General features: G+C 36.7%; 9 protein-coding genes, 1 long non-coding RNA gene and 2 pseudogenes across 21 annotated transcripts; 7 read left to right on the top strand and 5 right to left on the bottom strand.

Moving 5' to 3' along the window:
- The first annotated feature begins 7,647 nt into the window (after positions 1–7,647).
- Positions 7,648–11,064, top strand: LOC144996880 (protein SRG1-like). Its single transcript, XM_078956641.1, has 4 exons — positions 7,648–7,958; positions 8,071–8,318; positions 9,855–10,179; positions 10,626–11,064. The coding sequence occupies exons 1-4, from the start codon at positions 7,683–7,685 to the stop codon at positions 10,866–10,868; spliced, it is 1,092 nt and encodes a 363-aa protein (XP_078812767.1). The 5' UTR covers positions 7,648–7,682; the 3' UTR covers positions 10,869–11,064.
- LOC145049008 (protein SRG1-like) lies at positions 11,062–12,879 on the bottom strand. The gene is made up of 4 exons (XM_078997691.1): positions 12,548–12,879; positions 12,129–12,376; positions 11,568–11,892; positions 11,062–11,444 (listed from the first exon to the last, which is right to left on the bottom strand). The coding sequence occupies exons 1-4, from the start codon at positions 12,824–12,826 to the stop codon at positions 11,178–11,180; spliced, it is 1,119 nt and encodes a 372-aa protein (XP_078853817.1). The 5' UTR covers positions 12,827–12,879; the 3' UTR covers positions 11,062–11,177.
- A 784-nt stretch (positions 12,880–13,663) lies between these two features.
- LOC145049007 (putative pentatricopeptide repeat-containing protein At1g10330) lies at positions 13,664–15,201 on the bottom strand. Its single transcript, XM_078997690.1, has one exon. The coding sequence runs from the start codon at positions 15,145–15,147 to the stop codon at positions 13,744–13,746; it is 1,404 nt and encodes a 467-aa protein (XP_078853816.1). The 5' UTR covers positions 15,148–15,201; the 3' UTR covers positions 13,664–13,743.
- Positions 15,202–42,701: 27,500 nt separating this feature from the next.
- On the top strand, positions 42,702–44,547 carry LOC145045192 (zinc finger BED domain-containing protein RICESLEEPER 2-like; the record flags this gene model as incomplete). Its single annotated transcript, XM_078993537.1, has 4 exons — positions 42,702–44,102; positions 44,300–44,370; positions 44,427–44,437; positions 44,492–44,547. Coding segments are annotated over 4 exons (1,539 nt in total), but the record flags the coding sequence as incomplete, so codon positions are not given.
- Positions 44,548–46,504: 1,957 nt separating this feature from the next.
- On the top strand, positions 46,505–51,146 carry LOC145048970 (organic cation/carnitine transporter 7-like; annotated as a pseudogene). The gene is made up of 7 exons (XR_013683120.1): positions 46,505–46,694; positions 47,732–47,894; positions 48,186–48,454; positions 48,556–48,791; positions 49,277–49,817; positions 50,402–50,604; positions 50,683–51,146. The product of XR_013683120.1 is annotated as an organic cation/carnitine transporter 7-like (transcript).
- Positions 51,147–53,161: 2,015 nt separating this feature from the next.
- LOC144997185 (pentatricopeptide repeat-containing protein At4g18975, chloroplastic-like) lies at positions 53,162–61,435 on the top strand. 6 transcript variants are annotated; one of them, XM_078957030.1, is made up of 9 exons: positions 53,162–53,419; positions 58,078–58,616; positions 59,393–59,502; positions 59,586–59,645; positions 59,876–59,949; positions 60,234–60,330; positions 60,421–60,564; positions 60,699–60,911; positions 61,005–61,435. In XM_078957030.1, the coding sequence occupies exons 3-9, from the start codon at positions 59,434–59,436 to the stop codon at positions 61,194–61,196; spliced, it is 849 nt and encodes a 282-aa protein (XP_078813156.1). In that variant the 5' UTR covers positions 53,162–53,419; positions 58,078–58,616; positions 59,393–59,433; the 3' UTR covers positions 61,197–61,435. The 6 variants fall into 6 exon arrangements, with proteins under 6 accessions (XP_078813156.1, XP_078813157.1, XP_078813155.1 ...); XM_078957031.1 differs by lacking the exon at positions 58,078–58,616 and having other exon boundaries at positions 59,405–59,502; XM_078957029.1 differs by lacking the exon at positions 58,078–58,616.
- A 238-nt stretch (positions 61,436–61,673) lies between these two features.
- Positions 61,674–68,234, bottom strand: LOC145045191 (alpha,alpha-trehalose-phosphate synthase [UDP-forming] 1-like). Its single transcript, XM_078993536.1, has 17 exons — positions 68,209–68,234; positions 67,981–68,056; positions 67,184–67,572; positions 66,711–66,825; positions 66,416–66,517; positions 66,084–66,234; positions 65,640–65,728; positions 65,249–65,297; positions 64,731–64,831; positions 64,347–64,534; positions 64,122–64,239; positions 63,866–64,039; positions 63,495–63,614; positions 63,218–63,305; positions 62,992–63,122; positions 62,432–62,530; positions 61,674–62,291 (listed from the first exon to the last, which is right to left on the bottom strand). The coding sequence occupies exons 1-17, from the start codon at positions 68,232–68,234 to the stop codon at positions 61,977–61,979; spliced, it is 2,331 nt and encodes a 776-aa protein (XP_078849662.1). The 3' UTR covers positions 61,674–61,976.
- A 21-nt stretch (positions 68,235–68,255) lies between these two features.
- Positions 68,256–70,074, top strand: LOC145045190 (zinc finger BED domain-containing protein RICESLEEPER 2-like). Its single transcript, XM_078993535.1, has 4 exons — positions 68,256–69,629; positions 69,827–69,897; positions 69,954–69,964; positions 70,019–70,074. The coding sequence occupies exons 1-4, from the start codon at positions 68,256–68,258 to the stop codon at positions 70,072–70,074; spliced, it is 1,512 nt and encodes a 503-aa protein (XP_078849661.1).
- Positions 70,075–72,032: 1,958 nt separating this feature from the next.
- Positions 72,033–76,673, top strand: LOC144997184 (organic cation/carnitine transporter 7-like; annotated as a pseudogene). The gene is made up of 7 exons (XR_013659719.1): positions 72,033–72,221; positions 73,259–73,421; positions 73,713–73,981; positions 74,083–74,318; positions 74,804–75,344; positions 75,929–76,131; positions 76,210–76,673. The product of XR_013659719.1 is annotated as an organic cation/carnitine transporter 7-like (transcript).
- A 2,022-nt stretch (positions 76,674–78,695) lies between these two features.
- On the top strand, positions 78,696–86,946 carry LOC145047776 (pentatricopeptide repeat-containing protein At4g18975, chloroplastic-like). Of its 5 annotated transcripts, XM_078996111.1 has the most exons (9): positions 78,696–78,953; positions 83,612–84,150; positions 84,927–85,036; positions 85,120–85,179; positions 85,410–85,483; positions 85,768–85,864; positions 85,955–86,098; positions 86,210–86,422; positions 86,516–86,946. In XM_078996111.1, the coding sequence occupies exons 3-9, from the start codon at positions 84,968–84,970 to the stop codon at positions 86,705–86,707; spliced, it is 849 nt and encodes a 282-aa protein (XP_078852237.1). In that variant the 5' UTR covers positions 78,696–78,953; positions 83,612–84,150; positions 84,927–84,967; the 3' UTR covers positions 86,708–86,946. The 5 variants fall into 5 exon arrangements, with proteins under 5 accessions (XP_078852237.1, XP_078852238.1, XP_078852235.1 ...); XM_078996112.1 differs by lacking the exon at positions 83,612–84,150 and having other exon boundaries at positions 84,939–85,036; XM_078996109.1 differs by lacking the exon at positions 83,612–84,150.
- A 238-nt stretch (positions 86,947–87,184) lies between these two features.
- LOC145047775 (alpha,alpha-trehalose-phosphate synthase [UDP-forming] 1-like) lies at positions 87,185–95,314 on the bottom strand. Its single transcript, XM_078996107.1, has 18 exons — positions 95,055–95,314; positions 93,810–94,173; positions 93,526–93,623; positions 92,729–93,117; positions 92,256–92,370; positions 91,955–92,056; positions 91,623–91,773; positions 91,179–91,267; positions 90,788–90,836; positions 90,270–90,370; positions 89,886–90,073; positions 89,661–89,778; positions 89,405–89,578; positions 89,034–89,153; positions 88,757–88,844; positions 88,531–88,661; positions 87,959–88,057; positions 87,185–87,802 (listed from the first exon to the last, which is right to left on the bottom strand). The coding sequence occupies exons 1-18, from the start codon at positions 95,103–95,105 to the stop codon at positions 87,488–87,490; spliced, it is 2,742 nt and encodes a 913-aa protein (XP_078852233.1). The 5' UTR covers positions 95,106–95,314; the 3' UTR covers positions 87,185–87,487.
- Positions 95,315–107,903: 12,589 nt separating this feature from the next.
- LOC145047217 (uncharacterized) lies at positions 107,904–119,561 on the bottom strand. Its single transcript, XR_013682160.1, has 3 exons — positions 118,488–119,561; positions 118,073–118,173; positions 107,904–107,992 (listed from the first exon to the last, which is right to left on the bottom strand). It is a non-coding gene; the product is annotated as an uncharacterized LOC145047217 (long non-coding RNA).
- Positions 119,562–144,179: the final 24,618 nt, after the last annotated feature.

The following is a 144,179-nucleotide window of genomic DNA, read 5'->3' as shown; positions in this document are numbered from 1 at the left end:
CTATGGCCGCAAGTGTAGGTCACCTTTATGCTGGGCCGAGGTGGGGGACACATAACTAGCAAAAGGACAAGCAACTGACAACACGCTCACTGGACCAGAAATCATAAGGGAAACTACAGAGAAGATTGTTCAAATCCGAGAACGTCTAAAAGCATCAAGGGATAGAAAAAAAGAGTTATGCAGATAAGAGACGAAAACCCTTGGAATTCCAGGTTGGAGACCGTGTCCTACTAAAAGTCTCGCCTTGGAAAGGATTAATACGCTTCGGAAAATGTGGGAAACTGAACCCTAGATACATCGGACCATTCGAGATCCTTACCAGGATCGGCCCAGTGGCATACAAACTTAGACTACCTCAGGAACTCCACAACGTACACCCTAGCTTTCACGTATCAAACCTAAAGAAGTGCTTATCCGATGAGACCCTTGTCGTCCCTCTAGACGAAATTGCAATAAATGAAAACCTCCAATTTGTAGAGGAACCAGTAGAGATCATGGATCGGAAAATCAAAAGGACTAAATAAAGCCGCATACCTATCGTAAAGGTCCGCTGGAACGCCAAGCGAGGACCTGAATACACCTGGGAACGAGAGGATCAGATGAAACAAAAGTACCTGCATCTTTTTCCTAAACTGTAAACTCTATCTTAGATTAAATTTCGGGACGAAATTCCCTTAACAGGGGGATGATGTGACAACCCTATACTTTCCAAAAGCATTGTAACGCTCGAAAGTCAAATACAACGAAATTAACCTCAAAAATAAAGGCATTTATTTATCTAAGTTGTGTTGCATCAAATATTAGATATCAGGCCAAGATTTCCAAAAACATAGAGAACACTCAAAACCGGGTTATATTGGAGAAATTATAACCACTCGTATATTTATGACACGCCGTTAAAACATTAATTGACGTAAAAAGTAAAATCTCAATGAAATACATTTTAGCCTCAAGTATCTAAACAAAAGTCGTAGATCTCGTTGAAAGGTGAGCGTGCATAAAAAGATCGCCCAAATTGGACTTCGTATGAAGAAGTTACGAATTTCCTAAGTTTCGTAACAGTAGTAGAGGGCTAAAAACTCAAATTGAAGATTGAGTGTTATTTAGCTATCGCCACCTAAACGGAAGTTGAAGATCTCCACAGTAGTAATAAAACGATAAAAAGACAAACGAAAACCGACGCCGAATAAAGAACCTATAAATTTTTAACGGACTTTAGGAGGCCCGGCCTATTTAAAATTATATCATTAAAAATAAAGTCAAAACTAGCCGACGGAGTCTAAATGAAAGTTGTAGAGCATAATCTCACCTACACGTGGATATAAAGAACACGAAAAACGGAGCTCGTGCGCGAAAGTTACGGAATTTAGAAGAGGACAGGCCAGATTACGCCCCGCGTTCTCTGGGAGTACGCCTCGCATACTAGACCTAGAGTTGATTCCCATCGTCCCGCCCAATCTACGCTTAGCTAGCCAGGAGTCGTAAGCCATGACGCATTCTTACGCCCAGCGTAACGAGGTACGCGCTGCGTACGTGAGTACGCCCCGCGTACTCACTCTCCCAGCACTATAAATAGATGGCATCAGCTGCGAGTTTAGGCACACTTTCTCAAATCTCCAGTTACTCTCACACACTTCCAAGCACAAGAAGCTGTCTCGACAACCTCGGTTTCCGCACTCGAGCCCCCGACGAAAAATTTACGCTGCAGAGATCCCCGAAGAGCTTGACGACGCAACCATCCGCGGTCAAAGTTCTGCTCAACCCTAGCCTCTCTCTCCAAACTTAACGAGTGAGTTCATACCCCTACTTTTCAATTCTTTTCACGTTTTAGGGGGGGGAATACAAGTACATTACAAATCAAAGTATCGTTTTATAAACATAGTTATAATATCTTTCTTATAGAGCTTTGATACAAATATATTTATGTTTAAAGTTCTATTATATCATCAAGTTGTGCTTACAAAAATGAAACATACTTTTGAGAAACTATAATGAATATAGTTATCAAGTTATTCGTACATTATACATATACATCTTGACAAACAAAATACTTTCAAAAAAAGTAAAGTCTTTATTACCGTAAATCTGTTTATACCAAGTAATGTGAGACATTCAAACTTCACGTATGTTCGAGTATGCATTTTAAGTCCTGTATTATATACCATAATCTCTTGGAGGGAGAGCGTGATACTTGTGTATAGATCTATACGGGATTGACAACCCCGCACCTAAACTACTAGCTATAGTTAGACCGGCAGGTCTGGGGTGACAAATGTCATAACACTACAACACCGGAAGAATGTTGTTACAGGCCATCAATGTCAATAGTATGGTTATAAAACTCACATAAAAGTATAAAAACAAGTTTGATTTACGAGAATCATTATGCATTCGGTTTTCTACATGATTTGGGCACAAAGTTATCATTATTATACTAGTATGGAACATACTAATTCTGAAAACTATTCAAACCATTTATAGAAAATATTGGATTTTCTGAAAACCTCGTTCATCGATTTACTACTAAAAAAGACACACTTTTCAATGCAAAAACAATTCATGAACTCACCGACTTAATTGTTGACACTTTTTCAAAACCACTTGTATTTCTCAGGGAATCAGTAATACAGGTAACTACCAGCTTTTGGGAGAAGGAACACTAAGGATGTTTTTATTATTGAACATTTATCATCATATTGTAATATTCTTTTGATAACATGTATAACGCAACAATATACGTTTTCATTATATATATATGATGGTTGTGTTACTTTCTTTACAATATTTAATTGTTGTGATACTACGTGAAGTCATCCACCCCCGAATGTTTCCGCCATTCTGGTTTGGGGGTGTGACATACGGCATGGCTGTGATGGGTTTGTGGCTTACGTGATGGATACGAGAGTTGATTCAGAGAGACCGAGGTCAGTCAATGAGGTACCGATAGTGCGCGAGTTCCCGGATGTTTTCCCCGAGGAGTTACCGGGTGTGCCTCCCGAGAGGCAGGTAGACTTCCGCATTGATTTGATTCCGGGGGCAGCACCTATCGCCAAGGCGCCCTATCGCCTTACGCCTCCAGAGATGCAGGAGTTATCCTCGCAACTTCAGGAGCTGCTGGGGAAGGGGTTTATACGGCCGAGCAGTTCGCCGTGGGGATCTCCGATCCTTTTTGTCAAGAAAAAGGATGTTTCACACCGGATGTGTATTGACTACCGGGAGTTGAACAAGCTGACGGTCAAGAACCGTTACCCTTACCGAGGATCGACGATTTGTTCGACCAGTTACAGGGAGCATCTTGGTTCTCCAAGATTGATTTGAGGTCTGGATATCATCAGGTGAGAGTGCGAGATGAGGATATTCAGAAGACGACATTCAGGACTCGTTATGGGCATTACGAGTTCGTGGTGATGCCTTTCGGGCTCACCAATGCACCAACCGCATTCATGGATCTCATGAACAGAGTGTGTAGGCCGATGTTGGATCGTTCGGTGATTGTGTTCATTGATGACATATTGGTGTACTCAAAATCCAGGGGGCAGCATGAGGAGCATTTGAGGGAGATCCTTGGATTTCTGAGATCGGAGAGGCTTTATGCCAAATTCTCCAAGTGTAATTTCTGGTTACGAGAGGTTCAGTTCCCAGGACACCTCGTTAACCAGAATGGAATATTGCTCGATCCGGCCGAGATTGAGGCAGTGATAAGTTGGGAGGTGCCGAGATCCCCCACCGAGATCAGGAGTTTCATAGGGTTGGCCAGCTACTATAGGAGATTCATCAGGGATTTCTCCAAGATTGTTGTGCCTCTCACCAGGTTGACCCGGAAGGGTGTTGCTTTTGTATGGGGTCTGGAGCAACAGACCGTGTTTGAGACTCTTCGCCAGAGATTATGCGAAGCTCCAGTGTTAGCCCTTCCGGAGGGGATGGAGGATTTTGTGGTGTATTGTGACGCATCGATATCGGGATTGGGTGCGGTGCTGATGCAGAGAGGGCATGTGATCGCATACGCATCGAGGCAGTTGAAGCCTCATGAGATGAGGTATCCCACCCACGATCTAGAGTTGGGGGCTGTAGTGTTCGCCCTCAAGATCTAGCATCACTATTTATATGGGGCTCAGTGTACTATATACACGGACCACAAGAGTTTGAAGTACTTGATGGATCAGTCTAACCTGAATATGCGATAGAGAAGATGGTTGGATGTGGTAAAGGATTACGATTGCGAGATCCTGTACCACCTGGGCAAGGCTAACATTGTAGTTGATGCCCTGAGTCGTAGGGCAGAGAGCGCCCCGATACAAGACGTTTGTTTGAGATTGATAGTGATGACTCTGGTGTTAGACACCATCCGAGGGGCCCAGGCTGAGGCCGTGAGACCGGAGAACCGTAAGAGGGAGCGGGTTATCGGACAGGTATCGGATTTCGTCACCGATAGTCGGGGGCTTATGACCTTCCAGGGTCGAATTTGGGTGCCATTTGTGGGCGGGGCACGTACCATTCTGAGGGAGGAGGCACACCAATCGAGGTTTTCGATCCATCCCGGGGCCACTAAGATGTATTTAGACGTGAAGAGAGAGTATTGGTGGCCCTGTATGAAGAGGGATGTCGCATGGTTCGTAGAGAGGTGTTTCACCTGTTGCAGGGTTAAGGCCGAGCACCAGCGTCCGCATGGTAAATTGCAGCCTTTGGAGATTCCCGAGTGGAAGTGGGAACAAATTACCATGGACTTTATCACCAACTTGCCAAGGACTACAAGAGGTGTCGCTGCAATTTGGGTGATTATGGACAGGTTGACGAAGAGCGCTCACTTTCTTACTATCAATGAGAGCTCTTCTGTTGAGAGGCTGGCAGAGTTATACATGAGGGAGGTGGTATCGTGACATGGAGTACCGATCTCGATCGTCTCAGATCGAGATGTAAGTTTCACTTCCAAGTTCTGGAAGAAATTTCATGAGGAGTTGGGAATGAGGCTGCATTTTAGTACCGCATACCACCCACAAACTGACGGACAGAGCGAGCGGACGATTCAGACGCTCGAGGACATGCTTCGGGCATATGTATTGGACTTCGGAGGGAGATTGGACACGTATTTACCCTTGGCTGAGTTTTCCTATAACAATAGCCATCATTCGAGCATTGGTATGCCACCTTTTGAGCTGTTGTATGGGAGGAAGTGTCGGACTCCCATCTGCTGGGGAGAAGTAGGGCAGCTAGTGATGGGCAGTATAGAGATAGTGCTCCAAACGACAGAGCAGATACAGCAGGTCAGGCAGAGACTGCTGACAGCTCAGAGTCGTCAGAAGAGCTACGCAGATAGGCATCGCTCGGAGCTCGAGATTCAAGTTGGTGAGTTTTTGTTGAGGATCCAAGAAGATTGGTGGAATTCATGATGGTGTTTCTATTCAAATTTGCCTTTGAAATGAAGTTTGAATTATATTAATTGATAAGAATAAGATGTAGAATCAAAAATCACAAACAAATATGAAAAACGTTTTTCAAGTGTGAAAATTAGATCTAAGAACAATTTTAGATCTAGAAATGAAAACGAAGGAAATTCTGCGAAAATTTTGAAAGATCAATAATACGAATCAAGACATGATGAATAGTATGAACACAACATGTAAATAATTCCATTTCAACTCAATATTGATCAGGAATGAGGTTAGAGTACAAGCAGTATGAACAACAGGAAAAGCGTATGTGTGCGAGAGTGCCTTTTTAAACCTCTAACCTCAGCACTATTTATAGGCAACATGCATGGTGCTCTCAACTGAGCACAAAATATACATGTCGACTTCGGCATTTAGGCATAGACATGAATGTTGCATGAAATAAAAAGATATATCAAAATATTTGAAATTTCGATGTAGACTACAAAACAAACTTTCGATACTCAAATCTTCGATATGAGATGCACTTCAAAGATATTGTCGACGTTTGTGCTTCTTCACAACATACTATACCCAACACCCTAACTAAAATTAGCAATTGATTCTCAGAAGGGTGTGTGTGTGTGTCTAGGTATGGACTTTAAATCACTTCTCATGCACCTTCAGTATACGAATTACGTACTAGTTCTTAACAATATTGTTTCCGTTTTCAAAGTATCTTGCTAATACATAATAAATCCAGTTGGATCTAGTTAAAGTGTCTTGCTAATAAATAATAACTTCGGTTGGATCTATTCTAGTTTAAATGCATCAACATCATCTTAACATTAAACCCATCCATTTACTTCATCTCCTTTTCATCTGTACTAGGACTAGGTCATTTTTTTATGATGTGACCCTAAAGAGGACGACACAAATTTAATTTTACCTGCATGATGCGACGCCAAAGAAGAAGGCATGCCCAAACTTACAAAAACATACAATTAATTTTAATTTTGATATTATTGTTATCTGTTTGTTTTGCCAATCATATACAAGTATATAACTCCCTTGGCTGGAACTTAATTGCCATGGCCGGCTTTTATGGAGTTACTTTATCAAGTCACTTAAATATAATATGGTTGATTCACTTGTCTCATCTACTTGTTCATTCGTCCGGTTTTAAATTGTATATTATTTCAGCTAGTCATGCACACAACCCGTAGGTAGAGTGCATTGTTATCATATTAATTTAAATTTTATTTTCTAGTTTGGATTGGATCATTATGGCTACTACAGTTAGTAAATATGCTAGGGGTATTGGTTCCAAATCATCAAAAACAAATCACGTACAAGGCTCAAGTGGCTGAACTTACCTTAATAGGTAGTTGGTCTTTGCAAATTCATAAAACAAATAAGTTCAACAATTATTGTTATATTTTTTTCATTAAAACCATTAAACTTTACCATTTTTTTCTGATTTGACCACTATAGACATTTTTTTTTTTAAAAAAAACATTATTTTTTGTGTGTCAAGCTTCTTCCTTTATTTACATTATATTTGACTATTGTTAGGTTGATTTTGTGTTAGGATACCGACACCAATAAGAGGGTGTTTGGATAGAAAAAAAAAAAAAAAAAAACTTATATCTTATTGCTTATTCAAACCACTATAAGTTTAAGTGTTTAAATAAAAAATTTTAAAAAGCAGTTTATTGTGGTGGGGATAGCTAAATAAGCTAATTTTAAAAAGCTTTCCTCCCCTTGCATGTTTATAGCTTATGGCTTATTTCTAATCCAAACATTTTTGCAAAAGCTGTTTTTTCACACCACAATAAGCTAATAAGCTATAAGTTAATTTACCCAAACACCCTCTAAGTAAGTATTGGAAGCATGTTCAAGCCAAGAAATCACACCATCTAGAAATACCCAATTCAGAGACGTACAAAAATAGTTTCTCGGTCCTTAATTCACTTTTTTCTGGGAGATTTTAAGTGTTCATTATTCTGTGGTTATTTCATTGCAACTTTAAGTTTCATAAAGGATGAATAGAAAATATCTAAGTTTCCTATACCGATGGTATTCATCTTCTTTTTCTGTATATATTACAAATTTTACAAATATTAAGAAAATATTTTGAGAACGACACCATAAAAAAGTTCAAATTTTCAGAGTTGTTTAAAATATAACGAATTGACAAGCAACACAGCAATTAACACTGTCATGTTATAAGTACTATTATACACGCATACACTATCTTACATTCCTTTAATTCATTACTGAGACATATATAGTATTCTTCAAGACTGAATATCCATGGAAAACCACAAAGATGTAGGGATCAATTTTGGGAGATCACTGATAGTACCATGTGTCCAAGAACTTGCTAAGAAATCCATCACAAAGATTCCACCGCGTTATGTACGCCAAGATCATCAGAAACCCTTATTCAAATCATCCGATGACACCTCCACTCTATCTATACCTGTGATTGATCTTCACACCTTATTTTCAACAGATTCTGAATCTTCCACTTGTTCCTCTGAGCTCAATAAGCTTCATTCAGCTTCTAAAGAATGGGGTTTCTTCCAGGTCAGCATTCACTAATTAATTATTTAGTCGTTCTTATAATTACAAGTTGTTTCAATTCCATGGTTAATTACGTTTCGAAATCATGATGTTAATATGCTAAATGAATTAACAGGTTATAAACCATGGAATAAGTGAGTCTTTATTAGAGGATTTTAAGAGTGAAGTTTTGAAGTTGTTCAAGCTTCCAATGGAGGAGAAAGAAAAGCTTTGGCAGAAAGAAGACTGCCAAGAGGGTTTCGGTCAACTGTTTGTTGCATCCGAGGATCAGAAGCTTGATTGGTGTGACAAGTTTTACGTAAATACCCTTCCATATAATATCAGAAATTCCAAACTATTTCAGAAGTTACCTCCCATCCTCAGGTTCTTTTTTTCCTACTCCAAATGAAACTAGTTTAATTAAATTTTTAATTTTGCATGCATGTCTGTTAATTACTGGATATATATATATATATATATATATATATATATATATATATATATATATATATATATATATATATATATATATATATATATATATATATATATATATATATATGCGTTTTAAAAGTGATTATGTTAGCAATAATAAAATGGGGTGTAGTAGATAATGTTGGACGTGTTTGTTATTTGAAGTTGTAATGAAATAGGCTGTTGAGTTTTTGTCTAATTCTAATTATTATGGGGTGTTTGTGGTTACTTTTTAAATTCAAAAGTTCTTTTTGTAAAAGTTTTTTTTTAGGAAACAAAAGCTAAAAGTTTGTTTTAAAAAGTGTTTGGGTAGTATTTTTTAATTTTTGAACGTGATTTAGCTTTAAAAGTCCAAAAGTTACAAAAAGTTACACTTTTTCTTGACTTTTAAAAATCCACTTTTTTCTTCTTTATAAAAAGTTATTTTGAAAAGAATTTTTACATCTTCCAAACATTTTTATAATTTTTTAGAAAAGTTAAAAGATAAAGGTCATTTAAAAAATATTCCCAAACACCTCTGTCAAAATCCCTATTTTGATAGGAGATACCCTTCCTTGATTTGTTTTTTGAAAAAATTATAAAAAATTGAATTTACCACTTTACGGCTTTTATCCTTTACCGGTTTACCGTTTATCCTTTTTTGTTGTGACTAATGTTCAGAAGTTATAGGTTTTGAATGGAAAACTGAATATTGGAGGTATTTTTCATGTTTTGAATTTATAAATTAAAATTAGTTAAATTTGGTTGCATTGCTATAAATTAACATTGAAATTTGATTAAATATTTATTATACTTGTTTATTCTCTTTTTATTTTTACTTTTTAAAGTTATCTAAGGTTTAGAATCTATGACAATATATATATATATATATATATATATATATATATATATATATATATATATATATATATATATATATATATATATATATATATATATATATATATTTCACCCGTTATCCAGCATACTTATCGTATTTCTTTGTTATCTGTACTAGATTACGTATCGCTTTGTTATCTCTACCACTTTTTAATATATAGGAATATTATATACATAAAAAATGTAGATGATAAGATAGTGGGTTTAATTACTATCGATAACAAATAATAAATATTAGTAGTATAAAAATGCATAAAACGATATAAAAAAAACTTTAGCGGACATCGTGCAAGTTGTACGTATGATGCACGTCAGGTAAAAAAAAAAAAACAATTACCTAATTTGTCTTCAAGTTACTCATATAATTCATTATTTCGTATTCTTTGACTTGATTGACTTAATAAGTGCATGCCTTAATCCGATAAGTTAAGTTATATATGGGTGTTTCCTATTTGAGTTAATCCAGAAAGAATGAGCTTTCTTTCATATCATATGTTAACAAATGATTCAATTTTTATTCGTTTCCTATCCATTTTCTCAAATATTTTTGAAACATTATTTATCCAGTGAGAAGGTGGACACGTACTCTAGGGAAATAAAAAAGCTAGCAGTAGGCATCTTGGGTGAAATGGGTAAGGCTCTAGGGATGAGCAAGGAGGAAATGAGGGAGTTATTTGATGATGGGGCCCAGTTCCTACAGATGAATTATTATCCCCAATGTCCTGAACCAGAATTGGCTATGGGATTCTCCCCTCATTCTGATGCAACTGGATTAACAATCCTCTATCAACTAACCAAAACCACTGGCCTCCAAGTTCGAAAAAATGGAAAATGGGTATCCGTTAAACCTTTGCCAAATGCTTTGGTAGTCAACATTGGGGACATAATGGAGGTAACAACATAATTCATGATTTCAGCAAGATGACAAAAGGATAATCGATTTGATATTTTCAATCCGTTTTCATACAAAAAATAGAATGTGTTTATGATATCATTTTACTTATTTACAGTCTATCTAGTTTCCATTGCATTGCAAATTTGCAATGAGTTGTGTTGTTTGATTTAGATTCTAGAATATATTTGCAGTTATATATTGCAAACTTCAACAAATATCTTCTTCATTCTCTTTCGGATTTGAATTCATCAACAACCCCATGTATTTCCGTTTTAATTGCTTATATAACTAGAAACTGAAAAAGAAAAAGAAAAAGAAAAAACCAAATCCAAAAGACCCCAACAACTTCTCTTTTTAGGATTTTTTTTTGTTCGATTTCGGTTCTAGGAAAAAAAATGAACCTAATCGAATTGTGCTCAACCTAACTTTGTACGTGTTTACAGGTTGTAAGTAATGGTGTATACAAGAGCATAGAGCATTGTGCAACAGTGCAGTCAAACGAGGAGAGGTTATCAGTGGCAACATTCTACAGCTCCAATATGGGTGTAGAAGTAGGCCCCGCAAGAAGCCTTGTTGCACAACATAATGTAGCAAACTTTCGACGTGTCACTTTTGAGGAATATTACAAGGATTTTTTTGCTCGAAAGCTTGATGGTAAATCAAACTTGGAGTTTATGAAACTTTAAGAGTACTTGAATGAAAAAGGTTATATAGTTTGAACTATATCGATGGTTTCTTTTGTTTCGTGAAATTCGAAATCGTTCTAAAGTATTGTTAGAAAAGTTGGTAGTTTTAGTTTAGCCTCATTCTCAACTTTTGTATGTCGGGTATGTTAACCGAGTTTTTTTGTATAAATAAACATCTTTTGTATGTGTTCACTATCAGCAAAGTTAAAATCTTCATTCATGATAACCATATCCTTTTGCTTCATTTAATGGAGCTTCATACTTCAAAAAGAAATAAAACCAGAAAACACAACAAAACCTACAATTCAACTATGTAACATTTTTCTTCAATTCTTCAACTTTCATATAATCCAAGAATGACTTTCCATCTAGCTTTCGAGCAAAAAATCCCTTGAAATATTCCTCAAGAGGGACTCGGCGGAAGTTTGCTATATTATGTTGTGCAACAAGACTTCTTGCGGGCCCCAATTCAGTACCCATACTCGAGCTATAAAATGTGGCAACCGATAATCTCTCGATGTTTGAATGCACTATTGCTCGATGCTCGATGCTCTTATACACGCCATTAGTTATGATCTACAAACAAAATATCAAATTTGAGGTTTTTTGGGTTTTGGTTACACGTTTGTTTGTTTGTTTTTTTTTTCCCAAGTTTCAGATACACAAGCAATAAAAACAATAATGGAATTATGTTGTTACCTCCATTATGTCTCCAATGTTGACTACCAAAGCATTTGGAAGAGGTTTAACAGATACCCATTTTCCATCTTTTCGAACTTGAAGTCCCTCTGTTTCGGTTAATTGATAGTGAATTGTTAAAGCATCGGCATCGGAATGAGGAGTGAATCCCAAAGCCGATTCCGGTTCCGGACATGGAGGATAGTAATTCATTCTCATCGACTGAACCCCATCATCAAACAATTCACTCATTTCCTCTCCATCAATCCCTAGAGCTTTAGCCATTTGACCTAAGATAGCCATTGCTAGCTTTTTTATTTCCATAGAGTAAGCTTCCAACTTATCTCTACAAATTTCTTCAAAGTTGTTAAAACAATTAGGATCGTGTTTCTTTTTTTCTTCACATTATATATTGTCTGGATCGATGATTATGATTAAAAGATATATAAGAAAACGACAATATAGCAATTTTGTAAAAAGTGAGGACTTAATGGAGAAAACCTTTCATTTATTTAAGTTACAACAATCAATAACAGAACATTCAAAGTTATAGACTTTTCATTTGTAGAAGGAAGAAAGAACCTTAGAACCGGAGGTAACTTTTGAAATAGTTGAAATTGTCTAAGATTGTGTGGAAGGGTAGTTATGTAAAACATGTCACACCAATCAAGCTTCTGCTCCTCTGATACAACGAAAAGCTGACCAAAACCTTCATGATTGTCTTCTTCCTGCCAGAGCTTCTGTTTTTCCTCCATTGGAAGCTTGAAGAAGTTCAAGACTTCCCTTTTAAAATCCTCTAATAAGGGCTCACTTACTCCATGGTTTATAACCTGTTTTTATCGACTATATGAGCTGAATACGATATAATGGAAACAAAACTTTGATTCTTAGCATATGTTAGTACTTGATTTGGATTTCATCGTGATTTGCAATCCAACAACATATACAATTTCTAATTTACAAGGATTAAATCGAATCAAATAGACTTTAAGAACACTGACCTGGAAGAAACCCCATTCTTTAGCAGCTGTATGAAGCTTACTGAGCTCAGAAGAATACGTCGAAGATCCGGAATCGGTTGCAAATAAGGTGTGAAGATCAATGACAGGTACAGAGAGATTGGAGGTGTCGTCGGATGAAGTGATTAAGGGTTTCTGATTATGATCTTGGCGCACATACCGAGGTGGGATCTTGGTGATGGATTTCTTAGCAAGTTCTTGAACACTTGGTACTATCAGTGATCTCCCGAAATTGATCGATTCATCGTTGTGGTTTTCCATTGGTCAAAAGAGAAGAGTGCACATGCTTACTACTTCTTTAATAAATAATGGGGGGAAACTAGACGATTATAAGGGGGTTTTTGAAACGTTTTTTAATTTTTCCAAAAAATTAAAAAAATAGTTAAAAGATGATTGGGCAATGCTCTAAATCTTTTAAAATAACTTTTTTTTTTTGTGTGCAAGAAGAAATGTTAGTGTTTCAAAAGTTATAAAATTCTGACTTTTAGGGTTTTTTAATATGAAAAGATGACTTTTAATACAAACACATTTTCAAATGACTATATTTTGAAAAAAGTCACTAACCAAAAAATCATTTTACAAAAAGAATTTTTAACATCAAAAATAATCCCAAACACCCCTAAGATGGACTTTATTCCTATTTCCATTGGTCACAAACTACTACTTCTTGAGTTCTTGTCGCCTTGTTCAATGCGTATCAACTATTTATTTCAAAAACTAATATTAAATTCTTGCTCAATTTATGTAACAAAACACTCTAGTTTCCGTAGTATTTAACTACACTAAATGACATGGCATTTTGTTAAGGATGTACATAGGATTTTTTTTAAAGCCATATAGGATAAGATAATGATAGCATCTATATACTATGTTGTAATTTTGTAAGGAGCGGTAGCAAGTAGCAACTAAATATTACTGTTATTTTATTTTGGAATAAAATAAAAAGAAAAAAGAAGCAGTCAATTACAACCCATTTCTCTTCTCTTTCATGCCTTCAAGTAGACTTTTCGTATGCCTATGGTAAATGAAAATCCATGTACCAAGCTTCAAATTTACACTACATTTTCCCATGACTCATAATATATTCGAAGTCAACTCTTTTAAAGAAACTATTTTGTTAATACTAAAAATCTAATACATGCAACCCTAACATTCGTTAATGTGCACAAACTAATTCTTTACATTGAGTTAACCACACTATAACCCGGAGGCTTATGAACACCTACTCCAACCATAACATTCCTCAAAAAGGCAGCATGACCCCAATTCTCAACATCAGCATAAAGACTCGATAAAACTATATATTGACCACATTGTTGAGGGTCTACCTCAAGAAGCCTTTTAGCCACCTCATTTCCTAAATCAATATCCCCATGAAGTTTACAAGCTCCCAAAAGAGCACCTAAAACAGAGGCATCAGCCTCAAATGGCATCCTACTTATGAAATCTTTTGCTTCTGCTAAAAACCCTGATCTACCCAATAAATCAACCACACATCCATAATGTTCCATTTTTGGAACAACACCAAATTGAGGCAACATTGAGTAGAATAATTCTAAACCTAAATTTATAAGGTTGCAATTTGAAGAAGCAGCAAGAATCCCAACAAAAGTAACTTCATTTGGATGATACCCTTCAATCTTCATCTTATCAAACATTTCTAAAACCTTTTTGTCTTTTCCATGTGAAGATAGAGCACAAATCATTGCATTCCATGTGCATGTTTCCTTTTTCAACATACTTTCAAACACTTTTGTGGCGTAATCTAAATGACCCGTTTTCCCATATAAATATATCAGTGATGTCCCGATAAAGGGAGTTATTTGATTCTCGTTCTTGATAATATACCCATGTATCTGCTTCCCAAATGTAACAGAATGAGCACAAGCAGAAAGTACACTAACGAATGTAGCTTCATTAGCTTTCACAGAACAATCTCTTAAACACCTTTGAAAAAACCGAATTGCAGTGTCGTAACACCCTCTCTTGCTGTACCCGTTGATGATGGTAGTCCATGAATAAACATCCCTCACAGGCATTGATTCGAAGAAGGAAACAGCAGAACCCATATTCCCATTCTTGCAAAACCCATCAAGCATAGCGTTACAGGAAACAAGGCATGGTTCAGGCATTTCATCGAACACCTTTTGTGCATAGGAAAGACAGTTGCTTTTAGCATACAAATGAATGAATGATGTTTGTACAAAGGGATCTGATAATACTCCGCGCTTGAGGGCTTGAGTGTAAAGGGGTTTAGCGATGAGGGAAGGGGTTGTATAAGCAGCAACGGTGGCTTTGGTTAGTGAAGGGAAAGTATGGGGGTTTGGTGGGATGTTATGGGAAAGCATGTGGGTGAAAAGGAGTAAGGTAGTGTGAGGGAGATGGATATTGAGGTAAGCTCTGATGAGAGTGTTGTAGAGTAAGGTGGGTATCCATTTGAAGGTAGATGAGTTGGGGTTAGGGTTAGGGTTAGGGAGGAGATTACCGCTGATGATGAGGAGGGAATGGATTTGCTTGATTTGGATGGAGTTTTTGATGAAACGTTGAAGGAGTTGCAGTAGAGATTCCGGCGAGAGAAACATCCCGGAGCCAATTCATTGGATGGTCAGCTGAAGTAACGAGACAGTATAAGATACGTATTTAATTATTAATTAAAAATTTTAAAATGCAAGCATAGATTCTGAATTTTAATAAGGAAAATAGAAACGACAAAATTTCACCTATTTTTATATTTTTTTTAAAAAGAATATCCAAAAAAAAATTACATATATAGCTATCAAAATTGTAGATGGGCTTTTTGTCATTTTGCAGTGACGAAATCGTAGATAGCAATGATTTCTTCCTGACATGTTAACTTTACATTCTATTAATTCAATAAGCATCATGTTAACTTTACATGCTATTAATTCAAAATTATGTACTCAAAGCTGCATAGTTTCATTCTACAGTTCATCCCTCAACTAATACTAACCATAGAAAATATGTGAGTCGATCTTAAACGTAATATGCATCATAGCTTAAAAAAGTTTGGTTTTTAAATGCATAAAACTAACTAGAACAAGGTATTATCATGACGAATCTAATAAAGAATTTGTCTATAACTACAAGCAAAAGAACAACTAATTTCAATATTTCATCAATGGAAAGCCAAAATCTACAACTACTTTCAAATATTTCATCAAGACATGAAGACAACTTATAAATCTCTACTTCTCAAAGCAAAAGAACAACTACTTTTAGATTTTTAGTAACTTACTTGTTTCATTCTTGGAGTTGGAGTTGGAGCTTCTTGTCCAAAAAAAGACCCAATGGGACCTTAAATTTAAATATTTAAACAACTTAAGCAAAAAGATTTCAACAAAACTCAACATGTAAGCAAGACAATTAGACAAGTGAAATTGTCGTCAATGAGATTGGAACTTTAGGCAACAGATAGACAACAAAACTCAATTACTAATTTCAGAAACCTACCAGTGAACTTTGGAAACTCAAACCTACAACCAATTTCAATATTTCATCAATAATTCAACATCAATATATGAAGATAACTAATTTCAAGTTTCAACAAGTAATAACTACATGCTAACCTTAATCAAATAAACCTAATTGCTAATTTCAAGTTTTCAAGAAAATGACACATAATTGAAATAACTCTAAGAACTTTGCTTAAATGCTTAATGCTTACTTGTTGCATTCTTGCAAGTTCAGAGGGAAGTCGCTGAAGCTGTGGAACTGCCGGCGTGGCAGTGAAGGCTGCCGGAAAAGTCGATGGGTGTGGGTGGAGCAGGGTCGTGAGGGTGAGGCGCTATGTGCCGCTGGACGGTGGCATGTGCCTGTTTGTTTTTCATTCCCTCGTCAGCTTGTCGGTATCATCCCAAGACTCAAATTGATTAAGAGGGTGTTTAACCTCTTGGCTTTTTGTTGTTCTTTTTTTTTATCTTTTTACACTTAGCTCTTTTTGTTTGGGTTGTCAAATCTTTCAAATTTAGACTCCTTTGTTGTATTTTTTTTTTATCTCTTTACATTTAGCTCTTTTTGTTTGGGTTGTCAATCTTTCAAATTTAGACTGTTTTTTTGGACATAGAAACTTAAGTGTAGCCCAAGTATTTTTCAATGGTTGTATTTATACGAAAAAAAAAAATTAACACTATTTAAGAAAATTTGAGGAGTAGGTTGGGCCTATACACAAGTCTCTAATTGCAGTTTTGTAGTTGAACAACTTGATGTTTTTCCATCATCGGTGTTAACGATAATCACTTTACCATTTATATTTTATATTAGGCATGTAAACCGGTCTAGAATCAGACCGAACTGAATACTTGGTTTCGGTTTTGATTCGGTTCTACTAAGAAATGTGTCATCTAAGAAGGTGTTCGAAATCGGAACCGGACCGGAACTGAAAACCAAATAAGCCGTAAACTGAAAACCGAAAACCGGACCAAATACCATTATTTGGGTCCAATTGGTTCCGACTCTGTTTCGGTTTTTCAGTTAAAAAGTTCATCCCTACTCTAGACTATTTACAGTACGAGCTCTAAGACATAACATTATGGGCGCTTAATCAATAGCTCAAATATTTACTAGCATAAATGCTCTATCGAGAGAGGGAAAATGTAACATCCCAAAAATACGATCCAAAAATTCCGTTTAAAATAAAAATTCCGTTTAAAATCATTAATAAAAACCATAATTATCAACCATTTCATTCATAAACCAAAATCGTTATATCAAATCAGAGTTTCATCTCAAAACATGTTCTTTTTATCAGAGAAAACTTCTTGATTGAGGATTGGGTGAGTTGGGAGTTCATAAAACGTTCCAACATTTGGTTCACGTTTTCCTTGGCACCAGATAACGGGTTTAGGGAACCAGGTTAGAGGTCCAGCTAGGACTCAAGTTCGATTGTGTGTTAGGTCGAGTGTGTGTTCGACCCAATATGGAAGGTGTTGCCAGACTACGGGGGTAGCTGTAGCATTCACTAACAGTCAGATGGTATAGAAAGTGTTGTAAGACTACGGGGGTAGCCATAGCATTCACTAACAGTCAAATGGTATGGAAAGTGTTGTAAGACTACGGGGGTAGCCGTAGCATTCACTAACAGTCAGATGGTATGGAAAGTGTTGTAAGACTACAGGGGTAGCCATAGCATTCACTAACAGCCAGATGGTGTTAGGATGTTGTAAGTCTACGGGTGTAGCCGTAGCATTCATGAGGTCGGCAGATAGTGACAGAGTGTTGTAAGTCTGCGGGTGTAGCCGTAGCATTCACTAGGTTGGTAGATAGCATGAGTACGTTGTTAGGACGCGGAAGGAACAGTAGTACCCACCAGTTCGGGTGTAGTAGTGAGGATATGGAAATCCACGGATTAGAATTCAAATTTACCCAAATGGATTAGATCTGATTGAGTCAGCGATACGACCGTTGGAACGCCTCTACGGATATAAGATCAGGGAAAGCAATGGACTGTATGAGGTCGTTTCTGATATAAGGCTACCATTGGTCAGGTAGAAATCACTTTTAGTCTTGGATTTGATGATGACAGGATTCGACGCAAGGACCCAATCAGTTAGATCATAAAGTTGTTAGAGTCACAGTGGCATGATAACTAGTGGAAACTAGTTCCAGAGAAGGATTTCGTGCAGAAGTCATGTGAGTCAACTAAGTAGGGAGTCCTTTAGCTCGCAGCCAGGCTGGAACCCGGTATTTCAGATGATTGGTGAACAAATTAAGACCAAGGAGGTCTCGGTAGATTTTGGCAAGCAGCCATGTGCATACTACTTCAGGCAGTTTAATGTTTGGACAGTTTCAGCGATTGCCAGTATTATTATTTGTGTTTAGGTTGCAAGTTTGGATGGAATAACAAATTACTTGGGTTATGCTAAATGAACTGCAGGGATAATTAGGTATGTGATCTTGTGTTATAGTGGGAACCTCGAGCTATTAAAAGTTGAGTAGTCAGTTGAGGGATAAACGGACTGGATTCAACGATAATGATTCAATATGAGTGGTCTGTCAAGGATTCAGACCATCTCGAGACAGCAGATTTCAGACGAAGTATATGTGCTCTCGTTATGAGGAATTCGTTCACCTGCGAATTTAGGGCTTTACGAAGATTGGTCATGGCTGCTCTGGGAAGGCTAGGGTGTGCCAAGATGGTGATCATGTTACTTGAGTGGTTTGGCACGTAAGGAATGGTAAGGAATGATTTTGAGGATGAAATCTAATTTAAGTGGGGGAGAGTTGTAACACCTCGTTTATTAAATAAAATAAAGGAGCAAATTGATAAATTAATAGTAGCCTTAAAATCCATAATAATATAGCAAGGTATTGGTCCCGAGGGTTAATTGTTACAATTTTAGAAGTTTGGGGTTAAAAGTGTAAGTTCTGGATTTAATTTGAAAGGGTTTCAGAAGTTAGGGTGCGTTTGGTAATTAATGGACTTAAATTGCAAATATTTGAAGGCTTAGGGGGGCTGATTGGTAATTTCGGGACTTATTATGAAAGGAAATTATGGAATCAGGGGCTAAAGGGTAATTTTTGGGCTTAAGTTGAAAAGAATTTGATGGGAGGGACTGAAATGGAATTATTGCAAAAGACCTCATGTGACGGGGTATAAAACCCGTCGCCCCTACAAACCCTAACCCTAGCAAGGGTTCCTCAACCGACATGTGAGAGTTGTCAGCCGCCACCACTCTTCTTCATTTGTTTTCCAGTCAGACGTGCTGCCAAGCGACCACTCCGCCAGCGAAGCACCACCACCGTGACTGCAGGACATCGTAATCGTGAACCGCCACTTGCTATCATGCCAATGAAACACCGTCGTGACTTCCCGACGTCGTGGGTAGAGGAAGCAAACCCCACCTCCGGTAAGCATCTCAGTTGCCATGTGTGAGCATCACGGTCACAGTTGCCATTTAGTTGCGTTTTTCTGACCGGTCGAGCCACCGAGTGTAGCTATATCCTTTCTCCGGCGTGACCGGTCGAGTTGCTATTGTTGGATTCGTCGCTGCTATCACCGCCAAGTGACTATTCCGCTGTGAAGCCACTGTCACCGCTGCTGCCGCCATCTTGCGCAACCATCGCCTACTGCCATAAGAATTCTGATGGGTGTGTTTCTTTTTCGTGTTCATCTCAAGAGTTGTTTGTTTTTGTGTTGTTGATCAAGTTGAGTAGTCAGTTGGTAGCCAACCATGGTGGTTGTCGCCATGTACCACCACCGGCCACCACAAGGGTGGTTGTGTGTGTGATTATTTCGAGTGTGTGTTTCTGTTTATTTTAGGTTATTTCATTGTAAAATTGTAATTAAAAAAAAAATAATAAGAAAACTCAAACCACCGCCGTAAGGTGGTGGCTACCACCACCAACCGTCGTGTTGGATGGCGGTGTGCTTTTGTTTGCGTGTAGTGACTTTTTGGATGTTGGGACAAAAATGGACTAGAAACCCTAACCACCACTGTGAGGTGGTGGTCGCCGCCGTAAACCACCGTTGACCACCACTACTCGAGGTAGTAGTGGGTGGTGCCCGACTAGCAAAACCCTAATGGGCCTAGTGAAACCCTAATAGGCCTAATGAACCCTAATGGATCTAAGGACTTTACTTTTGGGCCTATTGGGTTATGGTTGGGTTGGAAACCCAAATTTTGGATATATGGACCTTGGACTTATCGGGACCCACATTTGGGTCATTGGAATGGAATTGTGAATTACATCAATCACACCACATGACTTATCTAGTAGAGTGATGGACTTTATGTATTAAGTCCTTAATGGGTTAAGTGGAAACACTTAACCTTAATTGTCATTTTATGTGAAACCCTAATTTCACTTGGGCTTTGTGTTGGGTCATTCTATTGGGCTTTGGTGATTGGGCTATTAGTAGGCCATCCAAAATCAAGCATATGGACTAGAATAATTTAATGGGTTGTAGGGTAAGGCCCATGTAAGGGGTTTGGGCCTAATTTGGAAATTTGGGCCATAGATGGGCCATAATTGGGTCTTTATGATTATGAGATATTGGGCCATTAAAAATGTCAAATGTTTGGACTGGACTAAATGGTTAGGCCTTAGAATAAGACCATGTAAATTTTTGGGCCTAATTTGGAAAATTAGGCCAAATGTTGGGCTTTGACTCATAGTTGACTTTCGAGCCTTGGATTGGGCCTTAGGCTTGAATCAAGCTAAGATAGGGGTAAAGCAGTGTTTTACCCCAAGCATGAACTTATGGATATGTGTTGGGGCCCAATTATTAATTGGGTGTTATTTTGATGTTGACAGATTCAGAAATTTGTTAGCCAGCAGTCACAACTTTATCCGCAGGACTTCAGCAGTGTGAGGTGAGTCTCCTCACTGTTTGTATGGTTCTGAGGCACAAATGCCTTCCCATTTAGTTTATGTATGATAGGAAGACCTGGGGCTTAACCCTAGGCATTATGCATGAAAGACCAGGAGGCGGCTCTTGACATATAGTATGTTAGTATGTATGGTAGGACGACCAGAAGGTGGCTCCTGGCGCACTGTGTCACACCCCAAAACCAGAACGGCGGAAAAGTTCGGGGGTGGAGGACATCATGTACAGTATCACAACACAACATAATAGTAAACAAGCAAACAACATCATTCATTGCATTAATAATATAATTTAATACAAGTGTGTTTTGTATAGTTTCTATGACACCAAAAATGTAAATCAAAATCTAAGACGAGTCTTGAATGCACTCCATCTTCTCAAAAGCTGGCATCGGTACCTGTCTACTGATGACCTGAGAATACAAGTTATTTTGAAAGAGTTTATCAGCTTTAAAGCTGGTGAGTTCATAAGTATTTTAGTGTCATTATTTTCATCAAAATGTTTGTAACACTGTTTGAAGTATGAGTTTGTAAACGTTTGTAGTAAAAGTATGTGAATGCTTGTAAATGTTTGTAACTGTTTGTAACTCCTATAAAATCCTATATTTTCTACTAAAAGTAGCCTTCTACCAAGGCACGATTGTTTTGTATGTTTGTTTCTTGTAAAAGTGTATAATTTTCCCAAGTGTAACTATCATTATCAAAATATAGTTTATACATTATTGTTTATGTGAAATGATCATAAAGTGAATGCAAAGGGGAAATTAATATAGTATTGCAGTGTTGCATTATAGTAACCACTGTTGTACTAACTACCTTAAACCGGATTTATATCAAGGTATTATGTGATTAATTGTACCATACTATCGACTATAAATACGACGATGAAAGACGTCGGAAGTAATGACATTTGGCCCAATTATTAATTGGGTGTTATTTTGATGTTGACGGATTCAGAAATCTGTTAGCCAGCAGCCACAACTTTATCCGCAGGACTTCAACAGTGTGAGGTGAGTCTCCTCACTGTTTGTATGGTTCTAAGGCACCAATGCCTTCCTATTTAGTTTATGTATGATAAGAAGACCTAGGGCTTAGCCCTAGGCATTATGCATGAAAGACCAGGAGGCGGCTCTTGACATACAGTATGTTAGTATGTATGGTAGGAAGACCAGGAGGTGGCTCCTGGTGCACTGTGTCACACCCCAAAACCAAAACGGCGGAAACGTTCGGGGGTGGAGGACGTCATGTACAGTATCACAACACAACATAATAATAAACAAGCAAACAACATCATCCATTGCATTAATAATATAATTTAATACAAGTGTGTTCTGTATAGTTTCTATGACACCAAAAATGTAAATCAAAATATAAGACGAGTCTTGAATGCGATACATCTTCTCAAAAGCTGGCATCGGTACTTGTCTACCTGAGAATACAAGTTATTTTGAAAGAGTTTATCAGCTTTAAAGCTGGTGAGTTCATAAGTATTTTAGTGTCATTGTTTTCATCAAAATGTTTGTGACACTATTTGAAGTATGAGTTTGTAAATGTTTGTAGTAAAAGTATGTGAATGCTTGTAAATATTTGTAAATGTTTGTAACTGTTTGTAACTCCTAGAAAATCCTATATGTTCTACTAAAAGTAGCCTTCTACCAAGGCACGACTGTTTTGTATGTTTGTTTCTTGTAAAAGTGTATAATTTTCCCAAGTGTAACTATCATTATCAAAATATAGTTTATATAGTATTGTTTATGTGAAATGATCATAAAGTGAATGTAAAGGGGAAATTAATATAGTATTGCAGTGTTGCATTATAGTAACTACTGTTGTACTAACTACCTTAAACCAGATTTATATCAAGGTATTATGTGATTAATTGTACCATACTATCGACTATAAACACGACGATGAAAGACGTCGAAAGTAATGACATTTGGCACCCATAGACCTGCAGGTCCCACTGTAGCTAGCAGCAAGGTGTAGGATAGTCAACCTAGTATAGATCTATACGCAAACTCAGGCTCTCCCTCATTGAAGACATGCCCCGAAACAGTGGTTCACATTTATGTTATAGTATACTTGTATATGTAATGTATGTACTAGTGCAGTGAATGTATTGTTTCTCATCATAGTATAGCTGTATAGTTTCTCATAATAGTATCGTTGTATAGTTTCTCATAATAGTATCGTCGTATATTTTCTCATCATAGTATCGTCGTATAGTTTCTCATCATAGTATAGTTGTATAGTTTCTCATCATAGTATAGTTGTATAGTTTCTCATCATAGTATAATTGTATAGTTTCTCATAATAGTAAGTATTGACTCATGAATGAACTGACTCTTTGTATGCTTCATTGAACTAGAAGTAATGAGTAGTATATCCCTACCTATACCTATTATAGTTAATAGTAGACTAGTTTGTATGACTGAATGTATTGAATTAAGATGAAAGTCTTTATATCTACACATATATACATAATATATAACTAAGGATCAAACGACACTCGGACAAATAACCGGGTACTCTAAGTCCACAACCAAACAAGGAACAAGAAGTAAAGGGAGTTATCAGTCCTAAGTCCTTCAAACCTTATTTATATAACTATATATGCATTAGACATGGTTTTAACAATATATAAGTTTCAAAAATTGTAAAAGAAAGGTTTGGTATACAAAAGTGAATTTGATAAAGAGTTTAACATGTAAAAGAGTTTGATAAGTAGTTTGAAGTCACTTTTTTGGTAAAACAGTTTGAAAGTATAGTAAATCAATATGTTTGATAGTTATTAATCACATGTGATTGATATAATAACTATGATATTCAAGTTGTATTCCCCCCCCCCCCCATAAAAGCATTTAAAATGTTCATTAAGGGGTATGAAATCACCTGTAGTGAGTGGTTTGGATGAAAGTGTTGGATAAGGTGCTAGGTGTCAAGTGAAGACTTGAACACACACACACACAATGATCCTATTTAACATATAAAGACATATATATGTATCTAATTAGTGATTATAACACTAATTAAGCAAGTAAAGACACGCTAGAACATGGAAAACACTTTGATTCAAGTGTTATAAGATCATAGGGTTACATCTAGGGTTGTAGGGGTGTGCATTGGAGTTTACGGTACAGGAGTAAACTCTCAATGAGTTTACGGCCTAAGGTTTGCGGCCCTTATGAGTTTACGGCCGTAAACCCATGGTGTCTTGTACCAAATCGATGTTTAAGGTCCTTAGCTCAAAGGGAAGGTATTCTAGGCCTAGTTCCAAGCCTTAGGAAGGAATGTATGGCAACTATGCACCCTTTATTAGAGTTTACGGCCAAGGAAGATTGCATTGGTTGTATACTCCCTTGGTTGGTTGATTTTTGATGTTTTCAAGCCCCTAATCCATAATACTAACTTATAAACATGTAAAGGGGTTAAGGACTTACAGTTTGAAGGCTAATAAATGGAGTTTTCGGCCCAAAACACACAATTGTTCTTGGTATTCTTGAGGATCTTGAAGATCTAAGCATAAAAGATGGAATTGTGGATGGATTCAAAGGTGAATCAAGTAGAAGTGATGTAATTAACACAAAGATGGAAGATTTTGGTTACATTAGTGAAGTTTGGAAGGAAAACTTGAAGATCCTTGGGAGAGAATCTCGAGTTCTCTAGCTTAGAAGTGAAGAATGGGTGAAAATGACCAAGTGTCATATATATACTAGGGGTTTACGGCCACCATGTGTTTACGGGCGTAAACCCACATGGTTTGGCGTAAACTCCTTATGATGATGGATAGGGCTAGTTTGATGGGTTACCACTCCAATGGACACTTCCTTTTACTTATTCTTTTGAAGACATAAGCTCAGAATGCTCAAACGGACACCAAAAGTGCTAAAAGTTAGTAGAAGTAAGTTTGACTAGATTGAAACGTAAGGTTTGTATAAGATAGAAATTTCGGGTTGTCACACACTGTATGCTATTATATATGAAAGACCAGGAGGTGGCTCCTGGCACACTATATGCTGATCAGCTAAGTAGAGTAGTATGTATGCTAGTTGTCTTTGTGATGCTTGCATGGAAGACCAAGAGGTGGCTCTTGGCATTTGTCTGTGAGATCAAGGGGGTGGCCCCCGGCTTGGCAAGAAAGACCACGTGGCGGCCCGTGGCATAATGGCAAGACTATGTTTGGCACATAGCATCTTTACTGATTATGATATATGTATGGCTCTTGGTTATGTATTATAGTATGCGAGTTATGTGCTTGTATGCTAGATAGTATCCGGTCATAAGGACCAAAGGGTAGGTCGGGCAACCTAGAATTACCTGGCAATATGTTTGTTATATGGTATGTGGTATGATGGGGGAACTCACTAAGCTTCGTGCTTACGGTTTTCAGTTTTGGTTTTAGGTACTTTGTTTTCAAAGGAAAGTGTTGGCTCGATCGCAGCGCATCACACTATGTTTTCCACACAGGAAATCTTTGGGATTACACTCTGATATTATTTTATGATAACATGTTTGACTATTAACACTTTGGTTTTGACATAAGATGTTATGATGGATATTTTTATACTTATGGCTTTATAATAACTTATTTAAAAATGGAATTTTTGGCATTGAATTTTGGGATGTTACATCTTGTTTCTTGAGAGAAAAGTGAAGAAGTTTGAAGATGGTGGGGGTTGGAGGAGCTCCCGGCCGAAGTTAAAGAGGGGGAGGGTGAAGTGATGCTTGCATCATTACATGTTGGGTAAAAGCACTGTTATATGTTGTGTAATCTTTCTTATTGGGAAAAGATGCATCTTTCACGTTGTAACGCCCGCGTTTCCAGGCTAGGCATCAGTGTTGATGTAATAGTCTAGGTTAACCCTTGTAACTCTTTTTGAAGTATTAATGATGAAATATTTGAGTATTATGTGATTTATGTGTTTATTTTCTTAATTATTATAATTTAATGATTAAGAATAAAATAAGCGTCAAAATTAAAGTGTGAGATAAGCTCGATATCTTTGCATGAAGACGTAGTGGTCGTAACGAGCTTTCCGAATATATAAAGAATGCTAAAATCCGAGTTATAACGAAGAAGTTATGACCTGTCGAAGTTTCGCGACAGAACCAGTACGGTACAACGCGACGTAAATAGTGAATTTACGATAGAGCGATATTTAGCCTTAGTAATTTAAAATAAAGTCGTAGAATATGTTAAACTGAGAGCGTGCATAAAAAGAACGCCCAAATCTGACTTCGTATGAGGAAGTTATGATTTTTCGAAGTTTCGACTTAGCGGTATGCAGCCCGAATACTCGATTTGAGATCTAGCAGTTTTTAGCCGACACAATCTAAACGAGAATCTAAGATTTCGTCGATAGTAGTCCAACGGTAAAAGGTCAGACGAAAACAGACGTCGGATGAAGAAGTTGTGAATTTATAACGGAGTTTTCTTGTCCCGGCCTACTAAAAATAAATAATAAAAATAAATTAAAATTCGCCGACGGAGTCTAAACAAAAGTTGTAGAGCGTAGTCTCACCTACGCGTGGATATAAATAACGTCGAAAACTGAGTTCGTATGAGGAAGATATGAATTTTTGAAGTTTATTAAATAATTAAAATATTAAATTTAATTATAAATTTCGATATTATCCAGAGGGGGGGGGGGAGTCAGCGACCTTATCCAGATTACTCCCAGCGTAACTAAAGATTACGCCCAACGTAATCCTTCTTCCAGCACCCTATAAATAGATGTTGAGGGCTACCGAGTTTTGGTGCTCCATTCTTCCCATTCTCTCGCGTTTTTACCTCGTTTTACGTGCAAGAAATACCTCGAAGCCCCGGTATCATTCCCGAGACCCGAAGCAAGTCCCGAAGTTCCGAAGATCCCGAGAAGTGAAATTCACAAGCTGAAGCTCTGCCCGCGAGAAGCCCGGTTTTTGTGAAGATCTTCCGGTTTCACCGAAGAATACTACTTCTACAAGCCGTAGCGCTGTCCGATCATCTTCTGATCAAGTGAGTGTGTAGTTACCTTCTTCTAACGCATAATTACGAAGTATTTTATACGAAATACGTGCTATATGTATATTTTATTGGTTATATGTATGAATGTATATTCACTTTCTTCTATCTCATAGATATGATTTATTTTCTATGATATACGTGTTGGAATAGTGTCTAAGGCTGTAACTATATCCGGTTGTGCATGGTCCTTTTGGGTTGCCTTCACCATAGCAACTTGATAGGATGATTTATTAAGAGAGAGTAAATATTATTAATATATTATAAGAATAATATAATGAATAATATATTTGTTATTTGATTAATATAAGTCATAGAATTAATTAGAATTAATTTGGTGGCTTAAAGAGATTAATTAAATAAAGGGGTATAAACTGTCAATTGTTTGATAGTTAAGCTTTAGACTGTAAATCCATTTGGATATACTATGGACGAATTCTAAGAGGTTTAGGATAGCTAAAATCGTCCATATGCTTATCTAGGAATGGATTTGGATAGCCTTAAGAGAAGATTATCTGATAGGGACTTATCTGTAATCCTTAAGGAGTCTACAAGTATAAATAGACCCCATGGCTGATGGAATTCGACACTTGACCTAAAGAAAGGAACCTCTGGTCGAAATTCCTCCCCTCTCCTCTCTCCCAAATCATCCTTCTTGCTTTGGTGTTTGTAAGCCATTAGAGGAGTGACATTTGTGACTCTAGAAGCTCCAAGACCTCAAGATCAACAAGGAACTCAAAGGTATGGTTCTAGATCTATTTCAATGTTGTTATTTAACCTAATTAGTAATTAGAAGTCTTGGATTCAAAGCATGTTTATTAGAAAGCCTAGATCCGAGCATTAGGGTTTTGCATGCGCACATAGGAAAGTTCTTATGGCTAAAACCCATCAGTGGTATCAGAGCCTAGCTTGGTTTTCTATAAATTATTGCTTGATTAACTGAAACAAACCTGCAAAATTCGATTTTTGGTTTCTGAGTCATGGACTCGGCGAGTAGGCCTGACTCGGCGAGTCCCTTTGTGCACTCGGCGAGTCCAGGCGTCAGGAATGGCCAGATTCGGGATTTCTTTGTGTTTATCTTATCTTAACTTACCATAAACTAATTAGATCAATATTAATTCGTTTTTCTGATAAATATAACTATTATCTTGATCTAGTTAAAGGTAATTATCAACTAATTAAATATTTAATTTCCTTATATGATAATTAATTAATTATTTTGATTATTTTGGTAATTATCTTAAAAAGAAATCTTGAATAAATCAAATATAGATAATTAGGATATTAATTGTTAATTGGAATTATTTGTTATTTGATCCTCCATGTTTTAAATGTTTAAAACCTACCCTCTTGTTTTGAAATTTACTTTTGTGATTAAAAGTTTTAATTTAGACAACTTAAATTTCAAACCCTAGATTTTAAAAGTTTTAAAATACAACCCTATACTAATATGATATTACTAGAATAATATATATATATATATATATATATATATATATATATATATATATGTATAACTAAATGCTAGTCTTACCGTTAGTAGGCCTCATTCACGAAGCCAATCTATAAGGTAGGTATAAGGTTGCGGCCTATAAAATGGCGCTTAATGGGTGTACACTCACACCCACCGCTTGCTTGATTGGTGGAGAGTCGTTAGCCGAACGGGTAGGATAGGGCAACCTCATCCTCTCATTAAAAGTATAATAAGAAATATAAAGTAACTACACATTTTTTTTAAAATTTCCAATCCTAGTTACTTTAGGAAAAGTGAATTGATGCAATCCCACGAAATTACACTTTGCACCTTGCTAAGATGTTGGTGGAGCGTGTGTGGTTTACCGACACACTAATTGGTTCTAAGCGAAGGTGGCAAAGGGTGATTCATTGTTTATCATAGTTCGATGGAGCGTGTGTGGTTTACCGGCACATCGAATAGATGATCGTTACAATGAAGGCACCATGTGAATTTGCATGGTAATTCACACCCGCTTTGTGATCCTCGGCATCCCAGTCACAAACAAGAGGGGCATATCGAGATTTAAACATGCCATTGAATAGTTTCAATGAATCTCATCCAAACCTAGGAATTCTCAAAAACACTTAGGACTAATAGTTTAGGTTTTTGTGATGGAGAATTAGTGAATCGTCATTCACTTACCTTCAATTTATTTGCATGTTAGATTACGGCATCCCTTTTCTAGTATGTAAATGTTATTGTTGGATCCTAGCCCTAATTGGGTGATAATTAGGGATTCTTATTCTAATCTATCTTTGTCCTTTTCTATTTGTAGATGTCGAACGCAAACAACGCTGCTGCTAGTTCCTTCACATTGATGAGCCTTTGCCAAAAGGTCACCTTCGATGGAACGAACTTTAGCGAATGGATAAGATACATTCGCACCATTGCTCGCTATGAGGACAAAGAGTATGTCCTTGATGAGAAGCTCGAGAAAATCAACACCGAAATCGCTACTCCAGCTGAAATCACCGCCTTTGAAACTCATGAGCGAGATGCAACGAAGGTACATTGCATCATGATCGCCACCATGAACTCCGAATTCCAAAAGTCCTACGAGGACATGTACCCGTACGGGATGCATCAAGACTTATTGGAGAGGTACCATCAAAACGCGAGACAAGAGAGGTACGAGATTTTCACTAACATGATTTTCGCGAAGATGGGTCATGGAGAATCTCTTACCGTGCACTTGCAAAAGATGCAAAGGTATGTCGACCGCCTTCGCAAGTTAAATGTTGACTTCGGTGAGGATTTGGCGATCGACATGGTGCTTCACTCTTTGCCTCCGATGTACAACCAATTTAGGATGGCCTACCACATGAACAAAGAAGAGGTCACCCTAAGCAAGCTCCAAGGTCTCTTGAGAGTTGCTGAGAGCAACTTCAAAGACAAGTCTGTTGCACCTACTCCCAATCCGCCCGCTGCTCCTGTCTTGGCAATTGGACAAGGGAAGGGAAAGAAGAGGAAAGCTTCATCGAAGAACTATCGCAAGGTGAAATCCCGAGATGGTGCCTCTTCTAGTGGGACCAAAGTTGATCCCGCCAAGCCCTGCTCTAACCCGAAGGAGGCAGAGTGCCACCACTGCCACAAGATAGGACATTGGAAGAGAAGCTGCCCGGATTACCTGCAAGCCATCAAAGAAGGAAAGATCAAGCCATCTTTCGCAGGTATATACACAATCAAATCTAACGATTCTAATCATGCTATTTCTTGGGTCCTTGATACCGGTTGTGGTTATCACATTTGTTCTAATGTGCAGGGACTAAGAAGAAGTAGGGATGTGGAGCAAGGAAGGATCAATCTAATCATGGGGAACAGAAGATCGTCGCCTGTGACCAAGATTGGAATGTATTCCTTAGTGCTTAGGAATAGTTTAGTTTTAGATTTGAACAATTGTTGCTATTCGCCAGAAATGGCGAGAAACATCATTTCATTTCATGGTTTATATAGACAAGGATTTAGATTTTCTTTTAATAATGAGAATGGTTCTATTTTGGCTTATCTAAATGGTGTCTTTTACTTTGAAGCTATACCATGTAATGGAATATATGAAACCGTTATGATTGTTGATAACTTAGGAAATGATGTTTTGAATATTGATTCTTCCACTAGTATGGATAAAGCATCCTTGTGGCATTGTCGTCTTGGACATGTCAACAAGAAACGCATAGCCCAACTCCAAAAGGATGGAGTGTTGGAGTCATTCGACCTTAGGGAAGATGACACATGCGAGTCTTGTTTGCTTGGAAAGATGACTAAGTCGCCCTTCACGAGTACTTGTGAAAGGGGCGAAGGTCTATTGGACCTAATACATACCGACGTATGTGGACCGTTTAGATCAAACACGAAGGATGGGAACCGCTTCTATGTGACTTTTACCGATGACTATAGTAGATATGGGTATATCTACTTAATCAAGCAAAAGTCAGACACCTTTGAAAAGTTCAAAGAGTTTAAGAATGAAGTGGAGAATCAATTGGGCAGGAAAATCAAGATGCTTCGATCCGATCGAGGAGGAGAGTACCTAAGTCTTGAATTCCACGATTATCTCAAGGAGTGTGGAATAGTTTCACAATTGACGCCTCCTAGGACACCGCAGTTGAATGGTGTGGCAGAAAGGCGTAATCGAACCTTATTGGATATGGTTCGCTCTATGATGAGTCGTGCTTCACTACCAATCTCTTTTTGGGGGTATGCCTTAGAGACTGCCGCCCATATCCTTAACCGAGTCCCTACTAAGAAGGTTGCCAAAACACCTCATGAGATGTGGACAGGGAAAGCTCCCTCGTTGACACATATCAAGGTTTGGGGTTGCGAGGCTTTCGTAAGACGAGATACTCACGACAAGCTTGAACCTCGAAGTGAGCGATGTATTTTCATCGGCTAACCGCAGACATCCTTTGGATATCTCTTCTATAGACCGAAGGACAATGTTGTCTTCGTTGCGAGGAGAGGAGTTTTCCGAGAGCGAGAACTCATAAGCCAAGGAGACAGTGGGAGGCAAATCGAACTTGAAGAGATTCAAGATTCGATAGATGAAGGAACCTCTACCGCTGGCATTCAACCCGAGGAGGAAACTCCGGTCGAACCGATTGACGAATCCTTACCTCTTAGACGTTCCGATAGAGTTAGAGTTCATCCCCAGTTTTATGGCTTTCATATTACTACCGAAGGGGACACGTATATTAGTGATGGTACACTAGTAAACCTTGATAAACCTAATAGCTATGAGGAAGCCATGGCAGGCCCGGAGTCTGTAAAATGGAAAGAGGCAATGGATAGCGAGATCCAATCCATGTATGATAACCAAGTTTGGAATTTGGTTGATTACGTGCCTGGACGTAAGACCGTTGGGTGCAAATGGATCTTCAAGAAGAAGACCGACGTGGATGGGAACGTACACACATATAAAGCGCGATTGGTTGCGAAGGGCTTTACTCAAACTCCCGGAGTTGACTATGATGAGACCTTCTCGCCAGTTGCGAAGATTAAATCTATTAGAGTGATGCTAGCAATTGCCGCATTTCATGATTGTGAGGTTTGGCAAATGGATGTCAAGACTGCTTTTCTTAATGGAAAGTTGGCTGAGGATGTTTACATGGCTCAGCCAAAGGGGTTTATGGATCCGAAGCATCCGGATAGAGTATGTAAGCTTGAGAAGTCCATTTATGGACTTAAGTAAGCGTCTCGCAGATGGAATCTTTGCTTCGATGAGAAAGTCAAAGAGTTTGGATTTGTACGAAGCGAAGACGAATCTTGTGTATATGTCAAAGCCAGTGGGAGTATAGTAAGCTTCCTCGTTCTATATGTCGATGACATATTACTCATAGGAAACGACATCCCGACTCTGCAGGAGGTAAAGTCCTGGCTCGGGAAGTGCTTCGCTATGAAGGACCTCGGAGAGGCTTCTTACATATTGGGAATAAGGATAGTAAGAGAAAGAAGTAAGAGACTAATTGGACTTAGTCAAAATACTTACTTAGAGAAAGTACTAAAACGCTTTAGTATGGAAAATTCAAAGAAGGGAGAACTACCGATACAAAGTAATGCCAAATTGAGTAAGACTTAAAGTCCGAGTACCGAAGCTGAAATAGCAGAAATGAGCCGAGTACCATACGCTTCCGCAGTTGGCTCAATCATGTACGCTATGACTTGTACTCGCCCTGATGTAGCCTTTGCCTTGAGCATGGTTAGCAGATATCAAGGGAATCCTGGCAAAGCACATTGGATTGCGGTGAAGAATATCCTTAAGTACCTTCGGAGGACGAAGGAATGGTTCTTAGTCCTCGGAGGGAGTGATGACTTGAAGGTGCGAGGGTATAGTGACGCCAGTTTTCAGACCAACAGGGACAACTACCGTTCGCAGTCGGGATGGGTCTTTACCCTAAATGGAGGAGCAGTGACATGGAAGAGTTCCAAGCAGGAAACCGTAGCTGATTCAACGTGCGAATCAGAGTACATTGCAGCGAGCGAAGCGTCGAAGGAGGCAATATGGCTAAAGAACTTCATCGGTGATCTTGGAGTCGTACCTGCCATAAAGGAGCCCATGGAGATTTTCTGTGATAACGAAGGAGCGGTTGCCTTGACCAAGGAACCGAGGGATCATGGTAGATCAAGACATATCGACAGAAAATATCACTTCATCAGACATCGTGTAGAAGAAGGACAACTCGTAGTGAAGAGGATATCATCAGAAGATAACCCAGCAGATCCGCTTACGAAGGGACTGAGTAGGGTTAAGCACTTGCAGCATGCTAGGAGTATTGGGCTGAAGGATGATATTAGCGTAGATTAGATAGTATTAGAAACGTGTAATAGATAAATGTAATTGACATTTGATGATTAAATAAAGGAGTTTTATTTATGAGTAATGTTACTATCTTATGTTAATTGTTTACCTATTGTTTCACTTTGCATGTTTTGACTTCCAGAATAATTGAAGTTATTAGGAATAATCGAATTATTCAAATGGTCCACAATCGTTCATATGTTGGAAGTAGATATGAAAGAAGATTGTCATGAATTGGTGTGTAGAATGTCTAAATGGTGTTAGACATAGCAAAAGATTGCTGCAACGTTCATGAGTGCTTATGAACTAGTTTTGAGCATTGGAATAAACCCGCGCTTGCTGGAATCACCTTATGGAATACGATATAAAAGGTGATCGCAAGACGATAATATCATATAGTCTTAAAACCTAGATATATGGTTTATTATTTGTCAATTGATTGTACATTGATAATACGAAAAACGCATCAGTAACTTGGTGTTATAAAACGTATTGTTGTGTATAGGTGGTTAATGAATAAGTAAATGCATATAAGTCGAAGTTTATCTATAACTTTTATCTAAGAAGGTAAAAGCGATATCTCGGCCGCTCGATGATTTGATTTGACTTATGTGCCGGGCCCGGTCAGAACTGAATTGATGTGTTCGATTAAGTTCTATGTCAAATAAATCAGAGATCGAGAAACCTAAATGCTTGACTAACCATTCCATAGGATTGTCAGCATGATATCTAACAGAGGACTGTACGTTCCCTTATCTAAAGGACAAGATTGATTAGATCAGAGTTCACAGCGTCTTTGAGAGCTACGATTGCAAACCGAATTGTACTTGTATAGTTACTAGGCTTATCCAAGTGGGAGACTGTTGGAATAATGTCTAAGGCTGTAACTATATCCGGTTGTGCATGGTCCTTTTGGGTTGCCTTCACCATAGCAACTTGATAGGATGATTTATTAAGAGAGAGTAAATATTATTAATATATTATAAGAATAATATAATGAATAATATATTTGTTATTTGATTAATATAAGTCATAGAATTAATTAGAATTAATTTGGTGGCTTAAAGAGATTAATTAAATAAAGGGGTATAAACTGTCAATTGTTTGATAGTTAAGCTTTAGACTGTAAATCCATTTGGATATACTATGGACGAATTCTAAGAGGTTTAGGATAGCTAAAATCGTCCATATGCTTATCTAGGAATGGATTTGGATAGCCTTAAGAGAAGATTATCTGATAGGGACTTATCTGTAATCCTTAAGGAGTCTACAAGTATAAATAGACCCCATGGCTGATGGAATTCGACACTTGACCTAAAGAAAGGAACCTCCGGTCGAAATTCCTCCCATCTCCTCTCTCCCAAATCATCCTTCTTGCTTTGGTGTTTGTAAGCCATTAGAGGAGTGACATTTGTGACTCTAGAAGCTCCAAGACCTCAAGATCAACAAGGAACTCAAAGGTATGGTTCTAGATCTATTTCAATGTTGTTATTTAACATAATTAGTAATTAGAAGTCTTGGATTCAAAGCATGTTTATTAGAAAGCCTAGATCCGAGCATTAGGGTTTTGCATGCGCACATAGGAAAGTTCTTATGGCTAAAACCCATCAATACGTGTTATTTGTATGTGTCTCATCTATTGTTTGGAATATGTATTGAATGAGAATGTTATACAGGTTTTAAACTATGTATAAAAATATATATTTTTATCTACTAATATGTTGGGTAGAACATGGGTAGATAGTTGATGTGTGATAAACAGATGAGAGACCTCGATGTTGTTGTTGTTGATCTAGTTATTTAGCGGAGTATGGATAACAACCACAGAATCTTTCTAGACAGTCCTGTGGAACACTAGCAGACTCATAACTTGTAGGTGTTGTAAACGATGTGTTCACCGGTGTACTCTATCCCCCTCATGGTTGCCTTTAGGACATCTATTGTTGAGGAAACCCCTTAGCAGTAATGTCTGTCCCGATGAAAATCCTAGATTAGGTCCCTTGAGATATATGTTGTTTTAGGGACGTAAAGTGAGGATAACGGGAATGGGTAATCGGGTTATTGTTGGTTGGTAAAAGTAAATATAATTATTTGTTGCGGGTTGAAAACCCTATATGCTCACCAGGCTCCCAAGCCCGACCCACTCAGTTTATTTGTATTACAGGTAGTGGCGCGAGGGCATAAGATAGATGAATCATCAAAGTTATTTTGTTTATTAGACCAGTTGTTATATGTAACTGTTGTATGGTCTATCTTTTGTTGTTTATGCTTTTGTTTCTGTATCGGAACATGATATCCCGAGTTTTGATTATATAATGAAAATACATTTCTTTATGAAATGCTTTGGTAATATTATTTTATCATATTTTGTTTTGGGAACAAATTCTGCAACTCTTTTAAATCAAAAGGACTTACTCTGAAATTATTTTAAAAGCATAAATGAAACCGGTCTTTTCTGGCCGTGATTTTGGGGATGTCACACACGTCACAAGTCAACTCCTTTCTTTTTCTACCCAACCAAAAACATCATTAGCCCACTGAAATCACATGGTGATTTTGGTCCAGTAGCACTGAAATCATAGAGTTTTCGGTCCTAACCGAGAACTCTAAAAGCGAGATCATGGAGTTTTCGGTTCTAAACCGAAAACTCTAGAAGCAAAGTATAACTCAAAATTTATGTCCTAATCAGTTGACTTGTTTGACTTTTATTGACTTGTTGACTTTGATTGACCTAGAACTGTCTGTTGTCACATAGGCCCTGCGAGGCGGTCTAGTTAGGCTGAAGGCTCATATTTGATGTAACGCCCGCAGATCCGGGCTAGCCAATTTAGAGACAATAAACATCAAAAATGAGTTTTTGATGGAAGATTATTTAGAAGTATTAATCTTAATGAAGTTGTAGTATATGTTACAAGGGTTCAATACATATAAAGAACGCCGAAATCCGAGTTATAACGAAGAAGTTATGACTCGTCGAAGTTTTTCGACAAAACCAGCACGGCACCGAGAGATGTAAATAGTGAATTTACGATAGATGAATTTTTAGCCTTAGTAATCTAAACAAAAGTCGTAGAATATGTTAAACTGCGAGCGTCCATAAAAAGAACGCCCAAATCTGACTTCGTATGAGGAAGTTATGATTTTTCTAAGATTTAGCATAACAGTGCACAACCCGGAAATTCGAATTTTAGATCGGTCGATTTTCAACCAAAATAATCTAAACGAGAAATGAAGATATCGTTAATAGTGTTGGATTAGTGTCTAAGTCCATAACTATTTTGGTATGTACTTGACCCGATGGTGCATGGTCCTTTTGGGTTGCCTTCACCAAAGCAACTTGATTGGAGAAATAAATAGAGAGAGAGGTTATTATGATTTATTAATATGTTATAAGAATAATATATTAAAGGAAAAATCATATATGTTTAATTAATATTGGTCAATAATTAATTAAGAATTAATTTTGTGATCAAGTGTAATTAATTAAACTAGAGGGGTTGAATTGTAATTATGTGATAGTTACAAAATAAGGTAAGGATTATCTTATATATAGGGTGAACGAATTTGAGGTGATAATGCCTTAGAATTCGACTAGGATAAGGGTTTCTAAGAGTTATCTTATGGTTGCTTGGTGGACAAGCAACTAGATAAGGATAAGGACTAAAACCCTAATCTTTACACCTATATAAACCCCCCAAGGGTCATGAATTCGTGTATGCCTTGCCTAGAAGTCCTAAGGACGAATTCCTACCTCTCTCCTCTCTCTTTATACCTTCTCCACTTGCTTATGGTGTTTGTAAGCCATTAGAGGAGTGACACTTGTGACTCTCAGCCTTCCAAAGTCAATTCAAGGAGGAATTGGGATTGTTATTACTACATAACAATCAAGGTAACATTATAAACCTATTCTTATGTTAATACTGATTTCCATATGCTAAAATTAGGGTTTATATTCTTGGATTCAAAGCATGTACAATAGAGAAACCTAGATCCAAGCATTAGGGTTTGTATGAGCACATAGGATGTCTTATGACCAAAACCCATCAAATAGGACTTAAACGATTAAAGACAGTAAAAAACGGAGCTCGTATGCGAAAGATATGGACGAAGCTTGGTCCCTACTCTTCGAGCGCGATAAATTCGATACAGTTTTGTAAATCTGAGATAGAATGAGAATTGGCTGACGGCATATAAATGAAAGTTGTAGTACTCGTAAATACCAACGCGTGGATATAAAGAATGTCAAAAATGGAGTTCGTATGAACGAGTTACAAATTATAATAGCATATTTACGTATTAAAATAAAGTATAAATCATATATACGTACACAGAAAGGTATCGAAGATGCGGTTATTATAAGACTAGTGTTGAGTACTTTCAACATTAGTTTTGTACAAATATCGTTAAATCTATTTAAAATAGTATTATGAGTGTTTAGTCGTTTATATAACTATAAGGTCATTAAGTAATTATGGAGGGTAGTTTTTATAAATTCAATTACTATAAATAAGAGGCTTAGGCTCTCATATTTATTGCACCATTCTCTTGATTCAAGAGTCTTTCTCTTCTTATCCCCCGACCATTTTTGTCCCTCGTGATTCGACTTCTCTTTTTGTAGTTTTAGTATAGTAAGGTGAGCGTTGAAGCACTGCACGAATCTTTCTTAGAAAGATTCAGCGACGAAGTTCTGCCCCTGCAGAGCCCGACTCCTAGCTAAAACCCCCTTGTAAGTAAGTTATGATTACCCTATTTTAATATAGCTTATATTTAAAATTAGTATTGTTATTATGACCTTATAATAAATATTTGAGCTATTATTATATAAGTGTCGTTATAATATCTTTTTAACTACTCGCGGTACAGAGAATCTGGTTTAAAGGACTGCATAGGGTTGTTGGATTTCAGAAGTGTTATATGCCAAAATGGTCCTGCCCTCCGGTGTTTTATGTCTGACCCCTTTCTGCATATAGTAGTTGAAAAGTATTGTTTAAATGCTTATATAATAATAAGACTAATAATTAGTCACGGTAAATATTAGACTAAAATCTAGTGGTAATAATACTAGGTTTCGTCGAAGGAAATTATTTTAAAGTAAACGAAGCGTTGTCCGAGTACCGAGTCACCACCTTATCAAGTGAGTGCATAGTTACTTTCATCTTACATATAGATATGAAGTATTTTATATAAATTACGTGCTATGTGTGCATATTATCTAAATACTTGTTGTCTATGTTGGATGAATGATTTTATACATGTTTTAAATGATTCAAACTGTATATTTATTTTATATCTACAATTATGTTGGGATAAAAAATGAGTAAATGAAATAGTTGGTGTATGATGAAATAAAATTATGAGAGATAGGTGATGATAGGAAGGTGATGATAATTAGGTGAGGATAGATAGGTGATGATGAATCGGTGATGTAGGATGAAAGATACTAAAACATTGTTCGACAATTTGGAGATGTAGTCATCTACCAGAGTATAGATGGTGACCACGAACTATTATAGACAACCCCGTGGAAACACCAGCAGGCTCATAACCTGTAGGTGATGAATTACGAGTTCAGGCGATGCTGTAACTACGTATTCATGCGATGATACTCTGACCCCTTACTATGAATTACGAGTTCAGGCGATGTTGTAACTATGTATTCATGCGATGATACCCTAACCCTTGTTGGGCACGTATTGAGGGAGTAATCCCTGAATCAATACTTTCTATGCGATGTAGGCGATGATCCTTAGGGAAAGTCCTTAGGAACAAAACATATAAGGAAATGCGATATAAGGAGATGAGAGGTAAATATGATGTAGGAGACAACCCTTAGGATAAATCCTTAGGGAAGGTACTTAGGAATAAAGAAGATAATGGGGATGGGTAATTGGGTTAATTGTTTGATGATTAAACATAATAATTATATTACTGTGGGTTGATAACCCTATATACTCACCAGGTTTCCCAACCTGACCCGCTCAGTTTACTTCTATCACATGTGACGATGTGAAGTTACATTACACTGAGAGATTAAGAAGATATAGATCACTGGTGTAAATGAATGTAAGTTCTGTTTATGCTTATGTTTCTGTATTGGCGATGACATCCCAAATGTTTTAAAAGGAATAAAAATACATTTCTTTGGAAATGCTCTGATAATGAAATTATCATGTTTTTATAGGAACAAATTTCGCAACGTTTTTTATTGAAAGAGATAATCTGATTTTTATAAAGCATAAACAAAATCGGTCTTTTCTGGCCGTGAAAATGGGGATGTCACATTTGCATGCTATTTTTGTTATGTTGTGTGATGATACTTTGGGGGAACTCACTAAGCTTTGGCTTATAGTTTCGGTTTATTGTTTTAGGTACTTCAGAGGATTGTGGGAAAGCGAAGTTTTAATCATGCATATATTCATGTTTTCATGACATTGGATTTTGGGATACTCTGATTTTGATTAATACTTTTGAAACAATGGGTTTTTTTTTGTAGAAACTTTATGGTTAATGGGTTGTTTTTGAAAAGTTAAAACTTATTGTTGTTTTTGGGATGTTACAATATTTTAACATCGTGAGATTGAAATCCATATGTACTCGCCAGATTTCCCAACCTGACCCACTCGTTTTCTTTGTATCACTAGTATCGATATGAAGGTACTTAATGTTTGGATATGATAAGAGATTAATGGAAATATATGCCATTAGCTATTGTAAGACCTGTAATATTTTTGTTATGTTTGTGTTTCTGTATTGACGATGATCTCCCAAAATTATTAATGAAACGCATTTCTTCGGAAATGCTTGGTAATAATATTATCACATTATTAGGAACAAATTCTGCATTATAATTCTTTAAAAATGATACTCTGAAATGAAATAAACATAATGAAATCGGCCTTTTCTAGCCGTGAAAATGAGGATGTCACATACTCCAACCATAGATTTCTTAATAATTTTATGTTTCCTTTAATGACATTCCAACCTCTCGACATCATTTATATCTTTTAATGAATTGTATTAACCATAAAATCCCTTAAACCCATTATTTAAATCGCTACCTTTTAATTATTGATTAATCCCTTTAAATATTAAATAACTTCATTTTAGTTAATTTATTTCATTTTACTATTATAAAACTAAAATCATTGGTGAAATAATTATTCGAATAATGGAAGTGACGGAAGCAAATTCGGGTCGTTACAAGTAGAGAATGTTGTGAGGTGTAAAAAGAGAGTGAGTGAGGTCTCCGTTTATAGCGTCCGATCTTAGTGTGCGTTGTGCGCACGTGCACGCTAGCTCAACCCAACTTTGGACACATCTCACCTTCTCGTTTGTCCATGTTTTCTCGAATCTTGACGGATCTGGTTGTCAGAGTGCACGTCGCGCATGACACACGTTATGCCCACACGAAAACAGTCATTGGACTTGATTACCCCTAGCTTAGAGTCATCAGACTGGATTGCCTCGGCCTAATCAGTTATCAGACTGGAATACCCGGGTCTGTTGGCTTACGTACATATCAGTAAAGCCTCAACCCAAACCACACTATTTCGACATATGCAAAAGATAAATCATATAACAACAACAAATAATCATGCAGATCTAACATATCACTACAACATATCAACATCTTATATATTAGGGTATATAACCTAGTGGGTCGACATCGATGCCTTTTGCCCATAAGTACAAATATTAGGGGTGTAAACGAGACAAGACAGCTCACGAGAAACTCGGGTCCAACTCGGAAAATATTCGAAATCGACTCGGCTTTAGTCGAGTCAAGCTCGAGCTCGAGCTACTCGAGTACATTATCGAGCCGAGCTCGAGTATTAAATTACCCGACTCAAAAAGCTCGTGAGCTTAATTGAGTATTTATAAAATTACATTTTTACCCTTTATTCATCTAGTAAATTATTAAACAATTTTAATATTTTTAACTATTAGTCTTATACTCTATTAGGCGGTAAAGGAAATAAGACACTAAAGATTTCAAAACGTTTTTACACTTTCTAGCCCTAATTCCTAACAAATTACACGCCTCCCTCCATACTCCATTGACGAATCTTATACCTCAAATCCTCAATTCATTGTCGTTCCAGACTTCCAGTATGACAATACCTGCTATCTTCGAGACTTCGACCACCACTAGTCCTCTACCGTTGAGGCGTCGACAACCGCTAGTCCACTACCGACCAGTCGACCACCTACATTCTACAGTCGATGTCGGTATCAGTACCTGCCGCCGCCAATGAAAAAATCTCTGGCTAGTCGACGTTCACAAGCCTGAGAAAGGTATCACTATCATCAATATTCAAAATTTCCAAATAAATTTTAGTGAATGTTATCTTTGATTTTCTGTAGTGTAATTTATACTGTAAAAAGTTATAAGAAATAATTTCGATTTGTATTTTGCACTTCAGTAGTTGATTGGTATGAGTTCACATGGTTGGGACTTGGGAGTTTCGTTACTCAATATTCATGTTGTGCTTAACGAAGTGTTTTTTTCTTAACTTATCTTCATTTTTCACTCATGTCTCTCACTCATGTTTGTCACTCTATGATGTATGGACTAAGAAATCAGTCAATCACAACAAAATTCTTTTCTATTACAGATTATTGTTAGCATTTAGGTATGAGATTAGATTATGCTAAAAAAAATTTGTAATATAGATTTCTTACATAATTATTTTCCCTGCCTACTATTATGATATTGTCTGTTTCCTTTTGGTTTTCATTAAAAGTTGTTGATCTATTTTGTTGAATTATATTTCTTCCATTGATAGTTTCATAATGTCATATAGATTTTTTGCTGATGGAATCATGTAGACCTGAAGTTTCATCAGCTCCAACATTAGAGCAAAATTCTGCTGCAAACCAACAACATGAGAACACTGGTTCTGTAAATGACAGAAATAGCCCTCCTAATAATACTGAAGAAGAAAATGCAGATGAAGAAAGTTCCCATTTTGAAAGGAAGAAAAGTCAAAAGACTTCTCCAGTATGGGGTGATTTTAAAGAAGTTATGATGTCTGATGGGACTAAAAAAGCACAGTGTATACATTGTAAAAGTAAACTCTCCATATTAGCAAGCGCTAGTACTAGTCATTTGGGACGACACTTGAAGAAATGTATCCCAAAAAAACTTTATGACCAACAACAACAAAAGATCACTTTGCAAGTAGTTGATTCGGGAAGTAATTCACAACATGTCACCCCCGCCTTTACCGATGGAAAGTTTGATATGATGAAAATGAGAGAGTCAATTGCACATTGGATACTTATGAACGAACATCCTTTCACAATTGTTGAGGAAGAGGGGTTTAACATGATGCAAAAGCGCGGAATGCTTGAGTGGGAAACCGTCCCACGTGTTTCCATTAAGGCAGATTGTAAAAAAGTTTTTGAGATAGAAAAGAAGAAGCTGAAGGATTTATTGAAATCTATTTCAAGGATTAGTGTGACCACAGATATATGAAAGTCTACCAATCAGAAGATCGAATATATGGTTCTTACAGGCCATTTTGTCGATTCTAATTGGCATTTACAAAAGCGTGTTCTTAGCTTTATTCACTTACCTCCTCCTCATCGTGGGCTTGAGATTGCCGACAATCTTTATAAGTGTTTGAAGGATTGGTGCATTGAGAATAAGGTGTTTACTATTTCGGTTGACAATGCCTCAAATAATGACTCGACTGTTAGGATCTTAAGTGAAACTTTTTCAAGGGTTAAGAAGTTGCCTTGTGGAGGAAAGATGTTTCATGTACGTTGTTGTGCACACATCTTGAATCTTATGGTTAAAGATGGACTTTCTAGAATTGGCCATATCATTGAGGATATACACGACTCTGTCACATTTATCAATCAAAATGAGTCAAGACTCAACTTGTTTTCTGAGATTGTGCAACAATTACAATTGCCACATAGAAAACTTATTCTTGAATGCAAGACAAGGTGGAACTCAACATATGAAATGTTGTCCGCTGCAATCAAATTTAAAGAGGTATTTCCAATGTACAAAGAAAGAGAGCCACGCTACATTAGTTGTCCCACAAATGAAGATTGGATAAATGTGGAAAAGGTATGTGAGATTTTAGAAGTTTTTTACTCTGCAACTAATATTATCTCTGGTAGTGAGTATCCAACTTCAAACCTATTTCTTAATGAAGTTTATAGAATCAAAGTTTTGTTGGACAAGAAGCTTCAAGATCCTAACGAATATTATTTTGTTCATGACATGGTTCGGTGCATGAAACAAAATTTTGATAAGTATTGGGGAGAGTGCAACTTGATGATGTTGATTGGTGCTATTTTAGACCCTAGGTGCAAAATGAGGGTTATTGAGTTTTGTTTTCCTAGGATGTATCCCGAACAGGAAGCTTGTGAAAATATAGACAAAGTTAAAAAAGCTTTATATGAATTGTATGGAGAATATGTGGATGAATATTGTTCTAGTGGCGGTGAAGGAAATTGTGAAACTGTTGTTGGTTTAAGTGGAAACAATGTGAACATTCAACCCTCATCTTCCGGATGGTCCGAGTTTGCTCAGTTTGTAAGAACAGTTGAAAATATACAACCACAAAAATCAGATTTAGATAATTATCTTGAAGAGGGTTGTTACATTTGTGATGCTGGCCCAACACCGTTTGATGCTTTACAATGGTGGCGATCAAATTCGTTAAAATATCGTATATTATCACGCATGGCTCGAGATATACTTTCTATTCCCATCACCACTGTTGCATCGGAAGCTACTTTTAGTGCGGGTAGTAGAGTTATTGACACATATAGAGCATCATTGGCTCCCGAAACGGTTGAAGTCTTACTTTGTGGAGGAGATTGGTGTCGAAGCCTCCATGGTTTGAAAAGAAAGAACAAGGTATGATTCATTTGTTTCTCATTACTTTTTATTTATATTTTATAATTTAATATATTTATTGTTCTCGTGTTTATGCGTTTCAGAAAGAGAAACAACAAATGGAGATCAATCTTCCTATTCCATGACAGATACATGAGAAGTAAGCATATTTAAAATGTTTAAAACTGTAAATTTTAGCTAATTTTTGTTGTTTTCAGGTTAAGTTGTTTTTTTGCTGTTGTTGCTGTTTTTTTGCCATTGTTGCTGCTTTTTTGGTGCTGCTGTTGCTGTTTTTTTTGCCACTGTTGCTGTTTTTTGGTGCTGATTTTTGATGTTGCTGTTTAGGTTAGTTTGCTGTTTTTTTTGGTTATTTATGTTGTATTTTTTGGTTATTGTTGTTATTTTGATAGGTACAAGAGATTGTGTTGGTGCTGAATTGGTAAAATGCAAATACATAGATGCTTGATGATATATTGACATTAGATGTTTCTTTTTGGTATTTTGGATATTTTTAAAATGCAAAGACATAGATGTTTCTTTTTGGTATTTTGGATATATGTAAAATGCAAAGACATAGATGGTTTATTGTGCATTTTTGCTATTTTGGACAATGTAAAAGCATATGGAATGTTTTTAATTTTTGATGATTTTCACCTTTTTTTATTTTTTATTTTTTATTTTTTAATTTTAGTCAAGTTGAACCGAGCTCGCGAGCCGAGCTCGATAGTATCGAGTATTTCACGAGTCGAGTTTGAGCTTCAGATTTAAGCTCGAGGCGAGTTCGAGTCGAGTATCTTAAGTGAGTCGAGATTCGAGCTTGGCAATACTCGGTTCGACTCGACTCGTTTACACCCCTAAGTACAATGAGGAAAACTCACCCCACAATCTGAAAAATAGTTGAACAGATCACCGCTCCAAATACTGCCTCTATAGATCACCTATACAAATAACAGGGACCCAATCTCTACTATTTTTGAATTTCCCAAAATTCCCTTAAGTCAAACTTGGTCAAGTCTATGGTTAAAGGTCAAAGTAAAAAAATCAAAGAGTCAACACACGCGGAGTACGCCCTGCATACTCTATTACCACACATGGCGTTGCGAATCCCTTTCTAGATTACGAGGCCCTGGTTATTACACACTGTGTATCACTAGGTACGCCTTGCATACTCAACCAACACCCACTTTCCTCATTAAGTGCTTATTCCTTTAAGTCCTTACATCCAAATCTCAAATCTAACCCTAAATAACCTCTTAAATCATAAAGTTTCCAACTTTATAACTTTGCATGACTAGAAAGTGTCCAAATCTAAAAACCTTAACATATCATAAGATTCTAAGCCTCAATACTCATGAATGGATGAAAGGAAAGGATCAATATCACATTTTTTATGACTCCATGCACTTCAAAAACATTTGAAAAGGCTACTCATTAGGTATGGAGTAGCTCATACTCAACTATGCCAAGAATATGGGATCAAAATGCACACAACTTAACTAACAAGATCTAGTGAAACACTCATCAAGTTTAGAATTATATACCTTTTGGAGGTTGCTTGAGAGGTGAAATTCCCAAATCTACAATGCTTGAAGCTTTCCAAGTGCACTCCAATGATCTTCTTCCTTCAAGGTTGGACATAAAACACTCAAATAACTCAAAAACTCTCATGAAAATTAGGGTCTGCAAGGGGTCGTTTGGGGGGATGGAGGCTGAAGGTGTTAGGGTTTATGGGAGTTAAGGTTGCTTAAATATGGTTCAAATCCTCAATATTAGGGTTTGCATATCTGCCGAGTACGCCTTGCGTCTCCATTGAGTACGCCATGCATACTCTTAAACATCCGCGTCCTTTTTAAAGCTTACGCCTAACGTACGCCCCGAGTATGCAGGGCGTAAGGACCATTTTTTTGCAATAATTGGTAATTTGAAACAAGAAAGGAAATTACCTGATTGGTTGGGTGTTACAAAAGAAGTCGAATTATGTGAAAATAGTCTTGTGGGTATCGATTGGATTGTTAACATTTTGATAGGTAAAAGATTTTTTTGGTATTCAGGAGTCGATCTCCATCTACGTGATCAGGGTTTGACTTAGATAGCTAGGGCAAACGGGATAGATAGCTTTTTGGGGAGTTCAATCTCATGTATTGGTTTTAATATTGAAGGACAATTTGGTGAATTTGTTTTATATATATTAATATGATTATAAAATATAAAAATCCATCAAAAAACTTAAAAAATATATTTAAAAAATAATAGGTAAATACGATATTTTAAAAGAAAAAAAAAACATATAATATTTAGATTTTAGGTTTGACAAATACATATTTTAAATTTTAATTAGAAAGATATACGAAAGTATAAAAAAAAAAAAAATTCTATAATAACGATGTTTGCTGACTGTTTATTGCATTCAACGTGTAAACTTCACACGGTCTTGTTGCCATTCACCAATGAGAAACATAAATAAAAGTTAGGTTTTCCATTTCTGTCATATAGATGGTCGCATAATTTTCTCAAACTCATGGAGGCTTGTCAAAGTCAAAACACATCCGAGATTCATCTACATTTTCTCCTGCTTCTTCGTTGATTTCTTCCGTTATCCTCCTGCTCTTTAAGGTTCGATTCTTTTGCAACCCTTTTATCAACGTATCATATCTCTATCTTGATTATCCATACTGTACGTCATTCTAGATTTAATTTTCCTGGGACTTATTGCAACAACTCTTAACCCGTTTCAAATTTGGGTTTTATTTTCCAGTTTTTTTGGATCATTGGTTGGAAGCCAATTCATTTACATACGGTTTCCGATATGCCTTTTTATAATTTCACCTGAATCTGTATTGATGGATCTTTCCTGTTTAAAGTATGATGGTTGACCTTATTCCAAATTGCTACTTACATTCCCTATGAAAGCGATCATCGATTTCAGAAAATTATTTCACCATTCTTGAAATGTATGCTTAAAAATAAAATAAAAACTAACCCTGTGCATTTAGGTCAGCGCCCTCGAATTTTATTTTGTAACTTATGAACAAATAATGCTCTGATATGAAAACTACATTATGGGGAGTTTGGTTTGCCAGATTCCTTGGGATTTGGCTGGAATTGGTTGCAAATGCTTAAGGAATTGAATTCCATTAGTTAAGGAATTCAACTTTCCCTCCATAAAGTCATGAAATTTATTCCATTCCTCCCTCATTTGTGTAAATGGCTGAAATAACTTTCCTAACACCAAAAATTGATAACTAGTTGTCTCCTCTTTAAAGCATGTGGAGCATATAACACAAACAATAATCTACAAAAAAGTCAATGAAGGGTGGTTATGTCATTTCTCATTATTTACATTCTAAACCTGTTGACATATTCATAAACAAATATAAAAAATACAAGGGATATTTTTTGTTTTAATGTGGTAATAATAGACATGAACAAACCTACATGGAAGCATGCATTTGCATTCCATGAAGAACATTATTGTAGTGTAAGAAAACAAAATAAAATAAAAAGTTGTTATGGTAGTGGTTAAAAACTTGGGAAAAATAACAATATAAAAGTAGTTAATTTTTATTACTTTCCGATCATTTTGTGAAGTTACAAGTTGGATACTAAAATGTTGAATTTGGCATTGTTGCATGCTTTGATGGGTCAACCAGAAGGTAAAAAGCTTGTGATTCTCTAAATGCGCCTAATTGGGCCTCGGCTAGCCAATGTTCCCATATCTTTGGATAAAAAGTACTTCCGGTTTCCATTATGAGAAAGAATATAAGTTTCTCCTCACTAACCCAAAAAAGGAGTCAAAGTCCAAGCGCTAAAATGGTATATTATGTAGTTATTAGGGATCAATGCAAGAAATAGCAATGTACTTTCATTCATTTGTTTATTACAACATTCTACTTTCATTTCTTTCTATTTCTGTGATGTACTTTGAAAAATGTATCCAGTTATAGCAATGTTATGTTGTTATCTAAATACAAAGCAATTTTCAATGCTATAACTGGATAGATATTTTCAAGTGTGTATATATATATATATATATATATATATATATATATATATATATATATATATATATTGTAGCTAAGTTATGGAATTAAATTGTTTGCAAAGATGGGAGACGAGAGCCGAAGCTACACGGTGGATGATGCACTTGCAAGCGTAGGATTTGGGAAGTTCCAAATGCTTGTGCTTGCGTATGCAGGGATGGGTTGGATTTCAGAAGCCATGGAAATGATGCTTCTTTCGTTTGTGGGACCCGCACTTCAGTCTGCATGGAATCTTTCCTCTCATGAACAAAGCATGATTACTAGTGTTGTCTTTGCTGGCATGTTGGTTGGAGCATATTCATGGGGTGTTGTTGCAGATAAACATGGAAGGAGGTATAGTTTTCCATTTTTTTTAAATGTTTCAAAAAAAAAATGATTTGTAGTTGTAGTTTTATTGTTTTATTGTTTTTTTTTTTTTTTTTTAAATATTATAGGAAAGGATTTCTTTACTGCAATGGTTACTTCTGTGGCTGGTATGCTTAGTGCTTTAGCTCCTAACTACGCATGTCTCATCATTCTTCGCTGTCTTGTTGGAATTGGTCTTGGAGGTGGGCCCGTCCTCTCTTCTTGGTTTCTAGAGTTCATCCCTGCTCCAAGCAGAGGCACTTGGATGGTTTTCTTTTCAGCTTTTTGGACTATTGGAACTGTTTTCGAGGCTTCTGTTGCATGGGTATATATATGCTTCCTTTCCTTTCATTATAACTATACCTTTTGACAATGAGGATGACAAAGGGCATTTTTGTCTTTTGCACAGACAAGAGATCCAGAGCCAGTCTTTTTTGGGTGGGACAAAATTTAAATTTTTGTTCACTTGACATCAATCCTAGTCATAGTCCAATGAATGTCAAATGCAGTACAAAATTGTCCTGTTCTGCTTTGTCTTGTCATACAAAATGGGCCATTTTTGGGCCCGTTTTGTTTTTTTATGTAGAACAGGACAGAAACAGTTGTACTGTGTTTGACTTGCAGTTGCATTGGGACTAGGACTGATGTCAAGGGGACAAAAATTAATTTTTTTTTCCCACCCAAAAAAGGTGGGACGGGGACTCGCTCTTGATCTCTCGTTTGTGTAAAAGACAAAAATGCCCCTCCCATCTCTTGATATATTTTCTATATTTACTTTCGTAATATATTTTTAAATTTTCTTTTTTGTAGTTTGTGATGCCAACATTGGGATGGAGATGATTACTTGCATTCTCATCTCTGCCTTCATCTCTCCTCCTTGTATTCTACCATGTAGTCCCGGAATCACCGCGATATTTATGCTTAAAAGGAAGAACAAGTGAAGCCCTTCGAATCTTGGAAAAAGTTGCCAAGATAAACGGGAAATCACTTCCCTCCGGAATCCTTGTTTCCGACAATGAAATCGAGTTGAATGTCAAGTCAATGGAATCAGAAGGTGCACGCTTGCTCCCTCAGAGTAATAATAATAAGCACACGGATGATGAAAAACCGGAAGTTATCAATCATAGTAAAAGTAATGTGTCAACATTGGCAATGTTGTTTTCACCGGAATTGATAAAGCCGACTTTGCTTTTATGGGTGGTTTTCTTTGGGAATGCTTTTTCTTATTATGGGCTTGTGCTTCTTACAACCGAGTTGCATAATGGTGCGAATAATTGTGGACCAAATGGATCACGATCTCAAGGCTCGGAGGAGGTTAGCTACAAAGATGTCTTCATCACTAGTTTTGCAGGTATGCTTTGTATATGCATGTGTGGGTCCCGTTTTTGGATAAATAATGTTTGGTAGCATTTTAGAAAGGGATGACATAAAAGCCCTTAAGTTTGGCAGAAATATGCGCATTTACCCTTTAATGGATTTTAGGTTCACTAATACCGGATACTTGCAACTTTTTTTTTTCTTTCCGATTTTACCCTTTTTGCTAATTTACCTGGTAAAACCGAACATTCTTGCCAAACGTAAGTGCTTTAATGAACCTAAAATCCACAAAAGGGAAATTTCGTACATTTCTACCAAACTTAATGACTTTTATGTCATTATCCCTTTGAGAAAATAGAACGAAAAAATAAATGAGGGCAAATATGTAAAAAGTTAGGACTTAATGAGAATGCCTCTTTTTCTCGACTTAATGGAGAAAGACTATGAAAGAAGACTTTCCTCTTAATTGCCTTGATTTTCTCAAATATTTTCTAAACAACGCCTTTGTTTTTCTTTAATATATAAAAAAAAAGACATATTTTCATAGTTTAATACATTACATTGTTCATCTGTGGAAGATAATCTGGCTGAGTAGATTTACCTTTAATTTGGTTCAAGAGTTCCCGGGACTTATTATATCAGCTTTTACAATCGATAAATTGGGTCGAAAGCGCTCCATGTCAACAATGTTCTTCCTTTGTTGCATTTTCTTGCTCCCATTGACTTTCCAACAACCTCAAGCTCTCACAACGGTTCTTCTCTTTATGGCTCGAATATGCATCACAACAACCTTCACTGTGGTTTACATTTTTGCCCCTGAGGCAAGTCCTTCAACTTTGCTTTTATTTATCATACAATTCTGCTTTTATTTCTTACTATTATTATATTATTATATATAGATATATCCGACATCAGTGAGAACAACGGGTGTTAGGGTGGGCAGCTCGGTGGGGCGAATTGGCGGCATGATATGTCCGCTGGTGGCGGTGGGTTTGATACATGGCTGCCATCAAACCGCCGCCATCCTCCTCTTTGAATTTGTTATTTTTTCTTCGGGTGTTTGTGTCATGCTTTTCCCCTTTGAGACAAGCGGAAGAGAACTCACTGATTCTACAGTTCCTGAAACTGCAACCACTTTAGAAGTGGGTTGACTCCTCATGATTGTTTGTAGTTTTTACTTTTTAGGAAAACACACACACACATACATACTAGCAACTTGTAATCGATTATATGATAATTGTAATATGTTTTGAAATGGAGTAGATTTGTAATTTATATTCATATCTTGGCACTATGTATAAACAATTCAATTTGTTACATTTTTATTCAAAAATGTTAATAAGTCCTCTATTTTTACTACAAAGTTCGGATATTTCATTAAAGTAAGAATTTTTCCATTTAATCGCATATAAAAGATGTGCCAAAGATTTTCATGCGCAATATACATCCTATCTAAATCACTAAAATCATCCATGTGGAATTCAGCTAAAATCTGTGTATTTTTTGATGGGTTAAAGTCACATTACAAATTGTGCATAGATTTGAACTTTCACATTTTCATATCTACAACCATATTAAAACACTCTAATGTCACACCTAAAATCGTAATTGGGATCTGTTCAAAACTTGCAAAAGAAAAAAACAACAATGATGCAGCAACATGTTCATCTTTTATTTAAACTTTATTGTTTATTACAATATATGTTGGGGATACTACCTTTGGACATCATCCCATAGCCCAATAAATAAGTCTGAAGGGTGAACGAATTAATAACACGACTCAGGCCCAATAGTCGTGTCCACTTCATGACAAATTCTTATTATTGTGGGCTTGGACTCGAACAATGGAATTTAGTCAAATTACCCCTCCAAAATAGTTTTATTCTATTTTTTTATTATAACGGAGGGAATTAAATTTGCAAATTTTAAGTAAACAATAATTAATCTAAAAGGATAAGTACCGAAGAGTGTTGTAAAAACCGGTTTGAACTGACCGGTCGAACCGATTAGACCGGGAACTAGGGATGAGCATAGGCGGGTACCCGCCTCATTTGGCGAGAACCGGAACCGGAACCGGAACCGGCGGTTCCTAAAAAGTTAGAATCAGAACCGGAACCGCTCTAGACAGTTCTTAAATGTTTGGAACCAGTCCCGGAACCGGCGGTTCCTAGAAAGTTAGAACCGGAACCGGAACCGCTCTAGACAGTTCTTAAATGTTTGGAACCAGTCCCGGAACCGGCGGTTCCGGTTCCGGGAGCGGGTAACCTGGTTACATTAATTTTGTTAACTTTTGTCGATAAAACCGCAATTTAGTTCTATTCAAATCAAGTCAATTCGGACCAAAGACGGACAAAACCGGACCAATATATATTCTAAACTGGTTTGAGTAACACACACACACACACACACACTATATATATATATATATATATATATATATATATATATATATTAACCGGTTCCGGCGGGTACCCAGCGGGTAGCAGTTCCAAAAAAACGAGAACCGGAACCGGAACCGTTTAAGGCAGTTCCGGTTCCAAAAGCGGGTACCCGGTTCCGATGCTCATCCCTACCGGGAACCAGGGAAGGGAACGATTCAACTATCACTGGTTTTATACCAATTTTTGAACAGGATTGAACCGACCGGTTTTTTCAAAATACATGGAAATAAATCATTTTCAATAATAAACTTTGGTGGGTTTTTTTCACATTTATTTAGATTTTTCTCAATAAAAACATATGGTAAATGATATGATGTTTTTTTATGCACTTGTATTAATCTAAAACTATATTTTGCTTCGGTATTATATTTTATTTTCTTTTTGACGTATGCGAATTGATGTAAAACTTATAGTTATGTGTTGTTTTAATATATTTAGATTGATCTACAACTTATTTTTATGCATATTTTTAATGTTTGAACTTGTAGACGTCAAATTCATGTTTTAATGTATGTATATATGTATGTGTAGAAAAATGATAAAAATTATAGAAACCGGTTGACCCGGCGGTCGAATCGGTCGCCATACCGGTTCAACTAAAAAACCGGTTTTTAAAACATTGGTACTGAACATGTTTTTTTAGTATTATAATTTAGGGAAAATGATGCAACGATCCTATTATGTATTTTACATTTGCCCATTTAATTTTTAAACTTATTTGCGTGTTTTTGGAAAGAATAAGCTTAGGGACTGTTTGTTTACCACTTAATACGTCTTAAAAAGAAGCATGTCTTAATCTAACCAATTAAGGGGGTGTTTGATACCCGTCTGACTGGGTAGACATATGGGCTGACTCGGTCAGATATTTACTGTTTGATGATATGCTTTGTCGGTTAGCCGTCTGGCCCAAATGTCTCTGACTGGGAATAAGGACGCTTCTACCCCTCTGTTATCTTTCTTCCCTCGTTATCCGATACCCATTCTTTCAAACGTAACCTAAAAAAAAAAAGCGCAGACACAAAAATCGCCGCCTCCTCCATCGACAGCTAACCGCCATCTCACTCGTCGCTGCCATCTAGCCGCCATCTAGCTGCCGTCTCGCCACCATCTCGCCGGCTAAAGAGAACTCGCCATCTCCGAGCAATTTCTCTCGCTTTCCCTGTCATTCAAGATCACTGTAATTCATCAAAAACGGGTAAGCTAATCTTCTCCTGTTATGTTAATACTATTTGAAATCAGAATCGCTTATGCTATCATGTTATGCAATCTGATGTATAATGTATAAAATCAGAATCCGATTTGCTCTAATAAATCTGAAATTTTAATTACCTGTATCAAATTGAAGCTTTCCCTTTCTTCTTAATAATTTTTGAAATCGGTTATGCTTGAGAGCTAGACTTTTATTTCTTGTTTGCCATTGTTGTTCACAAAGTTGTAGCTTTCCCTGTATCAAATTCCATAGAAACAACAGGAAGAATAATAATTGGTTTTGAAATAAAAAATTGATTTGATTTGAGTTGTTGCCCTTTTCTTGTGTGTCATATTTGTTTTGAGTTGTTTCCCTGTATCAAATTGCATAGAAGCAAGTCACAACAGGAAGCTTTCCCTTTTTCCTAATATTTTTTGAGGTTAATGTTTTAGGATTTGATTTGTTTTGAGTTGTTGCCCTTTTTGTGAAATCAGAAATCAAAAATTAGTTTTGAAATAAAAAATTGTTCTTTTCCTAATTTAAGCCCTGTTTTGCACAGCAACAGAAACTATAATTATTGGAGAATAATAATTTTCTTATGCAAAGCCCTTCAAATCTTCTTTCTCCATACATGATTTCACCTAACACCCAAAATCTCTTCAATAGGCTATTTGACTAGTTAAGATTCACACTTTCAAACTCAAATTCAAAACAAATATGCTGTATCATTTTGTGTGATGACATTAATTTGGATTATGTGAGTTTAAGCAATTAAAACACTAATGATGAGTTACAAATTATGAGATACATAAAGTAAATATTTTATGTAAGAGATCATCTTTGTGAATTGTGACAAAGTAGTTTTTTTTTTTTTTATATGGATACACGACTACCTTCCTATCCCATTATAATGGAATTTCCTAGGTATGTTGTTGTTTTTTATCAAGTAAATAGTTTTTCTTCCAAAACAGTAATTCTTAAAAATGTATATTTATATTTGTATAGACTAGTATGGATTAGTCGATGATAATTGATAATCCTGGGAAAGAGTATAAATGTGGAAATTTAGAGGGTCATTTTCCATTTAATATTTATATGGTTAGTTGGGACAGTTGGAAGTTTGGATGTACTTGTTTTTATAATTATTCAACAATTTATACCTTTTTCTTGGTTATGTACAAAAAGAGAAATGAATGGAATGAAAATACTTAACAATTACAAAAATACCCATACAACACAAAATTCATAGAATTCAATATATTCAACATTATCTAGTCAAAACTTATAGTTTTTATCATAATAATGAGATACTAATTGAACTAAAAAACATATCAAAGTCTTTTGACTTTTATTTTGTTATGTGGCAATTACAGGTAGAGAATTTGATTAAAGATTGTAGTTGGGGAAAGTTAATGTGGCTAAACTATATAATACTATATATAAAAGCTACAGAGGGAGCTGAAGGTATTGGGTTTTTACGGATTTGTGTGTGATTAGCAGGTATACATGTTATGTGCTCCATTCCATATTATCAATAGATTGGAAGGCGAAAAGCTATCATCATTAACCTCTACATAATCACTAATTATAATCTGTGTGTAATTTATGAAGATGCCACAAAATTGAAAACTACACAGACACAGCCACGATTACATGATATTATAGCATAGCACACAAAGAAGAATACACTAAATGGAACACATTAAGATAAAAAAAAACTAAAGGTAGAGAGATGATAACCTTTAAATGACGTTCCTTGATGAGTGTAACTTGAAAGAAAACCTTCAAACGGGATTACGGGTACTAAGAATGCTCAAAATGAAGCCCTATGCTGCAGAGAGAATGATATGCTGCCGTACATGGATGATTTTATGCGAGTTTTGAGATGGAGATTGCTAATTTCTTTCCGATTTGGAGGGAAATCAATTCATAAGTGGCTGATTTTTCAGCGTTCATGTCTTCACGATAGATACAAGGGCAGAATCGGAAGATGTCTAATAGAGCCTCAATAGAATGAAAAATAAAAATCAGGGGTGCCCGCGACTGAAAACACGGCGTTTGGATTTTTTTTTTTTTTTTTTTTGAGTAAATAATTGGGAAAATGACGCGAGATATTTATTCAGTCATTTAATTTAATTTATTTTCTTTTTATTTTATTTATTTTTGTGGGAACAAACTATTTAGTCACTGGACCTGCTTTAACCGGTTAATAAAGCCATGCAATTAAATAAAATGTCACATAATAATTTTTTTTTTTAAATGTGGGCCACGTTGATTAGGATATGTTTGAAAAACATCATTGATTTCTTTCAGGCATTTCATCAAATAGTTTCTCTGAACAATTGTTCAAATTGATATATGTTATATCTGATCAAAGGATTATTTTTCCATCCATCTGTAAACCTGGAAAAAGTCATATAAGGAGTTGTGATTTGGTAGAGGGGGTGTTTGAAGCTTTGAAAGGGACAAACAATACTCGTTTTGATGCATCAAGAATCGTTGTGAATCTTCCAAATTTAAGACGAGTTGATTTGGAGTGGCTACCTTTTCTCAGGTATATATCGAAGAGTAAGATAGACATTATTTGAGTTTCCGAAGCTAACAACAGTCTCTATATATGGCCAGATGAAAGTGGTAATTGCTAAGGATGCAAAGGTTGTTGTTGAAAAAGTATCTAATGGAAAAAAGAGTTAGGTTATGTTGTCCTTAATATTTAGAAAACATTCATATCTCAAGGGGTTTTGCTTTGCGAAGGATGATTTTTCATTCCATTATTGGTTGAGAAATTAAATTGCTTCCTACTTTTTATACCTACAAATGTTCCTATCCAATAAAATTATAACAAATGTCATCATTTCATATTTTTTTAACTAACTCATTAAGGGTATATTAGGAATATATTAAATAAAATTAAATTGAATGGTAATTTGTCATAATTTTAATGGGTAGAAATAAATATAGGTATAAAAGGTAGGAGGTAATTTAATTTCTCTTATTGGAAACTTCGACTATGGAGCAGTGCCCGAAGTGTGAGGGTTTTGTAAAAAATATGAAGATGTATGATTAGATTGAGAATTGAGACAGAAGGAGGAGAACAAGGAGTAGGAAATTTGAGACTTTTAAAAATCAACATTGGTTAAGGGAAAATGGTTAACCGGATGACCCTTTCTTTCGGGAAATTTGAGAAAGAAAGGGTCATCCGGTTAACCATTTTCCCTTAACCAATGTTGCTATAATATCATGTAATCGTGGCTGTGTCTGTGTAGTTTTCAATTTTGTGGCATCTTCATAAATTACACACAGATTATAATTAGTGATTATGTAGAGGTTAATGATGATAGCTTTTCGCCTTCCAATCTATTGATAATATGGAATGGAGCACATAACATGTATACCTGCTAATCACACACAAATCCGTAAAAACCCAATACCTTCAGCTCCCTCTGTAGCTTTTATATATAGTATTATATAGTTTAGCCACATTAACTTTCCCCAACTACAATCTTTAATCAAATTCTCTACCTGTAATTGCCACATAACAAAATAAAAGTCAAAAGACTTTGATATGTTTTTTAGTTCAATTAGTATCTCATTATTATGATAAAAACTATAAGTTTTGACTAGATAATGTTGAATATATTGAATTCTATGAATTTTGTGTTGTATGGGTATTTTTGTAATTGTTAAGTATTTTCATTCCATTCATTTCTCTTTTTGTACATAACCAAGAAAAAGGTATATTGTAACCTAACTTCAAACTCCCCAAATTTTTTGTTACTTTCAACTCTTGAGAAATCGTTACGTTTTTACAAAACTTGGATTAGTCAAATCAGCAGCCTTAAGTTAAAGATTTTTATATTTGAGTTTATTTGTGTACATATAAGTTAAATTCAGACTATGTCAGATGTATGAATTTTGGTTGTTTGGCAGGATCTGAATTTTTAAGAGCTGAATTTTTAAGTAGTCTGAATTTCTAAGAGGGTCTGAATTTTTAAGATCTGAATTTTCAAATGTTGTTTGGTTGGAACCTCTGAATTATAGTGCTGAATTATAAAAATGACTATTTTACCCTTCTATTTTATTTTTCGCTTAATTTAATAATTTTTTTTATAAAATAACCAAATACCAAATCAACTTTTTTTATAAACACTATATAAAATCCAAATTAAACATAACTGAAAATTAATATTAATCCAAATCAAACATAACACTGTCAACAATAAATTTCAACATATTTCAGCAAATGAAAAAAAATTCAACATATTTCAGCAAATGAAAAAAAATCAGCAACTTATATTAGCAATTAGGAACACATTTTCTATAAAAAAAAATCTATCTGAAGAATCAGTTGAACTTGTATAAAAATTTTATGAAGAACCAATCTTCTCATGTATATTCTTCATTACTAACCATGAGCTACACCACAAATCAATGGAAACATGACGAAGGAAGAACCAATCAAGTATGAATCAAAATAATTATACCTAATTACATCTACTGTTTATTAATTTCCTATACGAAAAACAAAATTAATACCTATGAAAAGAAAAAAAAAAAAAAAAACTGTAGAAAAACATAAAACTGGGAGTGAATTTCAAAACTCGATTTTTAGACATAAATTTCTACCTAGATTCTTAAAAATCTCGATTTCAAACAATTTTCAGGTTTCAATTTCGATTTTAATAACTCGATTATGAGAAAATCGATTTCAAATTGGAGAATGAAAAACACACCCACAGAGAAAGACTGGAGGAAGGCGGTGACCGGTGGTGGTTGTTGGAGAAATCGATTTCATAAACTCAATTTAAGAAAATCGATTTCAGAAAATTTGGGAGTGATAGAATTTCAGGGATTGGAGAAGAATGAAAGCTAAACCTGATGCCTTGCTGTCAGACCGGGGGTCTAGGACGGTGGCGTCGGAGGTCTCGTGTCGGCGGTGTACAACGAGTTCGACTGAGAGGGTTGGCATGGAGACGTCAAAGAAGGTAGAGGAAATAAGAGGGATGAAGAATGAACAGAGGCGGAATTCTTGGGTAGGGTTGGGCATAAAGGGAAACGTGTCTTTTTTTTTTTCTTTCAGATGTGGTTTCAGATGTGGCCTAGAGTCTGATCGAGATGCAAAAATAAGAGATAAACAAACACACTTAGGCCCCGTTTGATAGTTGCTGACTGAGAAAGTTCTGACTGGGAAAGGTCTGTTTGGGTAAGAAATCCTGACTGAGTAAGAAATCTTGTTGTTTGATTGTACATCTGACTGAATGTGCTGAGTGATGAAAAATGACCATTTTACCCTGCTGTTATATATAGTGATGGATTAAATTGTTGAATAATTATAAAAACAAATACATCCAAACTTCCAACTGTCCCAACTAACCATATAAATATAAAAGTCAAAAGACTTTGATATGTTTTTTAGTTCAATTAGTATCTCATTATTATGATAAAAACTATAAGTTTTGACTAGATAATGTTGAATATATTGAATTCTATGAATTTTGTGTTGTATGGGTATTTTTGTAATTGTTAAGTATTTTCATTCCATTCATTTCTCTTTTTGTACATAACCAAGAAAAAGGTATATTATAACCTAACTTCAAACTCCCCAAATTTTTTGTTACTTTCAACTCTTGAGAAATCGTTACGTTTTTACAAAACTTGGATTAGTCAAATCAGCAGCCTTAAGTTAAAGATTTTTATATTTGAGTTTATTTGTGTACATATAAGTTAAATTCAGACTATGTCAGATGTATGAATTTTGCAAATTACAAAAAAAAAAAAACACTTGCTAATTAAGTAGTGGGTACCGTTTTCTTTTACGATTCATTAAGGTTAATCTAGCTGCTAATTATTTTTATATGCTAAAAATCAGTATGAATTTGATTTTGGTAAAAGTGCAATATGATTATGTACTATTATTTGATGATATATGTTTATAAGGTGGTGTTGATTTTTAGAAAGTTTAACAATTCATTGCAAAAGCTTCATATTCAGATCCACCAACAGAAGTTTATAGATCAAAGATGTTGAAAGCACAAAGCATGCTGACAACTCAAATGTCATTTCCAATTTCATTAGCTAAACAAAATCAGGTCAAAAGAATAGTCTTTTCTAAGCTTCCTTCTACTTTAAATCTTATATTCATTTTGTATTTGTTTCTTATTCTTGTTGTTAGATAGGTGTGTTTGGAATCCAAGATTCCTCCTTTATTAAAACCCCTTCCATTAGACAAAAGGTAAACATACATTCCTACCATTCAACCCTTTATTTGTTTTCAATTTTCTTGTTTTTTTCTCTTTGATGCCAAACTGAGTCCTTTATAAATACAAATCAATTTTCTTGTTTTTTCAATTGTTTGTTATAACATTCTGCTTGTTTTCTCATTTTAATCACTATTAAAATACATTCGAATGTTAGTTGCCTTTGTTTCCTCTCTTAAATTCATGATTTTGAGACTTTACACAGGAAATTTGGCATGTTGTCAAGTGTTCCAAGAATCAAAGTTCTCGACAGCTCATCAAGTTAAATGATGTGGACAGGTAAGCAAGCTACTTCTTTGTTTTCTTTATTTTGATTTATGATTATTTACTAAACCACCCTTTTCGAAATCTTAATGAACTATTTTCCCCCTTTTAACTATTCACCAAGTTTTTCTGTCATCAAGATCTATACAACAATTTTGAAATTATCTTTTATTCCTGCCATTTGTCATCATGCATTTTTCTTTGTATATTAAATAATCTATTGAGACATGTTGTGACTTAGTTTGTTGTTTTAAGGATTTTGATTGTTGAGGTTAAAGTTTTATTAACAAATATTGCAGAAAAGTTGCCAAAAAGCCAAGTAAGACAGAACACCACTTATGGAATAAGAGAGATTCTGCTGCATCTGGCCAAAAGGCATTGAATCTTGTTCGGATTGTAAGTGCTTATTATTATTATTATTATTATTATTATTATTTTTTTTTTATATTGTTATTAAAGTTATTAAATTTGTGAATTTACTTACAGGTTTGTGGTTTGCCAAATGAGAAAGAAGCTGTTTATGGAGAACTTGATAAATGGACAGCTTGGGAGTCAGAATTCCCAGTGATTGCAGTTGCCAAAGCTCTTAATATCCTTAAACAACGCAAACAATGGAAACGAGTCATTCAAGTATGTTCTCAACATATATATATATATATATATATATATATATATATATATATATATATATATATATATATATATATATATATATATATATATATATATATTTAAAAAGCTTCCAAACACATGGCATTGTACAGGTGGCGAAATGGATGTTTGGGAAAGGTCAAGGAATGACAATGGGAACATTTGACACCCTCCTACACGCATTTGATATGGAGCAAAGGGTAGATGAAGCAGAGTCATTTTGGAACATGTTTTTGCATACACATGAAAGATCAATCTCAAAAAGGTTGTTTTCAAGAATCATATCCATTTATGCTCATCATAACATGCCCCAAAATATTATAGAGGTAAACAATTCCTGTTGCTTTCCAACATACATACAACTTAAATTATTGTGTAAGTTGTAGTAAAAGTTTAATCTCTTGTAAATAATGAATCAGGTGTTTGCAGACATGGAGGAACTTGGAGTGAAACCAGATGAGGACACCACAAGGAAAGTTGCGCGTGCTTTTCAAATAGTGGGTGAAAAGGAAAAACAACAATTAGTCCTTAAAAAATACTTAAGTCAATGGAAATACATTCATTTTAAAGGTGAACGAGTTAGGGTTAGAAGATACACATCAGATGAATAGAATCTATAACAACTCATTGTGTAGCACCAATACAGACATAACAGGTTGTACTGTGTTTGTCTGACATGTGACATGGGACTCTGACTAATGTCAGTTGGACAAAAGTTACATTTTTTTGTCCTACTCAGAAAAGGTGGGACATGGTCTTGTTGTTAGATCTTTCATATGTGGAAAAGACAAAAATGCCCTCATTATAACTCATCCCACTTGTATATAATTGGAAATAACCCTTGGATCCATTGTATTGTATGTTATCCATGTTTACAATAATAGTTTGTACCTTGTAACAAAAATGTCTTCTCTGATTTTTTTTTAAGAAAAAAAAATCGTTTTTAAACTTTTACCAAATTAATGTAGTACACAATCAACAAAATACCATTCTCAATTTCTCATACATTAATACATAATATAATGTTTCTTATTTCCCCACACGATCTATAAACCATATAAACAAATTCCAATATTATTGCACTCAAAATAATATGTAAACAGCTCAGTGAATTTTTCATACAAGGAGGTGACTGCTTTCCACATCTTAAAAGCTACACAAAAATTTGCTATCAACAAGTGTAGAAAAAATTGGCAAGCCGACAACTTTCAAAACAAAAATGTGCAATCCACTGACTCAAGGGGCCCCACAGAAGTGCATTTTAGAACATTTTTCTAGCTTTTGAGATTTGTAACATGAGTTACTATTGCAAGAAATACCTTTTATCCATGCTAGCAATGTATTTACCACTGTTAACATTTTGTGTGTGTGTGTATTCACTATTATTACGACTATAAAACATCTGCCATTTGTTTTAACAGCGAGACAACATCGGCTGATGAACTTAAGAGATACCTAGCACTGGATCGCTTTCTTTTGACTGAACAAGAGAAGTAATTATTACTATTGAGATCAAGAATTGATGGTGTGGCATCTTTTTTGTCCCCATTGCTAATATGTTTGCTGTTGGAAGGTGGAAACGGATGAGATTTTTTATGTCCTGTAGACCCGTTTCGATCCGAAGATGATCCGTTGACCGGGGTCGATAAACTTGACCTCACCGGAGTAGGTGGCTCTGGCTCAAAAAATGTGTAAAGATCTTCATCCTAATACAATAAGGATTTAAATAGATTATAGAGATAGTGAGTTGTATGTATATGATAGTATTTTGGTTAGATGGAAAGGTATATATATATATATATATATATATATATATATATATATATATATATATATATATATATACCTTGGGGAGGAAATGTCCCACACATAGAACATAGTCGATTGGTTCCCTTGTGTCTTTATAATGTATCACTTGTCCTAAAATACGTTTAATTCCTACACCCTAAAAAGGATTGGAGAAAAACGGATCACATGATAAAGTTGCAAATTTTTGTCTCACGCAAAAAAGCAGGAAGGAATCCCTCTTGATCTGTTGTATGTGAAAAAGACATGTATACCCTTCTCATCCTCACCATCAAACATAGCCCTAAAAAGCTTGTTCAGTCTGTCATTTCCTATCAAGTGTAACAAAATGCATTTTGTTACATGGGACGAGACTAGAAAAGTTTTCTAGGGCTATTTTCAATGATGAGGATGAGGAGAGCATTTATGTCTTTTTGCAGAGTCGAGAGATCCCGAGCAAGTCCTTTTGACATCGGTCCCAGTCCAATGCACATCAAATACAGTATGGCATGTCACATGGGATGGGACATGCCCATGGGATATATATATATATATATATATATATATATATATATATATATATATATATATATATATATATAAAGAAGTAGAAGGGGAAACCTTGGTGACTCCAGTGGTGCGAACCTCAACGGACCTGCCACCCTGAACAACTTCTACGGATGCATTTGATATGGGTCCTGTACAAAGGTGCTGCAACATGTCTTTAGCTTGAAGCCTTCCAAACTCGATATCTGTAGCCCATAATTAAAGTGAAAATCGAATTAATCTAAAAACATAATATATATATATAAAAGGAAATATAAATTGATGACGATAATAACCTAACCTGCATACTTATAATTCCAAACCAATGATGTCTCACAAAGCTCAAACTGAGATCGAGGAGTTCTCTCGGTGAAATACTCAAACACGTGCTGAAATCAACATATCATAAAGTCTCCCAAGGATATGATTTCAATCGATTATTATTGTAATTGTATAATCATATTCAACACACACTAAATATTTATAAACAGTTTAAATTTTAGACAAAAGTGTTTAGGGTTTGTGGCACATGCTCATGATGATATCGAAAAGGGGAAATGTTGGCTGAATGGACTGACCTTGACACTATCAACCCAATCCATGTGTACTTGAGGCATGTTTCTTGTCCATTTTTTATTGGGTGTTCTTAAAAATACTCCATGTTCAGCAGCTAACCATATGTTTAATTCTCCAAAGTTCTGCATATTCATCAAATAAAACACCAACATTTTATTTGCTAATGATATGAGATGCCTATTTCTTACATTTAATTATACCTGGCAATTCGTGTATTCGTGTCATGAAAACGTGTCAGCCACAAATTTGACACGATATGATTACACAATGAGAAATAAGCTTTATCTCAATTTTTAAGATGTATTCGTGTCGTGTCGTGTCTCTCACAGATTCGTGTCTTCGTGTCTGAAATTGCCAGGTCTACATTTAATACCTTATCAAGGACAGAATGATGGCTTCCACTTAAGATGACTACTGTAGTCTTTGGATCATCACAAAGTCTCTTTAAAGCTTCTTTTGCTTCAGGGTGTAGTCTGGGTTCCATTTCTTTGAATTGATCGAATTGTCTACCCGTATCCATAGGTTCAGTCAGTGTTGAATTAAACCCCTATGAAGTTGAAAGTATACAAACTAATTTTAGAACAACATTTTGTTTTTATTTTTGTATTTAATTTAAAGGGAGAGAATACCAAAATGAGTAAACGGTTGTTCGAATCCAAATATCGGTCAACTGCTTCATTTGTTTCAAGTAGAGGTGGAATTTGTCTAATCCTCAATTGAGCTTCCACAATTGTATCATTCAATTCACTACACATCAAGACAATAAATAAACCACATGCTTACATTTACATTTATTTAATTGATAAAAAAATAAAGTGAATTGATAATATTTGGTAAACAAATAAGATGCATACCTAACAAATGTTTCAGCCCATTCTTGGGATGTATGACTAGTGACATGGACAAAGTTATGGTGGTGTCTTTTTTCCCTTTCCTCAGCAGGCATATTTAGAGCATAACCAATTGAAGAAGCTACTTCTGTAATGTTCCATGGATTTACCAAAATTGCCCCTGCACCTAGAGATTGTGCTGCTCCTGCAAACTATGTGTATGAAACATACAAATTACTACTTCATCCATTCCATGAAAATTGTAATGTTTAATAACTATGCACTTACTTTTTTTTTTGGAAAAATAGAGAAAAGAAAACTAACAATGTACTTTTACCAATTTTTTTTTTCAATTTACCCACTTGACTATCTTTTTGTAGTGATTGAATAATAATTAGGAATAAATACCTCACTTAAGATTAGAACACCTTTCTTTGAAGCTTGACAAGCTACAAATTCATAACTTACAAGATTCATTCCATCCCTTAATGATGTAATAAGAGCCACATCTATGTAAAAAAAAATTGTATATCACTTTATCCACCAATTCGAGAAAATATGATTGTGTTAGGTAGCAAAAAAGACTTGTTAATTGAGATTTTTAAAGGGAGAAAGAAGCATAGTTTAGCATCTATGAGTAAAGTACAAGTGCATAACATAGGGTTAAAATGCAAGAAAGAGCAAACTACTTTCAATTATTTATGTGCTATAGTATCCTACTTCCATTTCAAAAAAATTGAAAGTATAAAGCTATAATTGGGTATCTTTTCAAAGTAGAATATGTTAATAAGAAAAAAAAAAAGGAAATACAATGTTGTAATAGAAAGAAATGAAAGTGAGATGTTATAATAGACAAATAAATAAAAGTACGTTATTTCTTGCATTCAAACAGCATAACACATGATTTGGTAGGGGTTAAAGCATACCCGTAATGGCGTATAATGCACATAATCCATGAAAGTCAAGAGAGCGATCCTGTATAAAGAAAAGGAATCACAGATTTCAAGGCTAAAAAATCATGGGATATTATTCTATTGATGCATCTACAAGAAGAGAAGAATCTTTCACACAATCATCATCTTGTATTTTGTAGTTTAATTAACCTTTTTCTCCCATTTGCATGAGTGTACTCTTATTAGTATTGGTCCCAAAGGTATAACAGTATTTGTAGGGGGGAGGGGGGGATCGAATACAAATTATTCAAGTTTTAAGATATTTCTTGATAATATAATAATCAACCATTATACATTGAATCAATATCTTGTGTTTTAACTCAAGATTCAACAAGATGTTTTTCAATTAAAAGAAAAGACAAACCAAATGATGAATAGGGACAGTTGTAAGGCTCCCAAATCTTCCATTAATTCTTCCAACAATTTCATGAACTTGACATGTGAGCTTTTGATCTGTTAATCCACAAAGAACAAAAATAGAAATGACACGAGTTTCATGCTTCGATAATTGATCCATTAATCATAAAGGAAAAAAGAAATAGCAACATACTTTTATTTATTTGTGTATCATAGCATCCTACTTTCATTTCTTTCTAGTAGAATAATATAATTTCAATCTTTTTATTATTAAGGCATTGTACTTTAAAAATCCTAGCCAATTTTAGCATTTTAACTGGGTAGCTATTTCAAATTACAATGTTGTAATAGGATAAAATAAAAGTAAGATCCTATAAATAATAAATAAACAAATAAACAAAAGTATGTTGTTATTTCTTGCATTTAACCCTTAAAATGATTGAAAGCATACACTCGGGAACATCTGTTCTTGTTGGCACTGCAATCTGAAGCAACACCACTTTGTCATGCCAATCCGGATTTTCTTCCAAGAATTTTTCAAATGCCAAAATCTTTTGTGGAATTCCCTTAATCATGTCAAGGCGATCGACTCCTAACATTACCTTCATATAAAAAAAAAAACCAATGAGAAATGCCAAGATATGCATGTGCATACCCTGAAAAGAAACTTTTAGTTTTTTTGTACTGTAACAAATTATTGAAAATTTGAAAATTCCATATTGTATTGCATCCCTTGAAAAAGATTTGTTTTGGTAGTGCATACACAGGTAGATTATGATTTACCTTTCGACCAGCAAATCTCTCCTCCAATTCTTTTATATGTTCTTTGATTTGAGGAAGTTGAATTGCTCGTATAAACCTACCAGGATCTATCCCAATAGGAAACTGTGCTTTCAAAACCCAATATATGAATCTGAATCAGTAGCTGCTTCAAGATTCTAAGTTTTGTGCTCATAAAACATAACAAAATATACATAACTGAATATATATATATATATATATATATATATATATATATATATATATATATATATATATATATATATATATATAAACGAAAGATGATCAAGTAATTTACCGCAGCAACACGAGTAAGTTTCCCTTGATCCTCCACTCCATCAGGAGTACCCTCAAGGCCAAGAATTCGAGTACATGCACTCACAAAGTGCCTTGCATAATCATAAGTGTGGAAGCTGACATATATATAGCACATGTTAGCATCAATACTATCTCCGTTAGGCATAGGACTGACAATTTGTCCATACACTGTCTGTCCCGTCCAAAACAAACGTGTGTCCCATCCAAGATAGACTCCAGGACGGGACAGACAGACAGTCTGCCCATCTGTCTAGGACAGGACACGGGACAGGGCAGACTTTTTGCCCAAGCCAGATAGTCTGCCCAAAAGGCAGACTGTCTGTTCTGAGTCGTCTTCCCGCCAGACTGTCTAGGACATAGTGTAACAAACATAGCCTTAGGGATGAAAGTAGTGATTGAGGCTGAAAGGGGCTAATATTTTTACGGAACAAATTTTAGAATGTAAGCCTTTACCCAACAAGATCGGCTACAAGAACGGCTCGTAGCAGCTCAGATCGGGAAGGGAGTGTTCTCTGAATCTCGGAGGAAGGAAACGGTGTGTGTAGAAACCAACCAACTTTCATCTTATTATTACGTTCTTTCAAATATTTAGGTAGAAACATCAAATGGTAATCATGACACCAAATGACATCCCCTTCTATATAATGCTCACTCACCACATCAACAAACAACTGATTAGCTTTCTTGTAAGCATCAAATTGAGATTGAAAACTACGAGTAGTAGCAAGATGATCCTCTTGTGGGAGACCAAGGTAATGGAAGAGAGGCCATAAGATATTATTACAATATCCGTTGTAATACAGATTAACAAGATCTTCGTCAAGAAAAACCGGGACACACCTCTGCATACCAACAATTGCTAGAGTAACAACCTTGTTTTTTTTTCTTCAAAATATTAACACATCTTCTTTAAACATGAATAAATGGAAGAATAGCAACGTGCTTTAATTTATTTGCGTGTTATAGCATCATACTTCCATTTCTTTCTATTACAACATTCTAATTTAGTTTTTCTCTTATAAAAACGCATTGTATTTTTTATATCATTGTACTTTTGGTTTTTTTTTCTTCTTATTAAGGCATTGGATTTTTAAAAATCTACTCACAAAAGTAGGATGCTATAAACGTTGCGATTTTCTTCATTTAACCGTTTATATATACACAATCTATAATAGAAAGAAATGAGAGTAGGATGCTATGAAGGTTGTTTTTTTTTTAACCCTTTATAAATAAATATACATACAGTCAACCTTGTCAGCTAAAGCTTTGGTGAGTGATTTCTTCCCGATTTCATCAGTTACATTTACTCCAGCCCATCCGATCCATCTTGTTTCAAATTCAGTTATACCTTTATCAAAGTTTTCCCCCTTTAGAATCTTTTCAAATATAAACATAAGGAAAACACTTTATCTAGATAGCACTTAATTTGGTTATTTTAATGGTGTTTAGAAAAGAAATAATAATATGTTACTATTTACTGCAATTTTCCCTGATAATCAACCATTAGTAAAAAGCGTGTTCTAATATGGTTCTTACAGGCCATTTTGTCGATTCTAATTGGCATTTACAAAAGCGTGTTCTTAGCTTTATTCACTTACCTCCTCCTCATCGTGGGCTTGAGATTGCCGACAATCTTTATAAGTGTTTGAAGGATTGGTGCATTGAGAATAAGGTGTTTACTATTTCGGTTGACAATGCCTCAAATAATGACTCGACTGTTAGGATCTTAAGTGAAACTTTTTCAAGGGTTAAGAAGTTGCCTTGTGGAGGAAAGATGTTTCATGTACGTTGTTGTGCACACATCTTGAATCTTATGGTTAAAGATGGACTTTCTAGAATTGGCCATATCATTGAGGATATACACGACTCTGTCACATTTATCAATCAAAATGAGTCAAGACTCAACTTGTTTTCTGAGATTGTGCAACAATTACAATTGCCACATAGAAAACTTATTCTTGAATGCAAGACAAGGTGGAACTCAACATATGAAATGTTGTCCGCTGCAATCAAATTTAAAGAGGTATTTCCAATGTACAAAGAAAGAGAGCCACGCTACATTAGTTGTCCCACAAATGAAGATTGGATAAATGTGGAAAAGGTATGTGAGATTTTAGAAGTTTTTTACTCTGCAACTAATATTATCTCTGGTAGTGAGTATCCAACTTCAAACCTATTTCTTAATGAAGTTTATAGAATCAAAGTTTTGTTGGACAAGAAGCTTCAAGATCCTAACGAATATTATTTTGTTCATGACATGGTTCGGTGCATGAAACAAAATTTTGATAAGTATTGGGGAGAGTGCAACTTGATGATGTTGATTGGTGCTATTTTAGACCCTAGGTGCAAAATGAGGGTTATTGAGTTTTGTTTTCCTAGGATGTATCCCGAACAGGAAGCTTGTGAAAATATAGACAAAGTTAAAAAAGCTTTATATGAATTGTATGGAGAATATGTGGATGAATATTGTTCTAGTGGCGGTGAAGGAAATTGTGAAACTGTTGTTGGTTTAAGTGGAAACAATGTGAACATTCAACCCTCATCTTCCGGATGGTCCGAGTTTGCTCAGTTTGTAAGAACAGTTGAAAATATACAACCACAAAAATCAGATTTAGATAATTATCTTGAAGAGGGTTGTTACATTTGTGATGCTGGCCCAACACCGTTTGATGCTTTACAATGGTGGCGATCAAATTCGTTAAAATATCGTATATTATCACGCATGGCTCGAGATATACTTTCTATTCCCATCACCACTGTTGCATCGGAAGCTACTTTTAGTGCGGGTAGTAGAGTTATTGACACATATAGAGCATCATTGGCTCCCGAAACGGTTGAAGTCTTACTTTGTGGAGGAGATTGGTGTCGAAGCCTCCATGGTTTGAAAAGAAAGAACAAGGTATGATTCATTTGTTTCTCATTACTTTTTATTTATATTTTATAATTTAATATATTTATTGTTCTCGTGTTTATGCGTTTCAGAAAGAGAAACAACAAATGGAGATCAATCTTCCTATTCCATGACAGATACATGAGAAGTAAGCATATTTAAAATGTTTAAAACTGTAAATTTTAGCTAATTTTTGTTGTTTTCAGGTTAAGTTGTTTTTTTGCTGTTGTTGCTGTTTTTTTGCCATTGTTGCTGCTTTTTTGGTGCTGCTGTTGCTGTTTTTTTTGCCACTGTTGCTGTTTTTTGGTGCTGATTTTTGATGTTGCTGTTTAGGTTAGTTTGCTGTTTTTTTTGGTTATTTATGTTGTATTTTTTGGTTATTGTTGTTATTTTGATAGGTACAAGAGATTGTGTTGGTGCTGAATTGGTAAAATGCAAATACATAGATGCTTGATGATATATTGACATTAGATGTTTCTTTTTGGTATTTTGGATATTTTTAAAATGCAAAGACATAGATGTTTCTTTTTGGTATTTTGGATATATGTAAAATGCAAAGACATAGATGGTTTATTGTGCATTTTTGCTATTTTGGACAATGTAAAAGCATATGGAATGTTTTTAATTTTTGATGATTTTCACCTTTTTTTATTTTTTATTTTTTATTTTTTAATTTTAGTCAAGTTGAACCGAGCTCGCGAGCCGAGCTCGATAGTATCGAGTATTTCACGAGTCGAGTTTGAGCTTCAGATTTAAGCTCGAGGCGAGTTCGAGTCGAGTATCTTAAGTGAGTCGAGATTCGAGCTTGGCAATACTCGGTTCGACTCGACTCGTTTACACCCCTAAGTACAATGAGGAAAACTCACCCCACAATCTGAAAAATAGTTGAACAGATCACCGCTCCAAATACTGCCTCTATAGATCACCTATACAAATAACAGGGACCCAATCTCTACTATTTTTGAATTTCCCAAAATTCCCTTAAGTCAAACTTGGTCAAGTCTATGGTTAAAGGTCAAAGTAAAAAAATCAAAGAGTCAACACACGCGGAGTACGCCCTGCATACTCTATTACCACACATGGCGTTGCGAATCCCTTTCTAGATTACGAGGCCCTGGTTATTACACACTGTGTATCACTAGGTACGCCTTGCATACTCAACCAACACCCACTTTCCTCATTAAGTGCTTATTCCTTTAAGTCCTTACATCCAAATCTCAAATCTAACCCTAAATAACCTCTTAAATCATAAAGTTTCCAACTTTATAACTTTGCATGACTAGAAAGTGTCCAAATCTAAAAACCTTAACATATCATAAGATTCTAAGCCTCAATACTCATGAATGGATGAAAGGAAAGGATCAATATCACATTTTTTATGACTCCATGCACTTCAAAAACATTTGAAAAGGCTACTCATTAGGTATGGAGTAGCTCATACTCAACTATGCCAAGAATATGGGATCAAAATGCACACAACTTAACTAACAAGATCTAGTGAAACACTCATCAAGTTTAGAATTATATACCTTTTGGAGGTTGCTTGAGAGGTGAAATTCCCAAATCTACAATGCTTGAAGCTTTCCAAGTGCACTCCAATGATCTTCTTCCTTCAAGGTTGGACATAAAACACTCAAATAACTCAAAAACTCTCATGAAAATTAGGGTCTGCAAGGGGTCGTTTGGGGGGATGGAGGCTGAAGGTGTTAGGGTTTATGGGAGTTAAGGTTGCTTAAATATGGTTCAAATCCTCAATATTAGGGTTTGCATATCTGCCGAGTACGCCTTGCGTCTCCATTGAGTACGCCATGCATACTCTTAAACATCCGCGTCCTTTTTAAAGCTTACGCCTAACGTACGCCCCGAGTATGCAGGGCGTAAGGACCATTTTTTTGCAATAATTGGTAATTTGAAACAAGAAAGGAAATTACCTGATTGGTTGGGTGTTACAAAAGAAGTCGAATTATGTGAAAATAGTCTTGTGGGTATCGATTGGATTGTTAACATTTTGATAGGTAAAAGATTTTTTTGGTATTCAGGAGTCGATCTCCATCTACGTGATCAGGGTTTGACTTAGATAGCTAGGGCAAACGGGATAGATAGCTTTTTGGGGAGTTCAATCTCATGTATTGGTTTTAATATTGAAGGACAATTTGGTGAATTTGTTTTATATATATTAATATGATTATAAAATATAAAAATCCATCAAAAAACTTAAAAAATATATTTAAAAAATAATAGGTAAATACGATATTTTAAAAGAAAAAAAAAACATATAATATTTAGATTTTAGGTTTGACAAATACATATTTTAAATTTTAATTAGAAAGATATACGAAAGTATAAAAAAAAAAAAAATTCTATAATAACGATGTTTGCTGACTGTTTATTGCATTCAACGTGTAAACTTCACACGGTCTTGTTGCCATTCACCAATGAGAAACATAAATAAAAGTTAGGTTTTCCATTTCTGTCATATAGATGGTCGCATAATTTTCTCAAACTCATGGAGGCTTGTCAAAGTCAAAACACATCCGAGATTCATCTACATTTTCTCCTGCTTCTTCGTTGATTTCTTCCGTTATCCTCCTGCTCTTTAAGGTTCGATTCTTTTGCAACCCTTTTATCAACGTATCATATCTCTATCTTGATTATCCATACTGTACGTCATTCTAGATTTAATTTTCCTGGGACTTATTGCAACAACTCTTAACCCGTTTCAAATTTGGGTTTTATTTTCCAGTTTTTTTGGATCATTGGTTGGAAGCCAATTCATTTACATACGGTTTCCGATATGCCTTTTTATAATTTCACCTGAATCTGTATTGATGGATCTTTCCTGTTTAAAGTATGATGGTTGACCTTATTCCAAATTGCTACTTACATTCCCTATGAAAGCGATCATCGATTTCAGAAAATTATTTCACCATTCTTGAAATGTATGCTTAAAAATAAAATAAAAACTAACCCTGTGCATTTAGGTCAGCGCCCTCGAATTTTATTTTGTAACTTATGAACAAATAATGCTCTGATATGAAAACTACATTATGGGGAGTTTGGTTTGCCAGATTCCTTGGGATTTGGCTGGAATTGGTTGCAAATGCTTAAGGAATTGAATTCCATTAGTTAAGGAATTCAACTTTCCCTCCATAAAGTCATGAAATTTATTCCATTCCTCCCTCATTTGTGTAAATGGCTGAAATAACTTTCCTAACACCAAAAATTGATAACTAGTTGTCTCCTCTTTAAAGCATGTGGAGCATATAACACAAACAATAATCTACAAAAAAGTCAATGAAGGGTGGTTATGTCATTTCTCATTATTTACATTCTAAACCTGTTGACATATTCATAAACAAATATAAAAAATACAAGGGATATTTTTTGTTTTAATGTGGTAATAATAGACATGAACAAACCTACATGGAAGCATGCATTTGCATTCCATGAAGAACATTATTGTAGTGTAAGAAAACAAAATAAAATAAAAAGTTGTTATGGTAGTGGTTAAAAACTTGGGAAAAATAACAATATAAAAGTAGTTAATTTTTATTACTTTCCGATCATTTTGTGAAGTTACAAGTTGGATACTAAAATGTTGAATTTGGCATTGTTGCATGCTTTGATGGGTCAACCAGAAGGTAAAAAGCTTGTGATTCTCTAAATGCGCCTAATTGGGCCTCGGCTAGCCAATGTTCCCATATCTTTGGATAAAAAGTACTTCCGGTTTCCATTATGAGAAAGAATATAAGTTTCTCCTCACTAACCCAAAAAAGGAGTCAAAGTCCAAGCGCTAAAATGGTATATTATGTAGTTATTAGGGATCAATGCAAGAAATAGCAATGTACTTTCATTCATTTGTTTATTACAACATTCTACTTTCATTTCTTTCTATTTCTGTGATGTACTTTGAAAAATGTATCCAGTTATAGCAATGTTATGTTGTTATCTAAATACAAAGCAATTTTCAATGCTATAACTGGATAGATATTTTCAAGTGTGTATATATATATATATATATATATATATATATATATATATATATATATATATATATTGTAGCTAAGTTATGGAATTAAATTGTTTGCAAAGATGGGAGACGAGAGCCGAAGCTACACGGTGGATGATGCACTTGCAAGCGTAGGATTTGGGAAGTTCCAAATGCTTGTGCTTGCGTATGCAGGGATGGGTTGGATTTCAGAAGCCATGGAAATGATGCTTCTTTCGTTTGTGGGACCCGCACTTCAGTCTGCATGGAATCTTTCCTCTCATGAACAAAGCATGATTACTAGTGTTGTCTTTGCTGGCATGTTGGTTGGAGCATATTCATGGGGTGTTGTTGCAGATAAACATGGAAGGAGGTATAGTTTTCCATTTTTTTTAAATGTTTCAAAAAAAAAATGATTTGTAGTTGTAGTTTTATTGTTTTATTGTTTTTTTTTTTTTTTTTTAAATATTATAGGAAAGGATTTCTTTACTGCAATGGTTACTTCTGTGGCTGGTATGCTTAGTGCTTTAGCTCCTAACTACGCATGTCTCATCATTCTTCGCTGTCTTGTTGGAATTGGTCTTGGAGGTGGGCCCGTCCTCTCTTCTTGGTTTCTAGAGTTCATCCCTGCTCCAAGCAGAGGCACTTGGATGGTTTTCTTTTCAGCTTTTTGGACTATTGGAACTGTTTTCGAGGCTTCTGTTGCATGGGTATATATATGCTTCCTTTCCTTTCATTATAACTATACCTTTTGACAATGAGGATGACAAAGGGCATTTTTGTCTTTTGCACAGACAAGAGATCCAGAGCCAGTCTTTTTTGGGTGGGACAAAATTTAAATTTTTGTTCACTTGACATCAATCCTAGTCATAGTCCAATGAATGTCAAATGCAGTACAAAATTGTCCTGTTCTGCTTTGTCTTGTCATACAAAATGGGCCATTTTTGGGCCCGTTTTGTTTTTTTATGTAGAACAGGACAGAAACAGTTGTACTGTGTTTGACTTGCAGTTGCATTGGGACTAGGACTGATGTCAAGGGGACAAAAATTAATTTTTTTTTCCCACCCAAAAAAGGTGGGACGGGGACTCGCTCTTGATCTCTCGTTTGTGTAAAAGACAAAAATGCCCCTCCCATCTCTTGATATATTTTCTATATTTACTTTCGTAATATATTTTTAAATTTTCTTTTTTGTAGTTTGTGATGCCAACATTGGGATGGAGATGATTACTTGCATTCTCATCTCTGCCTTCATCTCTCCTCCTTGTATTCTACCATGTAGTCCCGGAATCACCGCGATATTTATGCTTAAAAGGAAGAACAAGTGAAGCCCTTCGAATCTTGGAAAAAGTTGCCAAGATAAACGGGAAATCACTTCCCTCCGGAATCCTTGTTTCCGACAATGAAATCGAGTTGAATGTCAAGTCAATGGAATCAGAAGGTGCACGCTTGCTCCCTCAGAGTAATAATAATAAGCACACGGATGATGAAAAACCGGAAGTTATCAATCATAGTAAAAGTAATGTGTCAACATTGGCAATGTTGTTTTCACCGGAATTGATAAAGCCGACTTTGCTTTTATGGGTGGTTTTCTTTGGGAATGCTTTTTCTTATTATGGGCTTGTGCTTCTTACAACCGAGTTGCATAATGGTGCGAATAATTGTGGACCAAATGGATCACGATCTCAAGGCTCGGAGGAGGTTAGCTACAAAGATGTCTTCATCACTAGTTTTGCAGGTATGCTTTGTATATGCATGTGTGGGTCCCGTTTTTGGATAAATAATGTTTGGTAGCATTTTAGAAAGGGATGACATAAAAGCCCTTAAGTTTGGCAGAAATATGCGCATTTACCCTTTAATGGATTTTAGGTTCACTAATACCGGATACTTGCAACTTTTTTTTTTCTTTCCGATTTTACCCTTTTTGCTAATTTACCTGGTAAAACCGAACATTCTTGCCAAACGTAAGTGCTTTAATGAACCTAAAATCCACAAAAGGGAAATTTCGTACATTTCTACCAAACTTAATGACTTTTATGTCATTATCCCTTTGAGAAAATAGAACGAAAAAATAAATGAGGGCAAATATGTAAAAAGTTAGGACTTAATGAGAATGCCTCTTTTTCTCGACTTAATGGAGAAAGACTATGAAAGAAGACTTTCCTCTTAATTGCCTTGATTTTCTCAAATATTTTCTAAACAACGCCTTTGTTTTTCTTTAATATATAAAAAAAAAGACATATTTTCATAGTTTAATACATTACATTGTTCATCTGTGGAAGATAATCTGGCTGAGTAGATTTACCTTTAATTTGGTTCAAGAGTTCCCGGGACTTATTATATCAGCTTTTACAATCGATAAATTGGGTCGAAAGCGCTCCATGTCAACAATGTTCTTCCTTTGTTGCATTTTCTTGCTCCCATTGACTTTCCAACAACCTCAAGCTCTCACAACGGTTCTTCTCTTTATGGCTCGAATATGCATCACAACAACCTTCACTGTGGTTTACATTTTTGCCCCTGAGGCAAGTCCTTCAACTTTGCTTTTATTTATCATACAATTCTGCTTTTATTTCTTACTATTATTATATTATTATATATAGATATATCCGACATCAGTGAGAACAACGGGTGTTAGGGTGGGCAGCTCGGTGGGGCGAATTGGCGGCATGATATGTCCGCTGGTGGCGGTGGGTTTGATACATGGCTGCCATCAAACCGCCGCCATCCTCCTCTTTGAATTTGTTATTTTTTCTTCGGGTGTTTGTGTCATGCTTTTCCCCTTTGAGACAAGCGGAAGAGAACTCACTGATTCTACAGTTCCTGAAACTGCAACCACTTTAGAAGTGGGTTGACTCCTCATGATTGTTTGTAGTTTTTACTTTTTAGGAAAACACACACACACATACATACTAGCAACTTGTAATCGATTATATGATAATTGTAATATGTTTTGAAATGGAGTAGATTTGTAATTTATATTCATATCTTGGCACTATGTATAAACAATTCAATTTGTTACATTTTTATTCAAAAATGTTAATAAGTCCTCTATTTTTACTACAAAGTTCGGATATTTCATTAAAGTAAGAATTTTTCCATTTAATCGCATATAAAAGATGTGCCAAAGATTTTCATGCGCAATATACATCCTATCTAAATCACTAAAATCATCCATGTGGAATTCAGCTAAAATCTGTGTATTTTTTGATGGGTTAAAGTCACATTACAAATTGTGCATAGATTTGAACTTTCACATTTTCATATCTACAACCATATTAAAACACTCTAATGTCACACCTAAAATCGTAATTGGGATCTGTTCAAAACTTGCAAAAGAAAAAAACAACAATGATGCAGCAACATGTTCATCTTTTATTTAAACTTTATTGTTTATTACAATATATGTTGGGGATACTACCTTTGGACATCATCCCATAGCCCAATAAATAAGTCTGAAGGGTGAACGAATTAATAACACGACTCAGGCCCAATAGTCGTGTCCACTTCATGACAAATTCTTATTATTGTGGGCTTGGACTCGAACAATGGAATTTAGTCAAATTACCCCTCCAAAATAGTTTTATTCTATTTTTTTATTATAACGGAGGGAATTAAATTTGCAAATTTTAAGTAAACAATAATTAATCTAAAAGGATAAGTACCGAAGAGTGTTGTAAAAACCGGTTTGAACTGACCGGTCGAACCGATTAGACCGGGAACTAGGGATGAGCATAGGCGGGTACCCGCCTCATTTGGCGAGAACCGGAACCGGAACCGGAACCGGCGGTTCCTAAAAAGTTAGAATCAGAACCGGAACCGCTCTAGACAGTTCTTAAATGTTTGGAACCAGTCCCGGAACCGGCGGTTCCTAGAAAGTTAGAACCGGAACCGGAACCGCTCTAGACAGTTCTTAAATGTTTGGAACCAGTCCCGGAACCGGCGGTTCCGGTTCCGGGAGCGGGTAACCTGGTTACATTAATTTTGTTAACTTTTGTCGATAAAACCGCAATTTAGTTCTATTCAAATCAAGTCAATTCGGACCAAAGACGGACAAAACCGGACCAATATATATTCTAAACTGGTTTGAGTCACACACACACACACACACACACACATATATATATATATATATATATATATATATATATATATATATATATTAACCGGTTCCGGCGGGTACCCAGCGGGTAGCAGTTCCAAAAAAACGAGAACCGGAACCGGAACCGTTTAAGGCAGTTCCGGTTCCAAAAGCGGGTACCCGGTTCCGATGCTCATCCCTACCGGGAACCAGGGAAGGGAACGATTCAACTATCACTGGTTTTATACCAATTTTTGAACAGGATTGAACCGACCGGTTTTTTCAAAATACATGGAAATAAATCATTTTCAATAATAAACTTTGGTGGGTTTTTTTCACATTTATTTAGATTTTTCTCAATAAAAACATATGGTAAATGATATGATGTTTTTTTATGCACTTGTATTAATCTAAAACTATATTTTGCTTCGGTATTATATTTTATTTTCTTTTTGACGTATGCGAATTGATGTAAAACTTATAGTTATGTGTTGTTTTAATATATTTAGATTGATCTACAACTTATTTTTATGCATATTTTTAATGTTTGAACTTGTAGACGTCAAATTCATGTTTTAATGTATGTATATATGTATGTGTAGAAAAATGATAAAAATTATAGAAACCGGTTGACCCGGCGGTCGAATCGGTCGCCATACCGGTTCAACTAAAAAACCGGTTTTTAAAACATTGGTACTGAACATGTTTTTTTAGTATTATAATTTAGGGAAAATGATGCAACGATCCTATTATGTATTTTACATTTGCCCATTTAATTTTTAAACTTATTTGCGTGTTTTTGGAAAGAATAAGCTTAGGGACTGTTTGTTTACCACTTAATACGTCTTAAAAAGAAGCATGTCTTAATCTAACCAATTAAGGGGGTGTTTGATACCCGTCTGACTGGGTAGACATATGGGCTGACTCGGTCAGATATTTACTGTTTGATGATATGCTTTGTCGGTTAGCCGTCTGGCCCAAATGTCTCTGACTGGGAATAAGGACGCTTCTACCCCTCTGTTATCTTTCTTCCCTCGTTATCCGATACCCATTCTTTCAAACGTAACCTAAAAAAAAAAAGCGCAGACACAAAAATCGCCGCCTCCTCCATCGACAGCTAACCGCCATCTCACTCGTCGCTGCCATCTAGCCGCCATCTAGCTGCCGTCTCGCCACCATCTCGCCGGCTAAAGAGAACTCGCCATCTCCGAGCAATTTCTCTCGCTTTCCCTGTCATTCAAGATCACTGTAATTCATCAAAAACGGGTAAGCTAATCTTCTCCTGTTATGTTAATACTATTTGAAATCAGAATCGCTTATGCTATCATGTTATGCAATCTGATGTATAATGTATAAAATCAGAATCCGATTTGCTCTAATAAATCTGAAATTTTAATTACCTGTATCAAATTGAAGCTTTCCCTTTCTTCTTAATAATTTTTGAAATCGGTTATGCTTGAGAGCTAGACTTTTATTTCTTGTTTGCCATTGTTGTTCACAAAGTTGTAGCTTTCCCTGTATCAAATTCCATAGAAACAACAGGAAGAATAATAATTGGTTTTGAAATAAAAAATTGATTTGATTTGAGTTGTTGCCCTTTTCTTGTGTGTCATATTTGTTTTGAGTTGTTTCCCTGTATCAAATTGCATAGAAGCAAGTCACAACAGGAAGCTTTCCCTTTTTCCTAATATTTTTTGAGGTTAATGTTTTAGGATTTGATTTGTTTTGAGTTGTTGCCCTTTTTGTGAAATCAGAAATCAAAAATTAGTTTTGAAATAAAAAATTGTTCTTTTCCTAATTTAAGCCCTGTTTTGCACAGCAACAGAAACTATAATTATTGGAGAATAATAATTTTCTTATGCAAAGCCCTTCAAATCTTCTTTCTCCATACATGATTTCACCTAACACCCAAAATCTCTTCAATAGGCTATTTGACTAGTTAAGATTCACACTTTCAAACTCAAATTCAAAACAAATATGCTGTATCATTTTGTGTGATGACATTAATTTGGATTATGTGAGTTTAAGCAATTAAAACACTAATGATGAGTTACAAATTATGAGATACATAAAGTAAATATTTTATGTAAGAGATCATCTTTGTGAATTGTGACAAAGTAGTTTTTTTTTTTTTTATATGGATACACGACTACCTTCCTATCCCATTATAATGGAATTTCCTAGGTATGTTGTTGTTTTTTATCAAGTAAATAGTTTTTCTTCCAAAACAGTAATTCTTAAAAATGTATATTTATATTTGTATAGACTAGTATGGATTAGTCGATGATAATTGATAATCCTGGGAAAGAGTATAAATGTGGAAATTTAGAGGGTCATTTTCCATTTAATATTTATATGGTTAGTTGGGACAGTTGGAAGTTTGGATGTACTTGTTTTTATAATTATTCAACAATTTATACCTTTTTCTTGGTTATGTACAAAAAGAGAAATGAATGGAATGAAAATACTTAACAATTACAAAAATACCCATACAACACAAAATTCATAGAATTCAATATATTCAACATTATCTAGTCAAAACTTATAGTTTTTATCATAATAATGAGATACTAATTGAACTAAAAAACATATCAAAGTCTTTTGACTTTTATTTTGTTATGTGGCAATTACAGGTAGAGAATTTGATTAAAGATTGTAGTTGGGGAAAGTTAATGTGGCTAAACTATATAATACTATATATAAAAGCTACAGAGGGAGCTGAAGGTATTGGGTTTTTACGGATTTGTGTGTGATTAGCAGGTATACATGTTATGTGCTCCATTCCATATTATCAATAGATTGGAAGGCGAAAAGCTATCATCATTAACCTCTACATAATCACTAATTATAATCTGTGTGTAATTTATGAAGATGCCACAAAATTGAAAACTACACAGACACAGCCACGATTACATGATATTATAGCATAGCACACAAAGAAGAATACACTAAATGGAACACATTAAGATAAAAAAAAACTAAAGGTAGAGAGATGATAACCTTTAAATGACGTTCCTTGATGAGTGTAACTTGAAAGAAAACCTTCAAACGGGATTACGGGTACTAAGAATGCTCAAAATGAAGCCCTATGCTGCAGAGAGAATGATATGCTGCCGTACATGGATGATTTTATGCGAGTTTTGAGATGGAGATTGCTAATTTCTTTCCGATTTGGAGGGAAATCAATTCATAAGTGGCTGATTTTTCAGCGTTCATGTCTTCACGATAGATACAAGGGCAGAATCGGAAGATGTCTAATAGAGCCTCAATAGAATGAAAAATAAAAATCAGGGGTGCCCGCGACTGAAAACACGGCGTTTGGATTTTTTTTTTTTTTTTTTTTGAGTAAATAATTGGGAAAATGACGCGAGATATTTATTCAGTCATTTAATTTAATTTATTTTCTTTTTATTTTATTTATTTTTGTGGGAACAAACTATTTAGTCACTGGACCTGCTTTAACCGGTTAATAAAGCCATGCAATTAAATAAAATGTCACATAATAATTTTTTTTTTTAAATGTGGGCCACGTTGATTAGGATATGTTTGAAAAACATCATTGATTTCTTTCAGGCATTTCATCAAATAGTTTCTCTGAACAATTGTTCAAATTGATATATGTTATATCTGATCAAAGGATTATTTTTCCATCCATCTGTAAACCTGGAAAAAGTCATATAAGGAGTTGTGATTTGGTAGAGGGGGTGTTTGAAGCTTTGAAAGGGACAAACAATACTCGTTTTGATGCATCAAGAATCGTTGTGAATCTTCCAAATTTAAGACGAGTTGATTTGGAGTGGCTACCTTTTCTCAGGTATATATCGAAGAGTAAGATAGACATTATTTGAGTTTCCGAAGCTAACAACAGTCTCTATATATGGCCAGATGAAAGTGGTAATTGCTAAGGATGCAAAGGTTGTTGTTGAAAAAGTATCTAATGGAAAAAAGAGTTAGGTTATGTTGTCCTTAATATTTAGAAAACATTCATATCTCAAGGGGTTTTGCTTTGCGAAGGATGATTTTTCATTCCATTATTGGTTGAGAAATTAAATTGCTTCCTACTTTTTATACCTACAAATGTTCCTATCCAATAAAATTATAACAAATGTCATCATTTCATATTTTTTTAACTAACTCATTAAGGGTATATTAGGAATATATTAAATAAAATTAAATTGAATGGTAATTTGTCATAATTTTAATGGGTAGAAATAAATATAGGTATAAAAGGTAGGAGGTAATTTAATTTCTCTTATTGGAAACTTCGACTATGGAGCAGTGCCCGAAGTGTGAGGGTTTTGTAAAAAATATGAAGATGTATGATTAGATTGAGAATTGAGACAGAAGGAGGAGAACAAGGAGTAGGAAATTTGAGACTTTTAAAAATCAACATTGGTTAAGGGAAAATGGTTAACCGGATGACCCTTTCTTTCGGGAAATTTGAGAAAGAAAGGGTCATCCGGTTAACCATTTTCCCTTAACCAATGTTGCTATAATATCATGTAATCGTGGCTGTGTCTGTGTAGTTTTCAATTTTGTGGCATCTTCATAAATTACACACAGATTATAATTAGTGATTATGTAGAGGTTAATGATGATAGCTTTTCGCCTTCCAATCTATTGATAATATGGAATGGAGCACATAACATGTATACCTGCTAATCACACACAAATCCGTAAAAACCCAATACCTTCAGCTCCCTCTGTAGCTTTTATATATAGTATTATATAGTTTAGCCACATTAACTTTCCCCAACTACAATCTTTAATCAAATTCTCTACCTGTAATTGCCACATAACAAAATAAAAGTCAAAAGACTTTGATATGTTTTTTAGTTCAATTAGTATCTCATTATTATGATAAAAACTATAAGTTTTGACTAGATAATGTTGAATATATTGAATTCTATGAATTTTGTGTTGTATGGGTATTTTTGTAATTGTTAAGTATTTTCATTCCATTCATTTCTCTTTTTGTACATAACCAAGAAAAAGGTATATTGTAACCTAACTTCAAACTCCCCAAATTTTTTGTTACTTTCAACTCTTGAGAAATCGTTACGTTTTTACAAAACTTGGATTAGTCAAATCAGCAGCCTTAAGTTAAAGATTTTTATATTTGAGTTTATTTGTGTACATATAAGTTAAATTCAGACTATGTCAGATGTATGAATTTTGGTTGTTTGGCAGGATCTGAATTTTTAAGAGCTGAATTTTTAAGTAGTCTGAATTTCTAAGAGGGTCTGAATTTTTAAGATCTGAATTTTCAAATGTTGTTTGGTTGGAACCTCTGAATTATAGTGCTGAATTATAAAAATGACTATTTTACCCTTCTATTTTATTTTTCGCTTAATTTAATAATTTTTTTTATAAAATAACCAAATACCAAATCAACTTTTTTTATAAACACTATATAAAATCCAAATTAAACATAACTGAAAATTAATATTAATCCAAATCAAACATAACACTGTCAACAATAAATTTCAACATATTTCAGCAAATGAAAAAAAATTCAACATATTTCAGCAAATGAAAAAAAATCAGCAACTTATATTAGCAATTAGGAACACATTTTCTATAAAAAAAAATCTATCTGAAGAATCAGTTGAACTTGTATAAAAATTTTATGAAGAACCAATCTTCTCATGTATATTCTTCATTACTAACCATGAGCTACACCACAAATCAATGGAAACATGACGAAGGAAGAACCAATCAAGTATGAATCAAAATAATTATACCTAATTACATCTACTGTTTATTAATTTCCTATACGAAAAACAAAATTAATACCTATGAAAAGAAAAAAAAAAAAAAAAACTGTAGAAAAACATAAAACTGGGAGTGAATTTCAAAACTCGATTTTTAGACATAAATTTCTACCTAGATTCTTAAAAATCTCGATTTCAAACAATTTTCAGGTTTCAATTTCGATTTTAATAACTCGATTATGAGAAAATCGATTTCAAATTGGAGAATGAAAAACACACCCACAGAGAAAGACTGGAGGAAGGCGGTGACCGGTGGTGGTTGTTGGAGAAATCGATTTCATAAACTCAATTTAAGAAAATCGATTTCAGAAAATTTGGGAGTGATAGAATTTCAGGGATTGGAGAAGAATGAAAGCTAAACCTGATGCCTTGCTGTCAGACCGGGGGTCTAGGACGGTGGCGTCGGAGGTCTCGTGTCGGCGGTGTACAACGAGTTCGACTGAGAGGGTTGGCATGGAGACGTCAAAGAAGGTAGAGGAAATAAGAGGGATGAAGAATGAACAGAGGCGGAATTCTTGGGTAGGGTTGGGCATAAAGGGAAACGTGTCTTTTTTTTTTTCTTTCAGATGTGGTTTCAGATGTGGCCTAGAGTCTGATCGAGATGCAAAAATAAGAGATAAACAAACACACTTAGGCCCCGTTTGATAGTTGCTGACTGAGAAAGTTCTGACTGGGAAAGGTCTGTTTGGGTAAGAAATCCTGACTGAGTAAGAAATCTTGTTGTTTGATTGTACATCTGACTGAATGTGCTGAGTGATGAAAAATGACCATTTTACCCTGCTGTTATATATAGTGATGGATTAAATTGTTGAATAATTATAAAAACAAATACATCCAAACTTCCAACTGTCCCAACTAACCATATAAATATAAAAGTCAAAAGACTTTGATATGTTTTTTAGTTCAATTAGTATCTCATTATTATGATAAAAACTATAAGTTTTGACTAGATAATGTTGAATATATTGAATTCTATGAATTTTGTGTTGTATGGGTATTTTTGTAATTGTTAAGTATTTTCATTCCATTCATTTCTCTTTTTGTACATAACCAAGAAAAAGGTATATTATAACCTAACTTCAAACTCCCCAAATTTTTTGTTACTTTCAACTCTTGAGAAATCGTTACGTTTTTACAAAACTTGGATTAGTCAAATCAGCAGCCTTAAGTTAAAGATTTTTATATTTGAGTTTATTTGTGTACATATAAGTTAAATTCAGACTATGTCAGATGTATGAATTTTGCAAATTACAAAAAAAAAAAAACACTTGCTAATTAAGTAGTGGGTACCGTTTTCTTTTACGATTCATTAAGGTTAATCTAGCTGCTAATTATTTTTATATGCTAAAAATCAGTATGAATTTGATTTTGGTAAAAGTGCAATATGATTATGTACTATTATTTGATGATATATGTTTATAAGGTGGTGTTGATTTTTAGAAAGTTTAACAATTCATTGCAAAAGCTTCATATTCAGATCCACCAACAGAAGTTTATAGATCAAAGATGTTGAAAGCACAAAGCATGCTGACAACTCAAATGTCATTTCCAATTTCATTAGCTAAACAAAATCAGGTCAAAAGAATAGTCTTTTCTAAGCTTCCTTCTACTTTAAATCTTATATTCATTTTGTATTTGTTTCTTATTCTTGTTGTTAGATAGGTGTGTTTGGAATCCAAGATTCCTCCTTTATTAAAACCCCTTCCATTAGACAAAAGGTAAACATACATTCCTACCATTCAACCCTTTATTTGTTTTCAATTTTCTTGTTTTTTTCTCTTTGATGCCAAACTGAGTCCTTTATAAATACAAATCAATTTTCTTGTTTTTTCAATTGTTTGTTATAACATTCTGCTTGTTTTCTCATTTTAATCACTATTAAAATACATTCGAATGTTAGTTGCCTTTGTTTCCTCTCTTAAATTCATGATTTTGAGACTTTACACAGGAAATTTGGCATGTTGTCAAGTGTTCCAAGAATCAAAGTTCTCGACAGCTCATCAAGTTAAATGATGTGGACAGGTAAGCAAGCTACTTCTTTGTTTTCTTTATTTTGATTTATGATTATTTACTAAACCACCCTTTTCGAAATCTTAATGAACTATTTTCCCCCTTTTAACTATTCACCAAGTTTTTCTGTCATCAAGATCTATACAACAATTTTGAAATTATCTTTTATTCCTGCCATTTGTCATCATGCATTTTTCTTTGTATATTAAATAATCTATTGAGACATGTTGTGACTTAGTTTGTTGTTTTAAGGATTTTGATTGTTGAGGTTAAAGTTTTATTAACAAATATTGCAGAAAAGTTGCCAAAAAGCCAAGTAAGACAGAACACCACTTATGGAATAAGAGAGATTCTGCTGCATCTGGCCAAAAGGCATTGAATCTTGTTCGGATTGTAAGTGCTTATTATTATTATTATTATTATTATTATTATTTTTTTTTTATATTGTTATTAAAGTTATTAAATTTGTGAATTTACTTACAGGTTTGTGGTTTGCCAAATGAGAAAGAAGCTGTTTATGGAGAACTTGATAAATGGACAGCTTGGGAGTCAGAATTCCCAGTGATTGCAGTTGCCAAAGCTCTTAATATCCTTAAACAACGCAAACAATGGAAACGAGTCATTCAAGTATGTTCTCAACATATATATATATATATATATATATATATATATATATATATATATATATATATATATATATATATTTTAAAAAGCTTCCAAACACATGGCATTGTACAGGTGGCGAAATGGATGTTTGGGAAAGGTCAAGGAATGACAATGGGAACATTTGACACCCTCCTACACGCATTTGATATGGAGCAAAGGGTAGATGAAGCAGAGTCATTTTGGAACATGTTTTTGCATACACATGAAAGATCAATCTCAAAAAGGTTGTTTTCAAGAATCATATCCATTTATGCTCATCATAACATGCCCCAAAATATTATAGAGGTAAACAATTCCTGTTGCTTTCCAACATACATACAACTTAAATTATTGTGTAAGTTGTAGTAAAAGTTTAATCTCTTGTAAATAATGAATCAGGTGTTTGCAGACATGGAGGAACTTGGAGTGAAACCAGATGAGGACACCACAAGGAAAGTTGCGCGTGCTTTTCAAATAGTGGGTGAAAAGGAAAAACAACAATTAGTCCTTAAAAAATACTTAAGTCAATGGAAATACATTCATTTTAAAGGTGAACGAGTTAGGGTTAGAAGATACACATCAGATGAATAGAATCTATAACAACTCATTGTGTAGCACCAATACAGACATAACAGGTTGTACTGTGTTTGTCTGACATGTGACATGGGACTCTGACTAATGTCAGTTGGACAAAAGTTACATTTTTTTGTCCTACTCAGAAAAGGTGGGACATGGTCTTGTTGTTAGATCTTTCATATGTGGAAAAGACAAAAATGCCCTCATTATAACTCATCCCACTTGTATATAATTGGAAATAACCCTTGGATCCATTGTATTGTATGTTATCCATGTTTACAATAATAGTTTGTACCTTGTAACAAAAATGTCTTCTCTGATTTTTTTTTAAGAAAAAAAAATCGTTTTTAAACTTTTACCAAATTAATGTAGTACACAATCAACAAAATACCATTCTCAATTTCTCATACATTAATACATAATATAATGTTTCTTATTTCCCCACACGATCTATAAACCATATAAACAAATTCCAATATTATTGCACTCAAAATAATATGTAAACAGCTCAGTGAATTTTTCATACAAGGAGGTGACTGCTTTCCACATCTTAAAAGCTACACAAAAATTTGCTATCAACAAGTGTAGAAAAAATTGGCAAGCCGACAACTTTCAAAACAAAAATGTGCAATCCACTGACTCAAGGGGCCCCACAGAAGTGCATTTTAGAACATTTTTCTAGCTTTTGAGATTTGTAACATGAGTTACTATTGCAAGAAATACCTTTTATCCATGCTAGCAATGTATTTACCACTGTTAACATTTTGTGTGTGTGTGTATTCACTATTATTACGACTATAAAACATCTGCCATTTGTTTTAACAGCGAGACAACATCGGCTGATGAACTTAAGAGATACCTAGCACTGGATCGCTTTCTTTTGACTGAACAAGAGAAGTAATTATTACTATTGAGATCAAGAATTGATGGTGTGGCATCTTTTTTGTCCCCATTGCTAATATGTTTGCTGTTGGAAGGTGGAAACGGATGAGATTTTTTATGTCCTGTAGACCCGTTTCGATCCGAAGATGATCCGTTGACCGGGGTCGATAAACTTGACCTCACCGGAGTAGGTGGCTCTGGCTCAAAAAATGTGTAAAGATCTTCATCCTAATACAATAAGGATTTAAATAGATTATAGAGATAGTGAGTTGTATGTATATGATAGTATTTTGGTTAGATGGAAAGGTATATATATATATATATATATATATATATATATATATATATATATATATATATATATATATATATATATATATATACCTTGGGGAGGAAATGTCCCACACATAGAACATAGTCGATTGGTTCCCTTGTGTCTTTATAATGTATCACTTGTCCTAAAATACGTTTAATTCCTACACCCTAAAAAGGATTGGAGAAAAACGGATCACATGATAAAGTTGCAAATTTTTGTCTCACGCAAAAAAGCAGGAAGGAATCCCTCTTGATCTGTTGTATGTGAAAAAGACATGTATACCCTTCTCATCCTCACCATCAAACATAGCCCTAAAAAGCTTGTTCAGTCTGTCATTTCCTATCAAGTGTAACAAAATGCATTTTGTTACATGGGACGAGACTAGAAAAGTTTTCTAGGGCTATTTTCAATGATGAGGATGAGGAGAGCATTTATGTCTTTTTGCAGAGTCGAGAGATCCCGAGCAAGTCCTTTTGACATCGGTCCCAGTCCAATGCACATCAAATACAGTATGGCATGTCACATGGGATGGGACATGCCCATGGGATATATATATATATATATATATATATATATATATATATATATATATATATATATATATATATATATATATATATAAAGAAGTAGAAGGGGAAACCTTGGTGACTCCAGTGGTGCGAACCTCAACGGACCTGCCACCCTGAACAACTTCTACGGATGCATTTGATATGGGTCCTGTACAAAGGTGCTGCAACATGTCTTTAGCTTGAAGCCTTCCAAACTCGATATCTGTAGCCCATAATTAAAGTGAAAATCGAATTAATCTAAAAACATAATATATATATATAAAAGGAAATATAAATTGATGACGATAATAACCTAACCTGCATACTTATAATTCCAAACCAATGATGTCTCACAAAGCTCAAACTGAGATCGAGGAGTTCTCTCGGTGAAATACTCAAACACGTGCTGAAATCAACATATCATAAAGTCTCCCAAGGATATGATTTCAATCGATTATTATTGTAATTGTATAATCATATTCAACACACACTAAATATTTATAAACAGTTTAAATTTTAGACAAAAGTGTTTAGGGTTTGTGGCACATGCTCATGATGATATCGAAAAGGGGAAATGTTGGCTGAATGGACTGACCTTGACACTATCAACCCAATCCATGTGTACTTGAGGCATGTTTCTTGTCCATTTTTTATTGGGTGTTCTTAAAAATACTCCATGTTCAGCAGCTAACCATATGTTTAATTCTCCAAAGTTCTGCATATTCATCAAATAAAACACCAACATTTTATTTGCTAATGATATGAGATGCCTATTTCTTACATTTAATTATACCTGGCAATTCGTGTATTCGTGTCATGAAAACGTGTCAGCCACAAATTTGACACGATATGATTACACAATGAGAAATAAGCTTTATCTCAATTTTTAAGATGTATTCGTGTCGTGTCGTGTCTCTCACAGATTCGTGTCTTCGTGTCTGAAATTGCCAGGTCTACATTTAATACCTTATCAAGGACAGAATGATGGCTTCCACTTAAGATGACTACTGTAGTCTTTGGATCATCACAAAGTCTCTTTAAAGCTTCTTTTGCTTCAGGGTGTAGTCTGGGTTCCATTTCTTTGAATTGATCGAATTGTCTACCCGTATCCATAGGTTCAGTCAGTGTTGAATTAAACCCCTATGAAGTTGAAAGTATACAAACTAATTTTAGAACAACATTTTGTTTTTATTTTTGTATTTAATTTAAAGGGAGAGAATACCAAAATGAGTAAACGGTTGTTCGAATCCAAATATCGGTCAACTGCTTCATTTGTTTCAAGTAGAGGTGGAATTTGTCTAATCCTCAATTGAGCTTCCACAATTGTATCATTCAATTCACTACACATCAAGACAATAAATAAACCACATGCTTACATTTACATTTATTTAATTGATAAAAAAATAAAGTGAATTGATAATATTTGGTAAACAAATAAGATGCATACCTAACAAATGTTTCAGCCCATTCTTGGGATGTATGACTAGTGACATGGACAAAGTTATGGTGGTGTCTTTTTTCCCTTTCCTCAGCAGGCATATTTAGAGCATAACCAATTGAAGAAGCTACTTCTGTAATGTTCCATGGATTTACCAAAATTGCCCCTGCACCTAGAGATTGTGCTGCTCCTGCAAACTATGTGTATGAAACATACAAATTACTACTTCATCCATTCCATGAAAATTGTAATGTTTAATAACTATGCACTTACTTTTTTTTTTGGAAAAATAGAGAAAAGAAAACTAACAATGTACTTTTACCAATTTTTTTTTTCAATTTACCCACTTGACTATCTTTTTGTAGTGATTGAATAATAATTAGGAATAAATACCTCACTTAAGATTAGAACACCTTTCTTTGAAGCTTGACAAGCTACAAATTCATAACTTACAAGATTCATTCCATCCCTTAATGATGTAATAAGAGCCACATCTATGTAAAAAAAAATTGTATATCACTTTATCCACCAATTCGAGAAAATATGATTGTGTTAGGTAGCAAAAAAGACTTGTTAATTGAGATTTTTAAAGGGAGAAAGAAGCATAGTTTAGCATCTATGAGTAAAGTACAAGTGCATAACATAGGGTTAAAATGCAAGAAAGAGCAAACTACTTTCAATTATTTATGTGCTATAGTATCCTACTTCCATTTCAAAAAAATTGAAAGTATAAAGCTATAATTGGGTATCTTTTCAAAGTAGAATATGTTAATAAGAAAAAAAAAAAGGAAATACAATGTTGTAATAGAAAGAAATGAAAGTGAGATGTTATAATAGACAAATAAATAAAAGTACGTTATTTCTTGCATTCAAACAGCATAACACATGATTTGGTAGGGGTTAAAGCATACCCGTAATGGCGTATAATGCACATAATCCATGAAAGTCAAGAGAGCGATCCTGTATAAAGAAAAGGAATCACAGATTTCAAGGCTAAAAAATCATGGGATATTATTCTATTGATGCATCTACAAGAAGAGAAGAATCTTTCACACAATCATCATCTTGTATTTTGTAGTTTAATTAACCTTTTTCTCCCATTTGCATGAGTGTACTCTTATTAGTATTGGTCCCAAAGGTATAACAGTATTTGTAGGGGGGAGGGGGGGATCGAATACAAATTATTCAAGTTTTAAGATATTTCTTGATAATATAATAATCAACCATTATACATTGAATCAATATCTTGTGTTTTAACTCAAGATTCAACAAGATGTTTTTCAATTAAAAGAAAAGACAAACCAAATGATGAATAGGGACAGTTGTAAGGCTCCCAAATCTTCCATTAATTCTTCCAACAATTTCATGAACTTGACATGTGAGCTTTTGATCTGTTAATCCACAAAGAACAAAAATAGAAATGACACGAGTTTCATGCTTCGATAATTGATCCATTAATCATAAAGGAAAAAAGAAATAGCAACATACTTTTATTTATTTGTGTATCATAGCATCCTACTTTCATTTCTTTCTAGTAGAATAATATAATTTCAATCTTTTTATTATTAAGGCATTGTACTTTAAAAATCCTAGCCAATTTTAGCATTTTAACTGGGTAGCTATTTCAAATTACAATGTTGTAATAGGATAAAATAAAAGTAAGATCCTATAAATAATAAATAAACAAATAAACAAAAGTATGTTGTTATTTCTTGCATTTAACCCTTAAAATGATTGAAAGCATACACTCGGGAACATCTGTTCTTGTTGGCACTGCAATCTGAAGCAACACCACTTTGTCATGCCAATCCGGATTTTCTTCCAAGAATTTTTCAAATGCCAAAATCTTTTGTGGAATTCCCTTAATCATGTCAAGGCGATCGACTCCTAACATTACCTTCATATAAAAAAAAAAACCAATGAGAAATGCCAAGATATGCATGTGCATACCCTGAAAAGAAACTTTTAGTTTTTTTGTACTGTAACAAATTATTGAAAATTTGAAAATTCCATATTGTATTGCATCCCTTGAAAAAGATTTGTTTTGGTAGTGCATACACAGGTAGATTATGATTTACCTTTCGACCAGCAAATCTCTCCTCCAATTCTTTTATATGTTCTTTGATTTGAGGAAGTTGAATTGCTCGTATAAACCTACCAGGATCTATCCCAATAGGAAACTGTGCTTTCAAAACCCAATATATGAATCTGAATCAGTAGCTGCTTCAAGATTCTAAGTTTTGTGCTCATAAAACATAACAAAATATACATAACTGAATATATATATATATATATATATATATATATATATATATATATATATATATATATATATATATATATATATATATATAAACGAAAGATGATCAAGTAATTTACCGCAGCAACACGAGTAAGTTTCCCTTGATCCTCCACTCCATCAGGAGTACCCTCAAGGCCAAGAATTCGAGTACATGCACTCACAAAGTGCCTTGCATAATCATAAGTGTGGAAGCTGACATATATATAGCACATGTTAGCATCAATACTATCTCCGTTAGGCATAGGACTGACAATTTGTCCATACACTGTCTGTCCCGTCCAAAACAAACGTGTGTCCCATCCAAGATAGACTCCAGGACGGGACAGACAGACAGTCTGCCCATCTGTCTAGGACAGGACACGGGACAGGGCAGACTTTTTGCCCAAGCCAGATAGTCTGCCCAAAAGGCAGACTGTCTGTTCTGAGTCGTCTTCCCGCCAGACTGTCTAGGACATAGTGTAACAAACATAGCCTTAGGGATGAAAGTAGTGATTGAGGCTGAAAGGGGCTAATATTTTTACGGAACAAATTTTAGAATGTAAGCCTTTACCCAACAAGATCGGCTACAAGAACGGCTCGTAGCAGCTCAGATCGGGAAGGGAGTGTTCTCTGAATCTCGGAGGAAGGAAACGGTGTGTGTAGAAACCAACCAACTTTCATCTTATTATTACGTTCTTTCAAATATTTAGGTAGAAACATCAAATGGTAATCATGACACCAAATGACATCCCCTTCTATATAATGCTCACTCACCACATCAACAAACAACTGATTAGCTTTCTTGTAAGCATCAAATTGAGATTGAAAACTACGAGTAGTAGCAAGATGATCCTCTTGTGGGAGACCAAGGTAATGGAAGAGAGGCCATAAGATATTATTACAATATCCGTTGTAATACAGATTAACAAGATCTTCGTCAAGAAAAACCGGGACACACCTCTGCATACCAACAATTGCTAGAGTAACAACCTTGTTTTTTTTTCTTCAAAATATTAACACATCTTCTTTAAACATGAATAAATGGAAGAATAGCAACGTGCTTTAATTTATTTGCGTGTTATAGCATCATACTTCCATTTCTTTCTATTACAACATTCTAATTTAGTTTTTCTCTTATAAAAACGCATTGTATTTTTTATATCATTGTACTTTTGGTTTTTTTTTCTTCTTATTAAGGCATTGGATTTTTAAAAATCTACTCACAAAAGTAGGATGCTATAAACGTTGCGATTTTCTTCATTTAACCGTTTATATATACACAATCTATAATAGAAAGAAATGAGAGTAGGATGCTATGAAGGTTGTTTTTTTTTTAACCCTTTATAAATAAATATACATACAGTCAACCTTGTCAGCTAAAGCTTTGGTGAGTGATTTCTTCCCGATTTCATCAGTTACATTTACTCCAGCCCATCCGATCCATCTTGTTTCAAATTCAGTTATACCTTTATCAAAGTTTTCCCCCTTTAGAATCTTTTCAAATATAAACATAAGGAAAACACTTTATCTAGATAGCACTTAATTTGGTTATTTTAATGGTGTTTAGAAAAGAAATAATAATATGTTACTATTTACTGCAATTTTCCCTGATAATCAACCATTAGTAAAAAAAAAAAAAAAAAAAAACTCACCTAAAAGTGCACCGACTAAACCCCCAACACTCATTTCAAGTTGCCATGATGCATCACCCTTTCTAGTGGCAGAAACAGGTAGACGATTTGCTACTACTAATAAACATTGACTGTTTGTTGGAGGGTGAATTCGTAATTCTTCATCAGGATGGGTCCCTGTTGAAAATATTTTACGATTCCCAATCGTATTATTATTGTTATTATTATTACTACTATTATCATTTCCATGAAAATCATCAGTTTGAGTACTCCTGGAAGATTTTCTTAACTCTCTTTCCTTCAACAGTCTTTCGAGTCTTGTTCTAAGTATAGCTGATGTGTTTTTGTAATCATCTGCATGCATGTCTGATTTTTGTAACTCATCCTGCAATTCATGTTGAAATTTAGTTACTCATTCTAGTCATTGTAAATCATGGTTTAGGAAAAGCAATTGTAACATTCTCCATCATAATGGTGAAATAATTCAACTTTAAGAACCAAATTTTCATCAAACAATGCAAGGAATTTAACACTCCAAAAGGAATAGAATGATTTCTAGTTGAAAAATACAAGCCTCAAACCATGCTTCGATTACTTAGTCTCCTTGACATTAAGTTTGAAATTTTGAGTATTGAAAATTTGCCATAATAAATGGAGACAACTGATAATAACTGTTTGCTTTTATAAAATTGGGACACAACTATTTGTTATGTTCTTTTAAGCTAACAAACTTATTAGTGAAAGGAATCTGAATACCCTCCATACACATGCAAGGTTTTACTTTATAATTAAATAAAATAAATTTGAGCTTTGATCAAATGATTATAATGTTGAGGGTTAACTATAAAAAGCTCCTTTATTTTGAATTTCTCTTTGATTTAAGTAAAGAAAGAGAGTCTCCATTAAGTTCATTAAATCGTGTCTCCATTAAGGTTCAATTCATTAAGACCTGTTTGAGAAAGTAAAATTGAGGATAAAAAACAAACACAAGCATGTTTTTGGGGGAAATTAGTAACAAAAGAGAACAAGAGAATAACTAGAGTAAAGAAAATCCTACTCACACTGAATCATTTTGTGAAATGTCGTATAAGATTCATGAAAAGAATGCAGTTTTTTCATTGTTGAAACAATTGATTTCAAATTGAGCTTAAGATTTTATAAAACTCAAATCAACAAAAATCCATCGAAAAATGAAGTAGGTTTACGCAGAAATTGACGAAACACAAGCACGAATTAGAGAAAAACAAGTAAGGGTTCACGTCTTACCAAATCGTGTTGCAGAATGCCGATCTCTTCACACGATCTAATGTTCTTCATCTTTTTATCAAGAAAATCAAAACCTAAAACGTTTCTTGTTATTTATACAGAGAATTTGTATCCATCTAGATAGAGAGTGATGAGGAAACATGAAGATGGCGTTGGGCGAAAGGTGGGTGTTCTGTGGTTGGAAGATTCGATGCTGAAGTGTGTATTGGCGGTGATATGATGTAAATGTTTCGAAGATAATGGGAGAAACAAGAAAAATGAGAGAGGGAAGATTTTCTGGGCTACAGCTATGGTATGGTATCGGTTGGGGATTTTATACTTCTCACGACGCAGCTTTTAAGCCATGCATAAATGCTGACGCACAGGAAAGGGAATTTCCCTTTAATTTGCATAAAATAGTAAAATATAGAGTAGATTACCATTGATTTGAAAAGGTAACAAAGTTTTAAAAATATTATTGTATTTTTTTAGTATAAAAAATACCAATAAACTAATGAATTTATATAAAAATAACATCTAACATCATGTTTTGTTCTTATCTTAACCATGGTAATCCGGTAGTTTAGTTAATGGTTGACTTGGCATTATATTTGACATGTAGATTGCTTAGTTGTCATAACAATAGAATATTTTCAGTTATATAACCCATTTTTAATGAAATGAACTGTGACAAAAATCTCCTCCTTTGTGAACGACTTCTTCCTTCTTTTATGGCTTCTTCTTCTTCCTTTAAATCCATGATCTCCAAGTCAAGCACCAACATTTCCAAATCAAAGAGGACACTTGAAGATGGGAAGCTTTGTGATTGTGGGTACATTGCTCGAACGTGGTCATCAACCACCAAGGCCAATCCTGACAGAAAGTTAGGGTTTGTCCTTACTCTTTGGTAAGTGTGTTTGAAAGCTTTATCTTACCTTTCTCCTAAATAATTTCTTCATTATCTGATTTTTTTTTCTGAATATGAAGGATCCAAATAAGAAAAGTTCTAAGTTTTGGAAATGGGTTGATTAAGAACCAATAAACCGGACCAAGATGAAGCAGAACCAAACACAAGCTCAATGGAAATGAAGATTTTAAGATTGAAAAAAGATTTCAATTTGTACAAGATGAAGACAAAATATGATTTCAGTTTCTACAAGATGAAGACAAAAAACGATTTCAATTTGTACAAGATGAAGACTGTAACATCCCAAAAATGCGAGCCGAAAATTTTGTTTTTAAAACATGTACTTAGCAAAACATTTAGGAATAATTCATTCAACAATCATTTCATTTCACGAAAAGATGTATGTCAGAAAACATTGTCATAATCATAAAAATGTCAGAGTAAAATTTCCCAGGAAGATATCATAATGCGGAATACGAGCAGGTGTGTGTGCGTGATGTACCGCTACCGCGCCAGCTCCTTCCCCTTCGAAGAAGAGGTACCTGAAACCAAAACTGAAAACTGTAAGCACGAAGCTTAGTGAGTTCCCCCATAATACCTCATACTAGGCAAGCATACAATGTACAACTAGGAGATACGGGCCTTGCCCACACTCATGAAGATACGGGCCTTGCCCACACTCCGCTAGCCGGGAGATACGAGCCTCGCCCACACTCCACTATCTGGGAGATACAGGCCTTGCCCACACTCCACTCTCGGAGAGATACGAGCCTAGCCCACACTCAGCCGCAAACCCATAACATACAAGTATCACATAGACAACAAGTATAGACAACTCTATCATACTGGCATATATCATAATCAACTCGACCAAGAGATACGGGCTCGACCCACACTCTAATACTAACATCTCGTCTATACGGGCCGGCCTTGGTGCCTTAGACCCGTTACTACTGGAAGGAAACTCACCTCAAAGTAACTGCCGATCTGTGTGGGAACTGACTGACTGCTGCTACTGCCGCTCCGGAGATCCTCCGGCTATAATTCCCACAAAACCCTTAGTCAAATACTGCTAACCGACTTCAGGGTAAATTGACCATTTACCCTTAACAAATCTAGAGTCCAGTCACAGTCAACTGCCAGTTAACCAGACTCGCCGAGTTGGCTTGCCAACTCGCCGATTCCTCTCCCTTAGTCTGACCATAAATCCGTCTTTACTTGTCGAGTTAGACGTTGACTCGACGAGTTTTCCTTCTATACCCAAGGCCAATAATCCTTCATCCTACTCGCCGAGTTGTATGAACAACTCGCCGAGTTCATCTTCATCCGATGAACACTTTATGCTGTGACTCGCCGAGTTGTATGAACAACTCGTCAAGTCTGTTCTTGATCTAAGAAGGTTGCCTTGAACTCGCCGAGTTCCTTCCCGAATGAGTTCAGCTTCCAACTCACCGAGTCCACCCAGGACTCACTACTCTACTCAGCATAAACGAAAAGGGGGAAAACTCGGGGACTCGTGACCCGACTCGCCATGTTCGATGAGCAACTCGCCGAGTCTGCCACATGCAAATACTATACACTCGATTTTGTTCGAATCCAGTCCATGCCTTTTACAGATCTGAGTTCTTAGGGTAGGATTTTCACGTAAAGTTTCCAACTTTACGTGTAGAAATGCATGGAATGGGGATTAAAGGCGAAATAGGGGCTAAGAAGGTGGATCTAGGACATTCAAGCAATTTACTCCCATAAAGGTTGTAGATCTGAGCTTCTGGAGCTCAAACATGACTAGATCTAGTGGATAATCAACCTATAACGGATTCTACTTCATGCACAAGCTTGGAAAAAGGTTCAAGAAGAGCTCAAAAGGTGCTCTAATGGGGTTTAAGCATACAAACAGAATGGAGCAGAGATATACCTTAGAGAACTCTGAAATAGCACCAAGATATCTGGTCTCCTTCTCCTCTTCTTGATCCACTCTCCTTCTTCTCCCAAAAACTTCAAGGAATCACTCTAAACACTTCAATCTCACAAGAAACGAGTTAGGGTTTGATGTAGGGCGCTCTGAGGGTGAAAGGGGGCGAGCTTGGGCCGCACAAGCTAGCTTAAATAGGGGGCAAACCCTTGTAATTAGGGTTTCATCAGACAACGGGGACTCGCCGAGTCCGGAATATGGACTCACCGAGTCGCCAACTTAAACATGCTCCGGGTCCCATCTCTACTCGGCGAGTCGGACCTACAACTCGTCGAGTCCAAGGCTAAAAATGAAAAAAAAAACACAAAGATAAATTTTACGTACCAGGAACTTGGTGCTACAAAGACAAAGAGGATAGTGTGAGTTTTAGAAAGCAGTTTGATGAAATGACTAAGAAATTGGTGATTCATAATTTTTTTTTATGGATGCTTTTTGTTATGTTTGTAGTGAAAATCATGACAAGTTAATGGTATTTGTATGCTTTTATAAAAGGCAATGTACTTTGAAAGTAGTTTTAATAAAATCAAATGGGAAATGTACTTAGGTGTTGTTCTTTTAATCACATGGTGGGAGTTAAGGCATTGTAATAATTAGAGTTCATCATAGCAAAGGAAAAATTGTAACGGCCCAAATTTAAAGAAAAGTTTAACTTTTATAATCATAAATACCAACCACAATTGTTTCCAGAAAAAAACCCATTACATGACCATAGTGATTTAAAAGATTAGAGTATCAAAACTAATTATGAAAACACTGGAGAATGCACGCCGAGCCATCAAACCGGACCCTTACCCTTAGAACTAGAAGTACCTGAAACATCCAACAAAACTGTAAGCACAAGCTTAGTGAATTTCCCAAAACACACAAAACATATAATCACATAATGCCATGCACACATACATATAAGTTTGCCATGGACTCCCTCCATGGTCTTCATTTGGAATGTCATGGGCTACCCCCATGGTCTTGTATCCCTGAGCCATGGGCTCCTCCCATGGTCTTGCCAAGTGTCATGGACTCCTCCCATGGTCTTCACATAAGTTCACACATATATCAAATAGCAAACCATTACATACTCCATTACTAATCATATCATATCAATTAATGGGCCGACCTTGGTGCCTTCGACCCATGAGTGTAGTGAGAAGACTCACCTCAAATACTGAACGACAGATGACTAGGTCTTGGCTCCAAATGTTAGTTCTACTCAACCCCTAAAAAAATGATTCCTTAAATACAACTCAAAATGCCCCAAAACCCATTATAGGTCAAACTCGGTCAAAGACAAAGTCAAAAGTCCAGGTCAACAGTTCGAGTTGACCAAACACGCCGTGTTTCTTCATCTATTGCAATATTGGGAAAAACCTTATTAACTTGCCCTTGTTCACTAAGTAACACGCCGAGTTAGCCATAATTTCAACAGCTTAATGTATTAAGATATTTCCATCGAATTTAGGAGCTCCAAATCTCAGGTCTCCTCCAAAATGATGTCTAGAAGGGTAAAGTTTCCAACTTTACCCTTAGGAACCACCAAAATGAGTCAAACCCGAACCCCAGACTCACTAGAGTGAAGCTTGACCCGCTAAGCCCTTAATCTCCAAAGACATAGTCCCAAAAAGCAGATCTGACATCCAAAGGCTAGAAAATCACGTAAAGTTTCCAACTTTACGTCCCTGCACACTAAAAAGAAGCTCTATGGCTCAAGAAGGGCCTAATAAAGGACTTCAAGCATGAATGGGACCTAGAACCTAGTAAAGCTTGCAAATTTAAGCCAAATGACGCCACAAAATGGCCAGATCTAACATAACAACCCCTAGAACACACAACTTCTTGGACACCCAACCATGAGTCTGAAATCAAGATAAAACCCAAAACAAAGAGATCTAAACAATAACAAAGCAAGGTATAAACTTGATACCTCCAAGAGACTGCAACAAGTGGGGAGATTCTAGATCTAAGTCTTCCCTCCAAGCTATACGCCTTCAACTTCAAAGCTTCTTCAAAAGAGTACAAAATGATCAACACTCAAGGCCCTCCACAAGCTCACACACTCACAAAGGACGATGATACACACTATTAGGGTTTCTGGACAGAGGAGGTAGGTAAGGAGGCCAACCAAGGGACTTAAGGCCTTTAAATAGGGTGGAACACCCTGGAAATTAGGGTTTCCTTCCCAACCACCAACACGCCGAGTTGAGACACCTCGACTCGTCGTGTTGGTTCATTAATTTCCGAGGCCAAAGTCATCTTTGTTAGAATAGTGTCCAAGGTCATTAACTATTAGTAATATTTCTAATAATAGCAGGGTCCTTTTGGGTTGCCCCCAAGACCCAAATTGAGTAGAATAAATAAATGAGAAATTGGTTTATTAATTATTATGGTTAATAATGAATTAGAAACTAATTGGAAATATATTATGGGAATTAATTAACAATTTAATTAATTAAAGGGTTGAATGTTCATTAATTGATAGTTGGTTAATCAGGAATGTTCCAGAACCTTTTATGGGATTAGGGTTGGATGAAAATCACTCCATCCTACATGGGAAAGGAGTGAAATTTCATGGTTAAGCCTCCATCCCACATGGGAAGGAGTATCAAACCCTAGGAGGCATCCAAGGCTATAAATAGGGCCTTAGGGATTTCATTCCTCCTTGCACCTTGGCTTGAAGTTTTCGCCAACCCTTCTTCCTCCCCTCTTAAGGGACGATTTCTAACCCCTTTGGGTTTGTGAAATTGACCCTTCTCCTAGTTATTTTCATTCCACTCTTTGGTGTCCTTGGGTGTGATACCATTAAAGGGATTTTGGTTTGGGTCCTTTCATCCAAGCAACCTCATGGAGGTTCAAGATCTCAAGCTTGGAGATCAAGGGCTACATAAAAGGTATGTTTTCTTACTTATGTTTTAGTTTTCTAGGGTTAATATAATTAGCATGAAGCCATAGATCCATAGGATGCATGTACACTTAGGTATATCGTTGTTTCGATTTTTCCGCTGCCTAGTTTTAGAGTGTATTTGATGCATAGAAAACCCAACAGTGGTATCAAAGCCATTGGTTCATGGTTAATTTCACCCTAGATCCATGTTTTATGTAAAAACTTGTTTGGAATTGAATGATGAAAGAATAATTGAAAATTTCATAATGTGTTGAAACCCTAGTCGTAGCTCACGACGTGAACTTAGCAGATTCGGGATTTTCGAATTTTCCTTTAATTTTCAAATATGAAGCTTTGATAAACATGGATAAATACCTAATTTAAATTGTTTTTGAATTTGGAAAATTAATAAATATTATTTAAATGTGTTTATTTAAATTTGAATATTTATTTGGTAATTGATAAATATTATTTAAATATGTTTATTTGAATTTGGATATTTATCTATTATTTAAATAGTGAATTTCATATTTAAGATTATTTGTAATAGAGAATTATAAATTTGAATATTAACCCCTCATGATTTATTAATTGTTACATTGCGTCCTCGCAATTAATTAGAATTAATAATAGACAACTAAATTTAAAGAGTTTTAAATTTACCCCTTGTATTTATATATATTAGAATTGTGTTTATTATATGTATAAGAAAGTTACAACATGCGCCCTCGCGTGTTTAAATGTTGACATTGTCAGTCTTACCTCGACTGTAACACTCGTTTATTTATTAGTTAATAAATAAATTAATGAACGAATGGTAGCCTAAAATAAATAATTATATATGCAGGGTGTTGGGTTCGAGGAGTTAATTGCCACATTTTTAGAAGTCGGGGGTTAAAAACATGAGTTTGAGACTCATTTTATAAATATTTATGAAGACAGGGGCTCTGTGGTAATTACCGAGAATTATTTTTTTAAAAGAAATGAGGCAGAGGGGCTGAATATGTTATAATTAAGACCATGGTTGCAGAAATCGGGATTAATCGTTTGGCGTTCTCCAACCGTCGAGGATTAGGGCATTAATAGGGTTTGGCGGGATTAATCGGTCAACAAAAATCAAAAAAGTCGAAAAAAGTAAAAAATAAAGTCAAAAGATTTTTTAAAAATTCAAAAAACCAACTTTGTTTTTTTACTCCAAAATTTTCAAATTTTCAAAATTTCAAATATTATACAAAAATGTTCATATTTTCGTATTTCCAAATTACAATTTTTCTTATTTTCTAATTTTGAAGTACTTGTTTTTCTTAAGATATATTAATATTTAATTAATTTTAATATTTTATTAATAATCTATGGTCCTCGATTAATCCCCGCCAAGACCGATTAATCCCTTAACACCAGTCGACCGTCGAGCTACTGTCAAACGATTTTTACAACCTTGATTAAGACATTGGGGAACTGTTTGGTAAATTGTGTACCTAATTTGTAAAGGGTTTTAGATGGTGGGGTTCAGATGGTAACTTATGGACTGATTGTGAAAGGATTTTAGATGTTGGGGGCTGCTTTGTAAAATACGACCTTATTTTGAAAGAAAATGTCATGGGGAGGGATCAGTCTTACCATTATGGTAACAAGTTTGGTGTGGAGGCGGGTATATAAGTCACAGCAAACCCTAACCCTAGCTAAGAGGGTGCAACCGCTATCATCGGAGATCTCCAGCCGCCACCTCCACTCTCACGATCTCCGACGCTGCTCCACCACCTCCGTTGAGGTCGCCACCGCCGCAGTCAAAGTTGAAGACCACCAGGAGCGCCATCGTCGTCTCACCGCTGACGAAGAAGGGGGTGTCGGCTTCCAGTTGTGATGCTCGGAGGTTGCATTTGTTGTGGTTGATGTTATCGTTTCCTCCGTGTTCTCCCGTAGCTACACAACGGTTTACGACCGTCGGCACCGTCACCAAGGGCTCGTCACGATTGGGATGCATCCGACTAGCTCTTGCCATTAGGAGGAAAAGGTCGTCACCGGTGAAGACCGTGAAGCGACGAAAGGAACGATGAGGACGTCGGGAGAAGCCGGAAAGAGCTGGAATGTGGCTGTGACATCACGAAAACTTCCTCTTCTCCGGTTCGTTGCTGCAACGCCGCCTTAAACCATCGTTGTGGCTGTTGCCGCCACTCGTGAGTACTCTACCACTGTCGTATGCCGCTAGATCGATGGTTGGAGTGCACCTCGTGAATCAGAAGCATGTATGTGTGTGTAACTTGGCCGGAAAAATGAAGGAAAGGCCCCCACCACCACCGTGAGGTGGTGGCTGCCGCCATGCACCACCGTCGGCCACCTCAAGGTGGTTTGTGTGTGTATGTTTAGCTTAGTTAGTGTATGTGTGTTGGTTTGGTATTTTCGTTGTAATTGTAACTCAAAAGCGAAATAATGGAAAGAAATTGGAAACCACCACCCTAGGGTGGTGGCTGCCGCCACCGGCCGCCGTGTCGGGTGGCGGTGTGCTTTGCCTCGTGGTGTTGATTCGTTTGGGGTGCTTGAAACCCTAATGGGCCCACTGAAGCTTAATGGACTCTAATGGACCCAATAAAACCCTAATGGGCTTAATAATATTTTAGTGGGCTTAATAGGCCCAATAAAGCCCTAATTGATCTAAAAGCCCAACAAATTAATAAATGGGCTAGTATTTAGGTTGGAAACCCTAATTAGGGTTTGGAAAACCCTAATGCCATCAAAACCCTAATTTTGTGGGAATTAATCAAGACACACGAGACTTATTAATAACTTGGAATATTAAATAATAATCATTGGCGAAAATTAATCTAAGCAATATTGGACTTAATGGATTAAGTCCTTAATGAGTTAAGTAGGATACTTAACCCTAATCATTATTTTATGAGAAACCCTAATTCCACTTGGGTTCATTGTTGGGCCTTCTATTGGGCCTTGATGATTGGGTAATTAATGGGCTTTGAGGTAAGGCTTATATGAGGAGTTGGGCCCAATTTGGAAAATTGGGCCATAAATGGGCCATGGTTTGGCCCTTAATGATTATATGACATTGGGCCATTAGAAGGTCAAATGTTGGACTAGACTTTTGGTTGGGCCTTATGGTAAGACCTTATAAAGGTTTGGGCCCAATTTGGAAAATTGGGCCATGTGTTGGGCTTTGATTCTTAGTTGACTTTGGGCCTATAGATTGGGCCTTGGGCTTGAATAAGCCAAGCTTAGGGTAATGTAGTAATTATCCAAGATTGTATTATGGTTATGTGTTGGGACCCAATTATTAATTGGGTGTTATTTTGGTATTGACAGTTCGGGAACCTGTTATCCAGCAGCTGGGGTTGAGTCTGCGGGACTACAGCAGTGTGGGATTGTGTCTACGGAACTTCAGCAGTGTGGGATTGTGGTAGTAGCAGGGAATAGTTTTTCCCTGACTCGGTTGTTAGGACCGAAGGGTAGGTCAGTACCCCAGATATGGCTAAGTATGATTATATCCTGTCATTGTATGATAGTGGTAGGGTGTGAAATAGTCCCCAGTTACCGGTTGAAAGATACCGATGGCGGATACCAGTTGAAAGATACCGATGACAGTTACCGGTTGAAAGATACTGATGACAGTTACCGGTTGAAAGATACCGAAGGGGTATACGGAACCCATGCAACGCTTATCTGTCTGTTTATGACATGTTAGTATGTAATCAACATGTTTATGATGTTAGTAGGTGATCAGTATGTTTATGATATATTATTATGTGATAGTGGTAGGGGTGAAATAGTCCCCGGATACTGGTTGAAAGATACCGATGGTATTATGTGGTATGTGGTATGATGGGGGAACTCACTAAACTTCGTGCTTATGGTTTACAGTTTTGGTTTCAGGTGCTTTGTTTTCAAAGGAAAGGAGTCGGCTTGATCGCGGCGCATCACACTATGATTTCCGCACATAAGATCCTTGGGGTTACATTCTGATATGGTTTTATGTTATTATGTTTTATTATTGACACTCTGGTTTTGACATGAGACATTATTATTGACGGTTTTATTACATATGGTTTTATATTAACTTATTTAAAAACGAAATTTTTGGTCTTGAATTTTGGGATGTTACAAGTTGGTATCAGAGTCTTGGTTTGAGGGATTCAGGCACAGTACTCTCGGGTGTGTCTGAACTCAAACTGAGGGTTTGGCATGAAAATTTTCAAAAGAAAATCATTTTTATAAAAAGAATTTGAAAAGAATTTGGAAGGAGAAAATAACTTTGAAGAGAACAAGGTGTGTGATGCGTGCAATCAGCCGAGCTCAAGTAAGTTTTCCCCAAGATACTCATACATGTTATGTTATGATATGATATGATGATGAGAACTGCATGCTAGATTAGGGCTAAGGATCTAGAAAGATGCCTTATATGCCTACTGTATGTGCTTGTTGAGCTACATGATAGTAATGATTAGTTAGTGATAAGATAGCCTGTTTAGGTTATGCCTGACTGTGTGAGCCTTAGAATCGCATGCTAGTATAGATCCCTGGCAAGAGGATAGACTGATCTGACTGGAATATGTTGGTTAGATTTTCCATTGTCTGAATGCTGCTTTCTTTGTGCTTTGAGGGACTCTTAGTAATGTGAACTATCTACTAAGTGAATATGCTAAGTCGCGAGTGGCTATATTCATGAGGTAGCAAGTTGACATTAGTGGGAAGTCCTTTAGCAGCTAAGGACTGGGTGAGTACGGGAACCTAGGAAAGCCTAGGAAGTGCTTTAGTGGGTTTGGTTGTGTTGTTAGCAAGCATTCAGGGTACCAGTTTGAGGAAGTGACTTGGAGGATTCAGGAGGATTACTGAGGAAAGTATGGATAGGTGTGGAAGGTAGTATTGGTCCCGTACTACTGAAAGCACATGATCCATACTCGAATCGGCGATAGTCTTGGAGAATCTAAGAAGCTTCGGGGAGAAGTATGTGACCCGGTTTGGGGACAGAGGATGTTCCAGTTGTTACAGCTTAGCCATTGGCAAGCGAGCTAGTAAGCGTGACAGGGTGTCAGGCCCTGAAGGATATGATTTCCAAGAGGGTGCAAATGCGAGATCGATTTGGAGCACTTTGAGAAGAGAGGTTCGTGCCAGGTGTGTATGGTAGAAGGTCCCGAGGAGAGATCCATGACCTCCGATCATCGGGTGAAAGGCTAGCAGGTTCGGGGTCAGTGCAACACGTACGAGAAAGTACACAAGGGAGTTTGTCACTCTAGGGGTTTAGGCTGCTACAGGTGTGGCCGGGTTGATCATGTCAGCTGGAGATGATCGGTATTCCTCCAGATGTTGTGGGTATGTCATCTTCTACTGCTAATAAATGGATGATGGGAATACGTATCGCTTTGGGATTGTGAGCGAGTTTGGGTAAGTCAGATCTCGGGTCGGTTTTCTGCTAGTGTTTGGGTTATCAAGGATCATATATGCCATCCAACATGCCGAAAGGTTCTTGATGAACCCACATAGGGACGTACCTTGAAGAGTGGGTTCCGCGTGTACCATTATCATTCCGGATCTTTGTCGAGATCTGTGCAGGAGTATTGTTTGGAAGATCCTCGGTCAAGATTAGAGCGATAATTCTCCAGTGAAGTTAGTGTTCAGTGGTACTGTGAGATTGGAAGTGGGAACGAGGACTCGTCAGCCAGATTGAAGATTAAGGCCTCTAGTGTCAGCACGGGAGATGGATTGAAGTGTTAGATTGGACTAGATTCCAAGAGTACTCTTCAAGATTTCAGAGGATGGGCGATCTTAAGGTTTAATCGGTGATTAAACATTAGCAGTGGTAGGCACAGGTTGTCATCTGTGGGATACTATAAAGCGAGAAGGATTGAGAATCCTTCAATTCTCGCGTGCTATGGAGGCTTAGTCAAATCTAAGTGGGGGACAAACTTTTTATAAAGTCCTCCAAATGCGAGTTCTGGTTGCACGGGGTACAATTGATGGGTTATGAGCAAAACATCATTCCTATGGTGTACATGCAAACCATAATAGCTTTTGTATCTAGTTTGTCTAATGAACATGCAATTGAATATCCAAAGCTATAAACCCTAGATCTAGTATACAATTAATCATATTAACATAAGATTGGGGTTTAGATCTTACCTTGATTGTTGTAGCAATAACAATCTCAAATCCTCCTTTGTAATGGCTTTAGAAAGCTTAGAGTCACAAGTGTCATTCCTCTAATGGCTCACAAACACCAAGAGCAAGAGGATGAAGAATGATAAGAGAGGAGGCACCCAAAAACGTGTGGAAATCCTAAGGAAACTCTTCACCACGTTTTTGGTGCTCTAGGGATCCTTAAATAGTGAGGCTATCAGGGTTATCTAACAAGGATACCCTAATTTGACTGCTTAGGCCCTAAGCAACCCATGGACTCCCTCCTTAGAGGCCTTGGACGATTTCTAATGGGTTTCCCCATAGAATTCGTCCACTCCATCCTCTATGGAGTCCATTAGCCTAATATTTAACTATCACACAATTGATAGTTCTAGTCCCCTTTATTTAATTAATGTCTTTTAGCCACAAAATCAATTCTTATTAATTATTAACTAATATTAATTAAATAATATGATTTCTCCTTTAATTATATTATTCTCATAATATATTAATAAATCATAATTAATCATCTCTCTCCATAATTCATCTTATCAAGTTGCTTTGGTGAAAGCAACCCAAAAGGACCATGCACCATCAGGTCAAGTACATACCAAAAATAGTTATGGACTTAGACACTAATCCAACAGTCTTCCACTTGGATAAGTCTAATAACTATTTTGCGTATGACTTCAGATCCTGATCCGCAATCGTAGCTTTCAAAAGCCGCTGTCAAATCTGATCTTATCAGATACACGTCCTTCAGATAAGGGATCATATATTCCTCCATTCTAGATATCGTATAGATTGAGACATGGATTTAAATCATTCTCTTTGTCTATGTATTTGTTACACCCTCGTCCGCCGGCGGAAGTGCCAAGGTGCGCGACGTAAATCAGTAATCACAGTTATTAAACATACATTAAACAGTACAAATATAATCTTCTATTATTACCGAAATATAAATTACATTGACAATGACTATTGCTAAATCATGACACATGCCTGACAATCCGGCGTTTACAAAGATATAATATAACTAACGGAGAGTCTTCTGAGCGAACATTTCCGACCTGCTAAATAACCTGAGAATACATGCATTAAAATACGTCAACAAAATTGTTTGTGAGTTCTACAGGTTTTGACACAGAGTATTTTTATACCCAACATTGTTTGATAAAATTTAGCTGGTTGACCAGCTTTTATAAATGTTTACTTTTCTATTAAAAGTATAAAATAATTGAGTTATAACAATGTGTTATGACTCATTCATAAATACCATTTGTTCAAATTCAAATGTACAAAAGTTGGAAAATACATATATGTAATTCTGACTTATATTAAAATGCATTTTTATATAAAGATTTTGAATATCATATTATATAAAAATAGGAAATGTTACCCTTTGAGAGAACATAAAATAACCAACTTTACTCTTGAAACCTTATACAAGAATTTGTATCATTTATATGAAAAATTCATAAGTATTGAATTTATGAACTTTGTAAAATCGTATCATGACAATAATTAAGTATTATCTGACTTAATTTGAAAACCGACACTTAGCCGGTGGGGCAAACTCCTCCCACATAAATATTGTGTTTTCTTATAAAAACAAATGGTTTATATAAATTTAACTTATTTTATGTAAGTTAATAAATCTTGTTGTGCCGTGTCATGATATTAATTAAGTGTTATCTGACTTAATTTTTGGTACTGACACTTATCGCTCTGATTCACAAGCTATCCCACTAAATATAGTTTCTTTCAACTGGAATGAGTGAACATAAACCTCGTATAAATCCAATATCGATTCTATACGGTAACGAAACAAAACTGGGATTTTATAATAAAATCATAACCGAACTCATGACACTGTACTTTATTAATGCACCGAAACCATAATAAGGCGCGCGTGCTAAAGTCATTCACCCCGTTGTAACACGTGGTAATCTTTCGATAATGCTAACGTCGGCGCCAAAATTCATCTCGTCAGATGTAGTTGTAGCTAGCAACTCCAGGTGGGCGGTCGTACCGTATAAGATCAATAATATGACACTTACACCCGACGTTAGTCGTTCCCTTGAGGATTAACGATTATATATTGGATAGTTTCTACTAAGTATTGAGATCTTAGCTATCGCGAAACCCGGAACAGTTTATAATGGAAACTCAAACGTATTGGATATGGTATTCAGAATAGGTATGATGAACCTATAGAATAGGTATGATGAACCTATATGGAATATATGAAGTAGGTATGATAAACCTACATGGAATAGGTATGATGAACCTATACGGAGTACATGGAGTAGGTATGATGAACCTACACATAATAGGTATGATGAACCTATACGGAATACATGGGATAGGTATGATGAACCTACATAGAATAGGTATGATGAACATATACAAAATACATGGGGTAGGTATGATGAACCTACATGGAATAGGTATGATGAACTTATACAAAATACATGGGGTAGGTATGATGAACCTACATGGAATAAGTATGATGAACTTATACAGAATACATGGGGTAGGTATGATGAACCTACATGGAATAGGTATGATAACCTATATCATCCATTCTAAATTCACTGGATATGTAACATTATTCACCGTTTAGGAAAACAATAACTGAAATTCTTATAACTTCAAGAATTTATCATACTAGATACGGTTTCGATGTCGTGTTAGCATAATAGCTAATTTTAGAATTTATCGAAGTTTGGATCGACCGTAGATCTACATTCCCCATATTTTATATAAATCATGCGAGAATATTTTTAATACATTTAATTTGGGATGAAGGTAAAGTCTTTAAATACAATACTCGACAAGCATTTATTTCGTAAATAACGACTCTTACGCCCTGAAGTCGACCATGTTATTGTTGGATTAATGTCTAAGTCCATAACTATATTTGGTATGTACTTGACCCGACCCGACATGGTCCATTTGGGTTGCACTTCACCGACACAATTTATATGGATAATCTTTTGAGAATAGTATATTTATGATTAATATTAATATATTATAAGTTCTAATATATTAATATGGAATCATATTATTTAATTAGTATTGATCAAGACTTAATTTAGAATTAATTAAGTGATCAAAATGAACTAATTAAATATGGACTTTTATATATATATGGAATGGGCCAAGTTCATTTAGGTTAGGCTAAGCTTTCATGGATAGTCCATGGAGTGTTTAACCCATGGATCATATGAAATGAAAGGTCATGGGTTTAACCCTAGTTTCCATACTATATAAAGATGTCCTTGGTTGGTGAAATTGCACTAGTGTGGTACACTATGAAGGGCTAGCCGATTTCACTAGATAGAACCAAGTATTCATATTCTCTAAAGTCTTCCAAGGTGTCTTGGTGATTTGTGATTCCACTTGAGGCTTCCACACTATTGGGGCTAAGCTCTTAAAGCTTGAAGACATCAAGCTACATCAAAAGGTATGTTATCTAACTAGAACTTTGTAGTATAAGAACTTCATAATATGCTAGTTAGGATTAAAGCCTTGGAAAGTTCTTATTTGCATGTATAATAGAGAAAACATAGATCCAAGGTTTATAGGGTTGCATGTACACCATATGAGTGTTAGAATGCTCAAAACCCATCAGTGGTATCAGAGCCTAGGCTTGTGTTCAATTATACTTGATGCAAATTGCTGAAAAACTCGATTTTCTGGCTTTCTGGGCACTGGACTCGCCGAGTCCACTGATGAACTCACCGAGTCCATGAGTAAAATCATCGTACTCGCCGAGTAGGTTCATGCACTCGACGAGTAGGAGCCCCAGACAGCATATTTTCGAGGTTTTTGGCTAGAAATGGACTAGGAACATTACCCTAAGTTGTTTTTGAACTTATAAACTTGTTTTTGATGTGGTAATGTTCATACTAATCCAATTTCAAAGATAATTGTCAATAGATTCATGTTTTGATTAGTTTAGTGATTAGGCTAATTACATGAAAAGGTTTGATTTGAATTATCTTGTTCTTATGAGTTGCTTAGATTAATAGAAAGTTTTGTGAAATTATTTTTTTCAATCCAAATTAATTTAAGAGTTGATTCTAAAATGTGTTTTTGTAACTTGTCATCAAGTTATATTAAAAGTCACATTTAAGTTTCATAAAACTCATAAAAGTTGGCAATGGTTACAAAAGATGAAGAGTCTTGTCCTTAAGTTATGGAGGTTCAAGAGTCACTTCATTAAGTAATAAAATATGTAACCTTAATTAATTCCATAAGTTATAAAATAAAGAAAAGTTATTTCTTTTATTAGTTTAAAGTCTTCCATTGTCCTCAAGTTATGGAACTTGAAGAGTTTTTGGATTAAAACTACTTTAAACACATAAGTTATGGAATAGGAAAAGTTTTGAAAGTTACAAAACTTGCCCTCAAGTTTTGGAATTTGAAAAGTTTTCTCTTATGAATACTTTAATTCCAAGTTAGCCCTTAGAATTTTAAAAGTTAAAATTCAACCCTTATACTTTATAATATTATAAGTTAATAATATTTATATATATGTATAAGATTAAAGTCAGTCTTACCGTTAGTAGGCCTCATTCACGAAGTCGGTCTATAAGGGGGGTATAAGGTTACTGCCTATAAAATGGCAGTTTAATGGGTGTCTACTCTCACTCACCGCTTCCTTGACCGGTGGAGGGTCGTTAGCCGAACGGGTTTGACAGGACTATAATTCTCCCTTCATTAAAAGTATTCATGATAAATACTAAGTAACTAAACTCTTAATAATACCCAATCTTAGTTACTTAGGAAAATGTGAATAAGGTGCTAATTCATGAAATTACACTTTGCATTTTGTTTAAGTCGGTTAGTGGAGCGTGTGTGGTTAACCGGCACACTAACTCGTATTTAACAAGGTAGGCAAAGGGTAACTTAATGTTTATCATAGTATCGATGGAGCGTGTGTGGTTAACCAGCACATCGATTGAGGGGTAAACACTTAAGGGTACCAAGTAATTTGCATGGTTACTTCACACCTTGTTTTGTGATCCTCAGCATCCCAGTCACAAAACCTGAAGGGCACACTCGAGATTGAAACATGTCATTGAACAGTTCAATGAATCTCAAAAGATCTAGGAGTTTCAAATCCAATTAAAACCTAATAATACATTTCGTTTATCTTGGTGGAAATTGGTGAATCGTCATTCACCTACCTTCAAATATTTTATAGCTTGGATTACGGCATCCCTCTTCTAAGTTATAAAATAGTTTGTTGGGTCCTAGCCTTAATATTTCATATTGGGTGTCATATTAAGGACTTTAGATCAACTATCTTGAATATCTCCCAAAAGATGTTTGGTTTAGACATTTATGATCTTCCTATATCTCCTGAAACAAGCTTTCCTAAATGAAGATGATGTTCCATGGAACTCATACTTCTTTCACCTCCTCTAATTATTCTCCCTAACCCACAAGTTCTTGAAAAGTTTAAGGTCACTCAAGCCCTATTGGCAAGGCAAGGTCTAGGTGTGATCACATCTTGGAGATGAAGTCACATGCTGACAAGTCGGGAGAGTTGGGTGTCAAAGTCTTGAGAAAGTTAGTGATTCAATCACTTTCTAAGTCACATAGTGAGTTCCTTTGGGACTCCTATGAAATAGACTATGACAAGACCCTTAATGATCTTATCTATTTGCTTGGTGCTGCTAAATCAGAAGTGATTTAGTGTACTAGTAAAGCAAATTTGATTAGGAGATCAACTTCCCAAAACTTTATGGACAAGGACAATAGTGACACAGGAAATCCAGAAATGCATTCTCTTCCCAATGGAAAGGGTTTGTCCATAGTCAACTTGGTTGACCAAATGGTAAAGAGAAAGGCTAAGTCTAAGATAGTCCCATGTACTATTACCTAAGGGTCCATATGTTTCTATTGCCAAAGGAAGGGGCTTTGGTTATGAAGCTGCCAAATTTACCTACGGATGATAAAGTCAATAAATTTGACTTTATTTCAGGTAAAGTCCATTGTCTAACTCTATTAAGTTCCTACTTGGAGATTATTATTACATGATGTGGCTGGGTCACATGTTGATGTTTTAAGAATCAAAGAAAAGTAAAGAAACTTAAAGGAAGTATATGTTGATTCTGATCGCGAAGATGGATTTCAATCGCATGGTTCGGTGATCAGAATTTTGAGCACGTGCTTAAGAGTTATGATAGATTGCTTAGGAATAGATGACAACAAGTTTTCATATACATCTGCATTGTAAGGATTAGTTTTTCTGCAAAGTTGTAAAATAAAAGAAAAATTTTTAATTTTATTTATTTTAAACTATCCTTACAATGGCATTTGGGAAAAAAAGATGTTGTTTATATGATTCCATTGATAGAAATATTGGAAATATGAATTTTATTCTCTCATTTGTGGTAGTGTCTAAATTTACCAAATAAGGAAAGATTCTCATCACCCAAGTTTTCAGTTGGATAGAAACTTGGAATCATGCAAGTTGTATAGTATGATGAATGAGAACTTTCGAGCATTGGAAAATTAAGACTAACTGCTTGTTCACATGGATGTGTGAGTCAAGAGAAGGACTAAGGGATCAAGTACACATTCTTGTGCACTGGTCAAGTCAAGCATAAAAGATCGATAAGACTATTCGTCATAATTTACTAAAGCTTAGTAAATATGGTTATACTTACAGGCTAAAGTATAATTCTTAAACATTGGAAAAGTTTCAATGTAAGGTAGAGCGAATAAGAAGAATCAAATTAGGCAGAAGGATAAAAGTTTCTCAAATCTGAAAAGATGGGAGAGTATTTTAGTATCAGTTTTTGTGATCATCTTAATGATTAAGAAACCATAGCACAATTAGCTCTCTAAGGAAATCTTAGAGCATTCTTATGACTAAGAAGAGGGATCTTGAACTGTTGAAATGGTTAAATAAAGAAGATGAGTCAAACTTCGTTCCAATACAAGTCTTAGAGTCATACTCCAAGATTGTAACTTGAGTGACATGTCTTAAAGAAGGTTTAAAACACTTGTCAAATGTAAGAGTAAAAGTTTTCTACTCTTGTACATTTGAAATTGGTAAGTTGTGATGTTTTGGATAAAACAAAGACCATCTTAGGCCAATTTTGTGAAGTGTTTGTCTTGATTAGAATCCACACTATCTCTTGAATAACTGACAAGAAAGTCTAATATGTCAAGAGGACAGTGGGAGTCTTAAAAGTCTTGAAAGTCTCAAGAACTAATCAAGAATAAAACCTGAAGTTTTTTACTAGCACACGACTCGAGGTTCATAACCTATCGTGTTGACGTATTCTATGCCCATTCCAATTAAAGTTGGCTTTGCATATGAGTTCTTAGAGTTCTCAATTGGTTCCACAATAACTTGGAAGCAATGGCAGGCCCTTGAGCTGCCAGGTGGCAAGAAATTAGATTGAGTTCAGTCCATATGAGTTTGGATTTGTCACTATCCTTGTCCTATGACTATGGTTTTGACAATTCACATGGATAAGAACACATACACCATTAAATCTAAGTGTCATAAGGTTTATCCCCGATTCATGAAAATGATGGTGAGGAAACACTTTCACTAAGTAGATTTTAGCTAGATAGCAATTGTGATATTTGCATTCTCAAAGTCATTAGTGGAGCGTGTGTGGTTTACCGGCACACTAACATGGACTTGTGAGAAGTGGCAAAGGTCTAAACAATCAAGACTATGATTACGGCATCCCTTTTCATAGTTCTAAAATTGTTTAGACACTCCTATGAGCTATCTAGAAGAGGTGTATGATTTTGATAAAGTTTTATCAAAGCAATCTAGTATCAGAAATCTGAACTTTGGTAAGAAAGTCAGCTGATTTCTGAGTACATGTCAAAGCTAGTGGGAGCATAAGTGTTATGCTAATAATCATCATGTTAATGGGAGCATGATAATTATGATAAGTATTGCAAGTTAGTAATGTTAATTATAGAAAACAAAAGGTTTCAATTGGGAAAAGGTTGTTTTGCTATAATTAAGGGAGAGGAAATTATACTTCATCTCAAATCTATAAGCTTAGATCGTGAGGTTTTAATCATTTAGTCAAGGGTATATATGAATTTCATGTTGGAATGGCTCAACATAAGGAAATTCTGTATATGAGTCCATTATTTACGTTCTAAAATTCGATTATGATTACGGCATCCCTTTTTCATAATCTGAATTATGAGAATTTGGCAAATAGAAATGGAAATGTTATAGCAAAATACCGGTTTAGTCTTTATGTGAGACATCATGAGTCGTGTCCCATATGCTTCGGATATAGGATCGATTACATGTGCTATATTCATCCTTTCTAAAATTTTCCAAATGCCTGGGGCATTAAGAAGGGAAAAAGTTTAGAACTAGATATGACTAAAAGGATTAAACAGTTGTCGAGGACAATCTAAGGTTTACCCAAGATTGGTTGCTCAAGGACAGCTGGAAGTATAGTGATAATTCTGGAAGGACCATATTGACATAATCTGTAAGGAGGCAACTCTTGTTCAGAAGTGATAGTCAAAATGGAGTCTGGAAATGTTTCAAAGTTAGAAATTATTTAATCTGTGTAAGATTAGGAAACTTAATGCAAGAAGGATGTTTCCAAGGAGCTGATCTCCTTTGGAATGCTCTATTAGGTTGTTGTTAAGTCTTTCTGACTTTGTGCATAATCATTACAAGAGAATCAATGCATATAAGTTTAGAATGTAACAGATTTCAGTAAATGACATGAATTTGGAATTCTTGCATTTGCAATAAGGAATTGGGACTGTGAAAAGAGAATCATTGAAGTTATGTTCAATTGATCTAGTTCACAAAGTAAAGATCATAGACAAACATAGTATGCATACTTGGTGTATGGCATGACTAGTGTTTAGAAAAACATAGTGTATATGCTTGGAGTATGGGACAACTATTGTTTTAAATTCAAGAATAAAGTTGATAGCTGAAACAGTATACAATGAATAATGTGTAATCATATGGTGATAAATAAAAGGTGTTTTATTTATGTTCATAAGTTCTGAGACCATATTAGATTCAATTATTCTTGTGTTTCATTTTGCATGTTTTGACTTCCCGAATAAACTAGGTTATTCTTCCGGAATGATTAAGTTATTCAAACCATCCACAGTCGGTCATATGTTGGAAGTAGATATGAATTAAGACTGTCATGGGTTGGCTTGTAGAGGTCTAAGGTGTTAGACAAAGGGCTACAACGCTCATGAGTGCTCATAAGTTCTGAGTATTGGATTCAACCCGCGCTCATTGGAATCACTTCATGGATTTTAATCATGAGTGATCATGAGACGATAATATCTTATATTCTTCAAACCTAGAGATATGAGTTGATACTATGAGTTGATTGTACATTGATTGCACGAAAACGCATTCGGTAACTCGGTGTTATAAAATGTGCCTTTATGTATGATTCAACAAGTAGTAGAACAAGCCATATGAGTCGAAGTTTATCCATTCCTTTTACCTTCGGGATAAAAGCGATATCTGTGGGCCCCTCGATGATTTGATGATGACAAATGGAAGTGCTCGGCCGGGCCAGGACTGATTTGATTTGTTCAATTAGTCAGTCGTCATAAATCGGAAATCGGGAAACAACAAATGGACAGAGAGAATGATTATAATCCATGTATCAGTCCATATGATATCTAGAATGGAGGAATATATGATCCCTTATCTAATAGGACAAGTTCGTTGACAAGATCAGAGTTCGACAGCGGCTTAAAGAGCTACGATTGCCAGTTAGGTTTTGAAGTCATACTCAATAATAGTTTTAGACTTATCCAAGTGGGAGACTGTTGGATTAATGCCTAAGTCCATAACTATATTTGGTATGTACTTGACCCGACCCGGCATGGTCCATTTGGGTTGCACTTCACCGACACAATTTATATGGATAATCTTTTGAGAATAGTATATTTATGATTAATATTAATATATTATAAGTTCTAATATATTAATATGGAATCATATTACTTAATTCGTATTGATCAAGACTTAATTTAGAATTAATTAAGTGATCAAAATGAACTAATTAAATATGGACTTTTATATATATGGAATGGGCCAAGTTCATTTAGGTTGGGCTAAGCTTTCATGGATAGTCCATGGAGTGTTTAACCCATGGATCATATGAAATGAGAGGTCATGGGTTTAACCCTAGTTTCCATACTATATAAAGATGTCCTTGGTTGGTGAAATTGCACTAGTGTGGTACACTATGAAGGGCTAGCCGATTTCACTAGATAGAACCAAGTATTCATATTCTCTAAAGTCTTCCAAGGTGTCTTGGTGATTTGTGATTCCACTTGAGGCTTCCACACTATTGGGGCTAAGCTCTTAAAGCTTGAAGACATCAAGCTACATCAAAAGGTATGTCATCTAACTAGAACTTTGTATTATAAGAACTTCATAATATGCTAGTTAGGATTAAAGCCTTGGAAAGTTCTTATTTGCATGTATAATAGAGAAAACATAGATCCAAGGTTTATAGGGTTGCATGTACACCATAGGAGTGTTAGAATGCTCAAAATTCATCAGTTATTTATTGTAATAAAAATAAATAACTTAGTATAATGAAGTTATGTTGTTATAATTAATATAAAAATATATTAATAACTTCTCAATTCATTTTTACATAACCTTATATATATTAAAAGTTAAATCTTATAATTTTAACTAATAATTATATAATTTCATGAATTTAATCTTCCATCAAATTATGGCAATATACTTTCACTTTATACACGGATAATAGTTTTGGTCATTATTATATCGTTACATACTTCCATGAGATACTTTATCTTATACATGTAAAGTCATCATTTTTGTGACTCATAATATCCACTCGTGTAATTATAGCAATCTACTTATAATCTTGTGCTTTTTCTTAATAATTATATTTATATTTCACATAACGTATAATTATATCAACTTATAACAATCTACTTTAACTTAATAGATTTGCTAGTGATTTATCACATCTTTAGATTGCTATTTCATAAGCGTTTGACCAATAACAAAGTAAGATGTTATTTTGTATATAAAACTTGAAAATCATCAAACTTTAATAGACACACATATATTCTCCCCCAAATATTAAAACCGTAAAGGAGGGGCCGTAGAAACTCACTTTCGTAGCGTGAACGAGGCTCAATGTGTGATTCTTGTCGTGAAATTTGTTACGCGACGTTCCTCGTTCTTAAGACGAACCACCGAGTATATTTAAATTACCTAATATAACAAAAATGATAGTTTTGGTATTAATTATTAAGTATAGGGTGGTATATGTCAACACAAATAATTTATAAGGATTGATTTTGCTAAAATCATTCAACTAGGGACTGATCTCTAAATTTATTTCCAAGGCAGGGGCTAATAGTGCACATTTTAAACCCAATTTGGAGGTTTAGGACTAGATTTGTAACCCATTCTCATATGGGGGTTAAAATAATTAATTCAAATCAAGGGAAGGGCCAAAGTCATATAAGTCTGAAAGTTAAGGGTTTAATTTAATTATTTTGAATCAACGTTTGAATAAGTTTGACCTCTTCCTCTACAAACACGATTTGCAGATCGGGAAACAGAAGGAAATACGAACGAAAGCAGGTAAAGAGATGAAGTTGGTCCGGTGATTGGCAAATCTGTCGTCAGGAGGGAGGAGCACCTCCGGTACTTGACTGAATCGACGATGGTGAACGGAAGCAGCAGTGTTGCCGTCAGTCTCAGTGATGGCTGATTCACCGTGAAACGGAAGGAGGAAGGGGGAACCAAACTTCGGCGAACCTTGTGGTTTAATCTTCATGTTGTCGGAAGGAGAGGCATGAACGAAAGCAGTACTAGTTGCCGATCCCTTGGAGTGCGCCACTTGATTGTCTTGTTCGGACAAAGAAGAAAGAAAACGAAAGCAGGTGGGTGGCTCGGTGGTGGTTGTGGGATCGTGAGGAGGGGATAGGGGCAGTCGAATTCCGACGAGCTCCTCTTGGATTCATCTATTGTCTTCAAGAGTGGAACACGAAGAAGGGAGCAGGGGAGAGACGAAGGTGGTGACAAGGGGCTCCGGTGGTTTTGCTCGATAATCACAGGTTTCTTTCTTCTCTCTTTGATTGAAATCATTGGGGTTCTGGTGTGTGATTGGCTTTGATGTTGGCATAAGAAGAAGAAGAATTTGGTGGGTGCTTGGGTTTGATTGTTGACAGAGAATGGAAGCAATGAGGAGACATGTGAAGTAGAAGAGGCAGCTGCCTCTTGTTCACTGACTCGAAAACAATCTCTCCTTAGGGTTGTTCTTCTTCTTGATGGCGACAACAAAATTGAATGAAAAGAAGGGTGTTTGGGTTTGAGCTTCTTTGACTGGAAGAGTGGCTGCTGCTCCTTAGCTCACCGGGAAACCACAAGAAAACCACCTCCATTGGAGGTGTTCTTGTCTGTGCATCGAAACAGAAAGAAGGGAGAGGAGTGAGTTTGTGAATGATTGTGTGACTTTCCCATGTGATCAAAAGCAGATATTTAGAAGTTCTTGAGACATTGGAAGTACTTGGAAATCTCTAAAGGATTGTGGAGGTACAACACTAAATTGCCCATTTGTGAGAGGGTGTGTGTTTTATTGTCATTGATATAGTCACGTGTAATGATCTAGTTCAGATTTCCAGTTGATTTTGATAATAAATTTGTGTACAACAAGTTTTGGGAATGATCTTGTGTAGATTGCATTGCATATTATTGGCTTTTATTTGTACATGTAGAGGTGCTTTGGTGATTGAGAAAACTGGTAACATATATGTATCTAGTTATGTATTTGGTAGAATTTCTATTAGTCTTCATATGTATTAATAGTTTCCTTAGTCATATACATATGTGTATTTATGTGTGTATTTTGAATGATAAATAACATACACATTGTGTTTAACATAATTATCTATTTGTTTTTTTTGTTATATGTAATATGGATTTTATAAGAACTTTAACCACTACATATTATATTGTTTGAAAAATATATTCTTCACACATATATGTATATAATGTACATGATTTTTGAAATATCGAACTATTTTATCGTTAAGATTCGCAACCAACGAATTTGATTTCCAAACCATTTTCGACATGAATTACGAATAGTAGAAACCATGTCGAAGTCAAAATTTTCAGGTTTCACGCTCAATCTGTTACAATTCTATGGTTTTCATGCCACTGATTCCCGATTGTAAATTAACGTTTAAAGTTTAAAATGAACTCGGATGAAAAATCATAACTCTTTCGGTTCATAATACATAAATTTTGAGCAATTAATCGTAATACCATTTAAACTTATTTAATAAACATCAGCGTATCGTACATTTGCTCTAGATTATAGCAACCCTTACGGTAACTGATCGTCAATAGTTGACCAAATTTGTCAATTGTTACATTATTCCCCCGTTGAAAGGAATTTTGTTCCGAAATTCAAAGTGTAGATAAAACATTATAAAACAATTGGTGACATTTTCTTTTTGCTTGATCATTCTATGGTCGATTTAAGTCGCATTGATCTAGGTTAGATAGTCGATCCAATAGATGAATTTATCACATGTCACAACTAACCATGTAACAGGGAATAAGATCGAATCAAGTATTTTAAAGGTTGTCGAACCTTACATATATCACATGTACTTTCACAAATATAAAGCACTAGCGTGGTTTTCCTGGTACACTCGTTGAGAGAAATAGAAAGCGTGTCGATGAACATACAATCCTTGCGATTTGGCGTATGAAAAACATCATGCATGCCGTTTAATTTTAAAGAAAACTTGACATAAATATCTTGACCAAATTCTGTCTAAGAATTCTGAGGGTCCTTTGAGTCGACGTTTAACTTGACTCTTCCTCTAATCCGAATCATTCATATTAAAGGAAAGTGTTTAATGTTACACAGTCTTGGACTTGGAAGGCGAGAGACCGACATCTTTTATTCACATAACTCTCTTGTCGTTCGTGTACAATCTGAAATCGGTATCAGGTTTACACAATCTTAATAGTGGCCTCATGAGTGATTCTTAGATCCAAATATTATGTATTACCTGAACGCTTTTTTTAATATTATTAACTTAGTTTTGCATCTTCAATCATTGTTCAACTTATCAAGGATCGAAACTTTCTTCTGTACAAAGCCTCAAGCGGTGAGGTATTTATGTTGATGTGACAACTATCTATGTAGGAAGACTCAATCAACAACAACGAGTATTCCATGTATTATCCAATATTTATCACGTAGGATCGGTTTCCTTAAGGTTTAGATATTCTTGACCATCGCGAATGGTAAGATGTGCTTATTCTAAGGCACATATCCAAGAATTATGATGACTGTCAAGATTACTAGGTAAGTCCATCATCTTAACAAGAGATGATAGAGACTGGCACCTCGTGCAGTCTGATGATTACTTTGGAAATTTCTGGTTAGCTTTTCCGTCTCATTCTTTCCTTTGATTAGTGGGAAGTGGACGGATTTAATCAATCTATGGACCACTACCTGAATGGAATTGGAACCATTATGGTTCTCTGAGTATCATTTGGTACAATTATGATGTTTGTCCACTCAAGTTGCAATCTCTGCTTTCATGTATGTTTAGCACTTCAGTTCTTTCAAATCTGAGTACATTTAGTCAGAGCCTAGATAGATGGGACACTTTTATCTGTAATATTTGTCCGAAACTATGCTCCCGTGTTTACTGTATTTAGGCGTACAAATTCGGTTCATAATGTATCGTGTCCCGTGATTCCTGAGCTTGACCTGTTTATCCGATCTTCACAGAGTGTCACTCGCGAAGCCTTTTTCTCTCATAGTCTCGCGTAAAACTTCTCGAATTTGAGCAATTGGTTATGAATGGGTATTCATAACTAATACTCGTACTCAGCGGGGTTTGGTACGTTTTTTTCGATTCAAGACATGTGCTACCTTGTCAATCTCATTACAATGTTAATGAATCTCACGTGTCGTGATGGCAATAAATTCTGCATTGATGTCATTCAACCAACTCGTAGTAAAAAACTTTGCCTCAATTCATCCATGTGCACTTCAATCCTTTATGTACGTGTTATTGTATACAAAAAAAGTTATATGTTCTTTCAGAAAAGTAGGATTGATGCGTTACACCATAGTTGCTCCACCTTCTGGAATCTAATCTCTTACTTATTTTTCTAGTTGGACTTTGTTACCTTTTGGTGTTAACATAGTTAACAGTTGGGCTACCATAAAGAAGTTCCCGCTTGGGTTACTGGTAGTATCCAACATAAATTCTTTTGTTGTTAAAATTCCAGCGTTCATTTCATGGGAAGTAGTCTTCACTTAAACATCCGCATTCGATCAAATCCTTCACATTTGATTTGATCCTTCACATTTTATCAAACCCTTCTCATTTGATCTTTAGGGTAAGAAAGCAACTTTAGGTTCTTCTTCAAGTTGTCATCATAAATGACCATGTCTTTCTCGTGGAGTAGGATTAGTCATACAATTTCCTTGTAGTACAAATCTAGACACAATAGGGAGGTAGTTGATTCATACCTAAGATAATGTCCAAGATTCCACTCAGAATTGGTATAAAGTCTATAAGTAAAGATCAATCGTTCATGGTTACTTTGTCATTTAAAAAGGGGGGGTTGTATAATGACTTGACGTGACACAAACGACATCGTGTCGTAATGACAACAATATTGGACTTTTGGTGACATACATACGAGACTAACATGACAAACATGATTTGGTAAGTGTTAGGATGAAATTTATTAAAATTTTGCGAGTAGATTTTCGGCAGTTCACCAGTTGTCTATGCTCTCTAAGTTTTCTCCAAACTACTAGGTTCATGACTCAGAATAGGTTTAAGTTTAGGGTTCAAGAATATTTCGATCCACATATGTATTACAATTACTTTAGTATACAAGTGGTTAATGAGAAACGCACTAGTCACTGCCGATGGTTCCTGAATTTCATTCCTTGTTCCGATCACAATTACTCTATCTCGAGTGGTTACCTCTTGGTTCTTCAGCCTTGGGTAGTTTCACCATCTTCATAACAAGCTTTACTTTAACTAGTGCTTGTTCCAATTTCTATACCTCACTTCCATGTGCATCGCTTGTGGTGCTTCTCAAGTCGTGGCATAAGCATAGTCAATGCCCACGATTTACACATAATAATTCTACTCGGTAAAATTTGTGCCTTTAAAAGTGTAGGTGATAGCTAATCATGTTAGCTTTATACACAAGAGCTGACATGAAATACTGATTCCATCTTTTTTTGCTCCAGGGATTCATTCCTACAATCCATTCAATGCCGTAGAAGGATCTAGGTTGACTTCACTATTACTTACATGTTTGTTGCTTACGAAATCTACCTTGTACCAAGTCTTTGTTCCTATCGACCTTGTAAGTGACCAAGATGTTAAATACAATTTGTTTGATTCATTATCTCGATTGTATTTGCGACAAGCGATTGTGCTGGTGTTGGATGATCACCGACTGGTCTCTTGTGATACATATCTTTTTCTAACTACAAATAGTTCAAGGGGAAATGAGTCGCGTGAAAATATCGATGTGTATATAAGAGATAGTGCTAAAATTATGCCAAATGTGTAGAAATGACATTGGTTTGCCCGAGATTAACTCTACTATGAGTATTAGACGCAGCACACTTTTACAGTACTAACAAGGGTGGAATTTTACACTTGGAATGAGTGAGAAGAAACCACCAAGTATTGGGAAAAGTTGTGCAAAGTTACGAAGAAGATGTTACAGAAGGAGTTAACATCTACTCGATGTTTTAATCCTACCTCAAGTTTTGAAGTTATGATACTTTTGAATCGAGATGTTTTGGAACCAGGCAAGATTTCTAACAACTTTCTGGTTTCGTCATTTCATGGAGTCTGGTATATTATCCTTCAAAAATGTCACAAAAGACGAAGAGTACATATAGGTGTCCTTCTTTTAAACTTAGATGGTTCAATTATAAGTCGGGCGACTCATAACAAAATAAGATGGACTGATTACTTACCTAAGCCGAATTCGAAATGATTCGCGAATGTGTGTATATCTTGCAAGGTATTCCTAAGAGGTATAACAGACGCATTCGTATGATATCATAGTTGAGTAATTTGTATTCCGAGATAAACTTCGGACATGATTCACGATCATGATACTTATAGTTTTATGAGCATTTAAGGTAACTATTTGCCAAGTAGTCGTAAAGTGTTTACTAAACTCTTTAAGAGTTCTCAAGTATTTTTGGAACTGTGATGTTCTTTAAATATTCTGGATTCCAAGTGTTTTAGTCTACCAACCGAATCCAAGCTTGATTGTGCGTCGGTCCAACCATAATTAAACATTGGTGATCAGTCTAAGTCTAGTTGTGGTTCTCCCCACGTACAACCAACTTAGCTAAGGAGTTTGACCTGAAACCTTGCATTGTATTGACATTCAATGGTTCGATTTTATCTATGTATAACCCTATATTTGTGGGTTAAGGAATATATTTAACCTAAGAGAGTAAGCCCTAGGCTATAGACGTGCTTTCCTAAGAAAGTACTAGTTCACTATAGCCAATAGCTCTGATACCAATCTGTCACACCCTCGGACGCCAGCGGAAATGCCAAGGTGCGCGATGTAAATCAGTAATCACAGTTATTAAACATACATTGAACAGTACAAATATAATCTTCTATTATTACCGAAATATAAATTACATTGACAAGACTATTGCTAAATCGTGACACATGCCTGACAATCCGGCATTTACAAAGATATAATATAACTAACGGAGAGTCTTCTGAGCGAACACTTCCGACCTGCTAAATAACCTGAGAATACATGCATTAAAATACGTCAACAAAATTGTTGGTGAGTTCTACAGGTTTTGACACAAAGTATTTTTATACCCAACATTGTTTGATAAAATTTACCTGGTTGACCAGCTTTTATAAATGTTTATTTTTCTATTAAAAGTATAAAATAATTGAGTTATAACAATGTGTTATGACTCATTCATAAATACCATTTGTTCAAATTCAAATGTACAAAAGTTGGAAAATACATATATGTAATTCTGACTTATATTAAAATGCATTTTTATATAAAGATTTCGAATATCATATTATATAAAAATAGGAAATGTTACCCTTTGAGAGAACATAAAATAACCAACTTTACTCTTGAAATCTTATAGAAGAATTTGTATCATTTATATGAAAAATTCATAAGTATAGAATTTATGAACTTTGTAAAATCGTATCGTGACAATAATTAAGTATTATCTGACTTAATTTGAAAACCGACACTTAGCTGATGGGGCAAACTCCTCCCACATAAATATTGTGTTTTCTTATAAAAACAAATGGTTTATATAAATAACTTATTTTATGTAAGTTAATAAATCTTGTCGTGCCGTATCATGATATTAATTAAGTGTTATCTGACTTAATTTTTGGTACTGACACTTATCGCTCTGAGTCACAAGCTATCCCACTACATACAGTCTCTTTCAACTGGAATGAGTCAACATAAACCTCGTATAAATCCAATATCGATTCTATACGGTAACGAAACAAAACTGGGATTTTATAATGAAATCATAACCGAAATCGTGACACTGTACTTTATTAATGCACCAAAACCATAATAAGGCGCGCGTGCTAAAGTCATTCAACCCGTTGTAACACGTGGTAATGTTTCGATAATGCTAACGTCAGCGCCAAAATTCATCTCGTCAGATGTAGTTGTAGCTAGCAACTCCAAGCGAGGGGTCGTACCGTATAAGATCAATAATATGACACTTACACCTGACGTTAGTTGTTCCCTTGAGGATTAACGGTTATGTATTGGATAGTTTCTACTAAGTATTGAGATCTTAGCTATCGCGAAACCCGAAATAGTTTATAATGGAAACTCAAACATATTGGATATGGTATTCAGAATAGGTATGATGAACCTATAGAATAGGTATGATGAACCTATATGGAATATATGAAGTAGGTATGATGAACCTACATGAAATAGGTATTATGAACCTATACGGAGTACATGGAGTAGGTATGATGAACCTACACATAATAGGTACGATGAACCTATACGGAATACATGGGATAGGTATGATGAACCTACATAGAATAGGTATGATGAACATATACAGAATACATGGGGTAGGTATGATGAACCTACATGGAATAGGTATGATGAACTTATACAGAATACATGGGGTAGGTATGATGAACCTACATTGAATAAGTATGATGAACTTATACAGAATACATGGGGTAGGTATGATGAACCTACATGGAATAGGTATGATAACCTATATCATCCATTCTAAATTCACTGGATATGTAACATTATTCATCGTTTAGGAAAACGATAACTGAAATTCTTATAACTTCAAGAATTTATCATACTAGATACGGTTTCGATGTCGTGTTAGCATAATAGCTAAAATTAGAATTTATCGAAGTTTGGATCGACCGTAGGTCTATATTCCCCATATTTTATATAAATAATGCGATAATATTTTTAATACATTTAATTTGGGATGAAGGTAAAGTCTTTAAATATAATACTCGACAAGCATTTATTTCGTAAATAACGACTCTTACGCCCTGAAGTCGATCATGTTATTTATTGTAATAAAAATAAATAACTTAGTATAATGAAGTTATGTTGTTATAATTAATATAAAAATATATTAATAACTTCTCAATTCATTTTTACATAACCTTATATATATTAAAAGTTAAATCTTATAATTTTAACTAATAATTATATAATTTCATGATGCTCGGAGGTTGCGTTTGCTGTGGTTGATGTTATCGTTTCCTCCGTGTTCTCCCGCAGCTACACATCGGTTTACGACCGCCGGCACCGTCACTAAGGGCTCGTCACGATTGGGATGCATCCGACTAACTTTTGCCATCAGGAGGAAAAGGCCGTCACCAGTGAAGAACGTGAAGCAACGAAAGGAACGATGGGGACGTCAGGAGAAGCCGAAAAGAGCTGGAACGTGGCTGTGATGTCGCGAAAGCTTCCTCTTCTCTGGTTCGTTGCTGCAACACCACCTTAAACCACCGTTGTGGCTGCTGCCGCCACTTGTGAGTACTCTACCACTTCCGTATGCTGCTATATCAATGGATGGAGTGCACCTTGTGAATCAGAAGCATGTATGTGTATGTAACTTGGCCGGAAAAATGAAGGAAAGGCCCCCACCACCACCATGAGGTGGTGGTTGCCGCCATGCACTATCGCCGGTCACCTTAAGGTGGTTTGTGTGTGTATGTTTAGCTAGTTAGTGTGTGTGTTGCTTTGGTATTTTCGTTGTAATTGTAACTCAAAAGCGAAATAATGGAAGAAATTGGAAACCACCACCGTAGGGTGGTGGCTGCCGCCTCCTGCCGCCACCAGCCGCCGTGTCGGGTGGCGGTGTGCTTTGCCTCGTGGTGTTGATTCGTTTGGGGTGCTTGAAACCCTAATGGGCCAAAGAAGCTCAAATGGGCCCAATAAAGCTTAATGGAATCTAATGGACCCAATAAAACCCTAATGGGCTTAATAATATTTTAGTGGGCTTAATAGGCCCAATAAAGCCCTAATTGATCTAAAAGCCCAACAAATTATTAAATGGGCTAGTATTTGGGTTGGAAACCCTAATTAGGGTTTGGAAAACCCTATTGCCATCAAACTCCTAATTTTAGGGGAATTAATCAAGACACACAGGACTTATTAATAACTTGGAATATTCAATAATAATCATTGGCGGAAATTAATCTAAGTATTATTGGACTTAATGGATTAAATCCTTAGTGGATTAAGTCCTTAATGGGTTAAGTAGGACACTTAACCCTAATCATTATTTTATGAGAAACCCTAATTCCACGTGGGTTTATTGTTGGGCCTTCTATTGGGCCTTGATGATTGGGTAATTAATGGGCTTTGAGGTAAGGCTTATATGAGGAGTTGGGCCCAATTTGGAAAATTGGGCCATAAATGGGCCATGGTTTGGGCCTTAATGATTATATGACATTGGGCCATTAGAAGGTCAAATGTTGGCTAGACTTTTGGGTGGGCCTTATGGTAAGACCTTATACAGGTTTAGGCTCAATTTGGAAAATTGGGCCATGTGTTAGGCTTTGATTCTAAGTTGACTTTGGGCCTATGGATTAGGCCTTGGGTTTGAATAAGCCAAGCTTAGGGTAATGTAGTAATTATCCAAGTATGTATTATGGTTATGTGTTGGGACCCAATTATTAATTAGGTGTTATTTTGGTATTGACAGTTCGGGAACCTATCATCCAACAGTTGGGGTTGAGTCTGCGGGACTACAACAGTGTGGGATTGTGTCTACGGGACTTTAGAAGTGTGAAGTGAGTTACCTTCCAGTAGGGATGGGTCTAAGGCCACAATGTCGGCCCACCAACAGGGGTAGTTGGTAGATAATTGTCTTTGTGATAATTATCTTGATATGTTTATGTGATATGCTCACGAGGTAAGCTTATGTGTGCTTATGAGATATGCTTATGTGATATGATATGTACGTTAGTGGTAGTAGCTGGGAATAGTTTTTCCCTGACTCAGTTGTTAGGACCGAAGGGTAGGTCAGTACCCCAGATATGGCTAAGTATGATTATATCCTGTCATTGTATGATAGTGGTAGGGGGTGAAATAGTCCCCAGTTACCGGTTGAAAGATACCGATGGCGGATACCGGTTGAAAGATATCGATGGCAGTTACCGGTTGAAAGATACCGAAGGGGTATACGGTACCCATGCAACGCTTATCAGTATGTTTATGACATGTTAGTATGTAATCAATATGATTATGATGTTAGTAGGTGATCAGTATGTTTATGATATATTATTATGTGATAGTGGTAGGGGTGAAATAGTCCCCGGATATCGGTTGAAAGATACCGATGGTATTATGTGGTATGTGGTATGATGGGGGAACTCACTAAGCTTCATGCTTACGGTTTACAATTTTGGTTTCAGGTGCTTTGTTTTCAAAGGAAAGGAGCCGGCTTGATCGCTGCGCATCACACTATGATTTCCACACATAAGATCCTTGGGGTTACACTCTGATATGGTTTTATGTTATTATGTTTTATTATTGACACTCTGGTTTTGACATGAGACATTATTATTGACGGTTTTATTACATATGGTTTTATATTAACTTATTTAAAAACTAAATTTTTGGTCTTGAGTTTTGGGATGTTACATCGACTAGGCTCACCCGTTCTAATGTAGGGGTTTAAGGAGGTCTCTTTGATTCCTAATGAGGTCGGTTTTTAATATGCTTCGCGCTTACCACCCTCACCGCCCAATTGCATTTTGAGAATGGAGTTACCGAAAGGGTTTGATAGTGATAATGGTCAATCTAAAAGTATTTTAAATACATGTATAAAACAAAATTCCGTTTTATTAATAGAATGTGATTTTATATTATCCATGAAAATTGCACATTCTCTTTATATTCTGTTGGTGGAGCTCGTGTGGTTAACCGACACATCAATCTAGGGTATAGTTGAGAATGATATGGAACTCGCGAATCTCAAGCGTTACTTGAGTCGGGGACCATGCGATTTTTTATGGTTAATTCTCAATCTATTTAATGTGAATCTTATGTTATCCATAAAAGTTTCACATTCTCTTTATAACTTGTTGATGGAGCTCGCGTGGTTAACCGGCACGTCAGAGTATAGGTAGAGAATGATGTGGAACTTGCGAATCTCAAGCGTAACTTGAGCCGGGGACCATGCGATTTTGTATGGTCGATTCACCATCTGTTCAGTGATCCGCGGCGACCCCGTCATTGAATTTGAGATGAACATAATTCGAGATTAACATGCCATTGATAGTCAATGAATCTCAAAGATCTAGGAATTTCGTGGTGATCGAAATTGGCAAAGGGCTTTGCCTACCTAAATAAATTTATGGTGTGTTTACGACATCCCTTTACACATCATGGAGCCAAATATGGATCCTAGCCTTCTAAAATAATTTTATTTAGGATGATTATTTTCCAAGGATAAGTAGAACAAACTATAATGGAATTTGTCATTGAATGATGTCTATAACCTTATCCACTAAAATCTACTACTATAAAACCTTTGAAAAGATTAACTATGAGGATGATCAATCTTGTCAATTTCGTAGTTTGGGAATAGTTCTCATGAACTAAAGGAAAGATCATGCCTTTGTTAAAGCTCTTCCTAGGTTACTTCAAACATTACATTCTAAATTGTTAGAAAGAGCAATTATTAAATGTACGTTGTAAATTGACATATTGAAGTAAAATGGAATTTCCTTGAGTTAGGAGTTGACTATGGTTAGTCGACTAGCTAACATGTACATATGATCAGTTCATTCTGATTTTGATATGAACAACTTGGAATATCCATTAAGCAGTTGTGTAACATGTTAAGGTTTCCTTTTAGAACTAACATGGCCAATCATAGAAACTCATACTTCAAAACACTCCCATATTTTACTATCATGAATAGAAGTGTTAAGAAGAAGAAAGCCAATTGCCTATGGTTTAAAAGGCGATTGGTATACCTAATTTAGGCTCAAATACCTAGGACAAAGGAAGGCTTATTTTGAGACATGTTTTGATAGCAATTCGTTTCCATAACAAGAAAAGGACTAAGAAAGCAAAACTTGCCCAAATGTATATTTGAGGTGAAAGGACTGGAACATGAAGAAGTTAAATTTGATCATGGATCACGAGCCCGTGCTACTTTCCATTGGATCAAAATATGACTAGTTCTTCCATGTTTGGTATTCAATCAAATATATGGATTTATAATGCCGTCAAAACATTACTTCTAAACCTTGAGTATTTTACTAAGGATTAAGAATTGACATTTGCAAGAATGTGCAGTTGATAAAATGAATTAAAAAGACTGAAACATGGAAAAGATAATTTGATCATGATTGCCAAGCCCTTGCTACATTCATAGGATCAAAAGACAACTCTTGTCAAAATGTTTAATCTATGGTATTATGTAACACTCTAAAAATTTCAACCAATTTTAACTTTTAAAAAACAACCCATTTTCATAATGTTATTACAAAAAGGTTTTCAATACAATTATTATCAGAGTCTTCCCAGAACCACATCATAAAACATAATCATGAGGAGCGGTACGATCACGCCTTTGCCTTGCCATGGTCTCCTGAAGAACCTGAAAAACATTAAACCACAACCGTAAGCCCGAAAGCTTAGTGAGATACCCCTAAAATACCAACCACATATACCATACACACACAACATGCCATATCATATTAGAATACAGAACAACCATGCACTTCGGGTCTAGTGTGTGACTGGTCCGCCGCACTGGCCTTCAGTCCACCTGGTCCACCCTCCGAGTCTAGCCATATACATCGAGTCTACAGTGTGATTGGTTCGCCCGCACCGGGCCTTCAATCCACCTGGTCCACTCTCTGAGTCTACAGTATGACTGGTCCGCCCGCACCGGGCCTTCAGTCGGTCTGGTCCACTCTCCGAGCCTCAGCACGTCTGGTCCGCCCTCTTGGGGCCTGCAGCCTATCCGGACCACTCGCTGGGCCTTCGGGATAACCGGTCCACCCTGGGTATGTTGGCCTACAGCACAAAGCAGGACCCGCCTCAACCTAAACCTCAGTCCAACAACCATGTGCACATAAACATTCAATCATATAACAATTCATATTCAATCAAGCCGATCTAGCAGATCACATAACATATCATCATCCTAACCAGGATACCGACCTAATCGGGTCTCTAGCATAGCATCATCCTATATACCAGGATATCGACCTTAACCAGGTCTCTAACATATACCATCCTAACTACCAGGATGCAAACATATCAAAGCAATAACATAACAACGATACCTGGATCACAATCCGATAAAGGGCCGGCCTTGGTGCCTTAGACCCTGTTGATATAGTGAGGATAACTCACCTTGCAACTGCCAAAACTCTGAACTGAAGAAGCAAATTCCCGAATTACCGCCTCACCGAAAATCCCGAACTATCCGAAGCAGCAAAATAACCATTAGACCAAACACAATATCCTTCCAAGGGTAAATTGACCAATTTACCCTTAACTCAATCCGGTCCATGACTAAGGCCCACATTCAAAATATGAAAGGCCCAACACTAGATAAGCTGTCAAGCCCACTAATGGCCCAAAGACCAAAAGTCCGAAGCAAAGCCCAATATTGGCCCAATTTACTAAATTGGGCCCACCTCACCAAATGGGCCTAGATCCAAGGTCCATAGAAATTAGTGAGTCCACAATACTCCATCCACACACGTGAGACAACCAAAGCCCTTGCGACCTCATTTTTCTTACTCAAGACCTCTCTTAGGGTCTAAAAGGACAGCTAATCTCAACCAACTCGAAACATGCATCAAGATGAGGTTTTTGGGACAAGAATGATGTCAAAACTTCACAACACATAGATCTACACAATATGATTGTCAAGCTAGAAACTTTTTACCTCAAAAGAGCCTCAGAATATGATGTCTTTCCAGATCTACAAGATCCAGCCACTCAACTCCTTCTTTGACAACTTCCTCTTTCTTCTTCTAGCCTCTCTTTTGCCAAAATAAGCTTTCCAAGGCCAAGCACACCCAACAATGGAGGTGGGACGGCTATCTAGGGTTTCTGAGGTTAAGAGAGTGCTTATGGAGGCCAGGGTAAGAACCATTATGTTCCTTATATAGTGGCTGACCCTAAATTTAGGGTTTCTGGATGATAGACGTACGCTGGGCGTACGTCGAGAGACCTCCACGTTTCTTTCCCTCACTACGCTGGGCGTATGTCCAGCTTACGCTGGGTGTACCCAGCCAAACACAAGCATGCATACTTGGCATGCATGGAACCCTTTTGCTAATTTTTCCCCTTAGGGACCATTGCTGCCCACATCTTAATTTACAACCTCTCCTCCATCATAAGCCGTTCTTGCCAAACTCTAAATCCACATCAAGGACTGAAACGACCTTACTCTTGCTCTCGGGAACTCAAAATTAGATATTTCAAGAACGGGGCGTTACAACTCTCCCCCACTTAAATTTGGCTTCATCCTCGAAGCCTGCGGCAACTCTACTCTAGAACTACTCCCGCAATGCACCACCTGGCATTAACCAGAACAGGTTCCTCAAGACACAACCACTGAAACCCAAAACCCAACTTTCCCTTTCTTGCGGTGTTCTGACCACCGCTTCATGCCGGCCACCGGCCTCATCCTCTGATAACCACACTTATCAACTGAGTACCGCTCCATGATACATCACTCGCTCCAAAACACAACAATCGCTCAACTCATAGGAGCTAGAAAAATCCATGAACCACCGGAATTCTTGGTCTGAGCCCAACTTATCCACTCCATGCTGACAGGATGACACATTCTTTAGCCTCAGAGCAACTCCCATGAGTTCTCCACCGCAATCTCATACCCACGATGAACTAGCTCTAACATCTTCGAGTTGGGAAAACCCGATACATTGACGACACCTCCAAACATCCTTCAGGATGAATTTCCACCACATAAATCAAAATCAGACTGGAAATCCAAGATTCCATCCCTGCATTCCTTCCGAGCCTCAGCAAACATCCAACTCGGATGTGATTCCATACCAGAGTCGCCGACACACTGCTCATCGACCATGATTGGAACACCCCAATCATAACTCTGCACAACTGCTTTCACTTCCGTGAACTTACACTCCCTCTCGGAGCTACATTCCTTTCCTTTCCCTTAACAAGGAAATCCACTTGGCTGCCTTGACACTACCACAAGTGCCACGGTGCTCACTCAATACTACACCATTCTATTATAGAATAACCGCTATCCTATGCACCACACATGCTCTGGATCCGCTCGCAAGGACTCTCAACTCCATGCTCTACCTTCCACCCACCATGATCAATACCCGGGGCCAGACCTTCTAACGCTAACACATCGCGACATACTCAATCCATTTCCTCGTACCGATCTAACGACACATGTAGAGTTTTCAGCATGACTGGACCGCCTTACCAGGCCTTCAGCCAATCTGGACCACTCTCAGAACCTTCAGCAGATCTAGACCGCCCTCCAAGGCCTTCAGCCTGGCTGGACCGTTCTCCGAGCCTTCGGCCTGACTGGTACGCCTATTGGCCTTTAGTCTATCCAGACCGCTCAACTAGCATTCATCATTCCGAGTTATCCCTCTGGGAAACTCTCCCATGCATACTGTTCTAGCCTTCTAGGGGTTCTTAACTCTACCTCCATCCTACATACTCAATCCCGGCCCGATCCCAGGCCTTCCACAATCAATCACCCTTGGTCTGTATCCCGCCCCACATGCCTGCCACTTACTCATACCAGCCTACGCTTTTGGCTGACAGAAACACTGCTGAATCCCATGCAGCTAAACAACCTCTCATGCTCATCGATCTTCCGGAGAATTCTCCAATTCCCCCCCACTTAGAGAACTGACTATCAACCACCGGTCGCCATCACCGACCTCCCTCAACAACCCTACACAACACAAACACTTACCTGCGAACTGATTCCCACTAGAACGAGCAACCTTCACAAAATCACATATCAACACTGATCATACCAGGCTCAAAAGAAACTCGATCTTCAGCTAACCACTCCTCAGACTGCAGATGCTACCCGACATTCAGACCAAACACCAGATTTCCACTATTAACCCTCATGAATGATAACCAACGAAATTCCCAACACTAAAACCATAACCATACCACAACCCTTAAGGAACAACGAATACAATACTAAAATAACACAGCGAGACTAGCAGATAAACAATACTCCTAAAAAATCACCAAATAACAAGACATCAAGAAAGAAACATACCCGCAGCTGCATCCGGCACTGCCCTGACCTCCTCCACTGTAAGTTGAAAAGCACAAACCTGAGCCCTTGGGGGCTCCGCTCCACCCTGACCTCCACTCGTAATCCTCAAAGTGGCTGTTGCTGGAGCCTGCACCGGTCCTGCAGCAAGTTGTGGACAGTTGACCCTCAAGTTCCCAACCTGATGACAATGATAACAAATCCTCAAATCCCGAACCGGGGCTGTCTGACGACAATCCCTTGCATAGTGCCCCTCCTTTCCGCACTTGCGGCATGCACCACCAGACCTACAAACTCCGGTGTGACCCTTCCCACACTTCCCACAAGTGTGGCTACTCTGATCTCCCAATCTAGAATCAACGGTCTTGGACCGTTTCGATGCTGGCTGCGACTGCACCGAAGCCTGCCTCAGCTCTCGCATCTGCAACTCAATCTCCAACTCACGCCGCCTGGCGGCCTCCTGTAACTCCAACAAGGTCTCGCACCTCTGTGTAGACACAAACTGCCTGATATCCCTCTTGAGCATACTCAGATATCGGGACATCTGAGCCTGCTCCGAAGCGAACTCAGGGCAAAACATCGCCCTCTCAGTGAACATCCTGGTGATCTCCGTCACCGACTCCGAATCCTGCTTCAGTTCTAGGAACTCCTGAGCTGTAACAGCCCGGAATTCTAGGTATCTTTATTGATTTGATTATTTTGTGTTTGGAGAGGGGACTCGGCGAGTTGGAGCTCAGACTCGCTGAGTAGGGTCGCGATCCTGGACACGGGATTCGTTTGGACTCGGCGAGTCCAAGATATGGACTCGGCGAGTCTGCGCTGTTTAATGAAACCCTAATTTCCCGGTCCTAAGCCCTATTTAAAGGACCTTATGGCCCTCATTTGCGGCCACCTTGAACCCTAAGAGCCCCCATATGACTGTGAGCCCTTGTGAGTGTATTTGGAGGCCATTTGTTCACCATTTTGTGTGATATTGCAAGAAAGGAGGGAGAGGATCAAACTTGAGGAGTTGGGGAGCTTGGATCTGTTGCTAATTCATCAAGGGAGTCTTCTTGAGGTAACTTTCAGAGCCAAACTTCATGTTTTGTGTTGATGTGTCAAATCTAGGGTTTCTTCTTGCATTTCTTGGCTTAAATTGGAAGTATGAAAGGTTCCATGGAGATATGGAACCTAGATCTGGGCCTTAGCAGGTCCAGGAGACCCCATATGACTAGCTTTATGTCCATCCTTTTGAGTTAGAAGCTAAGGTGGTCATATTAGAGGTTGTTTCCCCAAAATAAGCCTTGTACGCATTGCATGGCAACCAAGACTCAGACTTTACGTGACAAATAAGCTTGGGAAGGCCAGATCTATGAATGGATGGAACGGATCTGACCGCAAAAGCCAGTTTTAGCTGGTGCATGGCATGGACTCGCCGAGTCTGATGAACAAACTCGACGAGTCGCTTGAAGATTGTCCTTGAGGACACCCAGTGTGTAGTCCTGACCGAGTTATGGTTGACTCAGTGAGTCAGGACGAGTTAGAGAGGGTCGACAGGTGGACTGAGTCGAGCTGGGACTCGCCGAGTTGTTCTTGAGACTCGGCGAGTTGAGTCGGGGTGGCCCCACGACTCTCCCAGGTGGAACTCGTCGAGTCAGGGGAAGTACTCGACGAGTAAGAAGGGAATCCTATGGAGTTGGCGGATGCGTCTAGACTCGCCGAGTTGCCCTTGTGCACTCGCCGAGTCCGGTCAAGTTGACCGTTGACCGTTGACCAGAGTTGACCTATTTTTTGACTACTTAGGGATAGTCAAACTTAGAAGATAAAAGTGTTAATAAGAGATGTATGATGTTATAGGGAGATTGTAGCTTGGCGGATCGAGCATGAGTGACTTCGGGATTTGCTAGCTTTCGATATTTACGAGGTGAGTCTTCTCACTATACTGTACCCGGAAGGGTTTGACTGTGTGACCGGAAGGTCGGATATAATATGAGATATATGTGCTATATGTGATAAGTTAATTGATATACGTGCTATGTATGTTATGTGGGCCGGAAGGCATTATGTTAAGGGCCGGAAGGCGATTATGTTATGGGCCGGAAGGCGATTATGTTATGGGCCGGAAGGCGTTGTGAGTCTTGGACCGTAAGGTTGGCATGGGTAGGACCGGAAGGTTTACCCAGCAGGGACGGAAGTCCCCTGAGACGCATGGACCGGAAGGTCAGGGCCTGGAAAGGCGTATGTGCGTAAGTTGTATTTTGGGGAACTCACTAAGCAATTATGCTTACAGTTGTTGTGTATGTGTTTCAGGTACTAGCGAGGACCGTGGGAAGGCGCCGGCGTGATCTGTACACACTGATAGATGTTTTGTGATCTTGGGATTCGTATGATTTGTATTCTGTTATGACACATGGAATGTTTATTCCTTGTTTTGAATGAAAATACTTTATTTTGAAATGAAAAATTTGTTTGAAAAATTACGTTGTTACAAATTGGTATCAGAGCCTTGGTTTGAGGGATTCGGGTGCACCTTCGGGCGTAACTGAACTCAAACCGAGGATTTGAGGAAAACTTTTAAAATAAAGGCATAAACTTTTATAAATAATTTTGTGGTAAACAAGAAAGAAGCAGTGAGTACGATCAGTCAGCGCCCGAACGGTAAAGATCCCCAAAATACCTTACAATGTTATGTTAAAAGATAAGATATGATATGAATTGTTATGCATGCTAGAAGACTAGGTATTCATGATAGGACTAGAGTGGCCTGATTTGTGATGCCTTAGTCTAGGAAAGTTTGCCGATATAAGATGCTTTGATAGCGTGTGGGTAGATAGTGCATAACAAAAGTAGAGTACTCACTATCCGGGGTTTGGGGAGGAAAACTTGGGATGAATGCTGATGCGGTGTGGTCGGTAGTATTGGGCCCGTACTACCGAAGACACCGGGTCAGGGGGAAACCCAAGTAAGAATCCCTAGATATCAGAGACTGAGTAGGGTTGCGTTATCGAGTGCGATTATACTTGATGAAGTCTCTGATAGTTCTATGTTGTATTTCAGAGACATCATGGTTGGACCACGCCACAGACCGAGTACGAGCGGTGTGAGTGACGAGGAGATTCGTCAGATGATTCATGAGGAGGTGGCTGCAGCGATCCGGGCTGAGATTCCGGAGATGTTTGGGTCTATTAAGACCACCTTGATGGAGACTTTTGATGAGCAGTACGCCGCATTGACTGAGGCTGCAGCCGCTGCAGCTACCGCAGCTGTGGCCGCTGCCAGGCCGCAGGGGGGTGACTCGTTGCTGTTTCGGGAGTTCAGCAACACGAAGCCACCTGAGTTTGATGGGACACATGATCCGATTGCTGCGATGAGGTGGATCGCTGATATTGAGGGGTGCTTCTACACTTGTTCATGTCCGGAGCATCTGAGGGTACGGTTCGCTTTGAACCAGCTCCGTCTGGGAGCGAAGGATTGGTGGAAGTTCGTGACGGCGAACTTCACTTTGGCAGAGATTTCAGCAGTGACATGGGAGAGGTTTACCTCTATGTTCAGATACGAGTACGTTCCCCCGGTAGAGAGGGAACGATTGGTTCAGGAGTTCTTGACCCTCAAGCAGGGTACTGATTCGGTTACGGTGATCACGTGGAAGTTTCATGAGAGGGCGATGTTCTGCCCCAAGCTGGTGTCCACAGAGCAGGCTCGGATGAGCCGGTACTTGGGTGTTTTGAGGAGGGATATCCGGGAGTTTGTGTTAAACTCCACCTATCATACCTTTGCTGAGCTTCAGGCGAATGCCAGGAAGCGCGAGATCGAGTTGGAGACCCAGGCTAGGGAGGAGGCCGAGTCTCAGCGGGTGGACCGGCGGCCGGCTCAGTCTCAGCCGGCAGCCAAGCGGACTAAGTCCGCCGATTCGAGGACGGGAGGTCCGAAGGGCCGCACTTGCGGAAAGTGCGGCAAGAGTCACGAGGGGACATGTCAATCTGGTGCTTGCTACAAGTGTGGCAAGGAGGGGCACATCGCTAGGGATTGCCCCAAGGGGTTTACGGTTTGCTTTCATTGCAACCAGACCGGCCATCGGAAGGCCGAGTGCCCTCAACTTCTTCAGGGATCTGCACCTGCTGCCAGGGTTTCTGAGACTCGACCGGTGAAGGTCGAGGCCCCGAGGGCTCGTGGGAGAGCCTTTCAGCTGACTGCGGAGGAGATCCGCACTGCGCCCGATGTTGTGGCAGGTATGCTTTATTTCATGTATTTATTTTGATGTTGAGATGTTATGCTTATGTTATGTTATGCGTAGGTACTTTCCTTGTGAACTCTGTGCCCGCTTTAGTGCTATTTGACTCGGGTGCGAGTCGGTCCTTTGTATCTTTGGCCTTTAGTCAGCATATCAGCGTTAGTCGTGAGCCGTTGAGTCGGCCTCTGAGAGTTTCTATAGCTGACGAGAGGGTGATTTGTGCCACGGAGGTTCTCCGGGGATGTGTGTTAGAGATTTTCGGGGTCGAGTTTCCGGTTGATCTGATTCCTATTGCGATGGGTGATGTCTGTGTCATTGTGGGCATGGACTGGTTGAGCCGATTCGGCGCCGTCATCGACTGTGAGCGTCAGCGGGTGACTATACGAGACCCTAGTGGGGGAGTTCTTTCGGTGTACGGCGAGGGTACCTGTTCAGGATCAGCTTTTTGTTCGGCCGCTAGGGCGAGGCAGTGTTTACAGCAGGGCTGTAAGGGTTTTGTGGCGTATATGATGGATACGCGGGAGGCTTTCGAGAGACCAAGATCAGTTGAGGAGGTTCCAGTGGTGCGTGAGTTTCCAGATGTTTTTCCCGAGGAGCTGCCAGGAGTACCTCCTGTGAGGCAAGTGGAGTTTGGTATTGATCTGGTTCCGGGGGTCGTGCCTATCGCTAAAGTGCCTTATCGTCTTGCACCTCCAGGGATGCAAGAGTTGTCCTCGCTGCTTCAAGAGTTGCTGGGAAAGGGATTCATTCGGCCAAGCAGCTCGCCGTGGGGAGCACCTATTCTGTTCGTCAAAAAGAAGGATGGTTCACACCAGATGTGCATTGATTACTAGGAGTTGAACAAGTTGACGGTCAAGAACCGTTACCCGTTACCGAGGATCGACGATTTATTCGATCAGTTGCAGGGGGCATCTTGGTTTTCCAAGATCGATCTGAGGTCGGGGTATCATCAGGTGAGGGTACGGGATGAGGACGTCCAGAAGACAGCGTTTAGGACACGATATGGGCATTATGAGTTTGTGGTGATGCCTTTTGGGCTCACCAATGCCCCGGCTGTGTTCATGGATCTCATGAACAGGGTATGCAAGCCGATGCTAGATCGGTCGGTGATTGTATTCATCGATGATATTCTGGTGTATTCGAGATCTAGAGAGTAGCATGAGGAGCATTTGAGGGAGGTCCTTAGGGTGTTGAGATCGGAGAAGCTTTATGCAAAGTTCTCCAAGTGTGATTTATGGTTGCGGGAGGTCCAGTTCCCAGGACACCTCGTTAACCAGGAAGGGATTCTGGTCGATCCGGCCAAGGTTGAGGCGGTGATGAGTTGGGAAGTGCCGAAGTCACCATCTGAGATCAGGAGTTTCCTTGGGTTGGCAGGGTATTATCGGAGATTTATCAAGGATTTCTCCAAGATCGCAGTGCCGCTCACCAGATTGACCCGGAAGGGTGTTGCATTCTCATGGGGTCCCGAGCAGCAGACCTCCTTTGAGACACTTCGCCAAAGGTTGTGCGAAGCCCCGGTATTAGCTCTCCCGGAAGGGATGGATGATTTTGTAGTATATTGTGATGCATCGATTTTGGGGCTGGGTGCAGTGTTGATGCAGAGGGGTCATGCGATAGCTTATGCGTCGAGGCAGCTGAAGCCTCATGAGACGAGATATCCCACGCATGATTTAGAGTTGGGGGCAGTAGTGTTCGCTCTCAAGATTTGGCGTCACTACTTGTATGGGGTTCGATGTACGATATACACAGACCATAAGAGCTTGAAGTATTTGATGGATCAGCCCAACCTAAATATGCGTCAGAGGAGGTGGTTGGATGTGGTCAAAGATTATGATTGTGAGATCCTGTACCACCCAGGCAAGGCTAATGTGGTAGCCGATGCGTTGAGCCGCAGGGCGGAGAGCACTCCACTACGAGAAGTATGTTTGAGATTGACCGTGATAGCTCCAGTATTGGATGCTATTCGTGGGGCGCAGGCCGAGGCTGTGCGACCGGAGATGCAGAAGAGAGAGCGGGTCGTTGGTTTGGTTTCAGAGTTCGTTACGGATGGACGAGGGCTTATGACGTTTCAGGGTCGGATTTGGGTACCGTTCGTGGGTGGTACGCATATTACTTTGATGGAAGAGGCTCATCGGTCGAAGTTTTCGATCCATCCGGGGGCTACGAAGATGTATTTGGATTTGAGGAAAGAGTATTGGTGGCCCTGTATGAAGAGGGATGTCGCATGGTTCGTTGAGAGGTGCTTGACCTGCCGCAGGGTTAAGGCCGAGCACCAGAGACCGCATGACAAGTTGCAGCCATTGGAGGTTCCCGAATGGAAGTGGGAACAGATCACTATGGATTTCATCACCAAATTGCCGAGGACTGCCAGAGGAGTTGATGCAATTTGGGTGATTGTGGATAGGTTGACGAAGAGCGCTCACTTCCTTGCCATCAGTGAGAGTTCTTCAGCGGAGAAGTTGGCGGAGATATATGTGAGGGAAGTGGTATCTCGGCATGGGGTGCCGATCTCGATTGTTTCAGACCGTGATGTGCGCTTCACTTCCAGATTCTGGAAGAAATTTCATGAGGAGTTGGGTACTAGATTGCATTTTAGTACCGCATATCATCCCCAAACAGACGGTCAAAGTGAGCGGACGATTCAGACGCTTGAGGACATGCTTAGAGCATGTGTGTTGGATTTCGAGGGTAGCTGGGATGCGTATTTACCCTTCGCAGAGTTTTCCTACAACAACAGCCATCATTCGAGCATTGGTATGCCACCCTTTGAGCTGTTGTATGGTAGGAGGTGTCGGACCCCCATTTGCTGGGGAGAGGTTGGGCAGAGAGTGATGGGCAGTACAGAGATTGTGCTTCAGACGACAGAGCAGATTCAGCAGGTCAGACAGAGGTTGTTGACCGCCCAGAGCCGACAGAAAAGTTATGCAGACAGACGCCGGTCCGAGCTTGAGTTTCAGGTCGGCAACTTCGTTCTCCTGAAGGTCTCTCCTTGGAAAGGAGTGATTCGATTCAGGAAGAGGGGCAAGTTGGGGCCCTGGTATATTGGGCCATTTCGTGTGATTGCAAGGGTAGGCCGGGTAGCCTATCATTTGGAGTTGCCCGCAGAGTTGGGGCGGATCCACGACACTTTTCACGTGTCGCAGTTGAGGAAGTGTATAGCCGATGAGTCAGCAGTGGTTCCATTAGAGGATATTCATGTGGATGCGAGTCTGAATTATGCTGAGAGGCCTGTGGCCATCAGGGATCGGAAGATCAAGGTTCTGAGGAACAAGGAGGTACCTCTGGTGTTGGTTCAGTGGCAACACCGGAAGGGATCGGAGATGACCTGGGAGCCGGAGCGCGAGATGCGGGAGCTGCATCCGGAGCTATTTTCAGAGCGAGACTTCGAGAGCGAAGTCTAGTTCTAGTGGGGGAGAATTGTAACAGCCCGGAATTCCAGGTATCTTTATTGATTTGATTATTTTGTGTTTTGAGAGGGGACTCGGCGAGTTGGAGTTCAGACTCGCCGAGTAGGGTCGCGATCCTGGACACGGGATTCGTTTGGACTCGGCGAGTCCAAGATATGGACTCGGTGAGTCTGCGCTGTTTAATGAAACCCTAATTTCCCGGTCCTAAGCCCTATTTAAAGGACCTTATGGCCCTCATTTGCGGCCACCTTGAACCCTAAGAGCCCCCATACGACTGTGAGCCCTTGTGAGTGTATTTAGAGGCCATTTGTTCACCATTTTGTGTGATATTGCAAGAAAGGAGGGAGAGGATCAAACTTGAGGAGTTGGGGAGCTTGGATCTGTTGCTAATTCATCAAGGGAGTCTTCTTGAGGTAACTTTCAGAGCCAAACTTCATGTTTTGTGTTGATGTGTCAAATCTAGGGTTTCTTCTGGCATTTCTTGGCTTAAATTGGAAGTATGAAAGGTTCCATGGAGATATGGAACCTAGATCTGGGCCTTAGCAGGTCCAGGAGACCCCATATGACTAGCTTTATGTCCATCCTTTTGAGTTAGAAGCTAAGGTGGTCATATTAGAGGTTGTTTCCCCAAAATAAGCCTTGTACGCATTGCATGGCAACCAAGACTCAGACTTTACGTGACAAATAAGCTTGGGAAGGCCAGATCTATGAATGGATGGAACGGATCTGACCGCAAAAGCCAGTTTTAGCTGGTGCATGGCATGGACTCGCCGAGTCTGATGAACAGACTCGACGAGTCGCTTGAAGATTGTCCTTGAGGACACCCAGTGTGTAGTCCTGACCGAGTTATGGTTGACTCAGTGAGTCAGGACGAGTTAGAGAGGGTCGACAGGTGGACTGAGTCGAGCTGGGACTCGCCGAGTTGTTCTTGAGACTCGGCGAGTTGAGTCGGGGTGGCCCCGCGACTCTCCTAGGTGGAACTCGTCGAGTCAGGGGAAGTACTCGACGAGTAAGAAGGGAATCCTATGGAGTTGGCGGATGCGTCTAGACTCGCCGAGTTGCCCTTGTGCACTCGCCGAGTCCGGTCAAGTTGACCGTTGACCGTTGACCAGAGTTGACCTATGTTTGACTACTTAGGGATAGTCAAACTTAGAAGATAAAAGTGTTAATAAGAGATGTATGATGTTATAGGGAGATTGTAGCTTGGCGGATCGAGCACGAGTGACTTCGGGATTTGCTAGCTTTCGATATTTACGAGGTGAGTCTTCTCACTATACTGTACCCGGAAGGGTTTGACTGTGTGACCGGAAGGTCGGATATAATATGAGATATATGTGCTATATGTGATAAGTTAATTGCTATACGTGCTATGTATGTTATGTGGGCCGGAAGGCATTATGTTAAGGGCCGGAAGGCGATTATGTTATGGGCCGGAAGGCGTTGTGAGTCTTGGACCGTAAGGTTGGCGTGGGTAGGACCGGAAGGTTTACCCAGCAGGGACGGAAGTCCCCTGAGACGCATGGACCGGAAGGTCAGGGCCTGGAAAGGCGTATGTGCGTAAGTTGTATTTTGGGGAACTCACTAAGCAATTATGCTTACAGTTGTTGTGTATGTGTTTCAGGTACTAGCGAGGACCGTGGGAAGGCGCCGACGTGATCTGTACACACTGATAGATATTTTGTGATCTTGGGATTCGTATGATTTGTATTCTGTTATGACACATGGAATGTTTATGCCTTGTTTTGAATGAAAATACTTTATTTTGAAA

This window comes from Lactuca saligna, chromosome 5 (assembly GCF_052625555.1).
Source record: "Lactuca saligna cultivar CGN05327 chromosome 5, ASM5262555v1, whole genome shotgun sequence".
Taxonomy (NCBI): Eukaryota; Viridiplantae; Streptophyta; class Magnoliopsida; order Asterales; family Asteraceae; genus Lactuca; species Lactuca saligna.
The sequence above is the reverse complement of the archived record's forward strand: the minus strand, read 5'-3'. Positions and strand labels throughout refer to the sequence as shown.

Coding starts and splice junctions, on each gene's coding strand:
- LOC144996880 (XM_078956641.1), top strand. CDS start 7,683: ATGGAAAACCACAAAGATGTAGGGATCAATTTTGGGAGATCACTGATA. Junction 8,319..9,854: donor AAGTTACCTCCCATCCTCAG/GTTCTTTTTTTC, acceptor TTATTTATCCAG/TGAGAAGGTGGACACGTACT. Junction 10,180..10,625: donor ACATTGGGGACATAATGGAG/GTAACAACATAA, acceptor ACGTGTTTACAG/GTTGTAAGTAATGGTGTATA.
- LOC145049008 (XM_078997691.1), bottom strand. CDS start 12,826: ATGGAAAACCACAACGATGAATCGATCAATTTCGGGAGATCACTGATA. Junction 12,377..12,547: donor AAGAATGGGGTTTCTTCCAG/GTCAGTGTTCTT, acceptor CGATAAAAACAG/GTTATAAACCATGGAGTAAG. Junction 11,445..11,567: donor ACATTGGAGACATAATGGAG/GTAACAACATAA, acceptor TTTTGTTTGTAG/ATCATAACTAATGGCGTGTA.
- LOC145049007 (XM_078997690.1), bottom strand. CDS start 15,147: ATGTTTCTCTCGCCGGAATCTCTACTGCAACTCCTTCAACGTTTCATC.
- LOC144997185 (XM_078957031.1), top strand. CDS start 59,434: ATGTTGAAAGCACAAAGCATGCTGACAACTCAAATGTCATTTCCAATT. Junction 59,646..59,875: donor CCCCTTCCATTAGACAAAAG/GTAAACATACAT, acceptor GACTTTACACAG/GAAATTTGGCATGTTGTCAA. Junction 59,950..60,233: donor AAGTTAAATGATGTGGACAG/GTAAGCAAGCTA, acceptor CAAATATTGCAG/AAAAGTTGCCAAAAAGCCAA.
- LOC145045191 (XM_078993536.1), bottom strand. CDS start 68,234: ATGGTTGATTATCAGGGAAAATTGCA. Junction 66,518..66,710: donor AACTTACTCGTGTTGCTGCG/GTAAATTACTTG, acceptor TTGAAAGCACAG/TTTCCTATTGGGATAGATCC. Junction 65,729..66,083: donor AAGAACAGATGTTCCCGAGT/GTATGCTTTCAA, acceptor GTGGATTAACAG/ATCAAAAGCTCACATGTCAA.
- LOC145045190 (XM_078993535.1), top strand. CDS start 68,256: ATGGTTCTTACAGGCCATTTTGTCGATTCTAATTGGCATTTACAAAAG. Junction 69,630..69,826: donor GTTTGAAAAGAAAGAACAAG/GTATGATTCATT, acceptor TGTTGTTTTCAG/GTTAAGTTGTTTTTTTGCTG.
- LOC145047776 (XM_078996112.1), top strand. CDS start 84,968: ATGTTGAAAGCACAAAGCATGCTGACAACTCAAATGTCATTTCCAATT. Junction 85,037..85,119: donor CATTAGCTAAACAAAATCAG/GTCAAAAGAATA, acceptor TCTTGTTGTTAG/ATAGGTGTGTTTGGAATCCA. Junction 86,099..86,209: donor AATGGAAACGAGTCATTCAA/GTATGTTCTCAA, acceptor GGCATTGTACAG/GTGGCGAAATGGATGTTTGG.
- LOC145047775 (XM_078996107.1), bottom strand. CDS start 95,105: ATGAAGAACATTAGATCGTGTGAAGAGATCGGCATTCTGCAACACGAT. Junction 92,371..92,728: donor CTTGTAGCCGATCTTGTTGG/GTAAAGGCTTAC, acceptor TATATATGTCAG/CTTCCACACTTATGATTATG. Junction 90,837..91,178: donor CTGTCCCTATTCATCATTTG/GTTTGTCTTTTC, acceptor TTCTTTATACAG/GATCGCTCTCTTGACTTTCA.